This window comes from Trichosurus vulpecula, chromosome 6 (assembly GCF_011100635.1).
Source record: "Trichosurus vulpecula isolate mTriVul1 chromosome 6, mTriVul1.pri, whole genome shotgun sequence".
Lineage (NCBI taxonomy): Eukaryota > Metazoa > Chordata > Mammalia > Diprotodontia > Phalangeridae > Trichosurus > Trichosurus vulpecula.
In genome coordinates this window covers 68,874,930-69,019,108 of record NC_050578.1, presented here as the reverse complement: position 1 = coordinate 69,019,108, position 144,179 = coordinate 68,874,930, and the positions used below count along the sequence as shown (strand labels likewise).

Sequence of the window (144,179 nt, the reverse complement as noted above, 5' to 3'; positions counted from 1 at the left end):
TTTTATTTCTTTGGCTTCCTGTGGCTACTGGGTCTAAGTCAACATATTCACAAAAATCCTCAATCTCAGGATACAGGATTCTCTTCAGGTTATCTGATATCTAGAACATTTGTATTTTCCTTAATAATAGCTGAACTTTCATGTAATTTTAAATTATGCAAAACACTTAATGTTTAGTATTATTGTAAGAGCAAAAGGGAAAAAGTAGTACATGTGCAAAATCCATCAGCTGGCTCAGCTGATGCAACTTTTCTATATAGAGGCCACTGGGAAGCTTCTATCCAGGAGAATTATGACGACTTGTAGGAGAGGTGCCTTGAAGAGCTGTGGAACACATATGAATATGGTGTCCCTGGTGCCAACTGGCTAACCATGTGATTGAAAGGAGCCTTTTTTTGATTGGCAGAACTCTTGGCATCTTCAAAAAGTTTGAGGCAGCTCTGGCCACTTCTTTTCTTGATTTACAAACAGGGAGTTTAGTGATTTTTTTGTTCATGATGTCAAGTGAGAGACCATGCCATAAAGACTATGTCCTTAGGGCCCTCAACTCCTCTGAGGCCATATGGCTCCCAAGAAATGGAAACTCAGTACATAGCCTCTTCTGTTTGTTTGTTTTTTCCCATTATAGGTTAAGAGAACAGAGCTTTTGTGACCTTGTGAGTTCAAGGGGTTCAGAGCCTTTGGGAACTGGGCAAGAGGAAGTTAAGAGGAGAAGTATGATGGAAGCAAATCTCATTTGTTATAGATAGATCTATGATAGATCTCTGAAGATTATTGAACGGGAATAGAAATATTACATGTTTCTCAGCTGCTCATGGCACTTTTACAAAAAAATGAGTACATATTATAGCATTCAGTCAGTCTGTAAGTGCTTTTTAAATACTTACAATGTGCTAGGCACTGGGTTAAACTCTAGGAATGCAAATACAAGCAAAAAGTCTCACCTAAAAGAGTTTACATCATAATGAGGAATATAGCATAAAATTTGCAAGCTGAAAGAGGGGAAGGGCAGAAGGTATCCAGGTTTGGAGGCATGATGCAGAAGTCCAGAATAGTGTAGTCTGTTAAGAAATGAAGAGACAGCTGTCCTTGGTGCCCTCCTTAAATGGAGATTCTGGAAGGATCAATCCAATCAGGGGCAGCGGCCCCAGGGGCAGAGGATACCTTAAGGTATGATTTCCAGAGCTAAAGCGATCTTCCTCAGTGAAAAGTTTTCTGGGGAAAGATAGAGAAGTCCAGAGGAATGTAGCCTGATGGAAAATGAAGAGATATCTAGCCTGCGTGCCTTCCCTTACATGGAGGCTCTGGGAGGAGCCCTCATAAAACAATCTCATAGACACATGTAGAAAAGCATAATTATTAAACACATCATTTATTGATCACAACATCAATTAGATTCAATAATAATATTCAATAAAAAGGTCTTTATTAAAAGTTTCAAATGGATGAAAGATTAAATAGTCTAAGCCTAAAGAAGTAGTGGATCAAATAACAAATGAAAATAACTATTTCATTTCATCAAGGAAAATGACAACAATGAGACAATTTACCAAAACTTTGAGGATTCACCCAAAATAATCTTTAGGGGAAATTTTATATCACTAAAAACCTTCAACAAAAATCAGTACTTGATATTAAACCAATTAAGGGAGACAAGTCATTCAAAGCCATGATTCATGTCTTAAAAGTTGAATGACTGACTAAAAGGTTCAGCCTTGGCAAGCCATTCTTAATTAAGAAAATTGATACCTTTATCCTTTTCATAAGATATCAAAAAGTATTAAGCAGAACTAAGGAATGTACAGAGAAGAGCAAATAAAATTATACAGACAAAGGATAAGAAGTTTTTTATCTTGAAAGATGGAAGATATTATTTAAATTTATAACATTATGAAAGATATGGATAGAGTGAACACTCTCTGCAAGAAGGCTAAATCCTCATCTGGAAAACCTCTTCATTGTTTGATATCAAGGGTATCACCATCCTTGCAGTCACTCACAGTTGAAACCAAGGTCCCATCCTCAACTCCTCACTCTCATCACACTAACTATCCAATCAGTTGCTAAGAAATGTTGTTTCTACCTTCCTAATACAGGTCAGATATGCTCTCTTCTCTCCTTTGATATAGGTCCTCATCACTTCATACCTGATGTGGCAATAGCCTTTTGGTTTATTTTCCTGCCTCAAGTCTCTTCCCTACTCTAATCCTTCCTCCAATCTATAAAATTGTTATTCTTGAAGCTCAGATCTGACCATGTAATGCCTCTCCCCTCCCCATTCAATAAACTTCAGTGGCTCTCTATTCCATCCATGAACAAATAGAAAATTGCCTGGCTTTTAAAAGCCATCATGACTTGGACCCTTACTGCCTTTCTAGTCTTATTACACCCTAATTGCCTCCATCCACTCTGTGATCCAGTGCCACTGGCCTTCCTTCTTTTATCGGAACTCAATACTTTTCTAACTCCAAACATTTTTATTAGCTGTCCTCTATGCCTAGAACTCTCTTCTTTCTCATCTCTACCTCCTAGACTCTTATAAGTTTCAGTTAAATTGCCACCTCTTTTTCTTTTTTAAAAATTATTTTTGATTTATAATACTCATTTTTTTTAAAAAATTGGGTTCTGAATTCTCTCCCTCCCTTCCAAACGTCCCTCAACCATTGAGAAAGCAAGAAACGTGATATCAATACATGTAAAATCGTGCAAAACATATTTCCATATTAGCCATGTGGTAAAAAAAAAGGCAAGAAAAATAAAGAGTAGGAAAAAATATGCTTCAATCTGCATTCAGACTCATTTATTTCCTTCTCAGGAGGTGGATAGAATTTTTGATATGTCCTTTGAAATTGCCTTAGATCATTGTATTGCTGAGAAAAGCTAAGTCATTCACAGTTCTTCATCATACAATATTGCTGTGACTGTGTACCTTGTACACAAATTTCTGGTCATATCACTTTGCATTAGTTCATATAAGTTGTCCCAGGTTTTTCTGAAACCATCCTCATTATCATTTCTTATATCACAATAATATGCCATCATAATCATATTCTGCAACTTGTCCAGCCATTCCTCAGATTGATGGGCATCCCCTCAATTTCAAATTCTTTGCTACCGTTAAAAGAGCTGCTATAAATATTTTTGTGCATATAGGCCCTTTTCCTTTTTCTTTGATCTCTTTGGGATACCAAACTGGTAGTGGTATTGCTGAGTCAACGTGTATACACAGTTTTATAGCCCTTTGGGCATAGTTCCAAATTGCTCCCCAGAATGGTTGGATCAATTCACAATTTTACCAACAGTGCATCAGTGTTCCAATTTTTTCACATACCTTCCAACTTCTGTTATTTTCCTTTTCTGTTATGTTAGCCAATTTGATGGGTGTGAAGTGGTACCTCATAATTGTTTCAATTTGCAGTTTTCTAATCAATAGTGACTTAGAGCATTTTTATGTAGATAGCTTTGATTTCTTCTTCTGAAAACTGCCTGTTCCTATCATTTGGCCACTTATCATTTGGGGAATGACTTGTAGTCATACAAATTGACTCAGTTCTCTATATAGTTGAGAAACGAGACCTTTGTCAAAGAAACTTGCGGTAAAAAAATTCCCTAATTTCCTGCTTTCCTTCTAATCTTGACTGCATTGATTTTGTTTGTGCAAAGCCTTTTTAATTTAATGTAATCAAACCATCCATTTTACTTTCAGTGATCCTCTCTATCTCTTGTCCAGTCACAAATTCTTCCCTTATCCATAGATCTGACAGGTAAATAAATTGCCACTTATTGCAAGAAGCCTTTCCTAGTCCTCCTTTATCTTAATGTCTTCCCTCTTGAGACCACTCCCAATTTATCCTGCATACATCTGGTTTGCAAAGAAACCCCCAGTGAAACTATAAGTTTCTTGAAGGGCAGGATTTTTAAATTTTAAAAATATATATTATTATTGTTGTTAGCCTTTCTTTGCATTTATTACTAGTAGTTAGCACAGTGCCTGGCACACTGTAGGCACTTAATATATCCTACTTGACTTCAAAGTTATGTATCACAGGCACAATTAAGATTCAAGAGCAAACAACAATGTCCTGCCCCTTCTCTTCTGGTCAGCCCAGTTAGAACTCCTCCCTAAAGTAATTAGGATAGTGACAAGAAAAACTTAAGGGGGCCCTTGACTGATCCACCTAAGCACATAGTACTTCCTCATGTCTTAGAGTAATGACCAAATTAGAAGAAAAAAATCTTTGATTATTTTAGTTAATGAAATAAAACGGCTGGGCTGCCTTAGTGGATAGAGTTAGTGAATAGACCTGGAGTAAGGAAGACCTCAATTCAAATCTAGCCTCAGACATTTACTACGCTGTATGATCCTAAGGAAATTACTTAACCTCTGTCTTCCTCAGTTTCTCCATCTGTAAAATAGTAAAACTAATAGTACCTACCTCCCAAGGCTTTAGTGAAGATAAAATGAAATAATTGTAAAGTCCTTTGCACACCTAAAACACCATGTAAATGCTGGTCATTGTTATCTCTTGAGTTCATCTTTCACCACCTGGAAAGAATTGTTAAACAGAGTTATCAAGAAGAGATTAAATGTATTTGGGGAAATGATTTTCCAGTGGCATGTTGAATGTTAAATGACTATTGTTCTGTTTGATGAAACAAAATATTAATTAAATTTAACCCTGAATTCTCTAACAGTGTTTTAACTCATTGTGGAATTTTGTCTATTGTTTGAGAATAACACGAAGACAGCTTGTTAGAAAGAGATTTTAAAGTCATAATATGGGTAACTTTCCATTTTTGGTCCTCTCTCTCTCTTTCACTGCCCTCAGCAAAAATACATAGATTAGAATAATCTAAATTAATAAAAATTGTTTCTGGCAGGCTTTTGCCTAAAATGTGGAGTACAAAATTTTCTTCCACAGGTTTCACCAATGAAAACATAAGCTAAACAATTATGAATAGGGGAAAAGCAGAGCTTGTTTAGTTCTTTAGGCCATAATGTTTGGACAGGTGTTCATTTGAATTCTTATTAAAGTTTCCCAAACATAGAGTTCTATCTTTCTGATATCAAGAAGAAAACCATTAACTCATTAAGTGACTTGCTTTTCCTTAATGCTAATGCGTTCCCTCTAAGATTATCTCCAATTTATCCAGTACGTATCTTGTTTATAAATAATAGTTTGAATGTTGTCTTCCTTATTAGATTGTGACTCCTTGAGGGCAGGACCTTGAAGATTCTGAATTATGAAACTCAAAGATTCAGGGGGGCTTAACTCTGGAAGCACAGGAACCCAGGTGATCCAGGGTGAGACTAAGTAGTGCCTACCACCCCACTCTTAAAGGCAGAAGGGGTCAGATCCTGGCCTTGGCACAAAATCCCATTTTAAGAACTACAGCTGTAGAGATAAGTTGCTGTGTGTTTGTCCGTTTTCGAAGAGCACCATGGCATCAGGGAATGATGACATGACTTGCAGTTGATTTTGATTTGAGTTAGGGAGGGCTGTGCAAGGTCAGCAGCCTCACTTTCTCCTCCAGAGCCATCTGGATCCAGTGACCATCAGGAGGACTGGAGATGACTCAGGATGCAATGGGAGACCCTGACCCTTTTAGGCTAAGGCCTTTTAATGTACTCACTAAACCAAAGGAGACACGAGCTAGTGTTGGGGTGGTGTAGTTATTAACAAATTGTTTGGGGGCTGAGGGGGGACTTAGGGAGGAGACAGTAAAGTGACAGGTCTGCCTACCTATTCACTAGCTCAGTTGTTGCATAACTATATAGCAAAACATGAGCGATTTTTGGAATGCTCCCCAATATTGAACTTAGCCCTTGTAAACCCAGAGCTTAATGTTCTTATCCATGGAGTTACACTAAGATATAATAAAAGCCAACACTAATACTTTAATGCTTTACAAAACCTTTAAATGAATTCTCACTTGAATGTCACAACAGCCCTGGGAGTTGAGCCCTATGTCAAAGGGCCACATTTGAGGACCTAGAGGACCATATGTGGCCTCGAGGCTGCAGGTTCCCCACCCGTGGACTATGTATGTATGTATGTATGCATGTATTATTATTATTATTATTATTATTTTACAGAAAAGGAAACTGAGACTCAGGAGGTAGGATTCGAACTCTCTCATACTCATTTTACTATACCAGATCCCTTCTAAGATTCTAAAATAACATGAACTTCCAAGCAATAAGTAATCCCTGGTGCTACCATATAGTCTAAAGAGGCCTGTGGGCAGTTTTGATACAAAGTAACCAAAGCTCTCTATAGTTATATGAAGAAATGCTCTAAATCCCTATTTGACCCAGCAATACCACTACTAGGCCTGTATCTTAGCGTATCAAAGGAAAAGGAAAAGGACCAATATGAACAAAAATATTTTTAGCATATGTATGTGTGTGTATTTTTGTGACGGCAAAGAATTGGAAATTGAGGGGATGCCCATCAACTGGGAAAAGGCTGAGCAAGTTGTAGTGTATGACTGTGATGGAATACTATTATACTATAAGAAATGATGAGCAGGATGCTCTCAGAAAAGCCTGGAAAGACCTACATGAACTGATGTAAAGTGATGTAAGCAGAACTAGAATACTGTACATAGTAACAGCAATATTGTGTGATAATCAACTGTGAAGGACAGCTATTATCAGCAATACAAAGATCCAAGACAATTCCAAAGTACTTATGATGAAAAATGCTATTCATCTCCAAAGGAAGAACCAATGGAGTCTGAATGGAGATCAAAATATACTTTTTTAAAAACTTTATTCTTCTTATTTTGTTTTGGTTTTTTGTTTGTTTTCTTCTTATTACATGACTCATGTGGAATGTTTTATACGAGTGCATATGTATAACCTGTAGCTAACAGCTTTCCTTCTCAATGGGGGGAACTAGGGAGAGAATTTGGAACTCAAAAATTTTTAAAAGAATGTTAAAAAATTACTTATTTATATTTATGGGGAAAAATAAAATATTTAAAGTGATCTGTGTTTGTACAGAAAAGTAGAGATCTTTCAGCGAGGTAAAAGATGAGATTTTTTATTATCCTCCACCAACTTGGCACTATATCTATATACATATATGCATATATACAGTATATATGTATATATGCATATGTATATGTATATGTATACATATATATAAAAGGTCAGTTGACAGAAATGATTATATTTAGCTGCTAGTCTAATATCAAAAGGTATTTTTCAGGCTATTTTGCCACACAAAAATATACTTTTCCTTGAGAAAGCAGGATTTTATTCAAGCTATAGAGATGCAGTATCTCTTTCCAGTTGTGTAGAAATTGGAAAGTATGAGCAGTGTTGTCAGGTTTGGATAATCTTGAGACCAAGCTTTTCTATTTTCCCCCTACTCTGTACACTCTTTAAAATTACTTCTCTGTCTTTTGCTAAATATAGGTCATTTCCTGTGTGTTTCCCAACAGACGGTGGAACTTCATTAGGAAAGTAGAAAATAAGAATCTAATTCTGAAAAGTCAAAGGATCACCCGACATCTTACTATGGTGGAAAAACTGATCTCTAGAGGTTATGAAAGATTGTCTGCTATAGAGGAAAGTTCAGCTAAAGTAGCTAACCAACTTACAGGGTGGGCAGGCAGAAGGGGAAAAGTCTCTCTTGTTCACCACTTTACCAGGCAAAGCATTTAGCCTAAGAGGCAAGAGTAAAGGAGTCAGATAAAAGAGAGAAAGCAGACCTTCTCCCCTTTCTAGCTGGTAGTATATTACTGCATGACTTTGTTGTCATTTAGTTGTTTCCACTTGCATCCAACCCTTTGTGACCCCATTTGGGGTTTTCTTGGTAAGGATACTGGAGTGGTTTGCCATTTCCTTCTCCAGCTTATTTTACAGATGAGGAAACTGAGGCAAACAGGGTGAAGTGACTTGCCCAGAGTCACATGGCTAATAAGTGTCGGAGGTTGAATTTGAACTCAGGAATGAGTCTTCCTAACTCTAGACCCAGTGCTGTATGCATTGCACCATCTAGCTGCCCTATAGCTATAGGACTACAACTTTTTAAAAAGGAGGGGAGAGGATTATTGAATTGCTCTCTCTAGTCCAAATTGAGACCCCTTTTCTCTGCTCCTATCTTTCATGAAGCTTTTCCTAAGCTAGTGCTATTTAACCAAAAATACCTCATGTTCATTTTGAAAATATTTTGTATACGTGTTCTTGTTTGCTCCCCCAACAGAATCTAAACTTCGGGGGTTCTGTTTTTGTCTCCTATGGGCTAGCACAGGTAAACAATAAATAAATGCTTGTTGATTGATTCATATCAGTGGGCTTTCTTGGTTTACCTTCAGGATAAAGTATAAATGCTTTAGCCTGGCATTCAAGGTCTTCCAAAAATTGGTTCCCATTTTTTCATTCTAACATTGTATCTTAAATACTCCCTATAACACACAGCGAATGTGATAAACTGATTTACCATTACATATGTTGACTCGTGTAACAGGAACACTAAATCAGACTTAGGTAATCACTCTTTATTAATCAACTACATGTAATTGTCTATTCTAGAGGTGGAGAACCTGCAGCCTTGAGTCCACATGTGGCCCTCTAGGTCCTCAAGTGTGGCCTTTTGATTGAATCCAAACTTCTTCAATCAAAGGGCTGCACTTGACAACCTAGAAGGCCACATGTATTGAGGCTCTATTCCATGATCCAAATGTCAACACCTCTAAGAAACAAATCATCAGCATGATTCCTAAAGTGTATATTGTACTGGGGCTTATGACAAGGTTTCCTCTCTGCCCTGCCAGAAGTCATGTGTCTCTCTCCAAGATGTCACTCTAACAAGTCTTCATCAATCAGCATGGCTCTCAAATTTCCAAGTGAATGCTCAAATATCTGAGTTCAGGGAATGTAAGTTCACACTAATCATAACCCAGGAACAGGTTGATGACTTGAGCCTCTGGTTAAGCATGTTTATAAGTTATATCTAAATTCTGCTTGGTGATTGATTACCTAAGCTTGCTAGTCTTATTCCTCAGATGTGTATGATCTTCTGGTTGCCTTCCCTTTTGAAAATGGCATTGGGTTTGATCTGGCATCTGTGTTCTTGAGATACTCTGGAAGGATCTGTTCAAGTGCTAGACGCCCTAGAGTAACCGCAGTGGGTATTTTAAAGGAGGTAGGGTGCTAAACTGAAAAAAAAAAAACCATGTTCAACCTTCTACACAGCACTGTGACAAAGATGATAACAGAGGGAAATATTCAATGCTGGATGGACTAGGAAAAGAGAAGCACATATATACACTTTTGGTGAAGGTGTGAATTGGTCCAACATTTTAGCATAATTTACAGTTATACTAAGGAGAAAGTGACTTAAAGGTCCATATCCTTTGACCCAGAGATCCCATTGCAAGACATCTACCTGAAGGAGGTTGAAGGAAGGTCTTATATACACCAAAATATTCAGAGCAACCCTTTTTTGGTAGCAGAAAAAACAAAGTAGATGCCCAGGATTTGGGGAATAGCTAAAAATAAGTGCTACCTAAATGTAATAGAATATTATTACATCATAAGAAATGGTGACTATGAACAATTCAAAGAATCATTGGAAGATTTAAATGAATTGCAGTGCAGTTTAGTAGGCAGAACCAGGAAAACAATGAGCACAAGAGATACAACAGTACAAATAGAAAGAATACAAAAATGCTCCACTGAATACTGTGGCCCTGGAGAAGAGCTGAAAAAATTCAGCTACCTCTTTTCTTGACAGAGGTAGGGGAGTATGGTTGTGGAATATTATACATTTTTTATATTGATTGGTCTTGCTGAATTGATTTTTTTCTTTCTTTTAAAAAATTCTTTGTTAAATGGGATTGCACAACAGGTAGTAGGGGGAGACCTATTTAGAAATTAAGGTAAATATGAAAACAAAATATATCAATATTTTTTTCTAAAGAAAAGTTGTGGTTTAGGTCCTTCAATGCTTTGTGCTTGGAAGCACTCTCTGATTTACTCCTTAATTTGTCTGTGAAACTAAGAGTAAGAAATAGAAATCCTATCACTAATCCTTTGAAGTGCTTACTGCGATATGGTGGGAGCCCCATGCAAATTAGGCTAGTTTTTTCCTTAAAAGGTATTGGAAATCATCATTGAGAATTCTTCAGCTCAGGAGACTAAAAGTTCAATCTGTTGAGATCACTTCCTGGACACTTGAGTACAAAATAGCAACAAGGAAGCCCAGGTATTTTGTAATTCTTAGCTAGTAGAAAATATTGGGCAACTCAAGCAAATGAGTTTTACTCTACTGAATCAGCCAAAAGTGTCCTCAATTTTTATCCTTCTTAAATAAACTTTCCCTGCAATGGTTCACAAAGTCCCCTTTAATTATTTGTTGAATGACCTTATGGGTATCTCATTTTACTCCACTATTGAACCTAAGCTACTAGGGGATCTTGTTTGAGTCATGCCTAGCCCAAAACAATTTATGTTGGGAAGCGAGATTGGAACAGAGTGATGTTATTGAAATGAGGTGGTGTTCAGTGCTGACAAAGGTGAGCTCAGATTGCCCTTCGTGCTTCTGATGGTGTTTTTAATGGTTGCTTACCACCATCTTGCTTATTGGACACTTCTCACTCCTAGGAAATTAGAATAAATTGTCTGTTGCCATTCAAGAAGAGACTAGTGTGAATATGCTCTGAGTCCTTAAGCACTATACCTTCAAGATCATTGTGGTAAGCTGTCAGCACTAGCCCTTCTTTATATTGCTAAAGGAAAAGACTCTGGGAAGACATGAGAGGAACAAGCAGTCTCCTATTCCCAGCTTGTTAATCTAGAGATCTGGAGGAGTTTCCTCTTGGGTGGGATACAGGACACTCTCTTTTGGTTGAGCTGAGTTATCTCACTCCCAATGGTAGAGTTCCTTTATTCTGTACTGTCTGGTATATCTTCTCCTATGTAAACCTTCTCTGATTTCTGTTTAGCTCTGATTTGGATAAATGGGCTGCTTTGCTGTTCACTATGTGTCTTGAGTGTGGAACTGGTATTAGGCAGGAAGAGGGGTCAAGCGTTGGCTATAAAATTTGGGGTCCCTCTCCTTCCCCAAAATGACAAAGATGGAACCCAATCATATCTCCTTAGATAAACAACAGATAAGGGAACAGATAGAAATAGTTCTAGCCCAGAACCCCCTCTTTTTCAGAGTGGTAGCCTCTGGCTTCAACCTCCTGCTTCCCCTCCTGGCGAGAATGAAAGTCTCCCTTGGAGAAGTGGGGGGCGGGGGAGGAAGAAGAGGCTAGAGATGTCTTACTCTGCTTCTCTTCGAGCCATGCACACGGACAACATCCTCTCCACCACAAGTGGAGCCTCGTGACACATGTAGGGCACCATTTGACAACCAATTTGAATAAATGAGATTTCCTGTCGAGTGAGGCTTTGTGATTCTTTGGTACAATATAGTACGAGATCTGGATTGTACAAAAAACATACTTACAAGAGGAGTCACAAACAAATAAAAGCTGTAATTTGGTGAGGAAAAAATTGAAGTGTCCTCTTTAGATTTAGAAGATTTTTAACCTTGGAAAGGCCACATATAGAGTTTCAATATAAACATGTAATCTTTGGCTGAGACAAATGAATCCTCTTGTAGATGACAACATGTGGCACTAGTTACATGCATCACATTTTACTTTGGTCAGACTCGACAATCTTGCCACATCCTTCCTGATGGTATTCTTGTCCTTTTTCACTTTATATACTCTCCATGATCCTCCGGCTTGTACCAAAAGAAAACATGAAAACAGATACTCACATAGAACTTAACAAATAAAGCCTTATTGAGGAGACAAAATACACACACAAGAAAACAAAATTTACACACAAGAAGGACTGAATTAGCTAATGTATTTGAAATGTTTTTGTATAAACAAAGCCAATGCAACAAAGATTAGGAGGGAAGCAGAAAATTGGGAGAAAATCTTTACAGCCAGTGTCTCTGATAAAGGCCTCATTTCTAAAATATACAGGGAACTGAGCCAAATATATAGGAATACAAGTCATTCTCCAATTGAGAAATGGTCAAAGGATATGAACGGGCAGTTTTCAGAGGAAGAAATTAAAGCTATCTATAAGCACATGAAAAAAATGCTCTAAATCACTACTGATTAGAGAAATGCAAATCAAAACAACTCTTAGGTACCACATCTCTCCTGTCAGATTGGCTAAAATGACAAAACAGGAAAATGATAAATGCTGGAGAGGATGTGGGAAAATTGACACATTGTTACATTGCTGGTGGAGTTGTGAATTGATCCAGCCATTCTGGAGAGCAATTTGGAACTATGCCCAAAGGGCTATAAAAATGTTTATACCCTTTGACCCAGCAATACCACTTCTAGGGTTGTATCCCGAAGAGATCACACAAGTGGGAAAAGGACCCATATGTACAAAAATATTTCTAGTGGCTCTTTTTGTAGTAGCTAAGAATTGGAAATCAAGGGGATGCCCATCAGTTGGGGAATGGCTGAACAAGCTGTGGTATATGAAGGTAGTGGAATACTATTGTGCTATAAGAGATGGGGATGATACGGACTTCATAACAACCTGGAAAAACCTACACGATATAATGCTCAGTGAGTGGAGCAGAGCCAGGAGAACATTATACACAACCACAGATATATGGATTCTGTGAGGACTAACCCTGATAGAGTTTGCTCTTCTCAGCAGCACAAGGTGCAAAGACAACTCCAAAGGACTCACGATGGAGAGAGCTATCTACATTCAAAGAAAGAACTATGAAGTATGAATGCAGATTGAGGCACACTCTATGCTCGCCTTTTTTTTTTCCTCTCTTTTGTTTTTGGGGTTTTTTTGGTTCTGTTTCTTCTTTCTCATGATTCATTCCATTGGTCATAATTCTTCTCCACAACTTGAGCAGTGTGTAAATAAGTTCAATGCGAAATTATACGTAGAAGATATATCAGATTCCATGCCATCTTGGGGAGGGGGGGGAAGAGGGAGGGAAGAAAATCTAGAACTCAAAATTATGTGGAACCGATTGTTGTAAACTAAAAATAAAAAAAAATAAAAAATAAAAAAATAAATGAATTAGCTAATGTATGATAGAGGTATGACTTAAGATTAGGGAACATAGCAAAGCAAATTAGTTCATATACCTTGGTTTCATTATCACCCAGTTGTCTCTAACCAGCCAAAGGTATGTGAGCAGGTAAGCATATAAAATGCTATTTCAGTGGGGCTGCCCATTGACACATGATGTAGCACATCCAGAGGTATTAGCTCAACTTTTCCCTTCATATCTCAGTTAGTAGCAAATCATACCCTATTTCCTTTTTTCTTTCATCAAAAAAGCTAGAGAGTTACTTGAAGTGTCTCATAGAGGAAAGAATAGAAACTCAGAGGTAATCACGCTACACTATTTAGCTCAAACCACTCTGTAAGGCAGCAGGACAAGTTTAAATCCTTGAGTTGCTAATTACTATCTCTGTGGCCCTAGGCAAATTATGTAACTTCTCCGGACCTCCATCTCATCATCTGTAATTCAGAGGCTTGGCCTCCATCCCTTTTAAGACTCTTCCAAGGCTAAATCTTTGGTATTATGAGTTTTAGTCCAGAGGAGAGAAGGCTGAGGGGAAGAACATAACAGCTATCATGAAATATTTGAAGGATTGTGATGTGAAGGAGATATTAGATTTGCTCTATCTGGCCCCAGAGAACCAGAAGCAAATAGTGGAAGCTGCAGAGAAAAATTTAGATTTGAGATAAGGAAAAACATTCAAACAATTAGATGTATCAATAAGTGGGGACATAGCATCTTTAGTATCATAGAATTATTAAATGTTTATTAGAATATAATCAGATAAATCAGACCTTTTGTCTTTTCTATATTTATTTTTTTTCCTTTTTTAAAATTTATTTTATTTTTAATTTGTGGAATAAAAGCATTTCCATAACACAGTATAATTTTAAAAAGATAACTGCACATGAAACTACAAATCTATTATGTACAGCTTGCTATTTGTTTTAAATATATAATAAAGTAATCATGTAAATTTCTTTTTTTCTTCCCTTCCAACCCTCCACCATGCCCTAGAGATGGCTACCATTAGACACAAATAGTGTCTAGACATACGCACATGTGTGTGTAAAATAATTTTATACATACTTCTATTTATTATCAGTTCTTTCTCTCAATGCAGATAACATCTTCCTTCATATGTCCCTTGTAGTTAATTTGGGTATTTATAATAGTCAAAATTACTCATTCACTCAAAGTTGTTCTTAAAACAATATTGCTATTACTGTATACAATCTTCTCTTGGTTCTACGTATTTTGCTCTTCATTATTTCATGCAAGTCTATCCATGTTTTTCTAAGTATTTATTCTCAGTGGAGGTTTTTTAAAAAAATTATTTAGTTATTTTTTTAGTTTTCAACATTCACTTTTATAAGATTTTGAATTCTAAATTTCACCCCCTCCATTCTCTCTTCCCTCACTCCTCTTTCCCCTCCCCAAGATGGCATGCAATCTGATATAGGCTATATGTGTACAATCATATTAAACATATTTCCACATTAGTCATGTTGTGAAAGAAGAATCAGAACAAAAGGGAAAAGCCATGAGAAAGAAAAAATAAACAAAAAAGAGAAAATAATATGCTTCGATCTGCATTCAGACTCCGTAGTTCTTTCTCTGGATGTGGATTGCATTTTCCCACATGAGTCTTTTGTAATTGTCTTAGATCATTGTATGGCTGAGAAGAGCTAAGTCTATCCAAGCTGATCATCGTACAATGCTGCTGTTACTGTGTACAATGTTCTCCGGGTTCTGCTCACTTCACTCAGCATCAGTTCATGTAAATCTTTCCAGGTTTTTCTGAAATCTGCCTGCTCATCACTTCTTATGTAACAATAGTATTCCATTACTTTCATAAACCACAATTAGTTCAACCATTCCCCAATTGATGGACATCACCTCAATTTCAGAAAGAGCTGCTATAAATATTTTTGTACAAGTGGGTCCTTTTCTCAGTAGAGTTTTTAAAAGAGATGCACATGGCATTTAGGATCCAGTTTTTTACTTTGGATTTGACTAAAAACAAGACTAAGATCCCTGATTCATAGAGATAGTGTTATAAATGGAATTAAAATCTTGTGACCCCAATTAGTAAGAAAGGAATATGCTTCTCTAAGGATACATGCAAAAATTTGTAGCTTTATTGGTTAGAAAACAATTTGGGTTTTCTTGTTATAGAGGGGATCAATTAGTTCTTTTTTCACTAGGTTTTTGTGGCTGATTTTTTCTAGCTTGGTATGAAGAGGTTTTAGTATCTGAACATCATTCATTTCATTTTGGTCAGTAGGCATCATTCCTTCAGCTGCTTCTTACAAATTTTAAAGATGTACTGTAACTCTCCTTTCCATTCTTCTCCCTGCCTGCCATTCTTTTCTCTCCAACTCATAGTGTATTGTGTGTTTTTATTAACACTACTAGTTTTAGAATTTTTTGCCATGATGTAATTATTATATATTATAGTTATTATTATATATGTAGTTTTTATTATCTAGAGTATGGCCTTTTCTCAGTCTTTATCCTTCTTGACCTCTTTTTCTTGATACTCTCTTCTCTCTGGAAATCCACTCTCTCCAGTTTCTCCTCCTACATATCTAACAATGCCTTCAGTCTCCTTTTCTGGATCTTCCTGCAGGTCACATGGGTATCCAGCAGGGCTTTGTCCTTGGTCCTCTTTTCTTCTCCTTACTTCATTTGGTGATCTCATCAGCTGCCAGGGATCTCTGTACTGATGATACGCAACTCTACCTGTCCTGCTCTAATCTCTCTGCAGACCTCCAATCTTGCATCTCCAACTGCCTTTCAGATATCTCAAATTAGATGGCCAATAGACATCTTAATCTAACATATACAAAGCTAAATTCATTATTTTTCTCTCTAAACCCTCTCCTCTTTCTATTACTGTTGGGGGCACCATCAGACTCCCAAACCCCTAAGCTCATAACCTAGGTGTCATCCAATGCTCCTCACTATCTGCCACCCTCCAAATCCAATCAGTGGCCAAGGCCTGTTGTTTCACCTTTGCCACATCTCTGGAATATGCCCCCTTCTCTCCTCAGATTCGGTCACAACAGTGCTTCAGGCCCTCATCTCCTTATACCTGGACTATTGTAATAATCTGCTGTTGTTCTGAATGCCACAAATTTCCCCATACCCCAATTTGTCTTCCATTTTGTTGCCAAAGTGATTTTCCTAAAGCACACATCCAAACATATTACCCTTCCTACTCAACAAACTCTAGTCACTTCTTATCACCTCCAGGATCAAATACAGAGTCATCTTTTTGGCATTCAAAATCCTTCATAACCAACCCCGCCGCTTCTGAGTTTTCTTACACTGCCCCTCCCACATGCACACACACACACACACACACACACACACACACATATTCTTCAATCTAGTGACACTGGCCTCCTGGCTTTTCCATGAACAAGACATTCCACCTGTCAGCTCCTGGCATTTTCTCTGGCTATCCCTCATCCCTGAAATGTACTCTCTCTTCATCTCCATCTATTGGCTTCTCTGGCTTCCTTCAATTCTCAACCAAAATCTTACCTTCCACAGGAAGTCTTTAATAATCCCTATCTTATTGGGATTTCCCCATTCCAATCTCTTAAATTCTAGTGCCTTCTCTTGATTATTTCTTGTGTATCTTATATATAGCATGTTTGTTCCTACTTGCTTGCATGTTGTCTTCCCTATTAGATTGTGAGCTTTTTGGGGTCAAAGAATGTCTTTTACCTTTCTTTGTAGTCCTGGAACTTACCAGAGTGCCAGGCACATAGTAGGTGCTTAATATATGCTTATTGACTGACTGACTATTAACCATATGTTTTCTGTACCCTCCTTGTTAAGTTTCTCATGTACATATCACAAGTTGGAAAACTCTGCCTTAAAATAACAATGGAATTCTGACCTTTTCTTTCCTCAATGATTTAATTCCCACATCATTCCCAAAGGGAGGAACACAGTGTTACTGATCTCTGTTTCCAATTTTGGTTTTGTAATCCTTAACTTAATGTAAATGTAAAAAGTCCTTATACCTATTATGGGTTTTCTGAAAAGGAGAAGCAATTTCCCCCTTTCCTCTTGCTAGCAGAAAACAAAACACCGAACTGACACGTCTTATTTGATTTCAACTGTGTCTCCAAAGGAGAAGGGAAATTGCCCACACAGAAAAAGCTACCAATTTTCTATAATTATCTTCTCCCCAACTCAAACCCAAATAGAGCGAGTATTCATCTCTGTGTTTGCAAACCACACTGGTAGGGGGAGGGTAAAAGGAAAGACATGATTCATTCTCAGTAGTCAAAGCAGCCAGTCCCTCAAATGACCTGGTGAAAGTCAACGAAGTCCTGATGAACCAGTGGAGAAAAGCTCCTATCACCCATCTAACTGGGCACATTTTAGAAGGAGAAACTGAACAGATAAATAAAGCTTATTTGAAAGAAAGGCAAGATTACTGTCAGAACTCTACCAACATTTCTTTTTCATCCTCTTGAAAGCAATCCAAAAGCACACATTAATAGCATGTTATACTTGGAGAGCATGACTTTCTGCAGTGATTTTTCCACACAGAGCCAGATAAACAAAGATTCAGGAGACATGACCAACTTAAAACACTGGCTAGTCATAAAATTAGCTTCTTGAATTTGGGCAGCTAAGTGGTGTAGTGTAGAGAGTGCTGGACTTGGAGTGAGGAATTTATCCTCAGACACAACCTTTCTCAGCCTCAATTTCCGAATCTGTAAAATGGAGATGGTAACACTTACCTCAGGGTGTGAGGATCAATGAGATAACATATGTAATGTGCTTTTCAAACCCGAAATACTAACTATTGTTGTTATTTTGGAATAAGGACTAAAGATATGCTTGTTTTGTGTATATCTTTGATGTACCCCAAATGAATGGAATTGGAGATATCTGAATAAATTCTGTTGTAATTGTATCCTTAAAACTTTTTAACCTTACCATTTGAAGACATATGTACTTTCTTCTTTAAATTAACACTTTGAGAAGTTGATTTTTTTTAAAAGGAAATGCCAGTCTAAGCTTAATGGCTTACAATAAACAGAGTTGACTAGTAGCTGTTCCTTTCCCCAAACCCAGAACAGGAGTTCTAGGGAAATCTTGAGGATGCCATGGAATTTCTTTTGTTTTCCTATTTTTCTCTTACCATTTTCTCTTCTTTACTCAATGAAAAACATAGCCCATTGCCAATGTTCTCCTTTCTTACCTTTGCCTCTCAAAAACCAGTACATTTACTCTATCTCCTGGCTTCCCTGGATTCCTTTAAGATTGAACTCATGTCCTGCCTTCCCCAGGAAAGCCTTTCCAGGGGAAAAGCTACCTCTTCCCCTACTCCATGTAGGGTCTTCCCTCCCTCTGAGATTACCTTCTATGTGTTTACACTGTATATGTCTATATATGTACATTTACTGTATATGTCAATGTCCATATATTTGCTGCATGTATCTATGTATGTACATATGTACATTTACTGTGTCTATGTGTATACATTTGAAGTATATATATATATATATATATCCATTTACATTGTATATGTGTGTATATATATATATATATGTACTTACATATGTAGCATTTTCATCTTGTCTCTCCCACTAGAATGTGAGTCATTTGATGACCAGACCACATTTTTCAAGCCAAGTCAATAAGCATTTATTAAGGACCACGCACTATGCTAAGTGCTGCAAATACAAAGAAAGGAAGATGATGGGGAATAGCCCTTGCTCTCACAGTGTAACAGTGGAGAGGAGATAGCAGGCAAATAACTATATATATATACACATACAAACACACACGCACGTGTATGTGCGCGCGCACACACACACACACAATAAATTCTAGATAATCTCATGGGGAAGGCACTAATACTAAAGAGGATGAAGAAAGGCTCCATGTAGAATGTGGGATTTTAGCTATGATGTGAAGGTGGATGAGGAGGGAGAGTATTCCAGGCATGGGGAACAACCAGTTACAATTCCAGGAGTCTGGGATGGAGTGTCTTGTTTGAGGAACATCAAGAAAGCCAATATCACTGGATATTAGAGCACATGGAGAGGAATAAGATATAAGAAGTCTAGAAAGGTAGAAAAGGAATAGGTTATGAAGGGTTTTGAAAGCCAAATAGATGATTTTATATGATCTTAGTGGTAATAGGGAGCCACCTAAGTTTATTGAATGGGCAGTGAATGTGTCACATAGTCAGATCTACACTCTGGGAGGTCAGTTTGATAAATGAGTAGAGTAAGGACTGGAATGGGAAGAGACTTGAGGCAAAGAGACCAACTAAAGGGTTATTGCAATAGCCCACGTGTGAATTAATGAATGCCCAGGATGGTGGCAGTGTCAGAGAAGAGGAGATATTAGGAAGATAGAAGAAACAGGTCTTGGCAATTAATTGGATATAAGGAGTGAATCGAGAGTCTGAGTGACTATAAGGATGGTGGTCCCCTTGTCAGTAAAAAAGAAGTTTGGAAGAAGAAAGGGTTTCGGGCTAAAAAGAATGAATTCAGTTTGGATATGTTGAGTTGTCTACAGGATATTCAGATTGTGATGTCCAATAGACAATTGGAGATGGGAGTCTAGAGATTGGGAAAAGGTTAGGGTTACATAAGAAGATCTAAGAAACATCAGCCTAGAGATGATAATTGAATCCATGAGAGGTGATAAGATCACTAAACAAAATAGTGTAAAGGTAGAAGAGAAGAGGGTCCAGGACAAAGCCCTGATGACATACCATATTAGCAGGCATAAACTGTGTCATCATGCCCTCAAAGGGAATGCATTGTGTTCTTCTCAGGCCTCTGATCATTTCAGGGCTGCCTGGGAGCTGCACAGTCCCTTTTTCCAGGCAAAATGTAATGTGCAAAAACATTCACCTCTCTAGTGATTGCCCCTGAGCCCAATCCTGAGAGGTCCCTTAGAGTGAGCCAAAGATCATTATCAGATTAATTTACCACCAAGCCTAGGCCTCCTAGGGTCTGACCTGGATTTCTGCTGGGACAGAACATAATGAAAAGACCCTGCAAGTATGTTATTACTCAGGAAAAAATGAGGATGAATCGGATCCCCAAAGGGTTCCCTCTGCATAAATCAAAAGTTGTCCTGAGGTCCAGACATCATGGGGATCCACCTGACTTAGAGTAGCATCCTCTCTAGTGAACCTTGTTCCTACCTTCTCCTTAACCCAGGACCAACGTTCAAGTGACCTAAAGTTTACATCCCTTCGGAGAGAAAGCTTCCCTCACCTCTCACCCAAGGTCAGTACCTTTGGGAAGCACTAGTTTTCCCACTCTAGTTAGAGCTCTGTCTGGTCCCATAGATTCAATCATCATCTCTAAGCAAATGACTCCCCAATCCACATACCCAACACTAATTTCTTTTGACCTCTAGTTTTCAGTACACCTCAACCTGGATACTGATTGCCCTCCATGTCAAACTCAGTATGTTCAAAATGAAACTCATTATCTCTTCTGCAAAATACATTTCTAAATCCTACCTTTCAAAATCATACCCATTCTGAAAAGATCAATACCACCTCCTCCAGGAAGCTTTCTCTAACTGCCCCAACAAGAACTTCTCTCTCTGTCTTTGAGCTTCCATAGCCTTTGATTTGTCTCTCTCTTACGTGATTTCTAATATGCCACCCTGTTTTATACTCATTTACATCTATTTCTTTTTAAAACTTATTTTGTTTTTAATTTATGGAAGAAAACAAGCATTTCCATAAAAAAGATGATTGTACATGAAACTGAAAGTCTACCATACACAGCTTGCTATTACCTCCAAACATACAACAAAGAGATGTCTACCCTCTTCTACCAAACTTGAATTCAAGAATCCTACACAGTTCCTCGTACTCTAGAAATACTCAACAAATATTTGCTGACTATTCAATGAATGAATTTCCTCTACTTTCTCCAATAATAAGAAGCAAAGATTTACCCTTTAGTTCTGCCAATGTTTGTAGTAATGTGCTTACTTTAAACCACTATGTTTCTTAACACCTTAACTCACCAAAAAAAATCCAGCTTTTCTCCCAAAGTGTTTATTAGCCATGATACATACTGACCTTAAACATTTAAGGGCTCTGCATATAAACTGCCAAATTATATCCCTTTGGCGGGGTGGAGGGAGAGGACCATATAGTTTATTTGAAAGTTAGTCATAGTAACCTGCCTGCTTCCTGAGCAACAATGAATCAAATTTTTTTTTTAACAGCAGTGGTGGAAAAACTAAAACCAAGGGAAATATTTTGCAATATTTCTAATATTCTAAGCAGAAAAGAAACTTTTTCTCCATGTGAGCTGTGCCAACATGGCTAGTTCACTTGCAGCTGATGTTGATTCACTTCCTTCTTTCTTTTCCATCTCTCTCTTTTTCCCTCACTACTACCCCCACTTCACTTTTTTCTCTTCCTCCCCTCCATACTCCATTGATTTACAGGTTAGTAAACCAGATCAGGAGGGAAACATAACAAAAAAGCTCACCAATTTTCAGGATAAGTAAGAGAATATAATAAAGCCACAGGAATATTTCTATTGTGGTAAATAGCATCAGGATTTTTTTCTTCTTTTTTTAAGTACAAATTTGTGATTTCATCATTGTGGTTCAGACTGCCTGTTTGGAAACTCCTTCCACTAATGCAGAAAAGCAACCTATTTGTAATTCTAGTCATGGGAGCTGACTGGGGCACTGATAGATTAAGTTCTATGGCCAAGGTCTCAGAGCCAGAAACAGGGCTTCCTGACTCTGAGGTCAGCTTTCTAGCTACTTCTTCATTCTGACCACTTCAGAACACTCAGACAATAAGTAATTCAGATTTTTCCATGGCAGTGTATAAAATGATGATGAATATTTGACTCCAAAGAAGTTAGTGCTAACTTTGACAAATTTCTTACAAAAGCAGTCTAAAATTCCATTTTCCTCTGTTCACTACTTCTCAATCTGTCACAACCATCCCCACTATTCTATTGAAACAAGTTTCTCAAATGTCACCAATTCTCACTGAAAAATCCAATAACTTCTCAGTCACTATTCTCCTTTACCTTGAAGCATCATTTGACATTGTTAACCACCCTTTACACTTAACACTTTTCTCTCCCTTGATTTCTATGACAAGACATTCTCTTCTTCTTAATCCTACTTCCTTGACTCTTCCTTCTATGCCTCACTTACTGACTCCTCTTTCCTTTTGCTAGACCTTTATGGGGGGGGGGTGATGGCATTCCCCAAAGTTCTGTCCTTAGTCTTCTTCTCCTCTGCCTCATTCACTCATATGGTTTCAGTGATTACCTCTACACCAATCTGTGTCTCCAGCTCCAACTTCATTCTTTAGGTCCACATTTACCAATAAATATATTCAATCTCAATAAAAGATGAAATATATTAGTAGTATTAGGCTTACCTTAGACCACAACAGTCCTGGTTAGAGGGGTGGAAATAAGTCAATTAACTCAAGATTCCCCAGGTCTACTAACATCCTGGCCACAACATTGGGATTTCCAAGAAGGGTTAACTGCTACAGCTATTATCTTCACGACTCTAGGAATAACCATTGTGGGTAGATACTCCTACTAACATTGTAGGTCATGAACCCCCCACCACCATGTTTCCCATTAATAAATGAGCTGAGATGACCTAATTAACTCAATCAAAATCATCTGCCAAAAAGACAAAGTCAGAGTGGAAAAATGTGTTCTGAAGAGCAATGGAGCTCAGGATGCAGCCCAGGGTGACCTATCTTACACACCTGAGGTTAACCATATATGAAAAAAATGGATATTTAATAGTAAAAAGGTATTTGAAACATTCTTTGAAGGAAAACTAGAGCTGAAGAGATTGTTTGCTTCTCAAGCACCCCAAACAACAGAAGTAGAGGAGGAGTGAACAAATACAACAAGTAAGGATAGCAGTAGTAACAGAGTGACAACAGAGACACCTCTAAATATACACAAGGAGATAGGGATGATGGTTGAAATATGTTGGAGGCAACAGGTGACATTGTGGACAGAACCTGTTGATATCTTGCCTACAGTTGGATCAATGTGTTTTGTGTGTGTGTGTGTGTGTGTGTGTGTGTGTATACATGTGTACATTACAATATGGGGGCACATTAAAGAGGGAAGGGAAGTAAGGGGATAGAGAGGAATCTGTAGGTCAAATTGAGTTCTAGGAATTAAGGGACTGTGCCTTCTGTGATCTTAGAAAGAGAAGAGCCTAGAGGAGAATGAGTAAGGAGGAAGAGAGAAGGATTGAAAATGGGGGGAAAGAAGCCAACTTTGATGATAGAAGCTGGTTCCATTGATGAATGCTCCTATGGGTGAATAGATGTGGTCCATGAAGGAAGATGAAAACCTTGGAATTTGGTGCTTGAAAAAGTCTACTTAATCCTGCATAGGAGAGGTGGAGCTGGAACCCTTTGGGGCAATTGGCACCTGTGGGAGTGGGAAAGCATGGACCCAGCAAAGAAACATTGAGGCAAATGTGGGACAAAAAGATAACCAGAGGAGGGAATAGATTAGTAGTAGGTTGCAATCAGTGTCTCTGCCATAGGGCAGTATACCTTCTGTTCACCTGTAATAACTGGCATTATTCTGGGAATGAGGCACAGTTGGAAGAGGGGAATCTGTGACACCAACTGCACAAGGCAGAGACCAAAAAAAAAAAAACATCTAGAGAGAAGAGCCTAGAAGGATGCATGGAATCTTTGATTATATGAAAAATGCAAAGAAAAAGAGGGAGAGATCAGATAATTATGGAGGTCATGAAGGAGAGATTGAGGATCTAGAGTAGACAGAAAGAGAGGATGGATAATGAAGACAGTGAGAGAAATCCTTTTTGAAAAGGGTAGCAAAAATATGAACAGGATTAGTTGAAGGGGAGGAGAGAAAGAGGGAATCTATTTGCCTGAGAGGATAAAAAGAAGGGAAGAAGTATATAATCAGATAAGAGCAGGAGAGAAAAAGGAATTTACAAACAAAATCCCAAAGGGAAAGGGGTAACAAACTAGTATGCAGGGATTAGTGGGGAGGGAAGGAAAGATTAAAGTAAAGTAACTGAAGGAACATCATACCATGTCTACAGCAGAAGAGGGGAAAAAGGTTGTTGTAGGAGTTTCTGCAGTGTTTCAGAATCCCACTCACTATGCTATCTGCCTACGGAGCAAGTGTTGCAGTTACTAGAGTGCCAGGCCTGGCATCAGAAAGACCTGAGTTCAAATGTGACCTCAGACATTTACTAGCTGTGTGACTTTGGACAAGTCACTTAACCTTGTTTATCTCAGTTTCTTCATCTGTAAAATGAGCTGGAGAAGGGGATGGTAAATGATTCCTGCATCTTTGGCAAGAAAATGCTGAATGGAATCACAGAGAGTTGAACATAACTGAAATGATTGAACAACAACAACAAAATATTAGAGGCATATGGACAAAAATATAAACCTCTCATAACTTTAAATGTGAATGGATTAAACAATCCAATAAAATGAAGAGTGACAGATTAAATAAGAAAGCAAAACTTTTCAACTTGTTACTTACAAAAAACATACATAAAAAACAAAAACATAAACAAAATAAAACTGAAAGAATGGGAAAAAATTACCATGCATGAAATGAATTTTTTAAAAAACCAATCATGCTATCTGACAAAGCAAAAACAAACATTTAAAGAACAAAAAGAGGAAAACAAAGAAACCATATTTGCTGAAAGGAACCATAGACAACAAATCAACATTTGTAATAAATGTGTTTGCTCCAAGTGACTTAGCACCCAAATTCATTAAGGAAATACTGTCTGAGCTTCAGGAAGACATAGACAGTAACATAATAATGACAGGAGACTTCAATATCCCTCTTAGGTTTTGGACAAATCTAACAGAAAGATAAACACGAGGGGAAAAAATATGGAACTAAGCAAATCACTCAAGAAACTAGAGTTAAAAGACTTTTCATGTCTTCTAAATGGGACAGGAAAAGAATATAAATATTTCTCAACACAACAAAGAACATTTTACAAAAATTGACTTCATTTTATTTCACACATTGCAAACAAATATAAAGAGGCAGAAGTAGTGAATACATCTTTTACAGACCATAATGAATAAAAATTATCATTGGTTCAGGGACCAAGAACGAAAGACAGATCCAAATAGAGAATTGACAACAAGATCTTAAATAATGAGTGGGTTTTTAAAAAATTCATAGAAACAACTAACAATTATGTAAAACAAAATTATAACAATGAAACAATATACCCAAATTTCTAGGATTCAGCTAAAGCAATTCTCAGAGGGAAAATCATATCCTTACTGCATTAGTTCATACAAAACTTTCCATGCTTCTTTGAAACCATCTATTCCCTCTTTTCTTGCAGTACAATAGTATTTCATTACATTTGTATAACCATAATTTGTTAGCCATTTCCAAATTGATAAGCATCCTTTTGGTTTTTAGTTTTTTGGCATCACAAAAAGAGATGCTATCAATATTTTTGCACACAGATTTCCTTTTCTCTTTCTTTGATCTCATTGGAATATAAGCCCAGCAGTGTAAAAAGTATGTACTATTTAGTAACTTTTTTTTTATCTAACTGTAAAAATCTTTCTAGACTGGTCAGACTGACCAACAGTACATTAATGTGCTTATTTTCCCACAGCTCCTCCAACATTTATCATTTTCTTTCTTTCTTTTTATTTTTTTGGTCTTCTTTGACAGTCTTGTGGCTATGAGGTAAAACCTCAGAATTGCCTTAATATGCATTTCTCTCTAATAGTGATTTGGAGCCGGGATTACTCCCTTGAGAATTGCCTGTTTATATCTTTAGACCATTTATGAATTGGGGAGTGACTCTTATGCTTATAAATTTGAACTATCTCTTTAAATATCTTGAAAATTAGACACATCAGAGGAATTTGCTGCCAAGTTTTTTCCCCCCCAAGGTAATTGTTTATTTTTTTAACCTTACTTTTATTAGATTTGTTTGCATGAAAACATTTTAATTTTATGTAAACAAAATTATATCCATGTTCTGTGATCCTCTCTATTCCTTTTTTTTGGTCATGAGCTTTTATTTTATTGATGAATCTGATAGGTAATTTTCTTTCATTTCCAGGCTACATCATAAGTAAGTTAAAGAAACAAAGAAAAAAAATTACTTATTGATTTATCAATAGAAGGTCTAGGGGGCTCCTCAGCAGCCCATCATTCTGGCATTTGGGTTTGCCATCAGCATAATGCAGTATATTCTCTTGAACTGTATCCAAATTACACTGTATCTAAACTCTAGACTTTTCAAATTCTCAGGATCATATTTCATTCCCTTCACTGGTCTACAGCTAAGGGTCTCTTTTCCCCTCAGAGTGCTGAGGCAAAGAGAAGTGTAACTGAAACTGATAGAATTTGTTGAATGCCTTTTCAGCCATTCAAAGAGTTCTCTTTTTTATCACATGGTTAGCCAAATGAGCCAGTTAAAGAACCAGTGGATTACAACATACAGACTCAAATGAACCTAGTAGTATGCTATTTGATAAATGTTTGCTGGGATAAGAAAAGGTAACAGAGATAGGTAAAAAGAGGCTGAGAAAAAAATGGTGAGTAAAAATGAAATGGGGGGAAATTCACAAATAGTAATTTTAACTTTGAATGTGAGTGGGATGGTAATAGCAGCTCATTTCGTGGTGGCAAAGAACTGGAAATTGCAGGAATCAACACCAATTGGTGAACGGCTGAACAAGTTGTGGTATTTGATTGTGATGGAATACTACTATGCTATTAGAAATGATAAGCTCGGTGATCTTAGAAAGTCATGGAAAGACTTTCATGAAATGTTGAAGAGTGAAATGAGCAGAACCAAAAGAACATCGTATACAGTAACAACAATATCGTTATAAGAACGTTATAAGAAGACTTTGAGCAACTGTCATTTTGACTGGTTTTTTTTTTTGCTTTAGCTGACTTTTTTCTTAGTCCCCCAAAGACTTTTACTTTCACCTTCATTTTCCTCCTTTAGTAGATTTAGATGGCATCTACCACTTTTCTAGAGAGACAAGTAGTGTGATTGTTAATGGTGGGTAACAGTTGAGTTGTACCATCCCTTCTCCTCTGCCTTCCATCAAGCAGCTTTTACAAAGGGCCATTGACCCCTCAGAATTATTAGGAACAAACATACAATTATTTTCCCCAGTACCTGGAGGGACAGGAAATAACTCCCACATTCCATTTTGATCCCTGTGGTTGGATTGAACACACAACTTAGCTCAGTTCCTATATAGCAATCATCCTGCAAAGTTCATGTCCACATGTGATATTAATGCCAAGTAAGCCTACAGTGGTCTGGGTTCCTGAAAGACAATCCCCCAAATCACTTCTTGCTTTTCAGAGCATCTATACTGTGCTGACTGGAAAACCTGGGCTCTGGAGCAACAGAAAGTTCCACTCTCTTCATACCTTAGACATCTATGCTAACTGCCTACCCAAATTCTAGAATGACTGGATGCTGAGGAGCCCTTTGGATCTTTCAAACTCACAAGTTCATAAGCTCCATTCCGTGCTTTCCAAAGAATGATGAGGTCAAGAGTAGTGTTAACAGAACTTGTTGAATGTCTGTAGTCAATCAAAGAGTTTTTTCTTCATTACATGATTTAGCCAACCAGAAACAGTTATAGTATATCTATGCCTGCTGCAATTTTTTTCCTCCAGGACACTTCCTTTACATGTCATTGCTATTCTTCAAGAAGCAGCTCCCTAGAATACTCCATGTGGAAAGACATGTTCTCCGGGAGTATACCAGCTCAAGGAGCCAAACATTCCTTTGACCATGGAGCCTGCTGGAAAGTATATCTCCAAGGGAAGGCAGGAAAGAGCCACCCTAGCATCATCCATCTACCCTGAAGTGACTTTCCCTGCAGAAGGCCTCCACCATTCCCTGTTATAGCCTGATCTCCAGCCTCAAGGGAGAAGAGAAGCCAAATTGAACCTGGTGTCTTCCATCTGCCCCAAGGAAATGCCAACATCTATGCCAACACAAGGCAATTTACACTTCCTACTATCAGCCTGATCTCCTAACCAAGATGTGAGAAAGCTCCATCTAGGAGAAACAACTTTCCCTTTGACCTTGGGTCTTCCATCTGTTGCTGTTCCTGTCCCCTGAGGGAAGAGGAAAAGGAAAATTGGGGGAGAATAGGACTTCTTTCAATTGCTCTTCAGGTTAAACATCCATCTCCTTTTGTGCCCTTTTCTGCCTAATCTCTATCCTTCAGAGAGAAGAGGAATATTGAAGCAGGACCACCTATCTGACTATGTGCCTCCCATTTCATACTATATTTGTCTCCAGTCCTATTTCCAGCTTCCTTTGATGCCTTCCACTCAATGATGAATATTCTCACACTTGGTCACAACCTACACATCCCAGTGATTCTGAACTCCTATAAGTCATTATCCAAACTCCGTACCCAACCCCGCAAACTGATTCCTTATTCCCATCCTTCTCAACTTGCCCAACCCCAAATCCATCCAAACACCACCCAGCCCTTCCACTGTGCCCTCTGAAATGCCTAAACCATGTGCAACAAACTTTACTTCATCCTAAATCTTGTCCTCTCCCACACTTTCCGTCTATTAAACCTGGCTCCTCTGTGATAACAACACCTCTCTGGTTACCATTTCTATTACTGGTTGTACTTTTACTCATTCCCCTCAGCTCACTGGCCCAGAAAAGAGAGTTGGAGTACTCTTTGCTTCCTATTTCCACTTCCAAATTCTCTCTCTGCCTTCATTAAACAGTAACCTCTTCTCCTTTGAAGTTCATGCTATTGATTTCTACCACCCAGTCAAAATTCTGATAGCTGTTGTTTAAATACCCCCCAGTTTACTCCCCCTTTTTCTTCATTGAGTTCTATATACGGCTTTAAATTTTTCTCTCCTCCCAAACTCCTGTCCTCATGCTAGGAGACTTCAGCATACAAATTGACTTTCTCTCAAATACCCTAACCACTCAGTTTTCCTCTACTTACTCACTTTCCAAGAACTACTCTTCCACCCCAATTCAGTCACACATAAAAATGGTCATACCTTTGATCTTGATATCACTCAAAAATGTACTACCTCCCTGTCTTAAGAATTCCTAAATCCCCTTATCCCACCATGATTGGTCTTTCACTTCTCCTTCTGCCTTTCCTTAGCAAACACACCTCTTTGTCTGCACTGTGACCTCCAATCCCTTGACCCCTCAATTCTCTCCCAGGCCAGCTCTCTTGCACTAGCCATTCTTTCCTTGTTTCCTCATCTTGATCCCTTGGTGAATCAATTCAACTCCATATTGTCCTCCTCTCTTAAATACTTAGCCCTCTCAACTTGCACTCATTGTATCTTGCTAAGTCTCAGAATTGGATCACTGTCACTATTCTCCCCCTTCACTCTTACATGCATGTTGAGAAACAAAGGTAGCAGAAAATCATGCTACCACCCTAACAGGGTACATTTCACCTTTGCAATATCTCTCAAATACACTCCCTTCTTAGATACTTCCACCACTCTGGTACCTGCCCTCATGACCTCGTGCTTGGACTATTGCAATAGCCTGCTGGTACATCTGCTTGTCACATCTCTCCCCACTCCAACCTGTCATCCATTCAGCCATCAAAACGATTTTACTAAAGCTCAGATCACTCCCGCCCTGTCAGCACAGACACTTCGTAAACACGAATGGTTTCCCCTCACCTCCTGGATCAAATACAAAATTCTCTCTTTCATACCCTACCCCACTCCTATCTTTCCAGTCTTCTTAATCTTACACCCCACCATGTCCTCTTCAATCCAGTACTACTGGCCTCCCGGCTATTCTGCAGAAAAAAGATTTTCTATCTCTCATCTCTGACTGTCCTCAATTTCTGAACAGCTTTCCATCCTCATCTCAACTTGAATTCGTTAAGTCATAACTAAAATTCCATCTTCTATAGAAAGCCTTTCCCAACCCCTCTTAAATCCAGTGCCTTCCCTCCTTTAATTATATCCTGTTTATCCTGTATATAGTTTATTTGTACATATTTGTTTGTTGTCTTCCCCATTAGATTGTAAGTTCCTTGAGGACAAGGATGGTCATTTGCCTCTTTATATCCCCAGCACTTAGCAATGTGCTTGGAACATGATGTTTAATGCTTATCAACTGAATGAATGGCTCCAAACCTGGAGAACCGCATCATTGTTGTTTGTCCCTCATTCGCAAAGAGGACCAAGGCATCAGGACTTGAAAATCAATTGGATTTAAGTGAGGGAGGGCTATGCAAAGTCATTAGCCTCCCTTTCTCCTCCAGAGCCATCTGGGTCCAGCAGCAAGATATAGATCAGGATGACTGGAGGTGGCCCCAACAGCAACATCAACAAAGGAGAGAAAGAAGACGTTAATGAATTGAATGTGCAACTAAAAAGAACCACTAGAAAACCACAAATTAATTAGATCCAAATAAATACGAAAAGGTAAGTACTGAAAATCAAAGGAGAGAGAAACAAAATTGAAAAAAAAAAATCCCAGCTATTGAGCTGTATAGAGAGGAAGCCATTCCTACTCTCCTAACTGATCTCATGGCTTCCCTAGCCATGTCTGTAACTTTTCAAGCCAAAATTCTCCCTTCCTAGCCACCACTCTGCTTTATATGTTGTCTCTTTTTATTGGAAACTGAGCTCCTTGAGGGGAGTCACTGTCATTTCTTTTGTATTTATATTTTGAGTGCTTATCACAGTACTTGCCACATAGTAATAGATAAAGGCAAATGTGTCTGCCTGCAGGGTTTAGTGAGCCAATGAGTGTGAGATTGGAGAGCTCCTTACAGAACACTCCACTAGCACTGAAGCCAGTACAGGACCATGTGGTTGGGGACAGGACAGGGAGGGGCAGGTACCCCAACCACTGTGGATACCAGCAGCAGCTCATCTATATTACATTATGATGATAAATAGGAAGTTTTTGGATTCTTTTCCTCCTTTGATTGAAAATGAGTGGTTCTGAAGTACCACCAGACATTTTTTTTGTTTTGCTAGGCAGAGCTTGCTAACCAAAATGACAACGAATACACTGACCTGGGGACTTACCATATGGCATCACTTTAGACCTCTTAAAACCATAGATATTTTCTTGTCTGATCCATAAACCCAAATTAAAAGCGGATGTTGTATGTTTCACTGGAGATATTTATAACCCAGAATCTACACTTCTAGGCATTCTTTAGACAGCAAAACATTTTGAGTTTATAGTATTCATGCAGCAATAGGTCACTCTAGCTTTTTTAGATTTTTCTGTTTCAAAAGAGACAGTATCTTTTGGTCCTTCCAAACTAGAGGATAAAAACCTTTTGTAAAATGAAGTTATTTTCTATTTTAACACAAACTCGAAGGACTACATCTAATAAACTAACTCACATATATAAATTAATTGTCCCCTTCTTCCCACCAGTAATAGCAACCCCTCCCCCCAGATAGTAACCTTCAGAAACTAAGCTCACACTTCCCTCCGCACCCCCAGTCCTGGCAGAGTTATTCCATTCATTCATTTTTGGGATACTGTCTCAACGTTAAGCAATCCTAATTGGTGAGTAAGTACACTCTCCTGGCACATTATATTTAGCCATCCCCAAAACATGCTTAACATCCTATCCAGCCATTCACTAGGACACCAGAGCCTACCAAAACACTGCCATCTGCCTTGTGTTTACCACCACGCCCTCCCCACTTTCCACCTCTTGCTTTTGATTTGGGAACAATAATAAAATCAGTACTACTATTGCTAATGGCATGAAAGAATGTGATGACCTAATACCCCATGGATCCACTCCTAATCTCTAGGACCGTCCACATCAAACCCTCCCATTTGTATACTGTCTCCTCTATTTGAATATAAGCCACTGGTGCTCAGGGACTGTCTCACTTGTGTATTTGTATCTCGAGTGTCTATCACAGTGCTTGACACATAGTAATGCTTAATAAATGCTTGCTGATGGATTGGTTTGCACATGCAATTTGATGTGTTTACCTAAAGGCCATTGGAAGTTTTTAAGCTCACTTACTTGTTTTGCCAGCAACACTCACCCACATACTTCTTTGTGATATGTTCTAATGACCTTAATATGCTCCTTTCCACAGAAACTTATTTTTTTCACATCAGTGTTCTCCCAGTAATGCCATATGACTATGAACCATGGAAAACCAGTGTCAAAAGAATTAAAATTGTAGGTGACTTGAAGGGAAAAGGGAAAACTAATAATGTGTATAAGTAAGGGGTAGCTCATTACCAATAATGACTTGTACACAAGAAATGTTATAAAAGATATTATCAAAAACATGTTGTGTCATGTATGACTATGACCCCATTTGGGGTTTTCTTGACATACATACTGGAGTAGTTTGCCATTTCCTTCTCCAGCTCATTTTACAGATGAGGAAGCTGAGGCAACCAGGATTAAATGACTTGCCCAGGGTCACACAGCTAGTAAGTGTCCAAGACCAGATTTGAACATAGGAAGATGAGTCTTCCTGACTCCAGGCCAGGCACTCTATCCACTGTACTACCCTGCTGCCCATCAAAAACATACATAACTAGAAAAGGAGATGAGTTTTCTAGTCAGGGTGCAACCATCAAGACCTTTCTCTGGAATGCTGATAGTTATGAGGGCATATTTCTTTGCCCCAGAATACACTTCTCTCCAGTTTCCATTACCAAGCCCCATAGTAACTCCTTCCTAGTGTTTTCTGTCTCTGGCCTACACAATACAATTCTTCTCCCTTGCCAGTCTCTACCTCCTTGGGTTCTAGCAACTCCATGGTACCTGTGGGAGTTTCATCCTTCACCTACAACCACCTTAAAGGTCTTATCACAATGGTACCTCAGGAGGGCCCCATCTTCCCCTCATAACTGTCCTCTACACCACTGCTCCACACCAATCCAAGGTGAAAGAATTTCTAGTTACAGCTATATGAGCTGGCTGTGTGGTGACAAGTGGAAGCCATAAATAGCCTGAGTGCTGAACTGGTAACCATGAATGTTAAAAAAACCTAAGAGCAGGTCTTTGGCATGTTGTATGGATATTCTATGGAGAACTTGTTTTTTTTAAAAAAGATGAGCAAGAATAACACAAGATAAAAGATGGGAATGAGTTATGATCTACGACAGTCAAAAAGGTGAGATCGTCCAATAAAAATGTTAACATCATAAATGCATTAAAATAGCTTTGTGCAATAGAAAGAGCCCTGGCCTGGGTTAGAGTATTAACTACATTTTGACTCAGTATGTCCAAAACTGAACTTACTACCTTTCCCTGAAAATCCTTCTCCTAATTTCCTTATTACTATCAAGGGTACTACCGTCTTCCCCAGTAACCAGGCTCTCAGGTGCCATCCTGTACTCCTCACTCTCCCACTCCCCATATCCAACCAATTGCTAATTGCTGTTTACTTTACCTTCCAAATATCTCTGGTATATGCCCCTCTTCTTCTACACTGCCACAACCTTGGTGCTGGCCATAATCATCTCATGCTTAGACTGTTGTATAGCCTTTTGGTTGGTCTTCCTGCCTCATTTCTCTCTACTCATACCCCCATTTAATAGATTCCAGGAGCTCCCTTTTGCCTCTGACATATAAAAATCCTTTGGCTTTTAAAGTCCTTTAAAATCTTACCCCTTCCTCAGTTTCCAGTCTCTTTATACCTTGGTCTTCCTCCACATACTTTGTGGTCCAGTGACACTGGTATTCTTGATGTTCCTTGTACAAGATGTCCTACCTAACTCTGGGTACTTTCACTAACTATACCACATTTGGAATTCCCTCTCTCTTCATCTCATCTTCTGGCTTCCCTGTCTTCCTTCAGGTTTTAGCTAACAAGACACCTTCTGAAAGAAGCCTTTCCTAGTCCCACTTAACGTTAGTGCTTTCTCTCTGAGATTATTGTCAGTCATACACACTCATACACATGTGATATATCCATAGACATGTATATACATATGTAAGTATATGTGTATAGGTGTGTTGTTCATAAATAGTTGTTTATATATTGTCTCCTCAATTTATACTATGATCTTCTTGAGAACTGGGACTATTTTCTCTTTTCTTTGTATCTATCCCCAGCTCTTAGCATGGTAGATGCTTAATAAATGCTGGTTAACTTGACCTCATATAATACCATCTAGGCTCTGTAGGGCATGAAAAGGAATGGAATATGAAATCTTTGGTCTCAAGGAATTTGGAGGAGTTGATGACACAAGTCAATCAGTCAACAAGCATTTTATTATTAGTGATATAACAACACAAAACAAAAACATAAGAGTTGAAATAAAGCAATAAATAAGGGTAACACAGGCTTGTCCAGTTATTTTAACATAGAAGTACCCTGAGGGCCCTTTGGAACATGTCCAGATGGCCTAACCTGGAGATCTCTGCATCCCCTACCACATGGGTGGATGTAGCCTCCTTTGCTTGCCTGCCTGTGTCCTTAAAACTGTCAAGATTGAGCCAGTCACATCCCCCCACACATACACACACATGCACACACTCTTTCTGCTGCTTTCTTTTCAGCTACTCTTGTCTGCCATGCCCAGAGGGTGAAGATCATAGTTCACTCACAGCATGGGCACCATGAACTGAACTTGTGGACTTCCTTCCCCTGCCCTTCCTTTTTCACCCCTAGTTCTGAGAAACATGTCTAGCAGCATTGATTTTCTCTTCTATGTTGTTTGTCTTCCTCACTTTCAGCTGCTGGAGGTAGTCCCCACCAGATGCAAGAGTTCAGGCCATGACAAACTAGGAAGCAGAATTGTAAGAGGGGTGGTGCAGTCAGCCAGCCCAGCAGGCTGAAACTTGAACCTGAGAAGGGTTTTTGGTTTGGAATTGGGACTGCATTTTATAGGAATCAACCTAAACTATGAATCTAATTCCCTTCCCCTTCCCGGAGGCTAAGGTGGTCCAAAGGAAAAGAATTATGCCTCTCATGAATTAGCGGAGCAAGTTTGTATGTTTGTGACTATGCCTTTTGAAGTAAATATTCCTTGGTAAAAGTGAATTCAATTGTTAGTGGCCAAATGGAATTCAGGTACAAAGGGACCACTCCCTACAATTGAGGAAACACTGAGGGAAGCCAGAGTTATTGGCAGAAAGTCTAGATCCCTCTAAATGTGCCAGAGAAACCTAGGGGAGGGGTGGAATGTAGCGTACCTGCCCTCCGTTCAGGCAGTGGAGGCCAGGGTGGTCTGTTACATGACTATATGTGGATTCTGTGGTGGATGTTCAATTAGTTTGCTTCTCATGGAGCTGAGTATTCTCTATGGCCCATTCCAGTGGGATTTGTGACGTGGCTCCTTGCTAAAGGAATAGTGTTCTTTGGTCCTAATGAATGAGGAGTTGTAATAAGTACTATTGTTATTTAGTTGTTCAGTCATGTCCAACTCATCGTGACTCCATGAGCTAGACCCTTCTATCCTACATCATCTCTTGAAGTCTGTCCAAGTTCCTGTCTATTGTTTCCATGACCTTATTTATCCATGTCATCCTCTGCCATCCCCTTTTCCTTTTCCCTTCAATCTTTCCCAACATCAAGGTCTTTCCCAATGAATCTCATCTTCTCATTATGTGGCCAAAGTATTCAAGCTTCAGCTTCAGTATTTGACCTTCCAGTGAACAGTCTGAATAAGCTCTTTAAGTATTGACTGATTTGATCTTGCTGTCCAAGAGACTTTCAAAACTTTTCTCCAGTACCATAATTGGAGAGCATCAGTTCTGCGGTGCTCAGCTTTCCTTCTAGTCCAACTCTCACAGCCACACAATGCTACTGGAAAAACCATAGCTTTTGTTGGCAAGGTGCTATCTCCAATTTTTAGTATGGATATCTCTGGGTTTTAGCTTTCCTTCCAAGAAGCAAGCATCTTTTAATTTCATGGCTACAGTCACTATCTGCAGTGATCTTTGAGCCCAAGAATATGAAATCTGACCCTGCTTCCATTTCTTCTCCCTCTATTTGCTAGGAAGTGATGGGACCAGTTGCCAAGATCTTAGTTTTTTTTTTTTTAATGTTAAGCTTCAAGCCAGTTTTTACATTTTCCTTTTTCACTCTCATCAAGAAGTCTCCTAAATCTTCTTCTCTTTCTGCTACCAGAGTGATGAGTAATAGTGCTCAATAAGCCAGGAATAATCTCCTGCCTCAGTAGGCTATAAGAGATGTAGGAAGGCTATCTCTTTTGAGCACGTTGCTTGGGACCCTGCCAGTTCTCCCTTGGACATCCAATGCAGTGAAGAGATTTATTTTGTTTGTAGCAATAGCAGCTACAAGCATGTGGAATTGAGTATGTATTCTTTCCTACATGAGCTTAAAATTAGACCTTAAGTCACTTTCTATCTTTTCTTCTTTGGGTTTCTTTCTCTGAGCATGGGTCACTGAACAGAGATTCTAAGAAGTGGACATTTCCAGCCTTGGTAGCTACCTTTTAATTTTAAAAGTTCCTGGGCTCCTGAGGTGATTCCGGCAACCACAGTGTTCCTCAGAGAAGATGACCCACTAACAGAATCATCCTGAACCCAAAGGGAATGAAGAGGCATACCTTCCTAGACAGAAGATACATGCTTTGTGATTTGCTCATACAGCACAAATGTGAGGTAAAGGCAAAATATTTGTTTAATAGTCCTGCAAAATTTTCTTTACTTCCAGGAATCTAATAGATAGGTAACTGTATTGTGTTTTAAGTATTTGTTATTATGAATCTATGATTCTAGAGCATCTTAAACATGTTTCTTGTGATAGAGAAAATAAATTGCTGAACTATACTTGACATCAATGTTGCATATTGAGTACTTTCTCTATAAAAGAAGAGATTTTGATAATATCTTTTAGGGCAGACACTAGACATGAGTCATACCTGTAGCTTCTTCTAGACATTTTTCCCCCAACTCCAGAGTGGGAATAATGAGTGAGAGTATGAGGAAATCATCCTGATCCATTCTCTTTGGAGTTCCTTCAGGATGAACTTGATCTGTGTGCATCTAGAGGCAGAGACAATTTTTCTTGGGGAAGCCTTCTAGGCTGTGAGAAATAAATCAAAAGAGGGATTTTGATTTAGTAGATTTAGTAGAGATCACTGAACTGGGATTCAGGAGATCTGGATTTTAGTCCACAAACTTACTGTATGACCTTGGGCAAATCCTTTAACCTCTTTGTGCCTCACTTTTCTTAACTGTAAAATGAAGGTATTAGACTAAGCAAGACTGTACAAGCTCCAAGGTTCCTCTCAACTCTATAATTTAATTTTTTCTGAATAAGTCAATAAGAAGGAAGTAGAGAACATTTAGGAGGAGAAAAAGATGCCTATTAAAAAGCATGTGCTAGAATATGAGAAAGAAGTAATAAGAGAATTAGGGCCATATCAGAGAAATTGTCCACTCAACAACTTGTCCACATCCTCTGGTTCTCTGAAACAAGACTGGTCACACAGTACTCCAGGCTGGCCATTCCAAGCTGATTCTGCTTTCTCTTATCCTGCTTCTTAGCTGTGCCTTATTTCTTAATCAGTCTCTGCTAGGGCTCATCAAAATCTTTCCTTTCGATAATTCCATGAGATTCTTAAGTTCAGTCACCCACTGTCACCCCTAAGCAATTTTTTTCAACCAAAGGAGGTAACTGTGATTAATATCATCCATTGTAACTAGGATAGAGTGGAGGCATTGCCTCAAGGAGTCAAAATTTAGAGCTTCCGACAGCATTTGAAGTACTTCACCAGTGCAGAAACAGTTCTTTTTTTAATGCCTTTTAATTCCTATTTAAGAAATAAAAATAGAAAAGTCCACGCTACTTCATCCTAGCCCTTCCCACCCATCAGCCACACAACAGGTGAGGTCCTGTCTGGTCTGTAGGCCTATTGCCCAACATTCCATGGACTCGGAAGAAGTATTTGGGGTTTTATTTCATGCTACTTGTCTCAGGAACATTCTGTACTATTTGTTCCAATTGCAAAAATTGGTCATTACAGTGCCGCCCTCTACTCCCACTTGTAAAAGACACACTACATTTTCTAAACTAGCAACTTCTTGAGTTCTTTTTACTCCCCAATTCACAAAATGGAATCAATTAACTGCTTGTATGTAAATCAATCCATTATGTCTTATTTGTATTAATACAATATCTGTTTAGTTGTCTTTATAGTCTTTTTAAGTGTACGCTAGTGTTTGCTTTGCAGCATTGATGTAAAATAACTGTGGGTAGCATGATACCATTAAGTACTCTATATGATGGTAAGAGCTGAAAACAAATACAATGAATTAGAAATGCTCAGAATTTTAAATTTTATTTTTGCATTTAAAAAGTATCCATAAAAGACAAATTTAAGAACTACCTAAATGTAGTATTAAATTTGACACACTCTGTCAGACTTCTGGTCAAGATTGCTGCCTGAAATGGATGTAGAACACCCATCTCCCACATTCATCTTCCAGCAAAACCTTGCTATTCACAACTTATAGAGTAGTGATAAAGAAATCCAATAAAAAAAATTATAGCAATTAACTTCTTCTACCATGGAAGGGAAGGGAAAGGAATACGCATTTACATTGTGCCAGAAAAGTGCTAAGCATTTTTACATCTCACTTGATTTTACATCTCACTCATTTTGTCATCTCATTTGATTCTCAAAACATCCATGGGATGTATGTGCTATTATTATTCTCATTTTAGATGAGAAAACTGAGGCAAACAGAAGTTGAGTTGCTTCCACACAGCTCGTAAGTGTTTAAGGCCAGATTTGAACTTGAATCTTCTTGACTCCAGGCCCATCACTCTATATACTACACTATCAACTTCCTTTAAATGACCAAATGGGACAAGAGGTCAGCTAGGGGCTTGAGGGCAATAAGGAAGAGGACCACAGAAAGCCAGCATTGAGTACCTCCTCCAGCATGAACAGACACAGGCCAGGGACACATGGAGTCTACAAGTCTCTGGCAACAAGAGTCTAAGCATCCGCTGAAAAAGCTCTGGGGAGGTCAGAAAGCCCCAGGATGATCAGAAAAACAGGGGAGGGAGGAGCCATGGAAGCACCAATTAATGGTAATGAGCAGTGAGAGACACTCAGACATAGACTGTCCAGGCCTGGGAGCTCCCTAACACTCTGTCCTGAGATGCCAGAAAGGACCCTAAAGTCCTCTTTGAACCTCAAAGATTCAGCCAGGTCTCACTGTAGGATCTTCAATTAACCAAAACAATGCAGATAACCTGGAGAAAGATCAATCAGGACCAACCACCATCTAAATTCTAGCAGTGGGTAGAAAGCTGGCACAAAGCCTCAAATCAGGAACCATAGCTGTGGAAATGAATAAATCAAAGAAAACACTGATGAGTTTCAAAGATTTCTGTAAATCAAGAGATCTCTCACAAGAAGGAGGGAGTCACTCCATAACAAACGCAGACAAAGACTAAAAGGGAAAAAAAATGGATTTTCCACAGAGACCACCAAGAAGTGAAATTAAATATAAAAAATGAAATAAAAGCTATAGAAAAAAAGAATCATAAAGAGAATAAATAGCTTAAAGAAAAGTAGTAAACTTTACCCAAGTAACAGAATCACTAAAAACTAGAATGGATAAAAAAGAAATCAATGATTCCAAAAAACAGAAAGAATTATTAGAACAAAACCAATAAGATTGAAAAATAAAAGATATAAAATGTCTGATATTGACCTGGGAAACAACTCAAGGTGAGACAGTTCAAGAATCACTGGACTCTCTGAAAATCATGATTTAAAAAAAGAGGTCTGGATGCTACATCTCAAGAAATTATAAATGAATCTGCTCAAATTTATCAGAACCAGAGGACAAAGAAAAGATAAAAAGATTCCACAAATCACATCTTGAAAGGAACTCATAAAGGAAAAGTCCCAGGAAAAACCAGAGCACCCACATCAAAGAAAAAAATATAAGTATTTAGAAAGAAATTTTTGCCAGGAAGGACAATCGCAATTACACAAGACCTGGAGGCTTCTATTTTAAATAAGAAAACATCATGGAATACAATATGCCAAGAGGGAGGAAAGTATATATGGTCTTATAGTTCAGAATAACCTACTCTATAAAACTGATTATAATCTTACAGGGGGGAGATGGACCTTCAAAGGTGCAGAAGACTTTCAAGCATTTCCAATGAAAAGACCAGAGCTAAGTACACATTTTGAAATACAAACACAAGTCCAGAGAAATTTTTACAGTAACTCCTTATGCAGTATCATGAATTTTACTAACATAATGTAAAACTATTCTATTACTTCTTAGCCCTAAAATAAATGGTAGAATGACCTATTAAATTTTTAAATGTGACAGTGAAAATACAGAAAATCATGAGAGGAACAAAATAGTAATAATAACAAAAAGTAGGATTTATATGGCACTTTAACATTTGCAAAGCACTTTACAAACATTGTCTCATTTAATCTTCACAACAACCCAAGAAGGCAGATGATGCTATTATGCTTATTTTACAGATGAAGAAACTGAGGTTGGCAGTGGTTAAGTGACTCGTCATGTGCGTCATAGCTAGTAAGTGTATGAGACTTGATTTGAACTCAATTCTTCTTAATGCTGGGTCTAGTGCTGTATTTTACCATAACACATAGCTGCCATCATTGTGGAGCGTCAAAGCCAATAGGAACGAATTTCTTCATCTGCTGAATCTGTCAAACAACCATCATGGTCATAAAAGGAAGAAATAAATAATCTTGCATTCCAGATTATTGGAATGAAAAACAAGCATTTATGTTTATAGAACACTACAAATAGCTGGCAATAAAAGAAGGTAAATAAGGATTGTTCAATCATTCAGCATTTAAGAATAACAGCAGAAAAGCATGTCCATCTGTCCAAGGAATGAACACTTAGTTATCCCAAATGGCAGTAATAAAACTGAGTCAAGTTTTAAAAAAACAAACAAACTAAGGAACACAATATTTCTAAGGCCCATACTAAAATTCAAGATTTGTTAAAAGAATTGGCTAATGACTCAATTTTCAATTTAGTGCATAAGTTAAATAAGAAAATTATTGATGCTACTGTAAATGTTTTCAATACTGTTTCAAGTTTAGTAAAACATAATAGGCCATTACGTAATATTGAGGGAGCAATAAAATTATAAGAGAAAAATGGATTTGATACAGGCCATTGTTTAAATATATGACAGAGTACAATTAAAATACTAGGAGATATTAAGAGAAATTTAAACAGATATTTTAAGCATGTTATAGAAGAGAATGCTGAAATTGGCATCATAATTGATGAGACATCTACAATTTTAAGTGATTTATCTCTGGTGTGAAGTTCAGTTAGCTCCTAAAGCAATAACGTTATTTGTTGCTTTAAAGCATCATTGTCAATCACAGCAGAGTGTACTTTCATTTCATTACTATTTGCTTTAAATGACTGTGACTTTACTACTGAATATTTAAAAGCAAACTTAATTGCATTTTGTTCCAATGGTGCTAATACAATTTTGAAAAGAAAGTCTGGAGTCACCACAAAGGTGTTGGAAAATTTTCTTTAAATCATCATTTGGCATTGTTTATATCATTTATTGAAATTATCACTTGATGGCTCAATATGTGAAATAAAATAAGTTACTTCAAAATATTTCTGAGGAAATTTTATTATATTTATCATCAATCTATTAAAAATCAAAATGAGCTAAAAACTATAGTTTAAAACTTGAAATTGAATTTATTCAAATTGAATACTGGAACCAAGATGGGCTGCATGTGATTTATGATCTGTATGGTGTACATAGCTGGCATTATAAATTTACTTTTCATTCTTTTTACTCTGAATTGGCAAAGATGTTAGATAAAATTAATTTCTCACAAGACCTTGCTTCAATGACTGCCATTTCTAAAGAAGTTTCACTACTTCCAACTGAATTACAGTTGAGATCAAGAAAAATTAATGAAACATCATAGAAGCTTTGGAAATTTAAAGATTGGCACTTGAAAGTATGGCTCTCAAGTTGAAGATATGATTAAGTCAGATAAGTTTAAAGATATTCCATTTAATAGTGGCCCACTGCTAGGTGGGGAAGTGGATGGAGCTCTGGGCTCACAGTTAGAAAGAATGAAATTTGAATTTAGCCTCAGACACTTATTAGTTATGTGACTCTGAACAAGCCACTTGCCCTCTCTCTGTGTGTCTCTCTGTCTCTTTGTGTCTCTCTCTTTCTCTGTCTCTGTCTCTCTCTTCCTCTCTCTCTCTCTCTCTCTCTCTCTCTCTCTCTCTCTCACACACACACACACACACACACACACACACATTTTCCTCAGCTGTAAATTAGAAATCAAAATAATTCCTACCTCCCAGGGTTGTTGTGGAAATCAAATGAGGTAATAATTGTAAAGCATCTAATGTAGTGTCTGGCATATAGTATATGCACTTAATAAATTCTTGTTTCTTTCCTTCCTTAATGTTCTTCTTAAGAATATGTTCTTATGTTATAGTATAAAAATATAATTCAACAATGAACTCATGTCTTTTATCAGGCAAAAACAATGATGAAAGCATTTTTAATTACTTTGATGTGAAAAATTCACTTAGTCTTTTGAAGAACTAACTTCACCATAGATAGCTGGTAAAAAAAAATTATATCATTTAAATTGTTATATCATTTGTATCTGATTTATTAGTGATATTAGTTATTTATTAGTAATATTAGTTATATCATTTAAACCACTGAAATTTTAACACATGAAATTGATTTGGATTATTTGGGGGATTTTGTAGATAAAACCATAGAATCAATCAATGTTCCAGTCCCCATGGCCATGCGCAAAGTTCAAGAGAGCTCATGTAATCACAGGCAGAGGTGATGAAGCCGAAAGAGGTCTCAGTTTAAGAAATCCAATTTGCCTGAGGGTGAGAAACAGTGTAACAGTAAGTCACATGGCAGATTTAATAACAAACTTATTGGGAAAAGAGTTAGGGAATTGGAACGCAACCCCATTTGTCAAATCATGGTTAAAAGTTGGCTACTGATAGAAGAGTTCAGCAAAAGTCAACAAAAACATTCTGTGAGAATCAATTAAAATTGCATATTTTATTTTTATTTGTAAATTGTGTGCTACACACCCCTTACTTATATCAGTACAATTTATAATAAACTTATATAGATCTATGCATACTTTTTTTTCAGATCCAGTTGTTAAACATTAACTAGCACACCACTGGCCAAATTAAAACTACTCACCTTAAGACACAGTGGAATCATTTACTTAAGGAAGAAGTTTTTGAACCAAGAAAGATTGTTGAAAAAAGAGGCAAGACTTCTCCCATCTCCAGTATAAGGGTGCCAGATAACCTCAAAAATAAGGATCTCATGGAGTCACAGTGGAAGAAGATTCTACCAATCCCCAGCTAATGGTTGTTGCTCTCACTGAAAGAGTTATGCAATATTCCAGCTGAAAAGAGAACTGGTAACACAGAAAATTAAGATGGCTGAAGGTAGAAAAGACTACAGCTGTCTATTAGAGAATGAGCTTAGGGAAGTGAAGGGAGAGATGTATCCAGCAGGGATACCATGTCCTGCAAAGAGGTTAGAATCCAAGCGAACTTTCCAGCATAGCCTGGCACCAGCTGTGCAGTAGCAAAATGGCCGGCTCAGCCCTGTCTGGCGGCCACTGTCTAGCAGCAACTGAACCAGGTGAGGAGAGAACAAAATGATCTGTTCAACTCAACAGCATATTGGCCATTTCAGTTGAGACATCCAACCTTAAGAGGAGAAAGCCTAAGTAAGCTATAATACCCATAGAGATTTCATGCCCTGCAAAGAGGCAGCTCAGCTGGGCAGTAGAGCGATTTGTTCTTCACCGACATGATGTCCCTCTGAAAATATCATGAGGACTCTCCATAAAGAGAAGGGACATTAAGGCTCTGTAATTCAAGAGTTGTGAATTTCCTTGGCCATGTGTATTTCCAACAGTGTGCCTCACTGCCAGAGTACTTTAAGTTCATGTCTACTCTTCCCCTTACAGTAGACTATAGGTACGTTTCGTGGAAGAATGTGCTTTGTAACTATTGTACTTATGTTGCTATTTGAGTAAAGTAGCTTTTGCTAAAGAAGTAAATCTACCGTTTTACTAGTAAGCAGAAGCTCACCAGTAGGGGCTCTTAGGATAATATTGGGAGGATATCCACCCACAGGATTAATCCTTGAACCCTGAAGATACTGTCACCCCACTGGGGATGACTCAACCAGTCCAGCCCTAATGCCGATTGTACAAGTGAGTGCCAAAGTGACACTACATCTTTGATCTGGGAGAATTGAAACGTTAAGTTCCATTATTAATCCCTCTCTCTCACCCCACATGACCAGTCTTATTGTTTCTACTTCTACAACATCTCTCACGTTTGTTCCCTGCTCTCTACTCACACAGTCACCAAATGTGTTCAAGCTTTCATCAGCTCTCCCCTAGACTATTATAAGAGCCTCCTAATTGATCTCCTTGCCTCAGCTTTTTCCCCACTCCAATTCATGCTCCATGCAGCTGCCAAAGTAATCTTCACAAAGCATGGGTTTGACCATGGCACTCCTCTACTCAATAAACTCTAGTGGCTCCCTATCACCTCCAACTGAAAGCCCTTCAAACATGGTTCCAGCCTACCTTTCCAACCCTATTATATATTACTTTCCTACATGAATCAGTCCAGGCAAATTGTCATTACTGATTCCTCTATCCCCTGTTTCCATTTGCACTGCTTGTCTGGGCCCACCTCTATCACTCAAAATTCCTACCTTCCTTTAAGGATCTCAACTTCAACTCTTTGTATAACTTTTCTTGTTCCCCCTACTACTGGTGCCTTCACTCAAAATTATCTATTTTGTGTCTATTTTTAGATATGGCTATATCTGTAGATGGTGTCTCCTCTGGCCAGGTTGTAAACACCTTGAAAGCAGGGAGAGTTTTAATTTTATCTTTGTTATCTCCAGTGCCTAGGACAAGACCAAGTACTTAATAAACGACTGACTGATTGAACAAAAATTTTATTTCACAAGATGACTATTATAGGGTCCAAATCATATTGGGTCTTATAATTTCTCAGAATCCATATTGTGACCCATAAGTACACATAGAAAATGGACCAGGTGTGATTTCCAGGCTATGTGATTAACAAGATGAAAGAATAGACACTTCTTTTGATCCTTATAATCTCTCCAACCTCTCTAAAACAAAAATTATGTGCAAAGATAAAGCAATTTCAGCTATCTCAATGGACACCAGTAACCCAAAAGAAGGTTAAAAAACTCCATAAATTAATACCTAAGTCAAGCTTACTCAGGATCCATCCCCTAGAACTGCAGAGATTAAAAGTCCAAATGACAGAAATCAACTCAGGCCACAAAAGTCCCATTGTGGCAATGCTCTGTACTGCTAGGTCAGAGACCTGAGGAATAGAGGGAACAGGACAGGACACCAAGTGGGAGATGGGAGGGTGCCATGTGACAATTCACTAATTCTGATGGAAAGAGCCCGGTATCCAAATAGGGCCAATTCTGTCTTTCCAAAAGTCACTTAGAGAGATGTAGGCTGGTGAACTGTGAATTTGTCCAGCATGGAAAGAGGTTGAGACACTTTGAGATCCATCCCCCAGGGAAACTGCCATCAGAAATGGGGAAACAGGGGGAAATAAGGAGGAAAAAGACTGGAATTATCAAAGATCTCAGGAAGAAGAAAACTCAAAGATCTTAAGCACAGGGAAAACATTAATAGCAGGAGGAAATGTGATGCCCACAAAGTAAGTAAGTTCAGGCATCTATGAATAAATATAGAGGACTCTGTGGAATTTGAAAAGTATGTAGAACCACACCACACTATTCCTGAGTAGTTTCAAAGAGAAATGAGAATTTTGAGAGCAGAATATTCTGCCTACACAGCAGAAATAATTAGAAGAATAGAAAAACTTGAATCTGTGGTGACGTTTCAACAAAGAAACAAAAGAGAGGATGACTGATTGGTAATGCAAATTGGGGTTTGTCGTTTGTTCTGGAAGAGGACCATGACGTCAGGAAGGTGATGCCATGACATGCAAGTGAATTGGATTTAAGTGAAAGACAATCTAGAAGAAGAGAAGTAAAAAGAAATAACGTTTATAAAAACATATTCTCTATTCAAGCAAAATATTTTGAACTTGAAGACAGGATGTGCAGAGACAACATAAGAATTATAGATCTCCCAGAAAAAAAAAAAACATGACAAGTCAAAAAAAAACCCAACTTGAATACCCTAATGCAAAGAAATAATACAAGAAAATTAAGTCAGTCGATAAGTATTTATTAAGCACCAAATGTGCTTAACATTCTACTAAGCTCTGAGGATACAAAAATTGCCCGGAAATTTTTAACACAGAAAATGAAATTCCGATTGAAAGAATGCATTCCAACTGAAAAAAAAATCCCAAGACTGCAAACTCCAAGACATATAGTTGTTAAATTTAACAATTCAACTCAGAAATAACAATTTTTTGCAGTGATCGGGAGACAGATGTTCAAATACAAAGGAAAGGAAATTCAGATAACAAAAGACTATTCTGAAATCACCAGAAAATGCAGGAGGGAATGAAAAGGTATATACTAAAGAGCAATGGAGTTCAGGTTGCAACTGAAGGTGACTTACCTTACAAATCTGAGCTTAACCATAAATGAAAAAATGTAGTGAAGAAGCATTTGAAACATTTTTTGAAAGAAAGTCAGACCTGCAAAAACAATTTAGAGCAAGAGCAAGCACCCTAACATACCCAGGATGGCCTGCAGACACAGGTTTTTGGATCTGCTTTACTCTGAAAGATAGCTCAAAAAGGTGTCAATAATCTTCATTTAATTATATTCACTAGTTCAGGGGAAGGATAAGCATCCTGAACTTCAGAAAAATACAGAGAAGAGAAATTAGCATAAAGACCAACAGACAGGGTTCTTAACTGCCTGAATTGAAGCAATATGTCTATATACTTTACATACACCACTGGATTGAGAGACCCTTTACCTCTGAGCAGTCAGGGAACTCTGAACATATGGCCACTCAGAGTCTCAACCAGGGAATGACAAGGTCCTTCTCATAAGCGAGCTCCCCAAGCAAAAGCTCACCTCTCAGAATATATACTCTTTCAGCCAATAGGCTCACAGCCAGAAGGCATCACAACTCTTGTGACTCAGTGCCTAATTAGAAATTAGCAAAAGGTATGAAAGCCTTCCTACAAGCATGCCTCCCCTAAGTAAGCTTCCCTTAATGGGTTCCACATGAGGCCTAAATAGGTGGGGAAGATCTTACATCCCATTAACATTACAATTACTTACTAAATGTGTGCAAAAAGGCAAGGGTGAAGATAGAAATTAGGTAAAGACGATGGTGGAGAGGCAGACTTGGAATGTCATGGCATGGACAGAACCTTGGAGCACCCCACCTACAAGAGAAGTTTGTGGGACTAAATGTGGGAGTTTCTGGGACCTATTGACATGTGAGGGAGTGAGAGGATATGAACCCAGGAAGGACATTATGAGGCAAATGAGGGAAATAAGATGACCAGTGGGAGGGTATAGTTCAGTAGTGAGTTGCATAACTGGTAGTAGGGAATCCTGCTATGCAGCACCTGCAGGAACTGACATTTTTTCTGGGAGTGAGGCAAATTAGAAAAGGGGAATCTTTGGCAGTGTCAATATTAAAAAAAAAAAAAGCCCAGAGAAAAGCTCAGAAATTTTGACTCCGTGAGAAATTGGTTAGTTGGTTGTTGTCCTTCATGCTCAAAGACAGCCAAAATGACACCACTATGTTGGGGTCATGGTACAGTAAGTCTGACTGTGGCTGATCAGACCAATATGAGGTTAGAAGGCTCTACCACAAGTTGGGCACAAATAGTCCATATGAACATTTGGAATGGAGATGTCTCTAAATTTGTGTCTCATGTTACTTTTGAGCTACTACAAGTCTTATCACTCATAGAGCATGGCAATTTCTTTGATAGGGGCATGCCATGCTGGGCAGTCCTGTGCCAGTGTCTTCCATGTCTCATAATTAACTCCAGAGTTCTTCAGAGGAACCTTGAGAGTGTCCTTGTATCACTTCTTCTGGCCACTGTGTGAGTGCTTGTCTTGTGTGAGTTCTCCCTAAAATGATCTTTTAGGTAAATGTATGTTTAAGCATTTAAACAATGTGGCTGGCCCATTAGAGTTATGCTCTGTGCAATAGTTTGAATGTTTGGCAGTTCAGCTCAAGAAAGAACCTCAGTGTCCAGTACCTTATCTTTCCAGTTGATTTTCAGAACCTTCCTAAGACAATTCAAAAGGAAGCGATTCAGTTTCCTGGCATGGCACTGGTATACTGTCCAGCTTTCAGAAGTATACAACAATGAGGTCAGCACAATGGCTCTGTAGACCTTTATTTTGGTAGGCAGCCTAATACCTCTTCTCTCCCACACTCTCCTTCAGAGCCTCCTAAACTGAGCTAGCTCTGGCAATGCATGTGTCAATCTCATCATCTATGTGTACATCCCTGGAAAGTATACTGCCAAGGTTAAGTGAACCTATCCACAGAATCAAAATCTCCCTATTTACTGTAACTGATGGTTCAATGTATGGATGGTGTGGTGTTGGCTGGTGTAGAACCTCTGTTTCCTTGGTGTTAACCGTCAGATCAAAATTAGCACAAGTGGCAGAGAATCAATCAATACTCTGCTGCATCTCATCCTCAGAGGCTGCATTGAGTGCAACCATCATCTATGAACAAAAAGTCACACACCAACTCACCCTTCACTTTAGTCTTGGCTTATAGCCAAGTGTGGTAGCTGACCTTGATGCTGTGTTTGCCCTCATGGGCTAAAAAGCATGGGAACAAGCACACAGTCCTGCTTCACTCCATTGGTTACTAGGAAAGTGTGAGAGCGTCATTCATCATTCAGAACCTGTGCAAGCATGCCATTGTGGAACTGGCATATAATACTGATGAACTTCTCCAGGCAACCAAATTTTGCCTTCATCTTTCATAAGCCCTCATGACTGACAGTATCAAAGGCCTTGTTCAGATTGATGAGGTTGTGTTCAGATCTCTGTTCTGCTCCTGGCATTTCTCCTGGAGTTGTCTGGTAGCAAACACCATATTGGCTATTCCTTGGCCCTTTCTGAAGCCACACTGGCTCTCAAGTAGTGACCATCTTCCAAGAGAAGGATCGGCCTATTAAGGAGGACTTTGGCAAAAATCTTGCTGGCCATGAATAGGAGAGAGACCCATTTGTCATTGTCATAGGACAACTCATTTCATTTATAGTGATGGACAATAGAGGCATCCTCGAAATCCTGGGGGATAGCCTCCTCTTGCCATATAACCCAGAAGATTTCAGTCAGCTTTTATATGAGCAATGGACCCCTTACCTTGTAAATCTCAGCTGGAATAGAATCAGCACCAAGCACTTTGCCACACGAGAGGCGCCTAACAACATTCAAAACCTCTTCTTCAGTTGGAAGTTTGGCTACAGAGGAACTGACTTCAATTTGAGGTATAAGGTCATTGGCTTCAGCATTGACTGACAATGGTCTGTTGAGAACACCAGGGAAGTGTTCAGCCCATCTCTCCAGGTTCATGTCTTTATTGCTAATTACTAATCAATGTGACTACCTTAGCACTGAGTAGTTTAGATGAACCATACATCTTTGACCCATAAATAGCCTTCAGGGCATTATAAAAGCACTATGGATTGTTACTAGCAGCATAAAGCTGAATTTCATCTGCCTTTTTACTGAGCCAAGAATCCTGCATCTGTCTAAGCTTCACTTTCACTTTACTTTTGATGGAGTTAAATGCTGTCTTCTTAGAGACCGATGAACTATCCTGTAGGTAAACCCTACAGCGGTTTTGGTTTTTTTTTTTTTATTTAGCAGCTTCTGAATTTCCCTGTCACTTTCATCAAACCAATCTTGATGTTTGCAAGTGTTTCGGCCCAGACAAGCAAATGCAGTGCTCCAACACCAAATCTCTGAAAGCTGCCCACTCCCTTCCTGCTCCATTGTTGCCAACTGTGTATTGGCTCCACTTTCCCTCCTAGTTATCAAAGAACTGTTTCCTTCAGAGAAGGGCTTTAATCTGTTGACATTGTCTTCTCTTAGTCATCTTGCCTTGGGGCCACTGCTTTTGTTGAATTTGAATATTTACTCTGGAGAGGATAAGTCTATGATCAGTTCAGCACTCTGTACCACACATTGCCTTCATCACTCTGACATCTGTCTCTTCTCCTTACAATGACATAGCCTATTAAATGCCAACGTTTACTACAACAGTGTATCCACGAAGATTTATTGTGTTTAGGTAAATGGAAGACAGTGCTGGATGATGAGGAAGTCATGAGATGTATAAGTCTTCAGTAGTCAGTGACTGTTGGTGTTGTTGTTCCCGACTCCATTCTTCCCAAGGATTCCCTGTTACGGCTGATAGTCTGTGTCTACTCTTACATTCAAGTCTCCCAGAATTATTAGCTTGTCCTTTTTCAGCACATTGAAGATGAAGGTCTCCAGGTCTTCATCAAATTTTTCTTTGACCTCATCAGGGTTCATCATGATGGGAGCATAAGCACTGATGATGGTGGCATGGAGCTTTCTGCAAGTGGCAATCACATTGTCATGAGCTTACTATTCACTCCTTTGGGGAGGCATGCAAGCTTGTTGACTAGATCAGTGTTGATTGTGAGACCTTTGCCACCTTCGTGGTACTCCCCAACACAGAGGCCACTCTAGAAAAAAAAAAAAGGTCTATTCAGCTACAGTTTTGGTAAGCTGGCTTTCATTTGCCAGCCTTGTTTCACTCAGGCCTGTTTTTTGGATACCTACTGAGTTCTCTTGTAACAAGAGCTGTTCATCTTTCAGATCTATTGGATTTTATGTTGTCCATAAGCATGCACAGAGTCCATGTACCAATGGTGAGTGCAATCATCTTTTCAAAAGTTTTTGTACATATTTTTGTGTTTTGACCACAAAGTGTGATCCTTGCCTGCCACAGTAAACAGGCCAGGGTTGGGTAAAGCAGACAGTTTTTAGGGTACCTTTTCTAGTCCCTTCCTCACATCAGGAGATGAGCAGTGTGGTCCTTAAAAGGCCACTCAGACACACAGGGGGCTGCTGAATACAACTGCTGCTTCCAGTAAGAAGATAACCCTATGCCTTGGGCTGCTTGTGTGCAGGGTAGTGGCTACAGCTTCCAGTGTATCTGCACCTGCTGCCTCGTCACTTGCTTGTTGCCACAGGACTTTGAGATAGGTAAAAATGGTAAAATGGTATAGGTGATCTCTTTTGATCTGTGCGTAAATTGGACTTGAGTAAGGCAAAGTTGCATGGAGTCATCGGCTTCACTCTCTCTTCTAGGGTCATCACAGCCCAGTGACAGGATAGAGTCAGGATGACTAGCAATGGCTTGGGATGCAGTGGATGACTTTGATGTCTTCAATGTCTATCCAAGTCCTAAGTGCTCCACAGCACCTGCTTCAGGAGCCTTCATGGCCATTGGAACAAATTGTTCTCATGTTCCCATTTCACCAGAGTAAATCTTCACATGCTTGGGGTAAACACTCCCTAACTCACCCAAGGGTTTTGAGACCCCTCAGTTACCCTTAACCTGATTAAGCCAAATTCTGCTGTAATAGTTTACCAGGGTGTGGCCACTGTGCATGCTAGTTTCTTCAAGCCACAGATGAGAGTTAAACACAGGTACACAACAAAGGTGGAAAGCAGCCCTAAAAAAGGTTCAGCAGCCCTCACACCAGAGGTACTAGTCTTCCCTGAACATATCGTACACTGTATCAGCATTAACTAATAACTTTTATAATAGATTTTGATGATAGGGAATATTAACTTTGAACTGCAATTAAGTGAAATGTTATTCCCCAAATACCATTCTTATTAGTAGATCTGTATTACAATAAATTGGATTTTACTATTATTATATTTTGAATTTTGTCAAAAAATTTGTTTTATCTTTTGCTAAATAAATACCTGTATGATACCTTCTATTTTTCCTTGGCCCACAAAACCTAAAATATTTACTACCTAGCCCTTTATATAATATGTTTACCAACCCCAGAACTTTTCCCCTTCGGTGAGATCTGAGATCCCCTCTCTAGGTTGAACTGAGATACCTCACTCTCAATGGGAGAGCTCATTTATTCTGTGTATTGTCTGGTATATATTCTGGTATATACTTTCCCTGATTCCTATTTGCTATCAGTTTGGTTAAATGGATTTTATTTTCTCTATTGTGGAGATGGTATGTGATGGGAAGGGTAAGCCATTGATACATACCTTGAGATATGCCATGATTAAGAGATAGTTGTCAGGCTTTCAGTCTGAGCATAAAAATTATTCCCCCTAGACTGATAATGTTAAAGGGGGCAGATACATATAATTCTACCACACTCCTTACATGTATACTAAAGACCTTGTCAGAGAGAGGCTTGCTTGACACCTTAATAGATAGGAGCAAATAGTTGAAGACTTAGCAGAGAGCAGCTCAACAATCATGAGACCAACAGGGGCAATGCAACAGAGAAGAGAGATGTGATGTTCAGCAGAGACAGGGAGACATGCCACCATGCAGAGATAGCAGAGATCAGAGATATGATGCCCTGCAACAAGTTATACCAGAAAACATAGACAGCTCTGTAGTGTCAGAGATAGTCACCTGGGCCACATGTGTACTCTGACCACATATGGCACCATAGGAATGCTTGATATTTATGAACTTGGGCTACATGGATTCCTGAGATGTGCCCTCTGTGAATGTACCCTGATGATGAGCGTCTAGTATATGTCCCTTGGCCTTGTGTGTTTCCTACATGTATGTTCTCTAGACATGAATGTCATATCATGCTTTTCCCTATATGTGGTAACCTATGTGTACATGTACCTATGTACATTTTCTTGTCACTTTGTGATGCTATCAGATTAATTATCTTTTATTTTGAATTATTTTGTCCACTGGATGATCAACAAATGGAAACACATCAGTGGGAACTTGGGAGTGGTCAATCAATCAAACATTTATTAAGCACCTACTATGTGCCAGGCACTGTGCGATGTGTTGGGAATACAAAAGGAGGTAAAAGATAGTCCCTGCCCTCGAGAAGCTGACAATCTAATGGGGGAGACAACATTCAAACATATGCAAATATATACATAAACATAAATATATACAAATATATTCAACCTACATAGAGAATAAATAAAAAAAAATTAATGGAAGGAATACTTGGAATTAAAAGGAGTTGGGGAAAACTTCCTGTAGAAGGTAGCATTTTAGTTGGGTTTAAAAGAAGTCAGGGAGGTCAATAGTCATGTGACATCTTTCCTGCATATCACAGATGTCCTATAAGATGTTCTTAACATCAAGTATTATGCAAAAGGTTTGTAAGATCAGTCAAGGAATGCTAGGGAATATCCCTATCCATGGAAAACAACCTAATAATTGACTAGAAAATTATTTTAAGAACATTCAGCGATGGAACATGTCCTGATCCTTATTTAGATAGCACAAAGGCATGTATTTAAGGAAGTCTTACCATGCAAATATAACAACACAAAAATGATATATAAAAAGCACAAAATATTGGGAAATGTGATGACCACTAAGCTACACGAAATGTTAGCTATCACTTTATGGAAATGTTTTTCGCTTGAACCAAACATGTAATGTATGGGAAGTGGGTAACGTGGGCCGAGACTATGGGAACAAAGCCAGGTAATTGGCTCTGGGAGAGGGCATGTGGGAAAAGGACAGGACTGGATGCTGGTAAACACCTCCTCATTGGAACCACAGACTATGCCCAAACCCACCCTTTAAACTTTACATTCATTTAAAAAAGTGAAGAAATACAACCTTTGTAGTGTTATATCTAAACAAACAGAAGGCCTTTTTTTTTTGTTCCCCTGCTCAAAAAAACAAAACACTGATATGATGCATTGTGTTACCTGTGGCAAACTTTTTTCCTCTTGTGCATGCCTACAAATAAATGTTTCATTTTATTGCTGGGCATTATATAGATCAACACAGAGCTATATAAAACCTTAGAAAAACATTATTCTTTCCGGATACACTCTGCTCAAACAAAAACAGACTCCCACTACTTATGGCTGATCTCTTTGCCAGTTGCATTTCCTGCTGGTTGCATGAACTCAGGGGTATTGTCAGATTCCCAAACAAAGCAGATTGAAAATAGATTTGGGTCAGGGTTAGGAGAGTTAACATTTGATTTTCTCTTAAGTTCTGATAAAAAATCACTGAGTCTGGGAATTTCTATTATAATTGCAACTGTTGCCACACCAGACCTATGAGTCATTTTGATGACTCTCATTAGCCACCCACCCTCTGGCTATGTTTACCTTTATGAACATGCCCTTGAGAAAAATGCCCTTACAAATTAGTCAGAGTCAATAGGAAAGCTACTTGGGTAGACATTAAAAAGCAAAATCAGACAAAGACATTATCTAACTGGGCCCATTCATCCTGAAGTTTCAGTAGAGAGAGAAAAACACTTTTATAAGTTGCATATCTTTATGAAGATGCAATCAAGAAGCAAAACATAACTGTAGAGCTTCAGTATATGACCAGGGACATAAACGAAAGGAATACAAATGAAATCTTTGGTCATTCATGCCAGGATAAATGGTGAACGAAAAAGAGCAAAACATACTTTTAGGCTGATATGTGAGAAGTTGGATAAGGTGAGAATTTTCTGGACAAGATGTGAATTTTCTAGGTAACATGTGAATTCTTCTTATCCAGGTCAGTGGTGAGGAACCTGTGGCCTCTAGGCCACATGGGCCTTCTAGGTCCTCACATGTGACCCTTTGACTGAATGCTTTAGGGCCTTTGCCTCTCAAGGAGGTATAAGTTCATGGCTTCTTTTTTATGGTAGCAATGAAAACTATTGAGTTCATATGATAAAACTAAAGAGTTCATGTACCTATGACCCCTGGGCTTGACTTTTAAAAGGACAAAGATTCAGAAGCACAAAGAGAGAAGTCATAATTGGGGTTAGTCCCAGATGGATAGCCATAAAGACTGATTTCCAATGAGAGTGAGGATAGAGATGGAGGAAAGTATTTAGAGCCTGGAGAGCAGATGGGAGAAGAGACAAATATTAGATTCAAATGGGGCTAGAAAGAAGGCCTCAGGCCAGACTATAAGCATATCACCAACAGAGAAGCATAATCAATCAACAAGGTAATTAAGCACCCATTATGTGCCAAGCACAAATATAATAAATGAAACAATCATTACTCTCCAGGAGTTTACATTCTAAGAATAAGTAGTGTGTATTCAGATGCAACCCAGATTTATTCCTTCACTAGTATTCTGATTCAAGTGAACTATGAGGAGGTGGAATCCAACTGAGGTTAGCTTGTTTGATATCAAGAAAGGAGAAGATAATTTTCCTGACTGTTTAGGGGTTCAGATATGAGTTCATTCTGTACTTTATGTCAGGTTTTAAAAATCCTGTCCTTTATTCAATAACCAATATTAATAATATATTATTCATAATATTATTATAACAATCAACAATAATCAAGCCTTTGTGGGTACATGAAAATTGAGTGCTCTTTTTGGAGGAGATGTGAGCCAAATGCTGATCTTTCCAGAGGAACATCTGAATACTTGACTGACCCAAAGAGCAGTCATTAATGGTTTAATGCCAGTTTGAAAAGAGGTTTCTGGTGGAATTCTCCAGGAATCCACGCTTGTTTAATTTCATTTTCATTGACTTGAATAAAAGAACAGATGGCATCATTTTCAAATTTGAAACAGCTCAAAGCTAAAAGGGCAGTTAGCATACTAAATGACAGATCCAGGATTCAAAAGTATAGGCACAAATAGAACATGGCACAGATATTTAGCATGCTTAGCCCATACTCTGTGCACTTTGCTAATTGTAATCTTAATGATCAATCTCTACTCCCCAGAAATCTTGATAGCATTGCCAGCAGCCCTCATACAGCACCAGAAACTAAGCCATGGAAGTTTTAACCCTTTCCTCTCTATAATTCCGCCCTGGAGTACCACTGTCCTGTGTGGTGACTACTATTTCAGGTAGGCCTACTCATGCTTCATTTCACTTTCTGGCTATCTTGGCAGTTTCACCAGGAGCTTTGGTGCTGGGTATCCCTCCTCCCCCTGACCTTCTCTGCCTCCAATTTCCCCACTCTTTAGTTCTGGAATCACAGTCAAATAAACTCTGCCACCATTCCTGGAAGGTCATCCATCAACATGGCACCATTCATCATGAAAGTAGACAAGCCTGGCCTCAAGGACCTTACAATCTAATGGGAGAAGTCAATACACAAATGGAAGCTGAAAGGGTTGGGGGTGGGGGGGGGGGTTACCCAGCACAAAGGTTTGATGTTCTGTAGAGTGGAAAACAAGCATTGCTGATGATGAAAACTGGAGTCATCTGGAAAGTTCTGAGCCCTCTAGAAAGCAAGGCTTTGTTGTTGTTCAGTTATGTCTGACTCTTTGTGACTCAGTGGACCCTGCTGTCCATGGGGTTTTTCTTTCAAAGATGATGGAGTGGTTTGCCATTTCTTTCTCCATTAAGGCAAACAGGTGAAGTGACTTGCCCAAGGTCACAGAGATGGCAAGTATATCTAAGGCCATATTTAAACTCAGGTCTTTGTGACTACCTGCCCAGTGCTTTATACCCTGAGCCATCTAACTGCCCAAAAGGAAGGCTTTAAGAGGAGTTTATTACTCCACCCTCCAGCCCTCCAGTTAGAAGGAAGAGGCAGCCAAGGAAGTTGAAAGGTGTCAAGTATCAAACACTGATGGGGCAGCTAGGTGGCACAGTGGGGAGAGTATTGGGCCTGGAGTCAGGAAGACTCATCTCCCTGAGTTCAAATCCAGCTTCAGACACTTACTAGTTGTATGAAGCTGGACAAGTCATTTAACCCTGTTTGCCTCAGTTTCCTCATCTGTATAATGAGCTGGAGGAGGAAATGGCAAACTACTCTGGTATCTTTGCCAAATGAGGTCATGAAGAGTCAGACACGAGTGAACTGACTGAGCAACAAATCAAAAATTAAGTCAAGCTGCATGGTCATTAGATTTCAGATGATCAGCTTATGCTGTTGATTTCTGGACATCAAAGCCAACAGAGCAACTGATAGAAAAATATTTCCTGCCGAAACAGGGAATTATGATAAGACTAATCATAGAAAAATACATTTCCCAAAGGAACAAACCCAGCCTTTAGCAATCCCTGTGACCTCAAGACTCTCGCACTTCCCCTATTTCTACTCTGCCACAGAAAGCTGCTGATTGGTGATATGCTCTAAATTAGCCTAAAAACCATAAAAGCCCAATCTGTACCTTATACAGTTGAAGCTGTTCTAATAAATTTATTTTCCTTTCAGTCTGACTACTCACCTCTTGAACCCAAGTCTTGCAGACCTCATGGTGGGTGAGATTCTCTCTCTCACAAAACCCAGGCTGGTAAACTTCCAACTATAGCAAGATCTAGTAAAGGTTTTTTCAGATGTAATGCCCCTGTCTTAGGTGGATAGCCCTGTAATGCTACATACAGTTTACATAAAAAGGAAAGACTTAGGAGAAATAGTAGAGAAGAGTTTGAGATTGAGCAGGCAAGAGAGGAGAGGTAGAAACTTTTTGAAATGGTTAATGGGAGTCCCCCTTGAATGACAGACATGTAGGCAAAGTCAACCCTCCTCATCCCCTAACAGGCCCCTTGATTCAAGCACGGGTAACACCATTCTGCTACGAATGGACTTCTCCAATGAGATAGTTTAGTTAAATAGAAATTTTATTTCACTCTACCCTGAAACTTTTCCAATTCCTATTTTATAGCACAGTGTCCATCACATAGTAAATATAATTAAAATGCTTGTTGACTGACTATTTGAATAAAAGTTTTTGCTCACTATCTATGATGGTCTTCTGTGTAGCAAGAATTTTGAGGACAGATAAGAAATAGTCTGCAAGGGGTATGACAGATTCATTGGGTGCCCAGACAGGGGACTGTTCCTGGGGCAAAAGTGGCCAGGACTGATGATTAGCTTTCCCTCAATAGCAACTGCAAGCATGTGTACACACACCTGTGTGAGCACTCGTGCATACACACACACACACACACACACACATGCACACAGAGTCTTAAGCCAGCCAAGGAAATAAAACAGAGAGCTAAATAAAGACCAGAATGTTAAATCTGAGCCCCTATACACCCATGAGTACATTATCAGCTCAGTAGCGAGAAGAAAAGAAGTGAAGCTAGAAGACATAACAACCTCAGGAGCAAAAGTCTAAACCAGTCTAAGCCAAAGTCTGTTTTTGGATCCTATTTCCAAAGCTGAAACTCAGTCCTTTAACTTAAAGGACTATGTGACTTGGAACTACAAATTCCCAAGATTCTATATAATCCTATGCAAATGAAAGGGAAGGAGGGAAGCTGAAACAAAATGACTTAGGTGGAGCTTCATGGAGGGATTGCCTTCTAATACTTTACTACAAATTCCTGTCTCTATTATGTAAATGTGGAAAGCACCAAATTCCCCCAGGCTTTGGAGCAATCAAAAATATCTGTGATGCTATTAACTCCCCCTAGCAATTCAGATATCAACCCAACTAAGTCTGCCATTTCTGTGTAATTCAATCTACCACAATTTACCAACATTTTGGGAAGGCTTCTTCTACTTCTTTTGATATTATGTGGATATCAAGAAAACATTCAGGCTATCCCCTAGTAAACATTCTCACCATGTGATCAGCTCATCTTTTTGTTCGTATCATACATCTAAGTATCTTTGATGATAAATGCTTCTTTGGGTGATTAATCTTTTTTTAATGTGTTGCATCTTGTTCATGCTCAGGATGCACCCCCTCCCCCATTGCCCTTTGAGTAAGGTTTATTTTCAGTTCTTTAGAGCTCTTTTTTTTTAGTAGAAATCCGCATAGCATCACTCAAAGAATATTGTTAAGAAGATAGGCCTCTGTTTTAGAAAGAAGCTTGAGTCATTAAAATGAAAGTATGAGTTCCCAAAAGGCAATCCAGCTACTCCATTCTAGTGGATTCCACTTTGTCCATGTGACTCACAGTACCAGTTAAGGGATAGGTCAGGGTTGCTCCTCAGTACATGTGGTTCCCTCTCAGTATAGATGCTAGTCTATCAGTCGACTTTATTTCCCATAATAAAATATGGGGCATCCAATAGAGAAAAAACAATATACATAATGACTAAAACTGTGTAAATGGAAAGAATATAAAAAGAAAACTGAACACTGTTGATCAAGCTTGGCCCTGAAGAAAATAGCAAATGTACCTTCCTCTCTTCATTGCAGAGGTGAAGGGACAATGGGCGTGGAACATTGTTGTACTCTGGACTCAGTTTTGCTGATATAAGGGTTGATAAGTCACTCTACCTCACTTTAAGTAACAAGATGTTCAGTCTAAACAGCCCTTTGAAAGTCATTGAACTGAAATTACACCAGATAAGAAGTCTGATTGACTAAGGAATTTCATCCTTTCTTCTAGATTCCATATAAAAGCACTGAGTTCCATAGCAGCAAGCCAGGAAATAAGAAGTTTTCCAATAGAAACCTGAGGAGGAAACACCTCTAGGTTTCCTTCCCCTTTGGCTGAAGTAGGATGCTGCAGTCTTTGAAGGGACCAGAAGATATGGCAAGATATGGAAGATATTGGTTTTTCCACCATCTTATCAGGGTCCTAGCAGCATCTCTCTATCAATGAATGGCAATGTCTCCATTGGGAGTCAAGGAAATAAAAGACATAGCTTAATAAGGGACTCAGGAAAGAAACTACAACATACTTAAGGGAGACGTCTTGAATACTCCACAAATGAAAGAAAACGACTTCTAGCAACCAAGAGCTACGGCTTACCTTTTTATTTTATATGCTAAGTTTGAGCCCATTTTTCCCTGAATGCTATGTAATTGTGGAAGATCATATCACAGTCTTTTAGAAGGATGTTTTGTACCAATTATACCATCTTAGTAATCACACCTTTTAAAAATCTACTTAAGGCTGACTGACTAAAATAAAATGATCTCAACCAATAATGTTTAGGGGGAAGCACACTGGTGGGGGCTTATCCAATGGCATTAGAAAATCACCCCAAATGGGAGGTGGAGCCAAGATGGCAGCTGGAAAGCAGGGACTTGCTTAAACTCTCCCCCAAATCCCTCCAAACACCTGTAAAAAATGGCTCTGAACAAATTCTAGAGCTGCAGAACCCATGATATAGCAGAGGGAAGCAGGTTTCTAGCCCAGGACAGCCTGGATGGTTGCTGGGAAGGGTCTATCACATGGTGCTGGGAGCAGAGCACAGCCCAGTGTGGACTGCACCAGGACCAACCAGACCTGGAGTCAGGCCTGAGGGCCATGAATCATTGAGTTGTGGCGGTTACCAGACTTCTCAACCCACAAATGCCAAAGACCTTGGAGCAAGTTAGTGGGAAAAGTGCTGGATCATGTTAGAGAGCAGTCTAGCCCCAGCCCTGGGGGTGGCAGAGGCAGTATGGTGCTGGTGGCAGTGGCAGCAGCAGCAGGATGTTGCTGCAACTCCTTCCAGAGCTCCAAGGTCAGCTGCTTCCAGAGTCCCTGGCTCACACAGTGGGAGGAATCAAGTGGCGGATCAGAGTGGGAGTACAGGGAACACTTTGCTGGTACAGAGGCAGGTTCTCTTGATGTGCCCTGCTTGGATCTGGGTCATGGTCCTGGTTGGCGGTTCTTGAGGGAGGAGGAGCACTGCTGTGGCCAAACTTTTGATGACAGTGGAGTAGAAGTAGCTCTGAAAATGGCAGCATAGCCCCTAAAGGTTGGGACAAAGTACTCTCTACTCTACAAGCAGTCATACCCTGACAAAAAGCTCAAGGGTCAAGTAGTTGACTGGAAACATGAACAGGCATCAAAAACAGACTCAGACTATAGAATCTTTTTTTGGTGACAAAGAAGAACGAAATATACAGCCAGAAATCAACAAAGTCAAAGAGCCTATATCAAAAGCCTCCAAGAATATGAATTGGTCTCAGGCCATAGAAGAGCTAGAAAAGGATTTGGAAAAGCAAGGAAGAGAAGTAGAGTTAAAATTGGGAAGAGAAATGAGAGTGATGCAAGAAAACCATGAAAAACAAGTCAATGACTTGCTAAAGGAGACCCAAAATAACACCTTAAAAAATAGACTAACCCAAATGGCAAAAGAGCTCCAAAAAGCCAATGAAGAGAAGAATGCCTTGAAAGGCAGAATTAGCAAAATAGAAAAGGAGGTCCAAAAGACCACTGAAGAAAATACTACCTTAAAAATTAAATTGGAGCAAGTGGAAGCTAGTGACTTTATGAGAAATCAAGAAATTATAAAACAGAACCAAAGGAATGAAAAAATGGAAAACAATGTGAAATATCTCATTGGAAAAACCACTGACCTGGAGAATAGATCCAGGAGAGATAACTTAAAAATTATTGGACTACCTGAAAGCCATGATCAAAAAAAGAGCCTAGACATCATCTTTCAAGAAATTATCAAGGAAAACTGCCTTGATATTCTAGAGCCAGAGGGTGAAATAGAAATTGAAAGAATCTACCGATCACCTCTTGAAAAATATCCCAAAAAGAAAACTCATAGGAATATTGGAGCCAAATTCCAGAGTTCCCAGGTCAAGGAGAAAATACTGCAAGTAGCCAGAAAGAAACAATTTGAGTACTGTGGAAACACAATCAGGATAACACAAGATCTAGCAGCTTCTACATTAAGGGATTAAATGGCTTGGAATATGATACTCCAGAGGTCAAAGGAGCTAGGATTAAAACCAAGAATCACCTACCCAGCATAACTGAGTATAATGCTATGGACTTTCAATAAAATAGAGGACTTTCAAGCTTTCTCAATGAAAAAACTAGAGCTGAATAGAAAATTTGACTTTCAAATCCAAGAATCAAGAGAGGAATGAAAAGGTAAACAAGACAGAGAAATCATACGGGACTTACTAAAGTTGAACTGTTTTGTTTACATTCCTACATGGAAAGATGATGTGTGTGATTCATGAGACCTTTCTCAGTATTAGGGTAGTTGAAGGGAATATACATACATATATATATATATATATATATATATAGATAGATAGATAGATAGATAGATAGACAGAGGGCACAGGATGAGTTATCTCACATAAAAGTGGCAAGAAAAAGCAGTTCTGTTGGAAAGGAAGAAGGGGCAGGGGAGCAGGAATGAGTGAATCTTGCTCTCATCGGATTTGACTTGAGGAAGGAATAACATACACACTCAATTGGGTATGTTATCCTACAGTAAAGTAGGGGAAAGGTGATAAAAAAGAGGGGATGATAGAAGGGAGGGCAGATGGGGGAGGAGGTAATCAAAAGTAAACACTTTTGAAAAGGGACAAGGTCACGGGAGAAAATTGTCTTTCACAACATGAGGAAGAAGTACAGCCTTGTTCTAGCTCCTGAGACTCATCTGGGAGAGTGGGAATTGAGATAGTGATCCTTAGGAGCTGTACTAAATTGGTTTCCCCCTTCCCCTCACTTTTTCAACCTTTGTTACAAGGCATGGAGGGAGATGATAAAGATATTTTTGGAAGTAAAGATGATATTAAAACAAAATACATTAATAAAAAGTTTTAAAAAGAAATCATGCTGCTTCGATATCCTATTAAATTGGATAGATTTAGTATCTGGGCAGCAAAATAAATTAGAGCTGTCCTTTTAAGGTTGTTATATCCTGTACCATTTATTCAGCAAAAAGGTTTTTCCTTTGTTTTATTTTGTTTTTGGTGCCTGCTACAGTCAAGGCACTGTGCTAAACATTAAAGAAGATATTAAAATGTTTAAGATGTGATCCTTACTTACAAAGAGTTTCCTCTCTGCTAACTCCTTCCCTATCTTTACTCCTAAGATTGTTATACAGGTGAAATCAGTTTGAAGAACCTTAAGCCTATCTTTGAAGGGCAAGAAAGAGCAACATGCAGACTGAAGAGCATGAAAGAGGGAAGGAGAGACCCAACTTTTCCCTTTGTCTTAGTATTAGTAGTGAAGGGAAGATTATATTAGTAGTATAGAACTTGGTTAGTTTTTTCTTTCCCAAGAGCAGAACTGCTCTTCTTCCCACACTCTGGACTGAGTTCCTGATTCCCTCTTTAGGAAATCTGATGTCCAGAGCTGGACAGAGCTCGCTAACATCCAAGGCTAGCACATTATGGCAACTCTTCCCAGAGTCAAAGTAACATGAACCTCTAATTCATGGACTCACTTATAAAATGAGGACTTTGGCACAGATAGTCTGTAATTGACCCTTTTGTTCTCTCTGGTTAACTTTTAGGAAATTCCATGAGCACTTATTAATTAATTTTCCTCCTTAACTAGATAAAATATGCAGTTACAAGTGTGCCACAAACTACATAGCATCTCATCTTGGTGATATCTTTGTTGAAAAAATACTAAGTAGAGCACTGGCCCTGCAGTCAGGAGGACCTGAGTTAAAATCCAGCCTCAGACACTTGACACACTTACTAACTGTGTGACCTTGGAAAAGTCACTTAACCCCAATTGCCCTGCCTTGCCCCCTCCAAAAAAAAAGAAAAAAAAAGAAAAAATACTAAGGACACAGGCCACACACATCTAGTGTTTTGAGCTCTGTAAACACACATACACACACGTCCAGAATTCTTTAAAATTATGGAAAAGTATCAGAAATAATCTGAAGATATAGAAAACATGATTGCTGATGATTTAAAATTTTATTCTGAAAATAATTTTTTAATCATGTGCAAATGAGGGCTTTGATTTCTTGTTTCTTTCCATCAGACTATTTTTTAAAATAAAATACTCCAATTTCAGACTTGTAGCGTATAACTTTGTCACCCAAGTGAAATGGGAGATGGGCTCACATCAGTAGTACATACTCGGAGCTAAAGAACTCACACTTTAATACTGTATATGATAATGATGAGCTTACAGGATCCATCCTTCATCAATATGGATATCCCTTGCATATGCAAATCACAGTCCATCCAAGTGATTTTCACTAACTGCTTTAACTGAAAGTTTATATTCAAAACCTTCCAGTTTGTAAGACCTGCTGAAGGTTACAATGCTTTGTAGAGATTTCTAGTACTCAGGGTCACCCAGAAACCATGATGAGACATTAGAGTAGGATATTAGTCCTAGTGGGAAAATACTATTATTAATGGAAGAAATGGGAAAATGCTATTATTAATATAATATATGATGATATATAACAAAAGGAAGGATGGTTCAAAGCTAAGAGGCAGTAGAGGGCATAGATGCCATATGCAGGAAATTCCCTTGGGAACTACCACAGAGTAGCAGCTACAAAGAATAGTAGAATAAGATGGAGACTAATATAGCACTTCTTTTGTATCATTTGGGGACCTAAATAATGGGAAGGAGGCTAATGTGTCTTGGATCAAGTTAGCCTAAATGTTACGATAGATAGAACATATGATGAGATTGATATTATGAGCGCTAAAAAGAGCCTCATAGATGCTGGGAGAAATGCAGCTATTAAATGAGCAATTCTGAGGTCTGGGTCTTTGTCCTCTTGTGGTGGTGTTATAGGGACAGTACTGGTGGGGAGGGGGGGGGAGGTTTTAAAGTATATGTGTTAGTCCAGAAGTCTTCCTAATAAAACCAGGAATAAAGCAAGGATGCCTACTCTCCCCATTATTATTTGATATAGTTCTAGAAATGCTAGCAATAGCAGTAAGACAAGAGAAAGAAATTAAATGTAAAAAAAATGTAAAGAAGACTTAACACTAATCTTATTTGCCAATGTCATGATTTTTCATTTTTTAAATCCTAGGAAATCAGCAAAGATACTAATTGAGATAATTAATTGCTAAGCAACTTTCCTTGTTCCAAAATAATCCCACAGGGGCAGCTAGGTGGCTCAGTGAGTAGAGCACTGGCTCTGGAGTCAGGAGGACCTGAGTTCAAATCTGACCTCAGAAACTTGACACATGTACTAGCTGTGTGACCTTGGGCAAGTCACTTAACAAATAACATCTTCCACTTCAAATAACATCATATGATTTCGTATTCATATGCCAAGAGTTAATGTGCTAAAATTGATGGCAATGTGGAGCTATTGAGTTATTGCATTGAGTTCATGTGAATCTTGCAAAGTGCATCAACCTTTGCATCACAAATGATGGAAATCATATTGAAGATGTTATTTGTTAATATTCCAATTAAGTAAAATGTTGTTGAAAATTTCAATCATTTCATTTCTTGAAAATGTGCATTTTTGCCTATGTGTCCAGACTTTAGGAACACCGTGTATGATGATAACAAAACACAAAAGGCCATAAGAGAAAGGGAAATACCATTCAAAATAACTACAAAATGTATAAAATAAGCACATAAAATATTAGTCTATTATCTAATTTTAAAGTTTTTCTTAAAGGATCAAAAAATAAAATAGCTAGAAGAATATTCAGTGCTCATGACTGGGCCAAGCCAATATAATAAAAATAATGGTGCTGCCAAAGTTAACTTACAGTAGTAATACCATACCAATCAAACTATCAAAGGAATACTTTACAAAGTCATAAAATAACGACAAAATTCATTTGAAGACACAAAAGATTTAGCATGGTAAGAGAAATAATGTGGCTCTTTTTGTGGTAGCCAAGAATTCGAAATCAAAGGGATGCCCATCAATTGGAGAATGGCTGAACAAGCTGTGGTATATGAAGGTAATGGAATACTATTGTACCATAAGAAATGGGGATGATACGGGGGACTTCATAACAACCTGGAAAAACCTACACGACATAATGCTGAGTGAGCAGAGCAGAGCCAGGAGAACATTATACACAACCACAGATACATGGATTCCGTGAGGACCAACCCTGACAGACTTCGCTCTTCTCAGCAACACAAGGTACAAAGACAACTCCAAAGGACTCACGATGGAGAATGCTATCTACATCCAGAGAAAGAACTATGAAGTTTGAATGCAGATTGAGGCACACTTCATGCTCGCCTTTTTCCCCCCTTTTTTTCTTCTCTTTTATTTTTGTTTTTGGGGTTTTTTTTGGTTCTGTTTCTTCTTTCTCATGATTCATTCCATTGGTCATAATTCTTCTCCACAACTTGACTAGTGTATAAATTAATTCAATGCGAAGTTATACGTGGTAGTTATATGAGATTCCATGCCGTCCTGGGGAGGGAGGAGGAAGGGGGGGGAGAAAATCTGGAACTCAAAATTATGTAGAACTGTGTGTTGTAAACTAAAAGTAAAAATAAAAAAATAAAAAAAATACCCAGGAAGAGATAAAGAAGAAAGTGGATTCCAAAGACAAAAAAAAAAAAAAAAAAAAGAATGTACAGATCTGCAATAAAGCAATTTAAATTTCTTGGTGAAAAAAAAAAGAGAAATAATGAAAAAAAGGTAGTGATGACAGGTGAATAGTACAACGAGGCTTCAAACTATATTATAAAGTAATAGTCATCAAAACTATTTGACAGTGCTTAAAGAATAGCAGAGCAGATCCATGGAACAGAGTAGATAAGGGAAAATCACAAACAAATAAACACAATAACTTAGTTTTCAATAAATCAAAAAAATTACTTGCAAAAAAATTCCCTATCTTATTAAAAAAAACAGAAAGGAAAACCAGAAAGCAGTCTGACAGAAAATAGGCTTGTTCCAACGATTTATTCCATACTCTATACATGAATAATAATAATAGTAATAAAAATTAAAACTACTCTAAAGTTTTATCTCATACCCAGAAAATGGGAAAAAAGATAGGAATAAGTCAACGTTTGAGGGGTTTGGGAAAGATAGGCTTATACATTATTGGTGGTGTTCTGACTTAGTACAGCCATTTTGGAAAAGAATTTCAAATTACGTAAATAAAATGTAAATAAAATATCCACACCCCTTGACCCAAAGATTTGGTTATTGTGTGTTTCTACCAAGGAGGTCATTGATAAGAAGAAAATACCCAAATATGCACTTAGGACACATGGAAAGACACAATGTGATGCAAAGTGAAGTAAATAAAACCAAGAAAAACAACCTGAACAGTCATTACAACATCGTAAATGGAAAGAACAAACACAAAAACATCAAAGAGTAATGTTTCAAAAACACAAGGAACAGACATGACTCTAAAGAAAAGGTACTGGAAGACACTTTAACCCCACTTGCAGATGTGGGAGGTCTAGAGGCATGTATCTATTGAGTGAGTGTGTATGTGTGTGTATACACACATATACATACATTTACATATATGTGTGTATATGTACATGCGTGTATGTATAAACATGTATCAACACATGTATACATAAATAACATTGCATATATTTTTAGACATTTTAAACTTATTGATCTGTTTCATAAATTTTTTTTTCTCTTATGCTTTTCTGGGGGTTTTTCTTTAAAAATATTTGTTACATGAGATGGCTTTCTGGGAAGAGACCAAAAAATACTGGGAAAATTTTTTGTGATGTAAAAAACAAAAAGATACCAATAAAAATTATGCTTAAAAAAGAATGTGAATGTTTAAAATTTATAAAAAACAAAAACCAAGCATGACTCCAAAGAAGAAATAAGAAAAGACAACCCTACCCCACTCCTTTACAGAAGTGAGAGACTCCTAAGTGTGAAAAATTGCATATATTTTAAGATTTTTTCCACGTGTTGATCAGTTTTGCTGAAATTTTTTCCTCTTCCTTTTTTTTTCTTTAAAAAATATTCTTTGTTATATGGGTTGTTTCTCTGGGAAGGCAGAGGAGAAGGGATATAGGGGCTAAATTTAGTCAATATAAATGTAAAAGTTACAAATAAAAATGTCTTTCTTAAAAAGCAGACCATTCTTATCTGGTAAGGCTTCCTAGAGACCCAAACCAAGAAACTGCTGTATCATAGAGCTCCTCCCATTCTTTATGTGATGTTCTTTTGTCAATCAATGTGGGGAGAAAAAGAGATAGAGACAGATATGTCATAAATATAGATGATAGAAAGTCTATATTTCTTTGTTTACTCATTTGTAAATGTGTCATATGCCTCCAGAAGAATATAAACTTCTTGAGGGCAGAGACTCTATCACATTTGTAACTATATTCCCAGTGCTTAGCACGAGGCCTGGCACATAGTAGGTACTTAATACATGCTTATTGATTGATTAACTATAAAAGTTTGTTTCTATATATGTGTATATTCTTTTCCATTATTTGTATATCAATTAATACACATAAGTATATCTTGCACGTTGTTAGCTTCTACGGTCGATTGCATCATTCACATATGTGTACAAGATGCATGCAGATATGTGTGTAATCACATATATAGTATAAAGAAGGGTGTGTTCTGGGGCCTATTAAAAATACATTCTACCATCTTCTGTCTAGACAATATTTGAGGGAAAAGTCCACCCTTCCCATTGTCCAAAGTGTTAAGTGGATACCCACATATTGATGTTTAGTTTAACTGGTGCTGTCCTTGTGGCTATCTCTTCCTTGAGTGAGACTGTAAAGGTGTACATTAAAAGGAAGTAAGTAATTTAGCATTTGGGATCATGATTCCAAATGCCATATATAGTTTCAATTCTTTATTACCCAGGGGACCACCATGTTTCCAGTAATTAGAAATGCATATAGGGTATAGGACAGCCCATGGCTGTTCAGATATCCCATTCACTGCCTGCTATGATTGTATCTCTTATCAAAAGTTGCAGAGAAAGCGATGACTTGTAGAGGACGTTTCCTCACTAGAAAAACAATTAAAATCACAGAGCCAATTCCTATTCTTATGCTTAACATGCTGATGCTGTAGAGAGGAATATCCAGTTCATGGATATGTGTCAAAAACATGCTCTCTACCTTCCCAACTGTAAAGCAGCCCAAACAAATTCCTTAACCATCAATTCATAAGGTTTTAGTCTCTGTAGAACCTCAGAACCAATACCAAGAAAGATGGTGGGACCCACCAGACTCAACTTATGGAGACTTAAGATATTGCATGGAGAAGAGAAAATACTTTTGATTAGACCTTTGCATTCCTTCCTACTGCTTTTCTTGGCGAGGAAAGTTTCTTTCAGTAAGCACTGGGGAAGGTGGCATACATTAACTAATTTTGGTTTTGTCTTTAAACACATAAATGTGTATCTTTTCCAACAAGAAATTCAGTAGAAACCTATCAGTTACTTGCCTGAAAGATCATTTTTTGAAACACTGCCATCTTGTGGAACTTTATAGATATGTCCAAGAAGCTCATAAGCGGGGTCACATGGTTCAATCTAGGAAATCTGTGTTGCAGAAATTTATTCCTATTACAATTTTATATTAAATTATAGCAGAGGATACAGGGTAAACCACAATGAGTACTATAACTAGGTAATGCTTTTTAGAATATATGAATTTACTCCATAGAATTCATGTCAGGCCCATGTAAGCAATATTTTTAAGAAATAAGCTAATTAAAAATGTAGCAGTAAAAGAATATTTTACAAGTTTATCTTAACACTTGAAAACTTATAAGCATTATAAAGTACGTATTATTAGAATATATATATATATATATATATATATATATATATATATATATATATATATATATATACATCCCACCATGGACAACAAATCTAACAAGATTAACTCATTTATAATTGCACCCAATTTTTTTTCTTTCTTCATACTTCTAAAAAAACAAAAAACAAAAAACACAGCTTGTGGGTTTTTCCATTAACATTGGGAATAAAGTCTGAACATCTAGAGGGTTGGGGATTTTTGTGGCTATTTTAAAACAGTGCTTGGCATGATTTCAAGTCAAAAAGGAACGGACCTGTGAAAATGCTAATAAAGAGGCCCATTTATCTTACATCTCACTTCGCGCACAATCCTTTAAACAATTCTGTGAGGTAAATGAGCACTGTAATCCTCATTTCACAACTGGGAAAATGAGACTGAAGCTAAGTGACCTCAAATGATGAAATATTGTAGCCAGAAATGAAACTCCAAAATTTCTGTTCCTACATTTAAACAGTATCTCTATCCTCTTCTTTCACACATGCATTTTTGTAAAGCCTTCAAATCTTTAGATACATGATTTTTTTAAAGGCTCAAAAATTGATAAATTATCATCAATATAAATTGTGCGGCACAAAGCTGAGGAGCATGAAAAGCTGGGTGGGAACCCACGAGTTACAGCACCCAAAGGACTGGATCAAATGAAATAATATTGTAAAAGAGCTTAGCACATAGTTGGTATTCTATAAATGCTTAATTCCTTCCCTCCCCTCTCCTCTGGAGTCAGAGGAATCAAAATGGAATCAAATCCCACCTCTTAAGCTTACAATATATATGATCTGAGAAAGTCACTTAACTCCCCTGGGCCTTAACAGTTTCATCTGTTATATCGGTGGGTTGGATTAAGTGCCTCAGAAGTTCCCTCAAGCTGTGACACTTTGATTTAATTCCTAAACATGATTCAGAATGTTTCCATTTTTGTATATGTGACATTCCTGTTGCTTGAGATGTACAAACTTTATATATAGGACTCATTCTACAGATGAACAGCACCAAAAGAAAATGTCACAATTTTCCCCAAAGCAAAGTCTTATAGAAATGTAGGTCTTTCTTCTAGCCATATCTGGAGTAGGCTTCTATTTTTTATGACAAGAAAGAGGATTCCCCACTGATACTACCAAGTAAGAACTGACAATTCATATTGTTTCAACAATGCAACAAAAGTGCTATCTCTTTTCAAATTGTTAGGTTCAGGAATATAGTATACATTTAAATATCTATATATAGATATCTATATATAGATATGTGTGTACACATACAATATACACACACGTATAAATATGTGTGTGCGTATACATATATATGTGCTTATATACATAGATACACAACTACACAATATACATAATACAGCATACATAATGCACATGTGTATATCCACACATGTATACATGTATGTGTTGTGTATGTACATATACATGTGTGTACAAAACATGTGCCTGTTTTACTGTTAAGTTAGTGCTTATCTTAGAGTATAGAATGGCTCTTAATTACAGAAGAGACAGTTGTAGGTTCTTGGCGTGTCTGTCCAATTTCAGTATTCTGAGATATTGTCCATAATGAGCTTGCATTCATGTGTTCATATTGTGTTCAAAGCCTCCTCTGTGTACGATAGAATGTGCTAATGGATAGTATTACTATCTATTTTGTTAGGTAGCTAAGGCTGAGATAAGTTTAGTGATTTGCTGCTGCTACTAAGTGGCAGAACCAAGATTCAACCCCAAATCTTCTAACTCCAAGCCCATTGTCTTTCCTCCTACCACTTGGGCCAGATGAGATTAAGAGGCTTGTTTGAGGTGATTCAGGTAGTAAGTAGAAAAGCCAGTATTGGAAACCAGATCCCTTGACTCCAATATAACCCACTTTCTACTTTCTGATCTCAAGCTTTAACTTACTCTGCAAGAAACAAAAATTCATTCATCTTATCTATCATTTGTTGCTGGCTTATTATGATGAAATGCTATGTTGTCCCAATAGCTAAGTTATAAACTAAACATTTCCAGAAACTAGTCTTCTTTGCTTTTATATTGTTTATTTTACATACACCTACCATTGAGTCTCTTATATAATGATGTGTTAAACCTTAAGAGGAAACTGCTAGGAAATAACAGAGTATGTAAGTAATGTTTTAACTATAGGGTAGTTTGTGTTTGCTTTATAAAACCACAAAACCAGGAGGAAAGTGTGGGAGAAGGTGGGAGGCACAGTGGCACAAACCTCATGACATTTTTCTCCAGCGCTTGGTGATTGGCTGAGAAGATCTGGGACAGCATTTAAATTCGAGGAGGTCACAACAAGTGAACAGTGTGAAGAGGAGAGGAAGGAGCCTCTGAACCTGAAGAAGACCTGAACAATCTTCTTGCTAACTGCAACCTTCCAGCCCAGACTCCCGCTCAGGTAATTAGATTTTTGTTTGCTTGTTTCTCCACTTTGCTTCTTAAAATTTCCACTTGGGTGATTAGATGAAGCTATTCTAAATTTATGGGTTATTTTTCTCCCACAAAAGCTCATCACATTTTAGAACTAGGCTAAAACACTCCAAATGTTTTTTTTTAAATAAAAATTTAGTTATGTTATTTTAAAATGCAAGCTGAAAAGATTATAAAAGCTAATTCAATTTTTTGGCTGGTCTTATTCCTAGAAAAAGATATGTACTACATATATGGTTGGCACTGAATCCTATTCATGTTAAGTTTAAATTATTATCTAATGATACCAGCTAAGAATGAGTCTAGAGTAGAAATTAGAACTATTATAGAATTGTAAAATGTACCCATGCTTTTTCAGTGTTGGATGACTCAGTTTTTTAAATTCCCTTTTGGCTGTCAGGAATGGAAAAAAGTAGTGGCATAGGGCTTTAGAACTCCTTTTCAGATTTCAACTCAATAGGGAAAATTAAAAAAAATATTAATGGAAAGGAAAAAACCTCCAGAATATAGAATCACTGTGATTAAATTGGTATTACAAGGTATCATTGGAAAGACTGAGGAAGAATCCACCATGAAGACTGCAGTGATTTGCTTCTGCTTACTTGGCATTGTCTCTGCATTGCCTGTAAGTAAATATTACACTTCAATTACATTACTAAACCTGAATAAACTGTGTAGATTCTGCCTGTGCTAGAATACAGTCATACTGTAATTTCTTTTCATCTTTCTTGCTTCAAAGGTAAAGCAGCAGATCCATTCTGGTAGCTCAGAAGAAAAGCCGGTGAGTTTTCTTTTAAAATCTTTTTTGTTTACTTATGTCAACTTTTACAAAATTCACTGTGGAAAAGATCTGTTACAATTATACCTGCTCACCAAATGGTAACAAATTTTTTCCCATTAATTTGGGCTTATTCATTCATTAGCTTTTACCTTTTACAAAGCCTGCTTTGGGCCTAGCACCGCAACAGCACTGTTTGGATACAGAATAAAGATGAAATATAGTCAGGTCCCTTACCATATTACACTCAAAACCTGGATGAGGAGTTTACCATCTGTTTAAGAATATATCATTTTTCCTTTGTGAAGTTAAAACTAGGCCTTTTTAAAAGCCACAATAACTCATGAATCCTTTCTGTTAGAAATGCCTTTTGTGAGCCAAGATACTGTTTTATTAGTAGTTCAATCCATTGTTCGATCTCCCTAGTAGAAAGTAGAATTTAAAATACATTTTTGACATTAGTCTATAAGATCAGATGTATGGACAAAAGCACAGATCTTATCTCCTTAGATATTTGCTACTGAGTCCATTGTCCAAGCAAGGCATATTTATATCATGTCTATTGTGCTTGTCAGCTGATTTCAAATCACATTTTCTGAAAAAGAAAATAGGCATCAGACCAAATCATACATATTCTACTATTGGTTTGATAGCACCTTAATTGTACCTGGTCTCCTAGATAAAACCGTGTCCAACAGCAAACAAGCCTTGTGCCTGGGAACTAATCCTATAGGACACAAAGTAAAATTTCAGATAGAGTAGGGGCCAAAGTTGAGTTATCAGGTATCACTGCAACTGTTGCTTAATGAAGGAACCAGCAGGATTTTTGACAAGTTGCTTTTTCCTAATTCATTTATGAGTGCAAAATGCCTTGTCATCATAATGAAATAGGAAAGTTGGTATTTTTAGAGAAGATAACCCCTCTATTCTATCCAGAGAAGGTTATCATTTCCAGAAACCATAAAATAAAGCAAGGAGGCATCCTAACGAGGTCTCTTGATTTGAATAAGAAGTCAGAGGTCAACACAAATTCAAAGTAGTAACAAGTACTTGGGTGTTAGGAATGATATTCAGGATATGAATGAACAAACTTAAAGTTCTTCCTCCTGTCATCATCACCACCACCATCCCTATCACAATCCTCATAATTTTCCATATAAATGTTAGGCACAGAGCAAATGTAATTTCACTGACATATTTGGTAATGTGGAAAGTAGACAGTTATTTAAGGTTATCTCTGCCTTTAGTTGAACTTTGACAGAAGAGTCAGTGAATTGGAATATTTAGCAAAGAAGGAGCTATTACAAAAAAATTCTTGAAGGGAAGATGCAAGGGTAACAGGATTCTTAGATAATTATGTCTTTATTCATATGCATTTCATCTTGTTAAAGCTCTCTAATTCATATAACATCACTTGCAGGTGCATCTGTTTCCCTTTTAATAATGACAGACATACATGTTTTTCTTACAGCTTTATAGCAAACATCCGGACTTTGTGGCAACATGGCTGAATGTTGACCCTTCCCAGAAGGAAACATTATTGGCCACACAGGTATTTTTAAATTTTTTTTATGATTAAACACATAATTCAAGTGTTCATTTCTGTGTATACATGTGTAAATAAACCCACATATCTACTCATCGTCCTAACTAATCAATCTATAGGCATCTATTAAGTCCTTTCTATGTGTCAGACACTGTACTAAGTACATGGGATACAAAGAAAAATAAAAAACAATCCCTGCCCTCGAAGTTACATTTTAACAGGGGACAAAACATGCATATAAATAACTAAATATATGTATACACATATAAAAACATATAAGCATTATGTATGTGTGTATATAGATATATAGATAGAGTAGATACAAAATATGCTCAGAGGGGAAGGCACCACTGTGCAAAGTATTTGAGTATATTAAACCAGTATTCCTTCAGCCACCTCCCCAAGGCAGTAAGATACAGAATATTTAGCAATTTTCATTGGTAGATGAAGTTTCCTTACTTGGAATCCTCTATATGAATGAAGTCACAGGTCTAATTTAAAAAAAAACCACTATATTGTATATGGGTAAATTATATGGATGTCCTGATGTGTTATATTATACAAAATGTGTCATTTTCATGTTGATGAACAAAGATTTTCATTTGAATGCCAAAGTCAGAAAGAGATAATCAACTCATTTTGACCTTTTTCCTTTTCAGAATTCAGTGTCCTCTGAAGAAAGCACAGAAGACTTACAAGAGGTTAGTTCTCACCTCCAAGACTTTTTCCAACACAGGGAAATCAACAGGTGTAAAAAAAATTATGAAACTTCTTTCTCCCGATAAGACTGAGCTAGTAATTCCCCCTAGATTTATTTGTTAAGTACTTGGTAAAACCTTAAAGTGCTATATAAATAGGAGCACTTTGTGCTATTACAAGGGATGATAATGAGGGATTTATGCTGGAGTTGGCAATAAAAGTCTAGCATAAAAGCTCAGTGTTTAGACAGTCTTGACTGAAAACTGCATTTCAAACTTGACCAGTAAAATCAGATCCCATAATTCCAAAAAGGACCATCAATAAGGAATTACTATATTTCCTAGCTATTTAGTACTTAAAGATTCATTAACACCAGGCTTAAAAACTTTGTTTGAAGTACTAGGAACACACATGATCTCATGTTCATCAAGTGACAAATTAATGCCTTTGAACAATGACCAAGTTAATATTTTTGTCTATATTGATATTTTCATTTCCAATTTTATTGTTCCTAAAATAGCCGCAGCCTTCATAGGGCTATTGGCACATCAAAGCAACGTTTGGGTCAAATGATGCAATTATGTCATTGATCACAATGACATATTAACTTTTTTTTAATGCCATCATTCTGATGTACTGAGAGCTCCTGAGAAGGAAGCTAAATAAGCCATTGGAATGAAAACAGAAATGTCAGTACAAATGCATAGTTGCACATTTTCTCATTTATGGATATAAACTGGCTGATTCAGATGATAGTTAGAAACGGGAATATATCTACACATGCATTCAGTCAAATTTCAATTATCCAAACTAATAAAGTAGTGAGTGTACCAAAATAATTTATTTACAAAATTGACAAACTGTGGGGCATTTTGGAAAAAGAATATTTTATGATGTGAATTTTCAGATTGAGTTTAATAGCTAGCATTTGTGTAGATCTTTAAATTTTTTTAAAAAAAGAAAACCTCTATTGACTTTTAGACTCTCCCAAGAAGCTCTGATGAAAGCCCAGATGATATTGATGATGATGACATCGAAGATGGAGATGATGAACATAAAAGCAGTGATTCTGATGATTCAGATGAATCTGATGAAGTGGTCACTGATTTTCCTACTGATACCCCAACAACAGTAGCTTTTCTACCTGATGGACCAACAAGAGGTGACAATGGAGGCAGAGGAGATAGTGTGGCCTATGGATTGAAGTCAAAATTGGGGGCACCCTACAGATCATCAGAACAGGTAACTTCTCTTGACAAAAATTTTTAGATGGTTATGAAAAAGCCTCCCTTTTAAGAAATAAGAAATGAATGAAAGCAATATCCAATATGAAAATTATTATTTAAAATGTTTTATTTAATGCTTTTGAAAAATCCATATAACTTACTATACTTTTCCTTTTCTAACACTGTACTTTTTACTTAAAAATCATGGTTCCAAATGGTCCCAATCAAATCTCTTATTCCATCTACACTTTCTTGGGAGAAAAGTCTCTAGAGTATGGCAATCATGTAAAAAAAAAGCTTAAGTTCAAAAAAGTCTAAAAATAGAATAGCTATGTAAACATATATTTCATCTAAAATTAATCAATTCTTCCAAGTTGAGCTATGCATGGTTTTAAAATGGTTTACACCACTTCTCTTCACACACTAAATGATCAAGTCAAACTGGCCTCATTGCTGTCCTTCACATACAACATTCCCTGGCCCGTGTCATTGTATGGTTTCCTTCATACAGTCTCCTGTGGCAGAAATTCATTCCTTCTTAAATTCTCTCTTGGAATCCCTAGTTTCTCTTGAAGCTCAGTGCCACTTTCTACATGAAGCTTTTCTGATTCCCCAAGGACTGCCAGTATATCCCTCCCCCTGAACATAATTTTGTATTTCTTTGGTATATACTTATATATGGGTCTGTTGTCTCCTCTGATGAAATGTGAAGTCCTTGAGGGCAAGTCAAGACAACAAGCGTTTATTATGCACTTGCTATGTGCCAAGGTACTGTGCTAAGAGCTGGGAATACAAATACAAATAGAAAGAAGGTCAGTCCTTTCGCTCAAGGAGCTTATGTTATAACAGGGGAAAGTATCATGTAAAGGTTTTGCTGAAGAAGGTTGGGAGAGAGGAAGCTACCCACTTAGGGGCATTCTAGGCAAAGTTCCTTAGAGACAGGAGTGGAGCCTGGAGAGGTATGGCTGGCGTGGGTGCTTTCCTTAAAATGGAGGTTCTAGAAGGAAATGGCCAACCAGAGGAAGGGGCTGCAGGGGCCCTGAGTACTATCAATATGAGAAGTACCAAGATAGAGTGAAGTTCCAGCATTAGGAGGCTACTGTGGTGCAGTAGAGAAAGTCCAGAGAATCAGAAGAGGAGAAACTATTTTATTTTTGTCTTTCTATCCTGGGCAGTTTTTAGCTCATATCAGACTACTGATTGATAGACTCATATGCAGGTGTACTTTGAAATCTTTCTAAGGCACAAAAATTGACTGCAGAAAATAGCTCTTAAAAAGCAGAATTGGCCAAATGGACAAGGTGGTACAAAAGCTCACTGAAGAAAATAATTCCTTGAAATCTTCTTTCTTTATTGTTTTGACACAGGTGCATGATATTACAGAAGAGGATCTTACATCCCAAATGGAAAGCTATGAGTCTGAAAAGACACACAAGGTGTTCCCTCTCTCACAAAACCTTCCTAAAGCTTCCTCTCGGAACAGCAATGGCAAGGAGAGTAATGAAGCCAGCCACCCAGATGAATACAGTGTAGAAGCCCAGAGTTATGAGCAATTGAAAAGCTATCAACTTGAACGGAATAACTATGACAGCCAGCAGCAAAGTGACTCACATGGCAGTCAAGAAAATGACAAGGTCAGCGAAGAATTTCACAGTCGAGAAGCTGACAAAGACAGCCAAGAATTTCTTAAACGACAAGTTAACAAAATCAGCCAAGAATCTCACAGCCAAGAAGTCCACCTAGTCAATGACCCCAAGAGTGTTGAAAATACCAAACATCTGAAGCTTCATTCTTTCCACGAAGTTGATAATGCATTTTCTGAAATCCACTAATAGGGGTAGGAAATCTCAACTGGGCTTTTAGAAAGGACAGAAAAATAAAAGTATTGCAGTATGGCTGGGGGGAGGGGAGAGGAGAATAGTTGATAACTATTTCTAAGATTTCCAGGTAAATATGTCTGTATGTGCATTTGGAAACATAATGGGTTTGATTTCTAGTTGTAGTTAAGTGGTAACCACCAGGTTAATGAAAGTTTGTAGTTTTCATTTCCATTTCTTAGCTGAAAAGGACATTAGTGTTTATTTTTTCTGTTTTGAAGAGAATATATAAAGGCAGAAGAAATTGTTTTATGCATATATCAGTGAACTATTACCTTTATGAAACTGTACATTTTGGGTTTTTTAATCAATGTATATTTTGTTGTGATTTAATTTTAAATAAAATGTTAGAAAAAATCCTTAGATAAAATGAGAGTAAATACTTTTTTGTATATTGAATGTGATTAAGGAATAATGATTCCACAAGCACTTACTGAGCCCTGCTATGTGCCCAGCACAGACAAAAATGAAATATCCTCTGTCCTCAAGGAATGAACATTCTATTGGGGAAAACCAACATGTGCATAGAAAATTAGATAAAAAATATATACAAAATAAGTTCCAGGGGCAGGAAACAGGTTATTGTCAAGGGTAGTTTGTTAATAATACAAGAATGGGGAATAGAAGAAAAGAATTGGATAAAGAAACCAAAAGGGTAGTAGGCACATGATTAGATGGGTAGGAGAGAAAGTGGAATGTAGCTTCAATCAGGGCAGCCTACAACTCAGAATCTTGTAGATTTTTAGTAGAGCCACAATACAGTAGATTGTCAAGATTACTGTATCCTTTAGAGTAGCAATGGTAATATTGATTTGATGTTCAGTCCCTGAACAAGATGGGAAAAATGGTCAGGGGTAGGGGATAGGGTAGGGAATGCTTATCCATAGGGTAGAGCAGAAGACAAGTCCCTGGTTCTGCCCATTGGTCAATGAAGTCCTGGTTGTATTAAATCCTACTGTTCTTCAATAGTAACATAAATATTATAATTAGAATTCCCATGTGTAATACATAGTAATTTTCATTTGTGCAATTTCTCATTTTTATTTATTAATTTTTATCTTTAAAACTACTTTCACAAATATTATGTCATTTGAGTCTCAAAACTACTTTGCAAAGTAGGAAGAGCAGATGTCAGTGCATAGATGAGGAAATTTTAGAGTAGTCTGGTATAGTGGGAAAACCACTGGATTTTGGATCCAGTATTTGAATCTTGGCTCTGCTGCTTATTAATAGTCCCTTTGGTCAAGTTACTTAATCTCTCCAAGTCTCAGTTTCCTCATCTGGAAGATGACTGGGGTTTGACTAAGTGATCTCTAATATCCCTTGTAAATCTAAATAGTGGAGGCAGAGAATGATTGAAAGACTTGGAGTAGCTAAGGCTTAGGGAATAGAAAACTGGACCTGGAATCAAGAAGACCTGAATTCAAATCCAACCTCAGACACTAATAGCTGTCTGACCTTGGGGAAGTCACTTGATTTCTGTTTGCTGAAGTTTCCTCAACTATGAAATGGGGAGAATAACAGCACTTACTTCCCCGGGTTATTGTGAGGATCAAATGAGATAATATTTGTAAAGTGCTTAGCATAGCGCCTGGTACAACTGCTTGGTACTACACAACTACTTATTCCTTACTTGCCCAAGGACTCAAGTTGTTTAAGATAAGAATAAAAATCAAGGGGTAGCTAGGTGGTGCAGTGAATAGAGCACTGGCCCTGGAGTCAGGAGGACCTGAGTTCAAATCCAACCTCAGACACTTTGACACACTTACTAGCTCTGTGACCTTGGGCAAGTCACTTAACCTCAATTGCCCTGCCTTCTCCCCTGCAAAAAAAAAAAAAAAAAAAGAATAAAAATCAAGTGGCTGAAAATAAGAATACTTGTCAAGATGCTCAAAATTCTCTCCAATGTTCAAAATTTCTCCAATTTAACTTCCATATTTTCATTTCAACAGTTATGTAATGAATAACTTCTTGTAGCTTTATAAACAGGACAGTTTGTAGAGGTAAAGTAGTAAGTTATTGACCTAATACAGATATATTTGCTCCTCTTCTCCCTCCCCACATTTCACCCGGCAACATGATTTGGAGTCATGGGGAGACTGAACAATGAGTAATTGACACACTTTGACCTATCCTATCTCTTGCTACAAAACCGATCATGGTTTCCCACTGCTCCCTCCACTTTTTATCCTTAATTTTCTCTATATCTTCAAGGAATTCCCTAGTGTTTCCTAAGAAGTAACAATGGTCCTCTTAGGGACTCATGCAACAGGAAGGCTGCTATTGGAATAGGTCCCAGTCTTTGATCCTTATAAGCACTGCTAAAAAAAAAAAGAATATTGTCCATGAAATAATGAAGAGTGAAATGAGCATTCTACATCAACCAAGAAAACATTGTACACAGTAACAGCAATATTTTTCTAAGAACAACTTTGAATAACTAAGTCATTTTGAGTATTATAAATACTTAAATCAACTACAAAGGACCTGTGAAGGAAGATGCTATCCAAATCCAGAGAAAGAACTGATAAATAGAAATATGCATCTTCTGGTTCTACATATATGTGTGCATACACAAATGTTTATGTGTATACAGATATTTACATATGTACACATATGTATACATACATGTATATATGTACACACATTTGTGTCTGATGGTAGCCTTCTCTAAGCATGGTCGGAGGCCTTTCTCTGAGTATAATATTGACCATACTCATAAGGCAACAAGTGTAGGGGACTGAAATAAAGGAGTTTACACCTAGATCCCTGGTTACTTTTTTCTTCTTTTGTATTTGTTCTTTCCTGATTTTATATGATTAATCATTCATACTGTTGGCTCAGTGGAGAGAGTGCCAGGCCTGGAGTCAGGAAGACCTGAATTCAAATCTACCTTCAGTTGCTTACTAGCTGTGTCATCCTGGGAAAGTCATTTAACCTGTTTGCTTCAGTTTCCTCATTTGTAAAGTGGGGATAATAATAGTTCCTGCCTCACAGGTTCGTTGTGAGGATCAAATGAGATGATTGTAAAACACTTAGCACAATGCCTGGCACATAGTAGGCTCTTTATAAATGTTAACTATTATTGCTATTACTATTATTGTTATCCTGAAATGGATATGTCTAGGCTTAGAGGTAACCTTGTAAGTTCAAGAGGTCTCTGGGGTTCTAGATCCCACCAGAATAGAAGGGAAAAGTCCTTAGCTACTACTCTAGTGCTTTTGAAGAGTATGGCTACCAACAGGACCATTCATCCAAGCTTTACCAGCAAATGTGTACTGGGAATCGTTTGGACAATGCAGAGTCAAGGTGCAGTGAAGTCCTGAAAACTACTTTATGTTCTGATAAGGTTTAACTATCTGTCTCCCTGTCAACTGTAGCAGTAGTTAGAAATTGTTAAGGAATCCTGGTTTCAGTCTTTCTGTTGATGCATGTTATGATTCTCATGTTTTGCATTTCTTTTGTATATAGGAATAAATTGCCTGTACCATATCTGATTTATATAGTACACTGAGTACCTTTTGACCCTTCCTTTTTAGGGAAAACTTAGACATGAAATGAATTAATTTGCTCTAAGTTAATTTGCCCCTGAGGCATTGGGCTAGGGATTAATGAGTAAAAGAGAGTTAATAAATAAAAGAACTTGGAACCTAACCTGTCTCTCAGCAGAGAGGTTCCTCAGGACTTAACCTGTTCCAAACCATCTAGATGGATACAGAACAGGAAATAGCACAATCCTGTGGGTCCATCAATGGTTTCTCATGGTCACATTTATTTCAGGAAAAGTATAAGTTTAACCAACTTATAACATTATTTCTATGGGAAAATGCCTTCTTGCAAGATGGTCAATAAAACCTTCCATCAAGGTAGCTTAGGCATTAAGTCACTGGCCAAAGAAGCTTTGGCACATGGGGCCCCTTTCTGAACCTGAGGCTTTCTTTATCAATTGTGTCTCTTTTTCTTTAAATAATTTTGGGTGGCTGTTCTTATGGATGATAATAGATAGGTAGTTATTAACTGTGTTCATGAGGGCAAGTTGTAAAGGGGACAGTTTCATCTCAATTTCAGTTTATTTTATATACCAAGACAGAAATCATTTTCTTTTTAATTCTTCATCATGGTCAGGGTTCCATTAATTATCCTACCCACTTAAAAGTACTTACTTTGTTAGGAAAGAACTCTTCTTGATGGAATCAATCCATTAGAACTATGTGAACAGTGTTAAAACACCTCCTTGAGTCAATTAAAGCTGTTTCTGTGAAAGAATCTAAGGAATTTGTTTTAAAAAAATAAAAAGGAGGGGCAGAGCCAAGATGGCAGCTGGTAAGCAGGAACTAGCGTGAGCTCCGTACCGAGTTCCTCCAAAAACCTATAAAAAATGGCTCTGAACCAATTCTAGAACTGCAGAACCCACAAAACAGCAGAGGGAAGCAGGGCTGCAGCCCAGGACAGCCTGGATGGTCTCTGGGTGAGGTCTATCCCACAAGGACCTGGGAGCTGGGAGCTGGGAACGGAGTGGAGCAGAACCCAGCCTGAACAGCGTGGACCATCCAGACCAGAAGCCAGGCGGAGGGGGCCCTAGTGCCCTGAATCAGTGAGCTGTAGCAGTTACCAGACTCCTTAACCCACAAACACCAAAGACTACAGAGAAGGTTAGTGGGAAAAGCTGCGGGAGTAGAAGGAGTTCCTGGTTCGGCTTCCAGCCCGGGGGGGCAGCGGAGGTGGGGCAGCTACAGTTGTTGTTACTTCCGGCCCCAGGCCCACCTGGTGGGAGGAATTAAGTGGCGGATCAGAGCAGGAGTGCACAGCCTGCTGAAGATCTAAGCCCAGTCCAGGTTGGGGGTTGGGGAAGGAGCAGTGCTGGTGTGGCAGAGCTGGCACCTCCCCCCCAAACATGGAACATAGAACTCTGTAGTCTACAAGCAGTCATACCCCACTGAAAAACTCAAAGGTCAAGTTAGTTGGCTGGGAATATGGCCAGGCAGCGAAAACGCACCAAGATTCAGTCTCAGACTTTGCATTCTTTCTTTGCTGACAAAGAAAAGCAAAACATACAGCCTAAAGAAGTCAATAAAGTGCAAGAGCCTACACCAACAGCCTCCAAGAAAAACATGAACTGGTCCCAGGCCATGGAAGAGCTCAAAAAGGATTTGGAAAAGCAAGTTAGAGAAGTAGAGGAAAAATTGGGAAGAGAAATGAGAAGGATGTGAGAAAACCATGAAAAACAAGTCAATGACTTGCTAAAGGAGACCCAAAAAAATACCAAAAAATACACTGAAGAAAACAACACCTTAAAAAATAGACTAACTCAAATGGCAAAAGAGCTCCAAAAAGCTAATGAGGAGGAGAATGCCTTGAAAGGCAGAATTAGCCAAATGGAAAAGGAGGTCCAAAAGACCACTGAAGAAAATACTACTTTAAAAATTAGATTGGAGCAAGTGGAAGCTAGTGATTTTATGAGAAATCAAGATATTACAAAACAGAACCAAAGGAATGAAAAAATGAAAGATAATGTGAAATATCTCATTGGAAAAACCACTGACTTGGAAAATAGATCCAGGAGAGATAGTTTAAAAATTATTGGACTACCTGAAAGCCATGATCAAAAAAAGAGCCTAGATATCATCTTTCAAGAAATTATCAAGGAGAACTGCCCTGATATTCTAGAGCCACAGGGCAAAATAGAAATTGAAAAAAATCCATCGATCACCTCCTCAAATAGATCCCAAAAAGAAATCTCCCAGGAATATTGTCTCCAAATTCCAGAGCTCCCAGATCAAGGAGAAAATACTGCAAGCAGCCAGAAAGAAACAATTTGAGTATTGTGGAAACCCAATCAGAATAACCCAAGATCCGGCAGCCTCTACATTAAGAGATCAAAGGGCTTGGAATACAATATTCCGGAGGTCAATGGAGCTAGGATTAAAACCTAGAATCACCTACCCAGCAAAACTGAGTATCATGCTCCAAGGCAAAATATGGATTTTCAATAAAATAGAGGACTTTCAAGCTTTCTCAGTGAAAAGACCAGAACTGAATAGAAAATTTGACTTTCAAACACAAGAATCAAGAGAAGCATGAAAAGGTAATCAAGAAAAAGAACAAGAAAAAGAAATTGCAAGGGACTTACTAAAGGTGAACTGTTTTGTTGACATCCCTACATGGAAAGATGATGTGTATGATTCATGAGACCTCAGTATTAGGGTAGCTGAAGGGAATATGTATACATATATGTTTATGTATATATATATGGGTGAATGTGTATGTATGTATATATCTATGTGTGTATGTATGTATATATCTATGTGTGTATGTATGTATATATCTATGTGTGTATGTATACATATATATATATACAGAGAGAGAGAGAGAGGGAGAGAGGGAGAGAGCGGACACAGGGTGAGTTGAAGATGAAGGGAAGATATCTAAAAGAAATAAAATCAAATTAAGGGATGAGAGAGCAACATACTGAGAGAGGGAGATAAGGAGAGATAGAATGGGATGGATTATCTCCCATAAAGGTGGCAAGAGGAAGCAGTTCTGTGGGAGGAGGGGAGAGGGCGGATGAGGGGGGAATGAGTGAACATTGCTCTCATCAGATTTGGCCTAAGGAGGGAATACCATACATACCCAATTGGGAATCTTAACCCACAGGACAGAAGAGGGAAGAAGATAACAAAAAATGGGGGGATGATGGAGGGGAGGGCAGATGGGGGTGGAGGTAGTCAAAAACAAACACTTTCGAAAGGGGACAGGGTCAAGGGAGAAAATTCAATAAAGGGGGATGGGTTGGGAAGGAGCAAAATATAGTTAGTCTTTCACAACATGAGTATTGTGGAAGGGTTATACATAATGATACACATGTGGCCTATGTTGAATTGCTTGACTTCTTAGGGAGGGTGGGTGGGAAGGGAAGAGGGGAGAGAATTTGGAACTCAAAGTTTTAAAAACAGATGTTCAAAAACAAACAAAAATGTTTTTGCATGCAACAAGAAAATAAGATACACAGGCAATGGGGCATAAATATTTATCTTGCCCTACAAGAAAGGAAGGGAAAAGGGGATGGGAGGGCAGTGGGGTGACAGAGGGGAGCGCTGACTGGGGAACAGGGCAACCAGAATATACGCCATCTTGGAGTGGGGGGAGGGTAGAAATGGGGAGAAAATTTGTAATCCAAACTCTTGTGAAAATCAATGCTGAAAACTAAACATGTTAAATAAATTAAAAAAAAATAAAAAGGAGGAGCTACCTCAGAACCAGATTAGAGATTCAGATACAGAGGAAGGAGTAGGGTCATACAGTACTAAGCCACGAACTGGAAGCAAAAAGAGGAAAAAAGGACTGAGGTATGACAGAAAAGTTATATAGAGGATGATCATTGGATCTATAGGTATTGTGAAGCAGAAGACCAGAGCTGATAAAGGCCCTCACTACCACAACCCTTCCTCAAGGACTGATGGAGGTCCCAAGGAAATCTGTGCTTTTTCACTCCCAGGGCCTGTCTTATAATCTGCTGTTTCATCAACCAAACTTTTCCAGTAACCTGAATTTAGCTCAACCACAAAGAAGCCTGGGGATATCTAGAGAAAGATATATATGTAAATTTAGGCAGAGAACACAACTTCTGGCCAAATGTTAGGAACTTGGGAGCTTGGAGAGATTGCAGGTGAACATGAATTCAACTTATCATGTAAAACAAACTCTCAAAAATGGCAGCAAAAGGAACTACTGGTTCTTAATGCCCTTAGGATTGGTATAAACTTACTATTGTAATAGAGTTATTTATCTTCTTTATAAAAGCAATCACAAAGTAATGAACTGCCCACAAGGTATAATAGGCAATAAGCAGTTAGTAAAAAGTGCCTACTGTGTGCCAGGTACTGGGAATACAAAGATGTTTATCCCTGCCCTCAAGGAGTTTATATTTTATTGGGGGAGACAATATGTTACTAGGATGAGGGACTGGACTTATGGTTTTATTGGCATAGAAACTCCCAGATGAAGAAATTCTATCTATTAATGTGGGTTGTGACCTTCTGAAACTTTTATTCTTGATGAGTTGAAAAGTTGAGATTTGTGCCAGGTGACAGAAGCAGGATGGGATGAAGATGACAGGTCTTTCTGGGTCCAAGGCCAGTTCTCCATCCACTAAAGTAAATACAGGCATCCCTTATTGTATTGTGCTTTGCTTTATTGAGCTTCCTCGCATTTATTTTGTTTATTTATTTTTATAAATTCAAAGTCTGTGGCAACCTTGACTCAAGCAGTCTTTGGGTGCCATTTTTCCAATAACATGTGCTCACATTGCATCTCTATGTCACATTTTGGTAATTCTAATGATATTTCAATCTTTCCATTATTATTATATCTTTATGTTGATCTGTGATCAGTGATCTTTGATGTTACTATTGTAATTGTTTTGGGGGTGCCATGAACCTTGACCATATAAGATGGTGAACTTAGTCCATAAACGTGTTCTGACTGCTCCACCCAATGAACATTTCCCTGTCTCTCTCCTTATTTCCTGAGACTCAAAAATATTGAAATTAGGTCAATTAATAACTCTCCAATGGCCTCTAAGTGTTCAAGTGAAAGGAAAAATCGATCTATTTGGCAAACTTCACAGTTGTCTTAAGAAATTGCCACAGTCACCCAATCCTTCAGCAACTACAAACTTGATCAGTCAGCAGCCATACACTGGGGTAAAACCCTTCTCTGGCAAAAAGAATCTTGCTGAAGGCTCAGATGGCATTTTTTTTTAGCAACAAAATATTTTTTAAAGTAAGGCATGTACATTGTGTTTTTTAGACATAATACTACAGTACATGTAATAGACTACAGTATAGTTCAAACATTAACTTTTGTATATACTGGGAAACCAAAAAATTCGCTGCTTTATTGCAGTGGTCTAAAATCAAGCTCAAAATAGTTCCAGAGTATAAGTATAAAATAATTTAGGGGTTGAGAGGAACTAGAAGCTGGGGGAGGGGAAGTGTGAAATCAGCTAAAACCTCTTGTAGGAGGCTGATATTCCATCCTTTCTCCTCCAAAGGAGATTGCTTCTTCCGTCATTCCCACTCTTTCACTCATTTTCAATCTCTCCCTCTTTGCTGGCTCCTTCCCTACTGCCTATAAACATAGCCGTGTCTCCCCTACTCTGAAAAAACCTTTCACTTGATTCTTCCATCCCTGCTAATTATTGTCCTGTATCTATTCTACCCATTATGGCTAAACTTGAAAAGGCTGTCTACAACGGGTCCTTCCACTTTCTCTCCTCTCACTCTCTTCTCAACCCCCCATACTCTGCCTTCTGACCTTCATTCCATTGAAACTGCTCTCTCCAAAGTCATCAATAATCTATGCATTGCCAAATTCAATGGCTTTTTTTTTCTCAATCCTCATTCTTCTCCACCTCCCTGCAGCCTTTGATACCATTGATCACTCTCCTTGATGCTCTCTTCTCTCTAGGTTTTTGGGATACTAATTCTCGTGGTTTTCTTCCTATCTATCAGACCTATCTGAGGCTCTTTTGTTGTGACATCTTGTAAATGTCTTCTTCTCTTCTCCCTCTACATTACTTACTTAGTGAACTCATTAACTCTCTTGCCTAACTCCCTTGTTTTACCCCTTAAACAATCCACTCCCCACACCTTCCCACCATCCTTCCAGGCCCTTAGGTTCATTACTCAAGCGCCGTCTTGGATTCCTCACTTATCTCAACCCCCTCCCCCCAATATCTAAGCCGTTGTCAAGACCTATCGATTTCACTTTTGCACTCTCTTGGATCCTAACACTGCCCCATCCTGGTGCACCCCGTCCGTCTCCCCCGCCCCCCGCCCCACCTCCGCCTGAGCTATTGCACTAGCCTGCTAGGGGGCCTGCCTGCCTCAACTCTCCCTCAAGTTCAATCCGTCTTCCATTCTGCCACTAAAGCGTTTTTCCTAAATCGAAGCGTGTTACCTCCCCTACTCATTAAATTCCACTGGTTCCAATCACCTCAGGACCAAGTACAAAATGTTCTACTTGACATTCAAAGCCCTTCATAATCTATCCCCACCTGCCTCTCCAGCCTTCTTACACCTTACTCCCCTACGAATCCTCCTGGATTCAGTGACACGTGGCTGTTCCAGGAACAAGACCCTCCATCTCTGGGCTCTGGGGACGTTCTCTCAGGCTTTCCCCCGTGCCTGGAATGCTCTCTTCCCCCTGACTACTAACCTCCCCAGATTCCTTTAAGTCCCAACTAAAATCTCCCCTTCTGGGGTCCATCTCCAGTCATCCTGATCTTTACTTTGCCACTGGACCCAGATGGCTCCGGAAAAGAAAGTGAGGCTGGTGACTTTGCACAGCCCTCCCTCACTTAAATCCAGTTCCCTTGAAAGTCATGGTATCACCTCCCTGATGTCATGGTCTTCTTGGAGAACTAAGGGCAAACAACAACATCAAAATCCCCCTTTCTGCAGGAAACTTTCCCTAGCCCCTCCTAACTCCAGTTCCTTCCCTCAATTTATGTCCTGTTTGTCCTGCATAGAGCTTGCCTGGTCTGTATTTGATTGCAATAGCTCCTACATTAGACTGTAAACTCCCTGAGGGCAGGGAAAGTCTTTTGCCCCTTTTTGTATCCTCAGAGCTCCGCACCGTGCCTGGCACATAGTAGGCGCTGGATAAATGTTTACTGACTGAGCTTGGGAGGAACCAGACTGACTGCGGGCGGACCAGCCCTTTCCCGGAGCATCCTCTGGGCTGAGCATCTTCAGTGCCTCGGGTACCGGGGCAGGGCAGGCGGGCGCTCGGGCAGCGCGTCCCCTCCCTCCTGGACCCGGGCAGTGAGTCACCTCCCCCTTGGACCCAAGCAGCGCGTCCCCTCCCCCTCGGCCCGAGCCGTCTGGACTCCGCGCAGCGCTCCGAGCCGCAGGGTGGGGGCGTGGGCGGCCGGGGGCGGGGGGAGTAAGCCGAGCCCGCCGCGGGAATGTAGAGCAGTCGGGGGCGGGGGAGCGGGCTGCGGAGGCCTGGAGAAGAAAGGAACATGGCTCCCGCCGCTGGCGGAGCGGAGCTGGGGCTGCAGTGAGCGCCCTCCCGACGGCCCGCCATGGTGAACCCGAGCCGTGTGAAGCCCCAGCTGGAGGCGGGCGCTCCCCGCAGAGTCGAGCCCCCAGCGGCGCGGGCCAGGCTGAGCGGGCCCTCCCCCGGCGCTGACGGCGGCCTCGCGGCCCCGGGCCTCCCCTCCCCGGGCGGCCTCCGGGAGCCGCGGGGGCTGGACATCGAGATGGAGCGACTCCGCCAGGCGGCCGCCCGAGACCCTCCGGCCGGAGCCTCGGCGTCGCCGTCTCCGCCCCTGTCGGCGTGCTCGAGGCAGGCGTGGAGCCGGGACAACCCGGGCTTCGAGCCCGAGGACGACGAGGACGACGAAGACGACGAGGTGGAGGGGGAGGAGGGCGGCATGGTGGTGGAGATGGACGTGGAGTGGCGGCCGGGCAGCCGCAGGTCCGCCGCCTCGTCCGGGGTCGCCTCCTCCGGAGGCAGCGGCCTGGGGCTAGGCGGCTTCCACGGAGGCGGCCTCCCAAGCGGCCGCCGCCGGAGAAGGGAGGTCGCGGGGCCCGTGTGCACCGGCCCCGCGAGCCCCGGAGAGTCTCTGCACCGCCACCTCCCCCTGGACGGGCCGCAGCAGCCGGCGCCCCCGGCCCGGGCGCCTGGGGCCAAGAGGCTGCTGCGGGCGCTGCGAGGTGAGGCCGGCCCCGGGCCGCGGGCCTGGGCTTGCACTTGAATGTCTGCAGCCCTTAAAACGAAATGTCAGTGTGTCAGGAATTACTATGTATCCACCGTTGCTGCAGTTACATACACAGGGTCGTAGAAACAATGTTGCAAAACGCCTTCGCTTTGTCAGGAGGAGGACGGGGCACCGTCTCCAGAGCAATTCCTGCGAGAAAAAGATACTCTTACAGTGGAGTCTTGGGTCTTGACTTTGGGTAGATTCCCTGAAGCTGACAAGTCGGAATTGAGTAATCGATTTGTAGCGGATGGGGGCGGGGCGGAGAGTTTTCAAGAGGTTCAAAAGGAGAGGGGCGAGAGTTTTACAATTAGCGGATCGGGTAGAAAACTTTTGTCACGATCAGCCTGGGAAAAACAAACAAACCGATCCCAGAACATTGGATTTGGGCTTTCCCTTGAAGGATCAACCGTGAATTGCATTTTTGTGCACGTTGTGAATTTAACCGCTGGAAAAGCATATACTCCTTCAAAGTTTCTTTTAGGGAAAGAAGTTTTATGAAATATTTCTTGCTAAACCTTATCTAGCAAGTTTATTTCTTCGGGAATGTTTTCTCTCCTCCACCGTCATGTTGAACTTTTAAACCCTGGTGTAGAATTTAAGTGTATGGTGCAAAAGAGCAGGAGCCTCAAATTTAAATTATATTTAAATATCTCAGGTGTTTAAACAGTGTGTTTTAATGTATATGCTAACTGTAGAGTTAGCTATACAGTTCGTGATAATGGTACAATTGAAAGAGCTGGATTCAAATTCCCCATCTGATTGTTAATATTAGCGTGAATTTATGCCATTTTCCCTCACTTTCCTCAGCTGTAAAATAAGGTTGTACTAGATGGTAGGGGGTTAGAGTCCCAACTCAGATTCTGTGATTGTGCAGATATAAGAAGGTTTGTGGAAAATGAGATAAATTGGGGTAGCTTTGTGATGGTCTTTGAAAGCCACTCTGAGGAATTCGAACTTCACTCTGTAAACCTTGAGGTATCAACAGCTTTTGAGCTGGAGAATGACCTTGAGGACAGTATTCTAGAAAGATTAATTAAGCAGTAGTGTGCGGGATGGATTAGAGACATGAAATGATGGAAGGCATGGAGATCATAGAATTCCAGACTTGGAAGGCATTTCAGAAGCCGTCTATGCCCATTCTCTGTCAGAATAAGAATTTTCCATAGAACCTGAAAGTATTTCACATGTGCTGTTCCCTCATACAGCTACATTTGATAATAATATGTTTGCTTGGTCCTAGATCACTCACACGCATGGGGAACTCTTGGGACTTCTTGATGACTATCCATGACTCTTTCTAATTCCAACTTAGAAATCAAATTAAATTTGGAAATCAGAAGCTGTGCTTTGGGGGAAAGTAAACATTACTTGTATATTTGTCATGGGTTCAATGAGTCACTCCAGAACTCAGGCCTAATTTCTTGGTTTGCAATGAAAGAGAAGATGTGACAGGAAGGAAGCCTCAGGTGATGAACAGAATCTGTTGCTTAAGGCCATCAAGAGGATCTGGACTCAGAAATTACAGTTCTTTTTTTCTGCCACTCTCAGCTGAGAGGATGAGACTGAGGACTAAGAAAAGACCACCAGATTTGGTCATTAAGAGATTGGTAATTTTAGAGAGAGCACTTTTGGTTGAGTGATGAAGTCGGGAACTAGATTGCAAAGGGCTGAAGAGTCTGAGAGGGGAAGAACTGAAGACAGTGAGGGTAGACAACTTTTTCTTTTAAAAAAAATTTATTGACATCTTTTGTTTTCTTATCCTCTATGTTCCCCAGTATTTCCCTCTATTCATTCCAGAGAGTCATCACTCCTGATAACAAGTTTTAAGACTAAAAAAAAAAAGTTCAGAAAAATAAAGAGATATATAAAATTATATGTCAAAAATGTCAAAATGTTAACCAAAAAATGTAAAAAATTAACAAATGTAACAAAAGTCTGACATTTTATACAGTATTCCACACCAATTGTCTACTGCCTTTATAAAGAAGGGGAAAGAGGTGCCTTTTCATTATCTTTTCCTTAGGCCAAGTTTCGCATATATGTGTGTATACGTATATATACATATACACACATATGTATTTCAATTAACAAAAAATTATTTTCTTTCCTCCCACTTCTCTCTTAAAAAAAGAAAAGAAAAAAGAAAGCTCTTGTATGATGTACGTTATCAAACCAGATCAATGCCTGTTTTGGCCATTTCCAAAATATGCCCCAGTCTGTACCCTGAACCCCTCACCTGTTTGTAAGGAAGTGGGTAGCATATGTCCTCTGGAATCATGCAATCTGAAGTCATGTTTGGTCATTGTGGTGATCAGATTTCTTAAATCTTTATAAGTTGTTTATACAGTTGTTTTTTTTTTTTAAGAAGTTCAGCTGAGAAAGGGAGATTTTCTGTTCTGAAGAATGTTTCTTCTCTGTGCTCTTCATTGGGGGTAGTAGCACTTGTGAAATACTTTCAGGATTTTAGGGTTGCTCAGGTCGACTACACATGGGTCACATGATGTAATGTGACAGTCGTTTCCCCTACATCTATGGAGAAGACAGACTCCTGTAGCTTCAACATTTAAAAAAAATCCTCAGTTGGTCCAATGATCCTTGCCAGCCATCAGCCTTCACCTTCAGCTAAGCTCTTTGAAAAAGCTGCCTACAATTGGTGCTTCCTCTTGTTCTCTCATTTCTTTTAAATCCTCTGTAATCTTGCTCCCAATCTAATCATTTAACCAAAACTGCTTTCTCCAAAGTTACCAACAATCCACTTGCTTTCCTTTTTCTCCTCTTCCTTCTCCTCCTCCTTCTTCTTTCTTCTCTGTGACATTTAATACCATTTCTTCTTTCAGGCATTCTCTCCTCTCTAGGTTTTTCTCTCCTTTCTCCACTGCTCATTGCTAGTTCCTCTATCTAACTACTCTTTCTCAATCTCCTTTATCAGTTCATCTCTGTTATACCTAATAACTATAGATGTCCCACCGTGGCTGTGTCTTAGACTCTCTTTTTCTATACATACTATCTCATTTGGTGATCTTATTAGTTTCTCTGGATTCAATCGTCATCTCTCTGCTGGTGATTTCTAGTTCTGTATAAACAACTCTAGTTTCTCTGCTGAGCTGTTCCCCTCCATTAAACTCTACAATCTAGCTACTCACCAGCCCCTTCATATCTAAATTCATTTCTCCTCTACCACATCTCTAATATATACTTCTTCCTCTTCACTCACACAGTCACCACCCCTACTTTAAATATTCATCACCTCTTACCTGGATTATTATCATAACCGCCTCATTGGTCTCCCTACCTGAAGTATATCTCTACTTCACCCCACATTCCACTCAGCTACCAAAGTTATTTTTCTAAAGCACAGATTTGACCATATCACACAGCTAGCTTGTGTGAGACAGGTCTTGAAGCTCATATTACATATCTCCAGTGGCTCCCTCTTCTCAGATCAAATATTTTTTTTTTTTTTTGCTTTTTGGCAGGGCAATTGGGGTTAAGTGACTTGCCCAAGGTCACACAGCTAGTACATGTGTCAAGTGTCTGAGGCCGGATTTGAACCCAGGTCCTCCTGACTCCAGGGCCGGTGCTCTACTGACTGCGCCACCTAGCTGCCCCTCAGATCAAATATTTAATGATCTTGACAGCCTGGCTCCTTCCTGCCTTTCCAGTTTTCTTATACGTTACTTCTCTCAATGCATTCTGCAGTCCAGCCATACTGGCCTCCCTCCTTGCAGACCTCCCTCACCCAGCTCCATGCATCACACTAGCTGCCCTTTATGCCTGGAGTGTTCTCGTTCCTCACTTCTGCCTCTTAGAATCTCTGTCTTCATTCAAGATTCAGCTTAAGAGCTGCCTCTGCAGGAAATCTTTCCCAGGACCCCTAGCTGTTAGTGTACTCACCTCCAGAGTTATCTTCCACCTACTGTGGCTATATCTTGTGAATATATCTGTGTATGTACCCAATATATTCCATTGGAATGTGATCTCCTTGAGACCAGGAATTGTTTTTCCCTTTGTCTTTGTATTCCCAGGGCCCAGCACAGTGTCTGGCATGTAATAAGCACCTAATAAAAGCTTGTCGATTGATTAAAAGGTGCCTTTAAAACACTTTTATCTTATGAGAAAAAGTACCTATAGCTCAGGTGATGGTGGTAGTACTTAGTATATTTATATCAAGTACTATAATAGTTATTTTCAGCACTTTTAAAACTGTGGGTCACAACTCACAGTTTAAGAAGCCCTGATGTAGATGACTTTTTATCTTGGCCAATACCCTTAAGTCTATGAATTTCAATTTTATGAATCTTTAAGATGGAAATTTTAGTTAGTGTGTTAATTATATAACCTTGTAGCAGATTTTCTAATACAAAATAGTTAATGGCCTTAAATGGTAGTTCTCTTTTATGATTTTCTAGGGTTTTTTCTTGCCGTATATGTTATTTCTGAAATCTGAATGAAATAAGTTAACTTATTACTTTTTTTAATATTTAAGGTCTCTGGGGAACAAGACTGATGGAAGAAAGCAATATAAGCCGAGAGAAATATCTGAAAAGTGTTTTGAGAGAACTGGTTACATACTTCCTCTTTCTTGTGGTTTTATGTATCTGTAAGTAAACTATTTCTTTCCATTATAAAATTTATTTGCTCCCTCAGAAGCCTGTTTAAAAGAAAATATGCTTGCACTCCAAGGGTCAGAGAAAAATGTTCTTTCTGATAAGTCATTATTTTCACAATTCAAAATTTAACGAAGGACTTGTGTTCATTATTATTTCAGCCTTTTCTGATTGACTAGTTCATTGCTAATTAAATCATTTAAGCCTGACATAATGCTAAGTTAAGGAAGTTGGTATTGTACTCTTTACAAAACTTACTGAGATAAAAGATTTTATTAATTACTATGAGAAGCAGAATGGCATAGTCCAGCCATGGGGCCATAATGACCTAGGTTCAGGTTCTGACTCCAGTACACACTAGCTATGTGATTATTGGCAAGTGACTTAATGGTACCCTAAGTGAGCCTCTAAGACTGTAAGTTGCCCATCTGCATCCATAGAGAGAATTTCCTCACCAGGAGTTCTCCATATTAATGAAATCATAGATCTGAACAAAAAGAAAAATACAAAAGAATTACTATAAACATACCATGAGGGGCAAATAATTTGTTGAGTTTAGCAGTTAGGAAGTCCAGAATGTTATCCTTTGTTTTTAAAATGATAAATTTAAATAACAGCCATAAAGCAAATAGCTAAATACACAAACTACAAAAATGAAATCTTATATTAAACCTTAAATATTCCATAGTCTAACAAAATAGGCACTGCAGCTATATGATGCAGTAAATAGAGTGCTTGGCCTAGAGTCAGGAATACCTGAGGTCAAATCCAGCCTCAAACATTTACTAGCAGTGTGACCCTGGGCAAGTCACCTAACCCTGTTTACCTCAGTTTCCTCATCTGTCAAATGAGCTGGAGAAGGAAATGACAAACCACCCCTAGCATCTGCCAAGAAAACCCCAAATGGGGTCATGAAGAGTCAGGCATGACTGAAAAATGACTAAACAACAAAGAAATAAATGGGCAGCTTGATACAGTGGAAAGGTCTCTAGTGCTGGATTCTTAAGATGTCGATTCAAATCTCACTTTTGAATTTACTGCCTGTGTGGCCTTGGGCAAGTGATTCAGCCTACACAGTTCTTTGTTCCTTCATCTGTAAAATGACAAAGGTTGGACTAGATGGTTTTTTAAAGTCCCTTATGCTTCTAGAACTAGGATCTCAAAGATGAGACTAATATACAGACTCCATTGGAGAACTGGTCAAAGGATATAAAGAGATAATTTTCAAACAAGGAAATATACAGTTAGTAACCATATTAAAAATACGCCCACACTACCTAATAAGCATAGATCAAGATCAAGATTCAGATCAAGAGAATCTTAAGATACCACTTTATGCCCACTTTAATAGCAATAATGCTCTTTCTTCAAAAAAATTCAATATTGGTGAACTGCAGGGAAAGTGGCAACATGATATGGCGTTGGTAGGGACTGTGGCATGGTGCAAACATTTTGAAGCATGATCAATGTACAATGAAAGTCCCAGAGCTGATCATAAGTGTAGACCCAGATAAGCTATTAGTAGGATTTATCCTAAAAATCTGTTACCTATACTAGGTTCCATTTTGGGGGCCTCTCAAAAATCATCCCCCTTGGACTCATTTGCCCCACCTAGAGTTTCTTCCAGGAATCCTTGTGTATAACTCATGTCCAGAATCCCTCAGGCATACACAAAGATCTTAGCTTGCTTTCAGGCACTCAAGGTAATGATGTATATTGGGTATAGGGTAGTCATTATTTTATATTACAGAAAAATGTAGGACACAGTAGGCCCTCCAAATTTGGTCCTCTTCATCTTTTCTAATGAGTCCTCTTTTCTTCTCAGGCACCTATATAGCCCACTATACTCTTGTGAAAGGGAAATAACTTGAGGCAACTAGGGAAACCCTTCCCATCAGACGTGTACATACAGATGCTCCCAGTATGGTGGAACACAAAGCCCAGGCAGTGGCTCCTCTGTATTAAAACGAAGTCTCATGCCACTTCTCCCTCTGGGGAACTAGGGCTTAGTCTGCTTTAATTCACAAAAGCTAGCACTTCCAGAAACTCCTCCTTATCTCTCTAGAAAACTTTTTTTTTCTCCAACTCTAGGAACCCAACACTGTCCAGAAAATACTACCTCCAAGAAATATGGGTTTTAGGAACAATTTGGCCACATGGTTCCTCCCTTCTGAGGCAATGTGATTGAGAGCATTTGCCTCTGAAATGTGCTTCTGCCTCTTCATAGTTGGATATACTTCTGCTGATGTCATCTTTGGGGCTAAGAGCCTCACCATTTGGTCTGGTAGAGTTACTTGTACTCATGTGCAGGTGTGAACCTCCTCTTACCAGAGAACAAAGTCTGTTTGCATGTTTCCAGTCTCATCTTTCTCTCTCCCTCTACCCCTCCCTTGCTTCCCTTTCTCTCTCTCCCCTCTCCCTGTATATAATACATATTATATATAATATATTCTCTCCATATATAATATATGCTATTAAATGTAATATATGATTATACTATATTACACATAATCTATATGGAAGGGGGAGAGAGAGGGAGGGGGAAAGAGGAAGGGAGCAGGAAAGGGAAAAAGGAGGGGAGGAGAGGAAAGGGGAAAGAGAAGGAAAGAGAAGAGGAGAGTGAGTGTTGGCTAGCATTTCATTCAAAGTTTGTTAATGCAAAGTTAAAGCACTTCAGTATTAAACAGTAATGTACTTAAAGATTAACAGGTCACTCAGCTGAATAACTGAGTTAAAATTCCCATTAGGTGGTTTTCAAGTAAAAGGACACTTGCCTTAGGTCATGCACATAAAAGCCTTACCCACTCACAGTCCTGTTTTCTTACTTCCAGTATGTTTTTGGTGAAGAATTATAAAACTGGAAAATTTCTTAGAAGTCACCTAGTATAGCCCCATTATTTTATAAATGAAAAACTGAGGTCCAAAAAGATTAATGACTTGCCCAAGTTTACATATCTAATTATGAATGTCTTTTTGGGGTGTATTAATTTCAAAATGAATTTTTAAATGTCACATTTTTTAAATTTCAGAAGTTCAAAGTTTTGACCAAGTAGTATTTTACTTTTTTTAGTGTTCTTTTACGATATACTTTCAGCATCCTTTCATTTAGTAGTATAGTTTATATTCATATTTATATCATCTATTTTCTTTAGGATTCCCATTTAGTTCCATAGAAAAGTAATTTTTTATAAAGATGGTCTTGAGTTGCACCTGACATTTTAGATAGCTTTTATTGCACTATGTAAATAACCATAAATGTGGCCCACTCAGTCAGCCAGAGCACTGTTTTCATGAGGTCATTGGCACCGGGTTTGAGTACTATGACAATAGTTAGACTCACCCTGTTTCATACAGTATACCTCAGATTTACCTGCTTGCCCTCAGTTGCTACTATGGCAAGAGAGAAGCTCAAAACACAAATTCAGAAGAGGATAACAATGTCAAAATGCCTACAGAGAAGTCTCAAATTGAAATATGAATTGGTTTCAGGCCCAAAAAGAACTCCTGAAAGAGCGCAAAAAGGATTTTAAAGTTCAAATAAGAGAGATAGAAGAAACATTGGAAAAATAAATGAGAGTTGTGCAAGAAAATCATGAAAAAGAGTCAGTGGCTTGGTAAAGCAAGCACAAAAAATGGAAAAAAAGATGTACAAAAATTCAATGAAGAAAACACTTCCTTAAAAAGTTGAATTGGCCAAATGGAAAAGGATTTACAAAAATCCACCAAAGAAAACAGCTCCTTAAAAAATTGAATTGGCCAAATGGAAAAGGAGGTACAAAAGGTGATAGAAGAAAATAATTCCTTAAAAATTAGAATTGGGCAAATGGAAGTTAATGACTCCATGGGACATCAAGAATCAATCCAAAAGAATGAAAAAATTGAAGAAAATGTGAAATACCTCATCAGAAAAATGACTGACCTGGAAAATAGATTGAGGAGAGAACATTTAAGAATTATTTAATTCCATCTGACTATCTCCCCTTCCCCACCAAAAAAATTTTTTTTGAATGGATGAATACAAGTGAATTTCCATTCTTCAATACATCAATAGATCCTTGGGCTCATCAATATGAATACTCTCTCCACCAATGCAGATTTCAATATCTTCTCATTTTATGTACTTCTCACCATACCTTCTCTTACAAATTCTTTTTTTTTTTTGAGGGGGGAAGGCAGGGCAATTGAGGTTAAGTGACTTGCCCAAGGTCTCACAGCTAGTAAGTGTGTCAAGTGTCAGAGGCCAGATTTGAACTCAGGTCCTCCTGACTCTGGGGCTGGTGCTCTACTCACTGCGCCACCTAGCTGCCCCTCTCTTACCAATTCTTGACTGTGCTCTTCTATATTTGTGAATCCTCTATAGACACTGCCCAGTATAGTAGAAGCCTTCCCTCTAGATCTTATCATGCTTTGTGAGTACCAGGCCAGCACAGATGTTGTCCGTTTGTTATGCTTCCTCTTAAAGCATCCATCTCCTTTTTCAGTCCTACTGTATGTTTCCTGGGTGATATCTTGTGTGTCTAAGACAGCAGATCAACGAGAGGGTGTACCTTGAACTCAGCAAGATAGGAGTTCAAGGTGTTTCCAACACATAGTACCTATGTGTCAAGGGGCAAGTCCCTTAGCCTCCCAGCAACCCCAGGGTCAGTTAACTAAAGGAGACTCTTTTAGAGATAGATTGCTAATCTGTTTTGATGGAAAGAATTTCAATGTCAACAAAATGACTTTAATTTTTAATACCACTCTTCTGAAATCATGGTATATTGATCTTTGTATCCATAGCATCCAAAGCATCACTGGGAGATAATTCATGTTATCAGATGGGTTTTGTACGAGGAATAGTTGGGGATTAATGAAAATTCTTCACATTTTCTTAAATACAGTTCCTTACTTATATGCAATGCCAGACCTAGTTCATTGTCCAGCTCCAGTGTCTATCCAAAATATATGTGCTAATGTTTTAACTCACTGGATAGTCCATCCAACTGCATGCCTATAGACATCATTTATTTGATATTTCCCATATAGATTGTTTGGCTGATGTCTTTTAAATAATTTTGCATCTTATTGATGAGGCACTCTATTCTGAGTCTTATCAGAATATAATCAAATTGAAGGTAGGAACTGTTTCATTCTTCGTATTTGTGACCCCATCCCTAGCAGAGTGTCTGGTATACTCTAGATGCTTGACAAATGCTTGTTGATTGATTGATTATTACAGTCAGCACAAGGCTATCCACAAAGAGGAGCATCTAGAGAGACTCATCAGTTTTAAGGAATTTCTGTACTTCTACTCTCCTGACAACACACGTTAACTTCATGACAAGAGCAAACACTTTACTGTTCCTCATATAAGCATTCCATTTTCTAGCTAATATCTTTCTCTAGCCAATATAGATTCCCCACTCTACCCCATGTGTAATGTGCTCATTTTTCCCCTTTGTTGCTTAGAATTCTTCAGCGCACAGTTTAAGTATCACTTTCTACTGAGGTATGCACTTATGTGCACAGTAAAATCTAAGCTCCTTGAAAGCAATATCTGTTATGTTTTTGTCTTATTTGTGTGCCTAGTGTAGTTCCTGGCACATAGTAGGTGTTTATTGATTGATTGATGCAACTGCTTGTTTTATCCCTTGCTTAATATTGATGATGGCAGCTAGGTGGCTCAGTGGATAGAGTACCAAACCTGGACTCAGAAAAATCTGAGTTCATATCTAGCTTCAGACACTTGCTAGCTGTGTGACTCTGGGCAAGTCACTTAACCCCTGTTTGTTTTAATTTCCTACCTGTAAAACTTCAATTTCTTTGCCAAGAAAGCCACAGGCAAAAGTCCATTGAGTCACATGGAGTCAGACACCACTGAACAACAAATATAGCATAGTGTGTGTATGCATATGTGTACATGTGGATATGTGTGTGTATATATATATATATATATATATATATATATTAAAATCTGATGGAATGGGAGAGTTATCAAAGAAAATTTACTGAGACACTATACTATAGCTGTAGTGCAGTATTCCAAATAAAACTTTATTTCATTTATTTCTGAATTCTGAAATTATGCCCCCAAAGTTACTAAATTGTGCATACTCTTCAACCCAGTTATACCACAACTAGGTGTATAGCCAAAGAGATCAAAGAGGAAAAAGGACCTCGATAAGATCCAAAACTATTCAAAAGATGTCAGTCTAACAAAGAAAGAAAAAATTCAAAAATTTGTTAAATAAGCACAGCAACCAAGAGTGTTTCTTTGTGGGTCTGCTTTACAGGTTCATGATGATATTTATTTGACATTAAAAAGGAGGGCAAAACTAAAATATTACTGAATTACAGATAGGAAAATGTTATATCATTTGTACCTAATTTTTTAGGTCCAGAAAAAAAAGACTAAATGGATTTTTTAAAAAGATGGACGTATGTGTTAAAATGAACTTAAATGATACTATAAGCAACTCTAGAGTAGAGTTTTTTTCCTAGCAAAAGCAAAACAGAAAAAAGGCTGGTTTCATATTAAGTCCTCTGGACTGATGGTTATCATAGTATTAATCAGAATTCTAAAGGCTTTTAAACTTGTTTTTCACAATGCTGTCATTTTATATATTTTTCTGCTACTCTGTATCAGATCATACTGCTCTTTCCAGTTCCCTCTGAAACTACTTGTTTTGCTTTTTCTTGTGGTGCGATGATATTCCATCCTATTCATAAATCCCAATTTGTTTAGACATTCTCCATTAAGTGGGCATCTCCTTAATTTCCATTTGGGGACTTCTATAAAATGAGCAATTGTAAATTTGTTGGTAGATGTGGGTCTTTTTCCTCTTTCTTTGATCTCTTTGGCTATGCACCTAGTTGTGGTATAATTGGGTTGAAGAGTATGCACGGTTTAGTAACTTTGGGGGCATAATTTTAGATTGCTTTCCAGAATGCTTGAACTAAGTCCAAGCTCTACTAACAATGAATTTATTATACCTCTTTTCTTGAGGTCCCCTAATATTTGTCATTTTCCTCTTTTGTCATGGAACCTCAGAATTGTTTTAATTTGCATTTCTCTATTAATGGTTTGGAACATTTTTTTTCATACTTCATTTTTTTTTCATATTAGCAGTAGCTTGGATTTCTTCCTTTGAAAATTGCCTCTTCATATCCTTTGACTTATAAATCTTGGATATGAGGACACTTTTTAGAAAAACATATTGCAAGGATTTTTTTCTCCAGTCACCTAATTTTTCTATATTATATTTGTGCAAAAATTTTTCTACATTATATTTGTGCAAAAATTTTTCAATTTTATATAATCGAAGTTGTCTATTTTATTTTCTGATAACTGTTATCACTTGTTTAGTTATTAACTCTTCTCCTATACTGATTCTGAAAAGAATTCCTTGCTTGTTTAATTTATTGATGATATCATACTTAATATCTAAGTCCATGTGTCCATTTGAAGTTTATCTTGGTATATGATGTGAGATGTTGATCTATATCAAATTTTTTGCCAGACTGCTTTTCATTTTTCCCAGCAGTTTTTGTCAAATAATTGTGTCCTGGTATCTGGATTTATCTAAAATGAGGCTTATGTTCTCTTCCTTCAGCATATTGTGTATCAACTGTTCAGCTGATTTTCTTTTCTTTTCTTTTCTTTTTTATTGATTGATTTTTTTTTAGTTTACAACACTCAGTTCCACAAGTTTTTGAGTTCCAAATTTTCTCTCCCTCTCTCTCCTCCCCCCTCCCACCTCAATGGCATGTAATCTGATATAGGTTCTACATATACCTTCACATTAAACTTGTTTTCCCAATAATCAAGTTGTAAAGAAGAAATAAAACCGATGAAATGAACCATGAGAAAGATGTAACAAAACCAAAAATTAAATAAAATAAAAAAAGAACAAGTAGTTTGCTTCAATTTGCATTCAGATTCTGTAATTCTTTGTCTGGATGTGGATAGCCTTTTCCATCATGAGTCTTTTGTAGCTCTCTTAGAACCTTACATTGTTGAGAAGAGCCAAGTCTATCAAAATTAGTTATCACAGAAGCAATGTGTCTGCAGTTGTGTACAATGTTCTCCTGGTTCTGCTTCCCTCACTCAGCATCAGTTCATATAAATCTTTCCAGATTATAATGAAGTCCATCTGCTCCTCATTTTCTTATAGCACAATAGCATTCCATTACATTCATGTACCACAACTTGTTCAGCCATTCCCCAATTGATGGGCATCCCCTTGATTTCCAATTCTTTGTCACCACAAAAAGAGCTGCTATAAATATGTTTGTACATACGGGTCCCTTTCCCAGTTGTGTGATCTCTTTGGGATACAGCCCTAGAAGTGGTCTTGCTGGGTCAAAAGGTATGCACATTTTTATAGTGTTCAGCTGATTTTCACCAATTTTTTTTTAACCAGTACCAGATTGTTTCAATAATTCTTCATTGTAGCATAGTCCTTCCCACTCTTTTTCATTATTTCCTTTGAGATTCTTGACCTTTTGTTCTCCAGATGAATTTCATTATTATTTTTTTCTAACTAGATCTTTCAGTAGTTCAATTGGTATGACACTGAGTAAGTAAATTAATTTTAATTATATGGCCTTTTGTGTTACATTGGCTCTATTTACCCCTGAACAATTAATATTTCTTCCGTTATTTAGGTCTCTCCTGTGTGTTTATTCTGTTTTAACTTTTCCACATGTTATTCTTCCTTTCACCTCCTCCCAGCAAAATGTAACTGAAGATGGGCGATTTCATTTTTGTTTTGTTTTTATATCCCCAGTGCCTTAGACATATTGAGTGCTTAAAAATATTTGTTTAACTGAATTGAATTTTCCATTTTTTTCCCCTTCTCATTTCATCTTGGATGATTTGGCAAGCTTTCTGCAGACTCATTTTCGCCCTACTGCTTTTCATCATTTTGTGAGGCAATACTGCTTATAATATTCTTCCATTCTTCACCTTAATATTTTGTAAATAAATTTAAAATATAAATTTGCATTGCCTTTGGTTGCTGTGCCAATATTTGCTAGCTGAGCTGCTTTCTGGGTTTTTTAAGCCTGTTCATTGTGGCAGCTGCTTTATATTGGGTAAACCTGAGTAGGAAATGGCCATAATCAACTCAAGGTCTTCACTTTTATCCAGTTTCTTTTATCAACCTATGAAATAGAGGGGAAAAGATCCATTTCCACTATTGGAAAAGTACCTCAAATTATTTCCCATACTAATAGTGGATCATAGCACAATCTTTACATATGAAATATAAAACATTATTTAGCCTCAGAAGTATATTATTCTTCACCAATGGTTATTTTTTACATTAGTTCAGACACTTAGTAGATGTGTGACCCTGGGCAACTCATTTTACCTTTGCCTGCTTCAGTTTACTCAACTGTGAAATGGGGATAAAAATAATAGCACCTGCCTCTCAGGGTCATTGTGAAGATCGAATGACATAATTTGTAAAAGGTTTCGCACAGCGCCTGGTGGCTCTTAGTAGGTGCTTTATAACCACATCTTTCCTTCCTTTCACGCCGCTAAACATCAGCTGAAGGATCATCTGCACATTGGCAGCCTTCTACTCCTGCTGTACTTTCTGCCTCTCTTATAACCGAGGGCTAATACGTCTGCTTTACCTGTGAGGATCCTTTATTAGTGTGGACAGTAGAGGTCAGTAAGGGTATGGTCATGGTGAGTTATGGTGGAAGGCATTTTCAGAGACTCCTCCTCTTTTGTAGCCCAGATTGCCTGCTTAGTGAAGTTTTTCTTTTCATAAAACCCACTGTTCACCCTCTGTTTTAAATCCGTTAATTCCTTTCTTCTAGTTAAAATCCTTTTTTTCTTTAGATTGTATCTTTTCTTCTCTACTTTCCTTATTTTGGGATCTTTCCTATCTTCCTACACTCTGACCTTTTTGATTACCTTCAATTATTATTCATTAAATGAAAGGATACCTGCTGTAGTGTTAGTTGCTTTGCAATACAAGCCAAACAGAAAAGGAATCTGCGTTCTGAAGCTTATGACCTCATATGTCAGCAAGGCACCATGGAAAGAACATTGGACTGAGAGTCAGAATAGAACCCGGGTTCTAATCCTTGATTAGCTGCTGGCTAGGCCACTTTCTTTGGGCAGCTAGGTGGTGCAGTGGATAGAGTACTGGGCCTGTTGTCAGGAAGACCTGAGTTCAAATCCAGCTTCAGACACTTGCTAACTGTGTGACCCTGGGCAAGTCACTTAACCTCTGTTTTCCTTAGTTTCTCATCTGTAAAATGGGGACACAATGGAAAAGGAAATGGCAAACCACTCCAGTATCTTTGCCAAGAAAACCCCTCGGACCAGGTCCATGGGGGTCACAGAGTTGGACACGGCTACCTGAATGAACAGCAAGCTGTGAGAAAGGTCCTTAAACTCTGTGGGCCTTAGTTTCCCCATCTGTACAAATGAAAGAGTTAGAGTGAGATAACTTCTCCTTCTAGATATCAGTCCCAGAGCAGTAGTTTCACATCTCAAAGCCCCTCACAGCCTGACCAGCCACTTAAACTTGAGTTCTCTTCAGGGTCAAGGTGGGAATTGTCAAGGATCTGATGGATTTGAATGAATAAAGGAGAAGATTCCTCATCATGAGATCATTGCTTTGATGTTGGGTGCATTTGGCATGGCAGGTACCATGTGCTGGCCCTCTCTTAATGAAGGATTTGGCTGATGAACTTGCTCCTGTTGATATCATAGAAGACAACCAAAAGGAAGAGATGATGGAGCTCCAACATGGTAGCCTTTTCCTTGATATCAAAGATCGTCTATGGCAAAGACAACAGCATGACTGCAGACTCAGAGCTGCTTGTTGTCACAGCACGTTCACCGGACACAGGGAGGATCTCACCTTAATATGATGCAGTGGTAATGAGAGCGTCTTTAAATTCCTTCCCCTCATTGTCATTCATTCTCATTATTGGCCAATATAGCTCTAACTGAAAACTGCTTATTATTTCCAGTCCGGTGGATATTTTGATATGTGATCTTTCCCAAACAATGCTATTGGAAGCGATTGCAAGCTGAATTCCTCCTATTTCATTCCTTAATGGAGGAGAGACTTGGTGTCCTCTCTTCAAGTTGTCATGAGTCGGTCCTTGGGGAACATGGAGAAGCTAGTGTGACTGTACAGCGTGATGTGAATGTCACAGATGTCTATGAAGAATCTTCATTTTGACTTGGGAACTGATGTGAAGAGTTTTTATTACTGTCTAGAGAACATGGCAACTAGTTAAGTGATTGTGTATGATGAACTTTTCAGATAGCTCAAACCCTGAACAATGAATAATCTGAATAATGATTGAGCACCAACTGTAAAGCCAAAGTGTAAACCTGAAAATGTTAGGCTCCTTTGAAGGTTTGAAAGGGGAAATGGTCAAATGGCTCCTTCTGTTTGGTAAACTCTTGTTTTTATACTGATGCCAGATACTACTTGTCTCGTACAGTCACTAAGCAGTTGGTGTAGAGTAGGTCTGTCACCCCCTGGATCGCTGCCTGCCTTATTTGTGCTGTAGTGACCTTTCTTTAGGAGATTCTAATTCTAGATCTCAAATTCAAAGTAATTTAGAAGATGTGAACTGTATCTTATCTGGCAGAGACAATGGGGAAATGGAAAGATAAGTTGGAGGGTGTGACTTGATATGTTTTGATTAACGCTATATCTGCATAGCTGGGGTATTTTGCTGTGTATTATCCTGTACCCTTAGTAGGGGATAGTGGAAGTGGAAGAAGCACAGGATTTGGAGTCAGCCAAAATTCTGACCCAGATCCTCTCTGACATTTGTTACGTTTGTGACCTTGGGCAAATCATTTAGCTGTACTTCAGCATCATAAAATAAGGGCATCAGACTTAGCTGGTGTCTGAACCACCAGCATGATATACCAGCACTGGATTTAGAGTCAAGGATCTAGGTTTGAAGCCTGACTCTATCACTTTCTAGCTCTGTGACCTTATACAAATCACTTGCCTTTTTGGTTTTCAGTTTCCTCATCTGTAAAATAAAATGGATGGACTAAATGCCTTTTAAGGTCCCTTATGGTCCTATGTCCCTTTTCAATTTTAAATCCTTTGGCTTTGGGATAATCATTTCTTAATGTATTAAGGTTCCCTTCAAGTCAATCAAGCAATAAATAAGGACTTATTATTATTAACTATGTGGCAAGCACTAAATGCTGGTGATACAAAGATTAAAAAGGAAAGCAATGTCTGTCCTCAAGGGACTTAAATGTTATTTATGTCAAAAATATATACATATACATATGTGTATGTATATAATATATACACACACACACACACACACACATATATATATATATATATATAAACACATATATATTCCTATATTCCTCTGGCTTCCTCTGGCTATCAGGCACTGAGTTTGTATTGGAGGTTGAGTGAAGTGATGTATAAAGCATGAATCTTGTCCTTGGGGAGTTTAATACTCTCAGTAGGCAAGCAAGCCATGTGCTTGTGAAACAGCTGCTAGAGATGATTTAAGTGACTTTGAGGGTGGTCACATCAACCACAAGCAGGCCGTGTCTTCATTATCTTTGTTTCTGCCAGCCAGATTATTTGCACATAATGATTTGCTTTAATAAATGGTTGTTGGGTAATGAATCAGGCAGTGAGAGAACACTGTCTGATTGTGTTGATTTATTTTTTGTAAGCAACCTAAAAGTATGGGATGACAGTCTTTCAGGATATCCACGAGGTACATAACGAACTGAGGGGGTTGACTGTATTTACTTGTTTATTCATGATACCATTTCCTTTTGTGTCTCACAGTGACCTATGGGATGGTGAGCTCCAGCATGTACTACTACACCAGGGTCATGTCGCAGCTTTTTTTAGAAACACCTGTGTCTAAAATGGAGAAAACGAATTTCAAGACACTCTCCACAATGGAGGACTTCTGGAAGGTATTAGAAAATAATTCTCTTGATCACTGAAAAGCGTCGTTTGTCTTCATCAGTCCGGTTACCCGACTCTCCAGGGTAGCTGTCCTCATTGAGGCAGGTGGCGAGGTGGAAAGAGCCTCGATGTGGAGTCAGAGGACCAGTGTTCAGTCTCAGCTCTGCCCGGGAGCTGGCCTCGGGTCCACACGACACTGAGCAAGTCTTTTAACCTTTCTGGGCCTCAGTTTCTTTATCTTTAAAATGAGGAAGCTAAACTCAATGACCCTTCTACGATCCCATGAAACTCCCTTGTTTTGTTTTTTAGCCTCCCAGTGCATCCTGACATCAAACAAGAGTCTTTCTGCTGTGTCGCTCTGTTTGCCCATATTCATGAAAACCCCAGGATCGTCTTGACTTCTCCCATGTTGATCCCGTGGATTTGTTCTAACCCAAGTGTAGTAGACCACCAGTCTAGCTGTCTAGTGCTGTTATTCAGTTGTCTTTTCAGTCCTGTCCCACTCTCCATGATCTCATTTGGGATTTTCTTGGCAGAGATGCTGGAGTGGTTTGCTATTTCCTTCTCCGGCTCATTTTACCCATGAGGAAACTGAGGCAAAGAGGGTTAAATGACTTGTCCAGGGTCACACACAGTTGTAAGTTGTAAGTGTCTGAGGCCATATATGAACTCAGGTCCTCCTGACTCCAGGGCCAGCTCTCTGTTCACTTGCACCACTTACCTTCCCCTAACAGTCTGGTAACCCTGTGCAAAAGAAAATGAAATTAGTCTGGCGTGTCCTTTTGAAGTTTTTCTTGTAGCCATGCTGGCTGTTTGTGGTCATTGTTTTCTTTACTAGCTGCTCACATACTATCCCTTAAAAAACATTGTCTAGAATTTTTCCAGGAACAAAAGCCAGGCTTATTGTATATAGTTGGTAGATGCTGTTGTCTTTTCTGTTTGAAAATTGGAATAATATATGGCTGGATTGTAATTAGTGTGAGTTTCAAATAATGCAAAATTAGATTTAGTGTAGATAATAAAATGATACCAGATCACATTTAATGTAAGGCAATATTCAGTGAATGAAACGTGTGAATTAGATGAGGGTTTTAACATGCCACTGTATCATCAGTCTGCATTTGTCTGTTGTCACATGTAGATGGGATATACTGCTACAAACCATATTACCAACAGTTATATTAATTTTTTAAAACAAGACTCCTTTTTTAAAAAATGGACAGAAGGAGGAATGCTTCAGATGGAAACACAGCCAATGCAAAAAAAGAGGCTTGTTATTATATTAAACAAAAATTTGATGTAATTGAATGACACAATAACCCTAAAATAGGATGAAATGTTGGAAGGCCTGAATATATGACATGGAATATTGTAAAACATGTAAACAAACTTTTTTTTAAAGAAAAAGGGAAAAGAGAGAGAGAATTTGGAACTCAATATTAAAAAAAAACAAATGTTAAAAACTTTTACATGTAATTGGGGGGAAAAGAATATAATTTTTTTAAAAGCCAAAATCTCACCAGCTTTTTGTGATTTGAAAACAACTACAAGGAATATAGTGTCACAGTGTGAGAAATGGAGTGTATTTTAGCTGTTTGGATTAAAGATGGCAATCAGAAATGCAGTTCTTTTAGCAGAGCAGTCATTCAGAAAAAAGCTTCAAGTTTATTTCAGGCAGTGGAAACACAGTGGAAGATGAAGCTGTTCCTGCAAGCATTGGCTGGCTTCATCACTTGAAACATTTAATTCAGTGACATAATATTAAAATTCCTGGACAAATGACCAGTGCAGTTGAAGACACAGATGCTAAATATCCTGGTGTTTTGAAGAAAATAACTGAGGAAGGTGGATAGATTGATCAATAAATTTTTAATGTGGCTGAAACAGGCTTATTCTGGAAAAAGATGTCTTCTAGAACTTACATTTCTCAGAAAGAAAATACTCAACATGGATTTAAAGTTTTGAATACGCCTAATACTCCTATTGGGATGTAATGACGAATAGGATTTCAGATTTAAACCAGCACTTGTTTTGTCACCCTTGAAAATCCTTGAACTCGGAGAGACTATGTTGATCATTCTTTCCTTTGATGGTCAGATAAGAAAGCAAGTGTGACTAAAGCTGGTTTTGAATGGTTTTTAAACAGTTTTTTAAGTTTTATTTTAGCCCAGCTGTTAAAAAATACTACAAGGACATGCACTTAAATTATTACTGATTTTAGTCACCCAACTACATGTATATTCACTTAGTGAGAATGAAATTTGGTTTTTTGCCACAAAACACAGCATCTTTATTGCAGTCCATAGACTAAGGATCCATTGCAACAAAGTTCTACTACTTTAGGAAAACTTTTAAACAAGCAATTGCTAAAATTAGAGGTATCTATTTAATTTCTTTAACTGACTTCTGGAAAAAAAATTATAACATCAAAGACACAATCAAAAACATTCACTATGCTTGACAACAAATTACTGCAATCAACATTTGCTTGTGGATGTGGAAGCATATTTTGCCACATTGTACAAATAGTACTAATGGTAATTTTGAAAGTTTTCCCTCTCAAATGCAGATTATTACAAATATTGGAAGGAAAGCCTGGTTTTGATAAACTAGAAAATGACAGAGTTTGGAAACTGCTGGAAACACAGGCAGAAAAGTTGACAGATTATAATCTTCATTTATATAAACCAGTGTTTGAAGAAATTAACATGCATTGAATTGAATAGTATTGTTGATAAGAACAGGGAAATCCAAAGGGAGAGAGCTGATTGTGGGGAAAGTGATTTCAGAGCTAGAAATTAAAATGTACAAGTCATCTATGTAGAAATTGGAGATATGAAAGCGGATGACATACATATGATAAAACAGTAAGCAAGGGAAAATCTACAAGACTCAGTCTGAATCCTCATTCTTCAAGAAGCCTTTCCCCATTCCCCCAGCTGCCTTTTCCTCACCTTTGATATATACTGGATGTATCTTGTATATGTCTAGTGTTTTCTCCCCCATTCAAATATGATCATCTTGAGGTCAGGGTCTATAACTGTCTTTTTTTAATCCACAGCTTTTAGCACCATGCCTGGCACTTAGTAATTTATGAATGAATGAGTGAATGAATGAGTAAATAAGTAAATAAAAAAGGTAGCATTTATATAATTTTTTAAGATTTGCAAAGCACTTTACAAGTATTATTTCATTTTATCCTCACAACAGCTCCAAGAAGTGGGTGCTATTATTATCTCCATTTTAAAGATGAGGAAACTGAGGCAGGCACAGTGACTTACCCAGCGTCACACAGCTAGTAAGTGGTTGAGGCCAGATTTGAACTCAGGTCTTCTTGACTCCAGATCCAGCACTCTATCCACTTAGCTACCACTAGTTCACCACTAGTTTAGCTTCTACTGCTTTTTCCTCCAATTTTTAAACATTTTTATTTAAAGTTTTTAGTTCCAAACTCTTTCTCCCTTGCCTCCCCCATCCCTGAGATGGTAAGCAATGAGATATAGGTTATACACGTGCAACTATGTAAAACATTTCCATATCAGTCATTTTGTATGAGAAGACTCAAATAAAAGGGAAAAAATGGAAGAAAGAAAGTGGAAAATGGCATGCTTTCGTCTGTGTTCAATCAGTATCAGTTCTTTCTCTGGAGACAAATGGCATGTTTCATCATTAGTCCTTTGGGGATTGTCTTGGATCATTGTTTTGCTGAGAAGGCATTTTCTTATAAATAGGAAGTAGCAATGTAGACTCCAAGGTCTGTTCCTAGAACCATCCCAGAGTCCTTCCCTGGTCCCACTTCTGAGGATTCTTCTCAGAGAAGACCCAGTTCTGAGGTCTCTTATGACTGTAGGAGGTCTGGTCCTGGTCAACCCTCCTGCACTAGAGTCTCTAGTATGAAATTATTCCCCTCTTTTTCATGGTGACAAACAAAAAGCGAACATTTCTTCTAGCCAAGTCACCACTGTGCAATATTTATTTGTTCCCTAGTCCCTAAACAGCATTAGGGTTTCCAGCTGTCAGTCTTAAAGACCTCATATTTGTCATATGCAAATCAAATGCTGGAAAACAAGATTATTCTTCCATCTTTACTCTAAGTGAGCCATTCTTACCCTATTAATAAAATTATTCAAATCAAAAAGAGATAATCACTTTACATAATGAAATCAGTAATATCTCTTAACTGAGGTCAGAAGGAGACAATAGGCAAAAATATGAATTAAATTTGAGGTGGCAAAAAGAATGTGGTTAGAGAGAGGTTAGAGAGGAAGATGGAGGACTAAATAGTTTTTTAATACTTTGTCAAACCTCAGAGGAAAGGTTAAGACACTAAGAAACCTAATGAGGTGTAAACTTGGAAATTGATTTTAATTCTAAGACATAATCAAGCTGGCATAGTTAACTAACTCTCCCATGCCTGTGAGTCTAAACTCTTTTGCCTAACATACCCGTGTAACTTCACCCTTCATGTATTCTGCGACAGTTGCCTAAAGGTCAAACTTTTGTCTCGTTACTCTGTTAGCCTTGAGACTTGTACTCTGGGATCCACTCAGAAATTCCTTTCCTGATGCTGTATTGTCTGTCATTAGTCCACTATTCATACTCACACCCCATGATTCTGTGGCAACAAAGCAATAGATCTCAATTCTGCCCCTCATTATTAACTTGGCTGGAGGAGACATAGTAAAGCAGACACCTGCTTTGCCTGGGAAAGCAGGGCTCAGAGGGAACCTGGGGCATTGGACCAATGAGTGAGGGGGTGAGGGAGGGGTGGTGCATCAGGCCTGAAGGAAAGGAGATTGGCCTCCATCAGGAGCCAGGTCTGTACCCCCAGAACTCATGTGGGGCAGGAATTAAGGCCAGTAAAAAGTGATTTCCCCAACTTGAGAAGAGGCTGAGAGAGCTTTAAGATCCAACCTTCGGTAGAACCTCCATTAAAGGAGTCAAAAACTGAGTGATAGGGAAATATAAGGGGAAAAGGTAATGTTCTTGGTATGTAAGATATGTGCTCAGTAAGCAAGATATGTGCTTGAAATGAAATATTTGGTCTGGGTTGAGTCTTAGGAGAGTCGGGTGGAAATCCCCCTGCCTATTCTCCCAAACCCAGGAATGAGGTTTGGAAATCTAGCTTTTGGGATTCAAATCCTAACAAGGGCATGAGGAACAAGGACCTGGGCACTGGCACTAGGAAGAGTGGTCCCAGTGTACATAAGGATTTGCAGCTGAATCAAAATTGTGTAGCTGTCAAAAAAGATCATATCCTTTGTATATGCCAGTGGGGTCTTACTTTGCGAAATTCTATTCTTTATATCCTAATTAATTGGAAATAGGCAGGTTGTGGGCAAGGAGGGGAGATCTCTCAGGACATTCCCTTAACACTAGGAAATTATTATTGATCACCTATGTACAAATTATATGAGAGGTAGTCTGCAGCATACATACTTTGAAAAGTATTACAGTTCAGTTGTGTCTGACTCTTTGTGACCCCATGCCATAGCATGCCAGGCCCTTCTGCCCTCCACCATCTCTCAAAATCTGTCCAAGTTCATGTTTGTTGTTTCCATGACACTCTCTATCCATCTCCTCCTCTGCCATCCCCTTTTCTTTTTGTCTTCAATCTTTCCCAACATCAGAGTCTTTTCCATTGAGTCCTGTCTTCTCACTATGTGGCAAAATATTTAATCTTCAGCTTCAGTATTTGACCTGTGAATAGTCTGAATTAATTTCTTTAAACATTGACTGATTTGATTTCCTCTCAAAAGTCTTCTCCAGCACCACAGTTTGACAGTGTCAGTTCTACCGATGTGGCTTTCCTTAGAGTCCCAACTCTCACAGCCATACATTGCTACAGGAAAAGTCATAGATTAGATTATATGGACTTTTGTTAATGTCCAGTGCTCTATCCCCTACACATATTAACTGCCCCACATTGAAAAGTACTGTTGTATGTAACAAAATGACATGTATAACCAGGAGACTCAAATAAACAAGTCTTACTTATTATTCCCCTGGGGCAAACTATCAGAACCATAACTGTCTGGGATAAGAATAAGGAACACAAGGCAGATCTACCCTGACAAGAACCAGAAATAATGGGGAGATAATTATGACAATAGATTTATTTCAGTGCCCCTCTGGTCCCTGGGAGCTCTAATTATATTAGGGAGGTGGACACTGGTGGCCACATGGAAATTTTTGTCAACAGGAAAGGTGTTCACGGATATTTTGACTTTTCAGAACTTTTCTTCTCCTTTCAGTTCACGGAGGGCTCTTTGCTGGATGGTCTCTATTGGGAGATGTGGTACAACAACAGAATGGTAGCTGAAAACCGGAGTTTCATTTACTATGAGAACCTGCTCTTGGGTGTGCCCCGAATACGGCAACTGAAAGTCAGAAATGGGTCTTGCTCTATCCCCCCGGACTTGAGAGAGGAGATTAAAGAGTGTTATGATGTCTATTCTGTCAGCAATGAAGAAAAGGCTCCATTTGGCCTCCAGCATGGAACAGCGTGTGTATTTCTTCCTCCTGGGCATTCATGCTTTCTCTCCTGTGCTTCCATTCATTCTTTAGCAAATAGAAAATGTTGTCAGGAATTTTCCAGTGCTTGTAAACCTAGACTTTGCCAAACAGACTCTTACCTTTTTCAGAACACATGAGTTTAATTTGTATGTTGCCCTTTCAGTCTCTGGATCATAGAATTTTGAAATTGTTAGGAATGGCCAAAGAATCTTCCCTAAAGTATAACAGACAAATGGTCAGGTGTTCCATTGCACTTGTGTCAGGCCCAACTTTGCCTCTTTGATACATCTACATATCACTCTTAGCTCTGCCCTTTTGGGCCAAGTAGAAGAACTCTTTTGTGTGACAGCTTTTTAAATACTATCATGTAGGGGCAGAGTCAAGATGGCAGAGCAATGGGAACAAGTAGAGCCTAGCTCTCCCAACAAAACTCCTCCACAAAGATGTAGAAAACACCAGACAGAATTCTAATTGGGAAATCCAAGAAAAATTCACTGTGAGTCCAGGGGGACTTAGAGAGATAGAGGGAGGAGAGGTAGAAAAAAATGTAAGATGGAAAGAAATTCACAATTGGCTATCATAATTGTGAATATGAATGGAATGAACTCACCCATGAAATAGAAGAGAGCAGAATGGATTAGAAACCAGAATATAACAATATGTTGTTTATAAATAAAATTTGAAGCAGAAAGATGAATACAGTTAAAATAAGGGGCAGAATCTATTATGCTTTAAAGTAAAAAACAAAAAAAGCAGAGGCAATAATCATATTCTCAGACAAAGCAACAGCAAATATAACCCTAATAAAAAGGATAAACAGAAAAACTAGATTTTGCTAAAATTACCATAAACAATTAATATCATTATTAAATATATATACACCAAAAGGCAAAGCATATTTGAGAAGTCAACCAGAGAAGTGACTAAAATGTCCATTTCCTTTGAATCAGAGACTCCATTATTGGGCTTATACCTCAAGAATGCACTCAATAAGAAGGAAGTCCCCACATATACCAAAATATTTGTACTAGAACTTTTTATGATAGCTAAGGATTGGAAACAAAATAGTGATCCATCGATTGGGGAATGGCTAAGGAAATTGTGGTACATCTATGTAATGGAATATCACTGTGCTGTAAGAAATGCTAGAGAGAAGCATGTGCTAGTTACAATGTGGTACAGTGAGTGACAGTTGCGAATCACAGGTTCTGAATGAACATTATTATGAACAGTATTCTGCATAGATCAAATTAGAAGAAAATGAGTTGACCTATCTTAGCTTATCTTATATTGATTACATTTTAGGATGACTGTTTCCTGACCTGTAAATTTCATCAGTAAGTTATCTTCAAATAATATTGTAGGATGGGTTACTTCTGGAAAACTTCTAGAGAACACTAATTTTGTATGTTCAACTGTTGTTAAGTATCCATTTATAGCAAATATTACTTCCTGATCTTGTCTCTGTTTGGAGCTTAAGCTCTCTTGGGTACTCTTGTCACTGACCCTGATTTATTACATAGTTTCCTGTCCATCTTTATAGTTGCTAAAAGTGGTGACTGTGATGTTTGTTTGTTTTTTTACTTAGTTGGACATACACAAATGAAAAAGACTTAAATGGGAGTAGTCACTGGGGATTGATTGCTACCTACAGTGGGGCTGGCTATTATCTGGACCTGTCAAAAACCAGAGAGGAAACCGCAGCACAGATTGCTATTCTAAAGAAAAACATTTGGTTAGACAGAGGGACCAGGGCAACTTTTATTGACTTCTCAGTATACAATGCCAACATCAATCTCTTTTGTGTGGTCAGGTATGTATTTTTTGTGATCATATTGTAAATCTTGGTTTGCTTATGTTTTGTGTGTGAATGTAGGTGATGATGCAGTCTTGGAGTATTCACAACTTAAAAATGTACATTGTATTTCATTAAATAAGGGTCATAAGATTCAAAATGGACAGCAAAGAATGGGTTGTACTGATAAAGAAAAGAAAGGGTAGAATTGTTTCAGGGTATACTGAGTGTTTTTTGGGGTATGTGGATTAAAAGTATTAAATCATAGAACTTTAGAGTAGGAGTCCTTATCTAATGTAATTCCCCTGGGAGAAAAAGCTATGTTTTTCTACCATCTGTGATTTAAGAGAATTGGTCATCTCTGTGCCATAGTCATGTCTCATGACCCTGACCTTTAGTCAATGCTTTTCCTAAGTTTGCCATCTTCTGCTGGTATCTGTTCCATTTAACATGTGAACTCTAGTGGGGTCGGGGATTGTATTAAATATTCTGTAAATAACCAAGGTCACAACTCATGCTAAGTATAGACTAAAGGTGGGCTAAATGCATTTCTCAGCTTCTGTATTTCAGAGGACAGGTCAACTTTGGATAAAGATAATCCTCATTAAAAGCAAGACAAGGTGCTCCGACTTGCCCACTGTCAACTTAATGCAAATGCTTGTCACTTAACTTTGCTAGTTTTTGGTTTCCTCATCTGTGAAATGAAGGATTGACTAGATTATCTTTAGGATATTATGATTATTCTATACAGAGATATAACAGAGGGGTAACAACCAGATATTCCATCACCTAAAGGATCAAAAAACTAACTTTTTGCACAGACAGTTAAATTACAGACAAAAATGAGAGGTCATACATGCCTACAGTTATTTCTAATCATAGATGGTGCAAGGGGGGATGTATTAAGTCTAGAAGCAGATATTTCTGTCAACTGCCTTAAGAGTTGTAAGGAATTCCTCGAGGCTGAGGCTGCCTGAGAAGGCAATGATCAAAGGGTGGGGAAGCAGAGTCTTAGCGATGAGAAAAGTTTTAGGGGATGAAAGAATCACTGCGCATGAAACCAGCAACATTGGAGAACTGAGGGAACCAATAGTCTCCAGGCACTCTGGCAGCCATCCAGAATAGAATGATATAGAACTATCTAGTTGCTAATCCCAAAGGACTAATTGTGCTACTGATTTGATAGCAATCCTGTCTCATCCTTATTTGTAAGATTCAACTTTGATGTGCCCACACGACTAGATTTTTTTCATCCCTAAATTTGAACATTTGTAGATGACTGTTTGCAGAAAATAATAACGTGTTAAATCTTATTGTACTTATCTACAAAAAGAAAAAAAGAAATGATTGCAATGACTGCTGAACTCCATTTAGAGCATGCCTAAACAGGAAGTGGTATGTGGCTTTTTTGAAGATAGGAAAGGCAAAAGCAGCCAAGTAGCTCCATCTACATTCTGTGTTATTGGCTGTATGTGTCTAAATGAAAGCTACCCTTGAACTTTCCTTCCCATATTTTGATTATGAATGACAACGATGCCTTTTCAGAATCTCGGAGCACTTTAGAGATGCTAGGTCAGGATGTGCCAGGTGAGTGAGCATGTAAAGGAGCTAAATGAGGAGTGTGCCTCCCCTAGACACATTTACACAGAACGTGTACCTACATGTCCACATTATTCCACTGAGGCTTCATTCTCACTCATCCTGAAAAAAAATCTGTCATGTAAAAAAAAAAAGATAAAAACAAAAGGGCTGGAAGAATTTCCCCATGTGTTTTAGTCTCCATTCAATCCAAGCCCCATCTTCATTTCTCTGTTAAATTATGGTTTTGGCTATAGAGGATCAATGAACAGTAGCTGCAGACATGAAGTATAATTATTTTGTTCCATTACAGAGCAATAGCATTAAAACTGAGGGCCTTCCCAAGCCAGTTTTGGTCCTAGCTTTTAATGACTCTACTTTACATCTTTAGGCAAATCATTTAACATCAGTTTTCCGTCAATAGGAGGAAGACAGGATCCATATCAGAGGTTTAATGATCATAATCCCCGCTCAGCTGATATGTAGAGATATTATGAGTCAGTGCTACTGTTATGACTGTGTATTATTATATTCTTAAACTTTAATTGAATGCCTAGGTTCTCTAGGAGATATTGGGAGGAGGTTTGAGGGGAGAGGGAATACAGAGATATTGAACCCTGCGCCTTACACAGACTAGGCCTTCAATAAACATTTGTTGAATGAATGAGATATAATTCTTGCTCTCAAGTCTTAATTAGGAAAAAAAAAGTGTCCTCATCTTCTTGAGCATCAGAATTACATGCCATTGCATCTTCTATAGCACTTCATATACATTGCTTTCCTTTAGTAGGGGGGAACATATGTGATGAGTAATAATATAACGTTATATTTAAGTTGTTAAGTTAGTGGTACAGACAATGAGTACTAAAGGAGTTAAGAAAGGGAGGGACCCATGACTAAGATGATGATACAGGTGTATCATTGCATACAAGAGAGGCCCAGCTTGGCTGCAGTAAGGTTGGTCAAGACCGGGCCTGAGTGGGTCCCAGAAGAGCTCTCAGAGTCTACACTTCTACCCCTTGTTCTAAGAGCTAATTTGGGGGAAAACTTTGCTGTTTGGAAGAGCTAATTAGAAGGGAAGGTGCCCTTCCCTTTCCTTATACTGCCGTCTACAGCCTGAGAGGTGAAAACCCCTCAGAGCCTCTAGAATCTGGCCAGAGAAACTGACCTGGATCCCAGGATTATGGTAAAAAGAGCTCAGCAAAAGTGGCTCTACTCATTAGAGACGTGTCGTGAAGGCTTCTTTTTAAAGGGGGATGGGGAATATCAAGACCCCAAGTCCCTCGTTGTGAATTGCCCAGGGTGCCTATGTTCTCGCTCTTAGCTAGGGAGAGTGTGTGCTCTTGGTATTTCCACCACAGGCTCTGTGTGCATTGGTGAGGGGTTTAAGTTTAGGATGCTGCATTTTAAAAATTATCATAGCTGTATTTCTGATTAAGAATGAAGCAGTGCAAGCTTAAGACCTACAGCTGTGAGTATTAGGAGTTTATTTCCCCCCTTCCCAAGAGTTATAGCAGCCCGCACACCTCAGGCTGTCGGCATGAATACAAGTTCAATGAGAAGCTCAGAGAGAGACAAATGGAGGAAGGAAGGGGTGCACTTGAAGGACCTTAACATTGAGTCCTGTCTTGTCATTTTATTAGATGATGCAGCTGATGCCCAGAGATGCCAAATGACTTCCCAAAGTCACATACCCAGTTAGAGCCAGAGCCACAACTAAGTTCATAGACTTAGAATCTCTGAGGTCATTAGTTGTAACTCCTGCATTTTGCAGATGATGGAGCTGAAGCCTTGAGAGGTTAAGTGGCTCCCTCATAGTCACACAGCTAGTTAGTTTCTAAGACAGGGTTAACATCCTGGTCTCCAGCCACACTAACATCTGGTCTCTGTGGGATTGTTTAAAATTTAGTTGCCAGGCTGACACAAATAAAGATCAGTATTTTTCATCCAAATTATAGAGAAGGATAAAGGAATAAATTAATTTTTCTGAGTCTGACAATAAGTGAGTGTTGTAGGGAGACTGAGTCACTGGGTAGATTTCTTTACCTCAGCATCTCCTGGTCTCACTAGTGGTATGAACTTTGTGTAGTGTGAAGCTGACCAGAAAGATCTTCAGCAAGTTTAAATATTTACCACCATCATCAGAGACATTTTGTGCACAAGTGTACTTCACCTCTTTGTTTAAAATAGCCATTTAATGAGAATAGCCTTCCAGACTGGATTATTAAAAGATTCAGTACTGCTAGGTGACTCTTATCATGTAGAGCTAGGTTGTTGACCCTTTCAGTCATTATCTGTTAGTGGTACCTACAGTTGTTCTGCTAGGTTTGGAATTATATCCAGTGTTTGGCCTATCCGTATCCAATCTTCCAAATTCATTTTAATTCCAGTGAAGGGGGAAAAACATCCTTCCACACCAAGTAGATGTTCTAGTAGCTCATGCCTAGGAAAGAGATTGATACAAAGGTCCACTGCCCTGTATGAAGCTGCCATTTCTTGGTGCTTCTCCAAAGACCTTCCCAGGTCTAAGTGTATGATTCTATTAATGCAATTAACGATCAGTTTCTGAAAAGATTTTTTTTATCAGTATTTCAAACAGTTAAATTCTCTCCATGAAAGCAATGAGATATTTTGTGAGCCCCTAAAGATACCAGTCAATCAAGTGAGCTTTCATTAAGTACTCAATAGGCATCAGGCACTGGTAGGATAAGGGAAGGAGTGGGAGGGGGGGCGCGAGGCAGGTGGAGAGGAGGTATAGGGGAGACAGAAACAAAAATTAAAACATTCCTTTCCTTCAACGACTTTATGTTTCATCTGGGAGGCAAGAACATATACAAGTATGTACAAAATAAACACAAATAAATCTAAAGTAATTTTGAGGGGCAGCTGCTGGGGGGAAATCAAGAAAGGCCTCCTGTTGGAGGTGGTGTTTGAGCTAAGCTTAGCGAAAACTGGGAATTCTGAAAAGTTCCCCCGTGAGGCTGGGAGTGCATTCCAGGTTCTGATTAGCAAGTTAGTAATGTTCCAAGGGTGACCTGGCAGTGAACAAAGGAGCTTTGGGTGTAGTTTGGGGAATCTAGCTCATTAGTTTATATGATGCTTTGTATATATGCGCTGGATACCAATAGATCGCCATCTTTATTCAGAGATGTTCATTTATGGCTTTTTCTTTTACTGCAATATAGATTATTGGTTGAGTTCCCAGCCACTGGTGGCGTGATTACATCTTGGCAATTTCAGCCAGTGAAGCTGATCCACTACATCTCAACATTTGATTTCTTCCTGGCGACCTGTGAGATCACCTTTTGTTTGTTTATCCTTTACTATATAGTGGAAGAGGTTTTGGAAATTCGTATTCACAAATTGCGTTATTTCAGAAGTTTCTGGAACTGTCTGGATATCATGATTATTGCGGTAGGTTGATGCAATAACCGTATGCTTTATTAACTTATTTTTTAATTCTGAATTTAACAAACACCAAAAAAGAGAGGAACACATTCACATGCAAAATAGAGCAGAAAAAGAGAGTTATTTTTGTAATCACAAATTCTATTATGCACAATTTGCTTTCCTTTTTAAAAAGTGTATAATAAATTTAAAATGTTACTTTCAAAACTTTCCTGCTTGTCTGTTTCCTTCTGGAGGTCCTTCAGTTCTCTTCTATTAATTTTAGAATTTCTTCAGTAACCCTCTTTTCTTGTTTTCTTTGGCAACACTATCACTAGCTCTTTTTCCCTTCATAAAAACAGAAAATGAACAGTCCTTTTCAGAAATAAACATAGTAAAGCAAAATAAATCCACACATTTTCCATGGCCCAAAATGAATGCCTTGTTCTGTACCTTGGTCCTTCTACCCTTTGGTCAGTATATGTTAATATGCTTCATCATCAGTCCTTTGGAGTTGTAGTTGGTCATTGTATTGATCAGAATTCTTATTACTGTATAAATAATACTCCTGGTTTTTAAATATCAAAAGATTTCCTTGTGTAGGAGAATGGACTTAGAGCTGAAGTGGACCATTGAAGTCATCTAGTCCATCTACTTGTTATACAGAAAAGAAAACTGAGACCTCTTTGGGTGAAGTGATTTGCCCAATACCACACAGAAGTAGCAGAGTGGCAACTGGCAGGAGTCAGGTCTTCCGACTCTAGATTCAAAGTGATTCCTGCACCATCTGCCTCCCAACTTATATGGAATTCGATGATTCTCTAGTCTCGTAACATAGTATCTGTAACATGTCTGCATTTTTTTAACTTTACTTAACCCAAATATCTCTTCTGAGCTAAGTTCGCTTTCCTATAAGTTATAAAACTAGTGAATCATCTACTTATCCAGATTTGGCGCCATGATGGGAAGAGATTATGAAACAATAGCAGCCATAATACATTTCTCAAACTAGAAGTCTCTTACAGGTATCTTGTTCACACATGCAATGTGTTGCCATTTGAAATTTCTTTAAGTTGTCCACACACCAGTTTCATTTGATATAATTAATTTTATCAAGTCTCAGTACAAAATCAAAACTATAAGTCTTCTTTCACCTGAGCCTCTTCTTCATGTGGAGGATCAGCCTCTTAAAGCCTGTGGCAGTGTGGTATAAGCCCTAATGGGTCTTTCTAAGGTGAAGAGGATTTGATTATGAAACCGGTGATGGTGTTCCAGGGCCAGCTTGAATAAGTTAGGAGAGGCTCATCACCAGATTGACTCCTAGGTAATAAGTTATTTGGTTATAGAGACTCAGAGATACCATCTTCTCATGAATTAAGGAGTTGGGATCTACATTGTGGACATAATACTGACACTAATGAAACCACAGATCCTAAACACTTTGAAGCATGCTGTTTTAGATTCACACGCATACATATATATATTCATACATATATGTATATGTGTGTGTCTATATATGTGTGTGTGTGTGTATATTTTTATAAATATATTTATCCTCTTCAAAATTATAATGAACATAGAATATAAAACTTTAAAAAATAGCATAATGCAAATGACCTGGAATTTTTCAGTGTGGCTGTTAGGAAGAATTCTGAGAAATTGTTTTTTATACTTAGGGCTATCTATTTGAAGATTATCATCTTTAGGTTTTATTTCCTAAACACACACACACACACACACACTCACTCACACACACACACACACACACACACACACTCACTCACACACACACTGACTGACTGACTGACTTTGGGCAGCACTCATGCTTTCTGACTAAACCTTATATTGAGTGATAGCCATGTAACAGTGTGAATTATAATGACTAATTTTGGCCCTAAAGAAAATGGGGAGGGAGGGAAGGAAACAAGCTTTAAGTGCTTAGTATGTGTCAAGCTTTGTGCTAAATACTTTGCAAATATTATCTCATTTGAAGAGAGGAAAAACATACCTCCTGCCCTTCTTTGCAAAGGTGGAGCACTATGAATACAGAACATTCCATATTTTGTCCAACTCAATTGATCTGTTTAGCTGAATCACTTTCTTCCTCCTCTCTTCTTTTTTCATTCCTTGTTGGAAAGCATAACTCTTTGGGGAGGGGCATGGAGAGGCATATATTGGCAAATGAGGTGATATGAAAATAAAAGATAGAAATAATTTTTTGAAGTTTATGATCTTAAGACAATGGAATTCGTAAACATCGATCACCTCCCTTTCCCCTAGCTGTCAGTAGTGGCTATAGGAATTGACATCTACAGGAAATCCAATGTGGAATTGCTGCTGAAATACCTCGAAGATCAAAACACTTTCCCCAACTTGGAGCCTCTAGCGTATTGGCAGATACAGTTCAACAATGTGACGGCTGTGATGGTCTTCTTTGTTTGGATTAAGGTAATCCACATGTTTCACATAGTCTGAGGCACAAAGCTAAACCATTGGATAGGCAGATAGAGAAGTGATCTCGTTGTCAATAGCTTACCACACTCTGGCAGGGCTTAGTGTTTGTTAATAAGTGAAACTTGCAGAGTCTTGTTGTGTACGAGGAAGGCTTCACAGCCCCAGCCCAGAGTAAACATTCAGAGCTCTGGATTTCTGCGTGATCACTGGAATGGGGCCCAGGTATGACTAGGGAATGCAAGTAGAAAATGATTGATTCTTGCTGAGCCAAAAAGTGAGGATGATGGGGCAGACGGGAGGTGAAAAACTAGACATGGTAGTGCTCAGTGATAAGTGTCTCCTTTCCATCTGGATTCTACAGAATCTTATTCTGAATTCAATTTGGAACACAGTGGCATGTAGAGCTTAAAGGGACCTGTGGGTCTATCTAGAGCAGCCCCTACACTCTGCACCACCCACCCTCATTTTATAGTAGGGAAATGCTAGGCCTAGGGAGGTTAAGTCATTTACTAGAGTCATATAGTAAGCATCAGAGTCAGGATTTGAATCTGGGTCCTCTGACTTCAGAGCCAATGTCCTTTCCACTGTGTTCACTATGTAGTAAAATATTCTGTGGGTTTTTGCAGCCTGGGTTCCTATTTGGGGTTCTAGATTGCAGGATCCAGCATTTTATTCCATACCTCATGTACATCTCAATTAATCAATAAGTATCTATTGACTACTATGTGTCATACACCAGAGAAACAAAGAGAAACGAGAAAAATCACCTACAGTTAAGGATCTTATGCTCTATCTGGGTGTACAACATGTATGTAAGTATACATGCAGTAAGTGCAAGGTAATTTGGTGGTGGTGTATAGAGTACAGACTGCTTCACATAGCATACCAAGAGGATTGTGGGAACCTGCTGGGATGCAGAGGATCCCAGAGCCCCCTGAAATACTGCATCATGGCTTAGAATGCACACTAAGAAATAGAAAAGATCGGCACTAGAATCCCCTACCTAATCCTGGGATCCATAAAGGGACTCCTACAAACCTGCAGAGGTACTGTAAGAGAAAAGTGGGGCTGGTTTAGGAGTACAAAGGGTGGGAAGAGGAAGGTCCTGGAGACTTCTGGTAGTTCCAGCTCTCCCTGCAATATCCAGACCTAGCCCAAGCCTTCCCTGAGGCTATGGCTTTAGGAGAGACACGTTTGAGGGTTCTGGGTTCGTGGCACACCCTGAGTGAACCAAAAGCACCTAATTCCAGACCAAGTCTGTGGCTGGTTGGCTGAGCCCAGCTCCAGATACCAGCCTCTGGTCGTACAGGGCAGGTACAACCTACCACTCCCAGCCTAAACCAAGCAGAACATTCAGACCTAGCCTAGCAAAGAGAGCAGCCTTAGTATATATCAAGCAGCAAGTCCAGATGTGGAAGAAAGGTCCTGGGCAAAATCCAGCCTGAATGGTCCTTGACACTGTGTCAGGAGCCTAACATAGGAGTAGCCTTTGAGTCCAGCAGCAGAGGGGAAGGACCCCAAGTATAGCTGAAAAGAGAGAGGTACTGGAACTCTGTAACAGCCCCAGTTGGGACCAGAATAGCCCCAGAGTCCCTTGAAGGAGGAACTTTGTCTAGCCCACTATCCTTAGAACGATGTAGGTGCTGCCCAATCTATTTGATTGCAAAGTTTGACCCAAGTGAAGATCCTTCCCTGAGGAAACCATTGAAAACTCTGAACACCATAAGGAAAAACATTGATCTGAAAGATGAACCCTGGGAATAAACCCTGAAGGAGATAGTGACACTCTAACAAGTCCTCTAGCAAGAGGAACTGCAGGAGTATTCAGAGGAAGTGAAACAAGAGATACAGAATGGAAAAGCTAGGGAGGAAAACCAAGGTAAAAATGACACCTTAAACAGATGGTGGAAAACCTGACTCAGGCTCCAGATATTAAAATGGGCCAGACAGAAAAGAATATAATACAACAGGACAACAAGAAATATTTAAGCAAAACCAAAAGATTAGAAAGAACAAAAAAAAGGAAGAAAATCCAAGAAATACAGTACCAAAAAAAATTGACCTAGAAAACAGATCAAGGAGAGATAAGCATCTATATAGTACTTTAAGATTTTCAAAGCACTTTGCAAACGAATTATCAGAGTATCTGAAGACTATGATCAGGAAAAAACCATCTGGATATCATATTCAGTTAAATATGAATGAAAATTACCTAGAACCCTAAGAACCAGAGGGCAAAATGGTCACCTCCAGAGAGATACCTTAAAATGAAAACTTATAGAAACATCGTAACTAAAATCCAGAGCATCTGGATCAAAGAAAAAAATACTACAGATAGCCAACAAAGAGTTCAAATGCCAAGCAGTCACAGGAAGGATTACACGAGATTTAGCAGCTGCCACAATAAAGAAGAGGAGACCTTGGAATATAAATATTTCCAAAGACAAGGGATAAATATGTCAACTCTGAAAATAAATGACCAAAGAGTCACAGAAGTCACGCAGCCTCTTTTAACTCTGAAAAATAAAATCCCAAAATGTTCACAGAAGTAATGCCCCAACTGCTAGCTCTAAACAACCAAAGAACCACAGCAGCTATGCAATGACTATTAACTCTGAAAATACTGAAGAGTTCTCAGAGGTTACATACCATCTGTTAACTCTGAAAAATAAAATACCAAAGAGCTAACAGTGGTCATGAGCAACAAGCTTTTTTTATTCCATTGGAGGAGGGTCTGCTCTGATACCAAGGAGACCCACTGCAGTGAGGGAGAGCCTTGATAGTTATATATAGTAGTGGCTATGCAGTGAGCTGTAGCAGTGAATGCTGGGGTAACAGTACCAATGAGGCAAGTGTGATTCATAGCAGGGCTTCATGATTAGGAAGTGGTATCTGCACAAGTTCAGAGACTACCTGGGGCTGGTGGGAAACAGTTCTGGGATTTTGCTGCAGCAGAGATCATGCAGAGGGTAAGCACAAAGGATTACTGTTATGCTAAGCTCGGGGCACAGCCTGCTTGCTGGGCCTTAGCTCTGGCTAAGCGTGTCTCCTAATAGTAAAAAGAGAGGGATGGTCTTGGCATGGGGATCCTGACAAATATTTGTGACCAAGTATTGTTTATCTGGCAAAATTGAGTACAGTCCTTGGGAACAAGGGTAAGAAGGAAAGGGGAAATGTGCCTTTAATGGATGGGATAGAGGATTTCAAGGATTCTTGATGAAAAGACCAGAACTGATCAGACATTTGGAAATGGAAATGCAAGCTTCAAAAGAAACATATGTACCTATATTTGTTTAATCAAAAGGGAATATATGGGAATTAATTTTTGTTTCATGTTAATAGGGGTATAAGAAACAAATGTCTTTTCAGAACCCTAATATCTTTAAAGGTTATAGAGAAAAACTAAAATGAATGAAGGTCTTTAGATGGTTTTGTTCTGTTCTAATGGTTTTAGGAAAAAGCAAAAATGGGAGGGGCAGGAAAATATACTGGGGAAGAAAAGGAAGATGGGGTAGAAATCACTGTTGCATAATAGAGGTGCATAATATTGAAGAGTATATAGTCACGGGTGCAGTGGGCTGGTTGAGTTCACCCTCAGTCACTCAGTCAAGACCATTCCACAGGGAATTTCAAAGATGAGGGCATTAGCTCCCTCAGCCTCTGGGTGGGGAAGACATGGGTTATTCTTTCTGGTGATTCAGCCTGGAGGTGCTATTTCAGGTGGTGAGAGGCAGGGCAGCAGCAAGGTGGATACCATCATCTGGTCTGCATCCTTGGAGCCAAGAGGGCATAGGGGGTATACCCTTGGGTATAGGGGGCTCATTGTGTCCATCAGGCTCAGCCCTGGTTAGGAGTTTGCTCCCTCTGTCCCCCAGATCTCTTAGCACCACTCTGAGAACACAATAGGTGCTTAAGAAGTACTTGACAGGTTCTGTGGGAGTGGAGAGGGAAGAGAGGAGCAGGTTCCTTATGTTTCCTGACTTTTGTGAGGGGAGCACTTTTTCACTTGAAGTTTAATGAAGCTTGGTTATAGTCATAGGAAGCTGATGCTTTGTAGAGTTCTTAGATCCAATTAGTGTTTCTTTCACAGCTTTTTAAATTCATCAACTTCAACAGAACCATGAGCCAGCTGTCCACCACCATGTCTCGTTGTGCCAAGGACCTCGTTGGCTTTGCAATTATGTTTTTGATTATTTTTCTTGCGTATGCTCAGTTGGCCTACCTTGTCTTCGGCACCCAGATTGATGACTTCAGTACTTTCCAGGAGTGTATGTAAGTACACCTGTGGTTTTCAGAAGGTCTTTGTGGCCATGATCTTTGTGTCCTGGGGACTTTGTGAAAGAATTTAACTGTTCCACGATGACTAAATTTTTTTTTTAATTTTAAGTAATAGTGTAATTGACCTTCACAAAAGTATTACAATAGCATTAGAAAGACAGTAAATGTCTCCAGAATGTTGGCACTTATGTTAGTAATCTTTTTTACAAGGTTACTAGCCTTTTTGTTTATGTTTAGTCCATTCCATTAGTTGCTCAATGAAATTTAGGTTTTAATTCCATAAACTATCTCTGCTAAAGTAGTCTTGACCCTTGGGACTTTTAGCACCAAAATGTAAATGTTAGCCATTGTGGGATGGCTGGTCCAGTTCTTTGCATTGAAAGTTGTGGCTTTTCTTTTTATTTTCAAATAATTCTGCTAGTAAAACTCTGTGACCCTTATTTTTCAAAAGAGCATTCAGATGGTATTTTGAGTCTTGGAATTTCACATATAAATTTCTTCCCCCCCCCCACCTCCCCATGGTCCTTCCCCTCCCAAAAAAGAGCAAGCATCTGTTGGAAACATCATACATCATACGCTGGAGAGAAGATAACCCTTGTGGAGTAATTAGGAAATAGAAAGAGTGGGGAAATTCTTGCCTATAATGGGTACCAATGAATGTTATTGTCTGATAAGAGGAAGGATTTGTTAGGTTTCATTAAGATCTACGCTGCCAACACTGAACAAATCTTTAGTCCCCCCACAACTCCATAGACGAGCACTTGTGGTGCCAGTTGAGATTAGGTCTTTGAACACTTAGCATTATGGTGATATCCTTTAATAAAATTTTCCTGGTTTGTTTTCAAGCAGATTCTCTGTTGGAATCTACCCTGATTTTTGTGTTTATTAGAATTGTTTTGTCAGATGTGCCCATTGAATTCTTAGGACGTGTCACTTTTTAATCTACTTCATGGTTAATCTATGCAGTTTCTATCTTCATTATCCAACTATAAAGTGACATATTTAAGTTACAGATATTTATATTTCCAGAAATCGTGTTTAATAATTTTCGAAGCAGACAAAATATATGTTACTTCCATTGTTTGGCAGTTGTTGGTATTGCTGATAACGTCCAAAACTGTGAAATCATAATTAAGAAATGCTAAATCAACTGCCAGACATTTGTTTTGTTTTTGTAGCTTCACTCAATTCCGTATCATTTTGGGAGATTTCAACTTCACAGAACTTGAGGAAGCTAATCGAGTTTTGGGACCCATTTATTTCACTACCTTTGTGTTCTTTACGTTCTTCATTCTTTTGGTATGTACATTTCTGTTTATGATGAAGTGGTTGTGCTTTTATTTGCTTTCCAATCCCTGCCTTTTCTTCTACCTTGTTCTTCACTGTTGAGATCCTGCTAGTAGAAGTCCAGCCTTTAATAGCAACAGTCCTGAGGAAGATTCCAGAGATACTGTACTGTTGTTGAAATGGATACAGGGATGAAAGAGTTGAGGACTGGTCTTCAGTGTGTACAGATGCATCCTATCCCTACCTTCTGTGGCTGTTTACTCTTTGTGGGCTTTCACCTCATCAGAGACAAGGATGAGTTGTAACCAGTAAACCATCCATCATTCCACATGTAGCATTTGAGCTTTCTCCAGGGTTTGCTATAGAAAACAAGACTGATACATCGATTAGTTTTGCTGAATTGCTTTTTTACATGTCTTTTCTGACATATAAGCAGTATTCCATTCCCAGAGTCCACTACTTCTGCAAAAGATAAGTGGGAAGTTAATTTTCTCAACTCTTTTCTGGAAACAAGATTGCTGGGATTTAGTGTACTCAAAATTTTAGTACTTTCTTACTCATTTTCTAGAATGATTTTACATATATATGTATATATAAGCATGTGTGTGTACGTGGGGTGTGTGTGTGTGTGTGTGTGTGTGTGATCTAATCCAACTCTCCTCAATTTATAGTTAAGGAAACTAAAATCCCGAGAAAGTTTAAGTGACTTGCTGAGGTCACACAGAGAGTAAGTGGCCACATCAGTCTGGCATTCTCTCCTCTGCAGCATGGCTTTTAAGTTAATCAGGTTTGTCACCGTCAGGATTTAGTAACAGGCCCATAGGGCCACAGGCATGTAGATTTAAAGCTAGAAAGGACCTCAGAGGTTATTTAGGCCATCCTCTTAATTTTATAAGTGGGGAAACTGAGCCACAGGGAGGTTAAGTTATTTAATTACAAAGGGTAATAAGTTATAAAGATAGGATTAAAGCCCACCTTCTCTAACTCCAAATCTAACATTTTTTTCTGTATTGTATTGCTTTTATTTTCTTTAGGATGGCATAATTCTTGGTGTCAGTTATGATTATGAGTTTAATTTAGAGACTGTGTTAATTTATGAGTTAATTTAAAATTAAATTAAATAATTTAAAAAATTTAAAAATTTATTTATAAAATGTATTTATAAAAGTAAAACATTATTTATAAATATATATAAATAATATATTATGTTATATACTATAATATATGATATAAACAATAAGATAATATAACTAAATATATAAAAATTTATTTATTAAAAATTAAAATAAATGAGCTAATTTAGTAACTGTGATATTTGAGGAGATCAAATGTCTCCTAAATTACCAATCATTCTTTTATAGTCCACTTTGGGATCTTGTTCTATGCATGTGGCATATTTTAAGCATCTTCTTCCTATTGCAGGCAAAAATAAAAAAGCTGGGTAGAATGGTAAAAGGCTGTATGATGGAATAAATAGATTGGAGTTGGAGTCTGGAAGAGCTGAGTTTAGTTCCTGTCTCTGACCCTTACTTCATTAACAAGTGTTTACCAGTGCTTACAGTGTGCACTTACACTGTGCCATACACTGTGGAATGCAAAAAAAAAAAAGCAAAAACACAAAAACCGTTCTTGGTCTTAAGGAGTTTACACACTAATTGGAGAGAGAAAATGTAACTAAATCAGTGCACATGGGATACATGTGGAGCAGAATAAAGGCTCACAGGGCTGGGGAGACTGGGAAGGTATGCTGTGGGAGATGAGTTTGGAGCTGAGTCTTGTAAGAAGTGAGTAGTGTGGAGGTGGAGGTGAGCACCACTGACATGGAGGGCAGAGATGTGAGAGGAACAAGGAAGTCAGGTTGTCAGATGTGTGAAGGGCAGTAAATGGTGAAAAGACTGGAAAGGTAAGAAGGGGCTGTGTCATCCTGAGCAAGTCACTTAACCAGAATGAAGGGATTGGACTAGAGGGCTTCTGGGGGCTCTTACAGATGATGCTAGGAGGCAAGGAAAGATTAGGACTAATTAATTACTGTCTAAAAATGTTTAGTTTTAATTAGCAGTAGGAATATAGTGAACCCTTAAGTGGTATAACAGGAATACCTCGAACAAACTGCTAAGATGAGAATCGTTGCTCTGAGAAAGGAAAGAGGGGCCCAGATGATTGGTTCTTGTCCCTGGCTCGGGAGAGCAGGTGCTGCTGTGATTCATCAATTACCCTTAGATCAGGCGTCAGATTAGGTTTTCCCATCTACAAAGTGAGAATTTTAGTGGCCAGCAGATAATATGCATATGTTCTAGCATATCACTCCAGAATCTTCATTTAAAGTCTGTCATTATTTAGTAGATAATGCCTAACAGATTCTAAACTTGTTTTTTTTTCTTTCTTTTCTTTTTTTTTTGAAGGGGGGAAGGCAGGGCAATCGGGGTTAAGTGACTTACCCAAGGTCACAGAGTTAGTAAGTGTGTCAGGTGTCTGAGGCCGCATTTGAACTCAGGTCCTCCTGACTCCAGGGCCAGTGCGCTACTCACTGCACCACCTAGCTGCCCCCCTAAACTTGTTTTTTAATCCAATTATGTATTTGTTAGATTGGTGATAAGAGACTTAAATGAATCCTCTGTTCAGGGTCCTAAATTCATTTTTTGTTTTTTACTGCATATGATAAGAAAAAGAAGGAAAATATTTCCTTGTCCTTAAGAAAAAGTTGCCTTAAGGAGATAGCCTAATAATGCAGGTCCCTCTTTCAGAAATCACATAGGAGGCATTGAAAAGAGAGGAGGAAGAGAGGTGGCCATTCCCAGACTCTTTCCCATCTTCCTTACCTGGCCCAGACAACAGACAGAAGCCCAAGTGGAGATGCCTTGGAGTCTCTCCTCTAGGCTTCTAACAGTCATGGGAATGGAATGAAGGTTGGGAGAAAGAGGGAAATGGGGTGAGTGAGCTCTTCCCTAGGTACAGTTCCCTCAGATACCCTTTGCTCTATAACTCTTTTCCATCTTCCAGATTCTCCTTTTAAAATAGCATAAAGGGCTGTGCTTGAAGCCTTTGATTAAGAGCTGACACCCTAGCAGGGATTAAAGAAAAGGACAAGGCCACTGGTAATCCATGGGTGACAATCGGCCCTGTCCTCCACCCTCACCCCACCGCCACACAGAAACACTATTTTAGAATTAAGAGATATACACCACCAAACAATTCTGAATTCCCTACAAAGAATTTTTTCTTAAATAAATAAAAATAAGAATTTTTAAAATCTCAAAATAATGATACTTATTCAGCTAAGCAAATAAAATCACATGGAACCACTGTGAAGACAACTGCTCATGGCCTTTTTTCCTTCTTTTAAACTTGTTGATATATTCACTAGAATAAGAGATTAGATTTGTTAAACATCTAAAAATAAAATAGTTGAAGGGATCTCCATACAATTTGGGGGCATTGTACATGGAATATATATAGAATATATTCTGTAATTTTATTAGGAGGAAGATAAATCTGATGACTTAATGATTTGATCCAGTGGTGATATTCACACTCCCTACCACCATTTTAGACATTCCAGTCAAAAATTAAGAGACATGCACCACCAAACAACTCTGAATATTCCCCAGAGGCTGATTTTTTTTTAATAAACATAACCACAAGTCTGTAAATCCTTAACACAGATTGGTAAAGCTCTGGCTATTCTGGCAATACAGGCTTAAGATTAGAAAATCCTAACAATATAGAGAAAACATTTTGATAACATTTTGATAAGGAGAGCAGTCTGTCAAGAAGCCCAATTACTTGGAAATCAACTCATTCTTTCCAGTGTCCAAGTGAAGAAGGCAACTGTCTTCCTCAATTCTGCAGCTTGCAAAGGAAAAGCCAGATTTTTTTAATAATGCTGCCCCAATTTTTCATTTATATGGCATCAATCAAGAAAGATTATGAAGTCAAGTCAAGAAGCTGCTAGAATTAATGAAAAACTCAGAAAACTGACTCTATAACTTAGTCTTAATTGTGTAGGGCCCTAAGAAGTTAAACAGCCACACAGCCAGTATACATCAAAGGTGGGATTTGAACCCAGGTCTTCTTGCTCTGAACCTCTGTCACTTTCTAGCTGGATGACTACAAACAGATCACTATTTCTTTCAGCCTCTGTTTCCTTACATAGAAATATAATACTAATATCTCATAAGGTTGTTGTAAGTAAACTACTTGGTTAGACATTTAAACATGATATAATGTGAGCTTTCATTACTATTATTAGTCTGAAAAATAATACTCCTTCCAAACATGTTTATGATTAAATCAGTAAAAAAAAAAAAACTGCACTTAAGAAAAAAAAAGAACATATATACTTCCAACATATAAGAAACACTGGAAATCTCAGCCATTAGCAAAGGCTTTGTTATGTTCCTACTGTCTCAGTCAAATTCAGCTTTAATTTTTTGAACCAGTAAATACCCTGCATAGTCTTAATACTAAATTGTTCCCACATCCTTATTAGTTATTAAAAATGCAGATGTAAGTAATAAGTAAAAAGTATTTTTTAAGAAAAAAAGTTAAAAAGTTAATTGAAGGCACTATAACAGTAGTCTGGAAAAACCCAGAATTCCATATATCTGCTTGTTCAAAAGTCTTGTTATTCAGTTTTATTTAAAAGAGAGACATATCGTTGTAGATAATTGGTCTTGATGTCAGGAAGACCTGGATTTAATTCATCTCTCACACAGGTGACTGAGTGGTGTCCTTGACCATAATAGCAAAATTAGGAGGAGAGGTGGGTATGGAGGCAAAGACAAAGATGTTCTGTTTTGGCCATGTTGAGTTTAAGAAGTCTAGGGGACGTGCAGTTCAAGATGTCCAGTAGACACTTGGAGAGGCAAGCCTGGAGATCAGGAGAGATTAGGGCTGGATAAATAGATCTGAGAATCATCTGTTGTATCTCGTATTTGTTTTGTATTTCTTCTGCAGATACTCTATTTGTGCTTTTTTATGGACATAGGAGTCTCTGAATCAGTTCATCAGAATTGATACTCCTGTGTCCATATAGAATTCTCTCTCTCCCAGTAAAAGGTAAACTTCTTAAAAATAGGAATTGTGTTGCTTTCGGAATCTCTAGCCCTAGCACCTTAGCACTATTAGGTGCTCCTAAATGCTTGTTTAGCTGATTAGTTGAAAATGCTTTACAACATCTGATAGTAAAAACTATCAGAAACTGTTCTCAGATACTTGCAAGATTACAGCAAAGAGGGACAAAAAGACCCATGGGGGTTTTCTGGTTATTACTTGAAAATGGTCTCTGAGTTATATCTTCCTTTGTTTTTTATTTTTTTTAAACAGAACATGTTTTTGGCCATCATCAATGACACATACTCTGAAGTTAAATCTGATATGGCTCAGCAGAAGACTGAGATGGAACTGTCAGATCTCATCAGAAAGGTAGGAATTTACCCCAATAACTGCTTCATGATTGGCTGGATTCCTAAATCAAAAGACATTTATAAAAATGAAAAAAGTTTTTCATTTAAACTGTTTGATCATTGGAGATTCTTTGAAATAAAAAGTATGTAACCATTTTTCTGTAGTTTAAAAATAACCTTATTGGGAGGACTGAGTAGGTTGCCTCTGAAACCACTGATTGGAAATATTTAAAAAGTTTTATAGGTGCCATTTGTTTTTACACCACAATCACTTCCCCAAACACACACCCACACACACACACACACACACACACACACACACACACCCACACACGTGTTCTTGTAACAAAGAAAGACATTTAAGGAAAATCAAATACAAACACAGAGACAGCATCTGAGAGGAGATACCACTTTCCCCAGCCACCGACTCTACCCACCTACAATGCTTGGTCTCATGTTCTCAAATTAATCATTACTCTTCAGAGTTCAGCTTCTTTTGAGTGCTCATTTTACATGAATTAGTATAGTAGTTGTATATTTTGTTCTCCCTTTTCTGTTTATTTTGCCCTGAATCAGTTGGTATAACTCTTCCTGTTTTTCGGTTCATTACTTTTTCTTTTTTGTTGGTTTCTTATTCTGAACATAACAAAAACAAATAAAATGGTGATTTTTATGTGCAGTGTAGAAGAAAAGATTTTACATTAAACTATAAATATTATATAAGTTTACTTTTGCCTTCTAAATATATAATAAATTCAACATATAAGTTTCAAAGATGTCCAGTTTGTTTTTCCTTCTAACCTTCCATTTGTTCTCTTCCACGCATTTTTTTTTAGAAATGTTTCAATGATCCCCCGTGTCCTCTCCCTATCTCCTCTTACATTCATGTTCTCCTTCCCCCAACCCCATTGAAGAAAAAGAAAAACCAAAACCCTTGTAACAAAGACATAGTCAAGTAAAACATCTTGTCACATTGGCTATGTCTGAAAATGTCTTATTTACCCCTTGTGTCCATCACTTCTCAGTGAGGAGGTACGTAGCGTGCTTCATCCTCAGGCCTCTGGGATACTTGGTCCTCACACTGATCAGAATTCTTAAAACTTTCAGAGTTACATTTCTTTACAACTCTGTTGTTCACATTGTTCTCTTGGTTCTGCTCCCTTTACTTCACATCAGTTCATGCAATACCTCCCAGGGTGCTCTGAATTTGACCTTTTCACCACTTGTTACAAGGCAATAACATTGCATTTCTGCTTTGCCCACCTACTCTGTGGAATCATGGAAAGTGAATAAAATGACAATTCAGGATAAAATGAATTATGCCTTACTTTTTTTTAGGGCTGTCATAAAGCTATGGTCAAACTGAAACTTAAAAAAAACACCGTGGATGACATTTCAGAGAGTCTGCAGCAAGGCGGTGGCAAGTTAAACTTTGATGAACTTCGCCAAGATCTAAAAGGGTAAGAATCCTGCTTCCTAAGCCCCAATAATTGCCAATATTGAATCCTTGTTTTGCGGTGTTCCTGGTGACATCTAAATGCACATGCTCCAAGACAGGGACAAGTGTCTTGCGCAATGATTGCTATGGAGATGTCTGGCTTCCTTTAAGGAATTCACTTCTTCTTGTGCTTTCCTTTTTGTGTGTGCCAGACTGCTGAGCTCACTGATCTCTTACCTGTATCTCTCTCTTTTCAGGAAGGGGCACACAGATGCAGAGATTGAAGCAATATTCACAAAATATGATCAGGATGGTGACCAAGAGTTGACTGAACATGAACACCAGCAAATGAGAGATGACTTGGAAAAAGAGAGGGTATGTCTAGGTGGGGGCAGTGTGTTTAACTTCTTAGAGGGACTCATTCTGGTGGCATTTTCGCAGCAAGTCTACACATTCTTTGCATTTGCCCATAGAATATGTGTTTGTGTCTACATCTGCACTGTAGATTAACCTTCCTAATTCTATTTTTTATTATGATTAACATTAGTATATGTTTAAGCTTCCAATAAAGTTCATTGTGATGTTTAAGCGACCCTAGGTTCTCTTGGGTTATGCCAGCATAGCTCAAGCTCTGGCAGATCCTATCAAATTCAAAAGCCTCCAAGTATAGGCCCAATGATAGCTTTGGTGTCCTTTTGTCTGAGGAACAGGCTGGCTAAGTTTGGACATACTCACACAAGAAGATTTGCCATCGAGTAATAAGTTCATTCAGCCACTGCAACTCACTCCTTAGCCATTATCAGGGGTTGTTATTTGTATTGGTGAATGAGCAAATCTTTGCGGATGAAATTGCAGAATTTTGTTTTCTCCCTTAATAACATGTAAATTCTTTGAGAGGTTTGTTTTTTTGTTTTTGTTTTTGTTTTTTGTCTTTATATATTAACAACTAACACATTGGAAACATTGGAAGGGAGGGAAAGGGAGAATTCAGGCACAGAAACAGACCATTGATTTCATCAGTGGAGGGAACTCTGCATCAAGAAACTCCCTTTACAAGTATTATAGTCTTAAATGACTTGCACAGGGTCACACAGAGCTAGTATGTGATAGAGACCAGCCAAGTCCTCCTGTCTCTGAGGCTAGGTTTCCACTGTCTACATCACATGTGCCTGGAATATAGCAGGTGTTTAATAACTGCTTGCAGAATGGGATAGTATCTGTGAGCCGAGGGTAGAGAGAAGCTTACTTGAGGTGGTTGATTTGGGAAGCCTACTTTTCCATTTAAAAGAAAAGCTTCCATAGACAGGCAACTTCAGCAGATAGAAATTGTCATAAATAGCCATTACCCCTCGCTTGATCATGCATCTCCACTAGCCCTCACTGTGTATCTCTCCTCCCATTTTGTGACTAAATTCCTTGAGAAGGCTGTCTATAATTAGTGGCTATGCTTATTTTCCTCTCACCCTCTTCTTAATTCTCTGCTGTATAACATCCAGCCTAACCATTCAACTGAAACAGCTCTCTCCAAAGTTAACAATAAATAATCTAGTGGCCTTTCCCTGCTCCTCATCCTTTTGACCTATCTGCAGCCTTTGACGCTGCCAGTCAGCCCTTCTCCTTGAAATTCTCTTCTCTCTAGGTTTTCATGACTCTTCTTTCTCTTTGTTGTCCTTCCCCTCAGGCCACTCCTCCTCAGTCTCCTTCACCCTCTGAGGGCTCCTTCTCTAACTCCTTGGCTGGATCCTTCTCTAGGTCATGCCCACTTAACGGTGGGGGTCCCCCAGGGCCCTCTTCTCTTTTCCTTCTGTGCTATTGAGGGGAAGGTGATCTCATCGGCTCCCACGGGTTCAGTTACCATCTCTTTGCAGATAATTCTCAGATCTGTTTATCCAGCCCCAACCTTTCTTCTGAACTTCAGTATCGCATCTCCAGCTGCCTGTTAGACGTCTTAAGCCCAACAAGACCAAAAACTGAACTCATTATCTTTCCCTCAAAATCCCCCTCCTTTCCTAACTTTGATTTCCAACCTTTACTGTTGATGGCACCACTTCCAGGCACCCAGGCTTGCAATCTAGACATCATCAAGTCCTCACCCTTTCTAACCCCCATATCCAATCTCCTGCCCAGTCCTGTTGATTCTCCCTGCCACATGTCTCTCATATACACCCCTTCTCTCCTGACCCTGCAGCATCCCTGATGTTGGACCCTGACACTTCATACCTGGGCTATTACAACAGCTTACTGGTTGCTCTTCCTATCACAGGTCTCAGCACCCCAGTCCATCCACCACTCAATTGTCAAAATAGTCTTCCTAAAGTGCAGGTCTGACCGTGTCACCAACACCCCCATCCCACCCCCGGTTCTATAAACTCCAGTGGCTTTGGATCACATAGAAAATCCTGTTTGAAATCTAAAGCTCTCAATAACCTGGCCCCCTCCTACCTTTCCATTCTTCTTATACCTGACTTCCCTCCCGCATACTCCATAGCTGTGAGACTGTCCTTCTCACTGTTCATCATATGTGACACTCCATCCCCCAGCTCCAGGCATTTTCACCAGCTCTCCCTGATGCCATCTCCATCTCCTGGATGACCTCAGGTCTCAGCTAAATTCCATTTTCTGCAAGAAGTCTTTCCCTCCTCTGTTGTTAATCTCCAGTGCATCTTGTCTGCAGCTTGTTTATGCATGGTTGTTTGCATGTTGTCTCCCTTATTAGATTGTGAGCTCTTGGGGAGCAGGGGCTGTGGCCTTTCTTCGTATCTCCAGTGCCTGGCTTATAGTAGGCACTAAATAAATGCTTGTTGATTTGTTAGCCTTTGTCCAGCCTCCATCTTCAGCCTGCTCATTCTTACTGGTGGTTTGTCCATTCTGCAGGAGGATCTGGACCTGGATCATAGCTCTTTGCCCCGACCTATGAGCATCCGCAGCTTCCCACGCAACCTGGATGATTCTGAAGAGGATGATGATGAGGACAGTGGACATAGCTCTCGAAGGAGGGGGAGCAGCTCTAGTGGGGTTTCTTATGAAGAATTTCAAGTGTAAGCATATTCGGTTTGGCTCGGTTTTTATTAATGGGACAAACCAAAACCATCCATTCTTGCACTCTTTCTAGATATAAACACTGCCTTGCATCACCACCTTGACTTCATAATTGAAATAACCATTTGAGAGGTCTGCAAAAGTACTTTTTTCAGGTTGTTACATTGTTTCATTTAAATTTTGCTTGCCCTTTCCATCCCTAATCCACCTCTACCCCACCCAATTAGCCAGACTAAAAAGAAAATGAGGAAACATAGTAGCTGCTGTGTTTTCTCATAATCGTTGGTTTCCTGCAGACTGGTTAGACGAGTAGACCGAATGGAACACTCCATTGGCAGCATTGTCTCCAAAATTGATGCTGTCATCGTGAAACTGGAAATCATGGAGAGGGCCAAACTGAAAAGACGGGAAGTATTGGGAAGACTGCTAGATGGAGTGACAGAGGTAAGAGGCTCTGTGATGCAGCTAAAGTAGAATACGAATTTAGTGACACTAATCACATTTCTTCAATAGTAATGCCTACAATATTGATCGTGATAGAACCTAGTGAAGTACCATTATGGGGGCCAATTGCTAATTCCAGCAGCATCAAGATGATGTAAGTCCAAAGCCAAGAGTGGATTTTTCATAGGCTCACAATGAGAAGCAGGGAATCATAGTTGACACAGTAGGACATCCCTCCAGAGCACAGGGGTCCTAGTGGATCACTTCGTTTAGTTCTATTCTGGGGTTATAGCTTACACCTCTAGTTCTAGTCATCATTTTGCTGATATGTGCTGTTGGTCAAAAGAGAGAATGAATGGATTAGCACAAACCCATCACGTTATTAGAGAAGCAAACTGGTTGACTCAGTGCACCTCATTGATTAGTAGAATCGCATTTGTATATGAAGGAAAGAGTTTGGTTTGAAAATTAACCATGAAAACCTCCCTCTTTTGCATAGAAAGAATACGTATTTTTCCACCTGTATAGAGGTGTAGTAACAAATTTCACACAAAAGTGCTATAAAATATTGCTCTATGACTTGGCTAATATTTCTGATAAATGGGCCCAATTTTGCAAATAAGAAATTAGAATTTATTTGATTTTTGTCTTATTTTTCAGTCATTTGCTCTTTTGTCTTTCATAGTATCTTTTGAACATAATTGAATGATTATAAATTAATGCATATAAATAAATTCATATTTCTGAATGTGAATTGTAGACATAAGATCATGAAATCGTAGATTTAATTCTTAAAGGCCTTAAATGACCTTAAAGTCATTTTACAGACATACTATGAGACTCTATTCTTAATTCTAATCCCAGTCAGATCCCCTAAGCCCCATTCACATTTTACCACATTTCAAAAGGCATTCATCCTTCCTATAACTTATAAGCTCTGCATCTCCTATTATCATCTTAGTTTCTCCCTTCACCCTCAGGATGAAAGACTTGGTCGTGATAATGAAATCCACAGGGAGCAGATGGAGCGCCTAGTGCGAGAAGAATTGGAACGCTGGGAATCAGATGATGCAGCTTCCCAACTAAGTCAGCGCTTAGGCACTCCTGTGGGGCCAAATGGCCAGCCACGTCCGAGGAGTGCCCGTCCCTCATCGTCTCAGTCTACAGAAGGTGTAGAAGGTGGAGGAGGAAATGGAGGTGCCAGTGTCCATGGATAGTCTGTGCCTTGCTAAAGAGAAGCCAACATCCTGAACTGCAGCAGTGAATATACTATTTATACCTCCTGACCAAAGTCTGATGTTCATGGTACCTTTGACCAATTGTTTTTTTTTCCACTGCACTTTAATTTATTGTATACAGATTTTTCCCGTAGATGAAGGAAGATTTTTTTCTTTTTCTGTTTATTGAGTGCAGAAATGGCCAGATCTTTTTTGAAGAATATTGAAAGCAGTATTGTGTTGCTGTTGTGAGTCTTAGTATATCTCATCAGTTGATGGTAAAGTAACCTTTTAAACCAGCAGCAATAATGCTTTAGGTAAGGGGAAAAAAAGAACAGAATTTTGTCTTCAAACCAAAATAAGTCCATATTATGTCATATTCGCAGAATGGTTGAGGGAACATGGCAGTGCTAACTTCAGCTCAGCCTGAACACTTCATGTCATATCAAACTTAGTTCTTAGCTTTACTTTTAATTTTTTTCAAAAGTGTTTGTTTCAACAGGGTGTCCAATATGAAACGTACGTGAAGGATGAGAGAGACAGGAGCTCTTAAGCCAAAGGTTGAATAGTCCTGCTTGGAATTTCTTTGCTTAATTAGCACATTTATTTAACATTTATAATCACTGTCCACTTTCTGTGTTGTTTATTAAGCCTGTATATGGAAGTAAAAACATGGCAGAGCTGTCATATGAACTCTGGTTTGAATGGATCTATAGGGACAGATAAAGATCAAGATTGATCCCAGGATGGCCTCTGTAACACAAAGTCATCAGCCAAGACTGAAAGGGATGTGGAATGCTGGTGGTTCCCTAAATTAAATCAGACTAAATTTTGTAGTACACTTAGGTAAGAGAAAGAAAAAGTAAAAGACCTTTCAACTTCTCGAACCAAGATATAACCAAATAGGGAAATCAGGACTCCCTTACTAAATTTATGTACTAAAAGATTCAAATTTTATAAGAATTACTTTATTAGAATGTTAGTATTAGGATAGCATATAACCAGAATGACCTAGCTTTACAGAAAGGAAGTTTTGGTATTAAAAGTTAGATCATCACTGAAAGATTGGTTTATTTTGGATTTGTAACTGCCCAATTTTGAAGCCTTACGTTTTGAAGTAGAGAGGGTACATTGTCTGAAGAAAAAAATTCTGAGAGGTGAAAAGTTCTATAGTTAACTGAAAGCTAATAGTGCAATGGATAGAGTGCTTGGTCTGGAGTCAGGAAGACTCATCTTCCTGAATTCAAATGTGATCTCAGACACTCAACTAGCTGTGTGACCCTGAGCAAATCACTTTACCCTGTTTGCCTCAGTTTCTTCATTTGTAAAATGAATTGGAGAAGGAAATGGCAGACCATTCCAATATCTTTGCCAAGAAAATTCCAAACAGTCACAAAAAGTCAGATGTGACTGAAAATAACTAAGCAACAAGAGGAGAGAAAACTATTTCAGGGCTTGACCCTAATATCAAGAATTGAAGGAAATAGGTAGGGCAATATTATTTAGGATTTTTGGAGTATGGAAGTTGTTTACATGAATTACTATGTTGGTCATCCATTTACAAACATAAGCAAATATGGTCCCTTAAGATTGGTTTCTAAGGAAAATATGCCACATTCCTTCGAAATATTTCCTCAGCCTGACTTTTGCACATATTTTCCTTCTAATGTTACATTTTTTTCTCAATATGCTATATCACTACAAAAAAAACTATTTACTAAATAAGAAATCAATGTATTTGTATCACTAGGGGTGTGTGTGTGTGAGTGTGTGTATACATGTTACTTAGAAACAAACTTCATCTTGAAGTGCAATAAATTTCATGGAATATCCATGTATGTGTGTTGACCATGTGCCAAAAAGTAATCATGGCCAGTCTTTTATCATACTCTGTATTATTATGTTATTTTTATTTTAAATATAAAGACTTCATGTAGCTGCCATTTTTTTTCTTCACCACAGTTGCCATCTACCTTAGTCATTGAAGAATGTAATCTCGCCTCCATCTCCTTTTCTTTCCAACCCCTACCCTCTACTGGCCCTAGTAAAAGGCTCTTCCATATTTGGTGTTTTCTACAGCAATCAAGCATTTTAATCATTTTCTAACTCTGAGCACTTTACTTCTTAATAAAGATTTGTATGTTACGTATAACAGCACATATATGAGTGGTCTTTATCAAAAGGAAAAAAAATTGGCTTATTTACTCATTATCACAATAATTCTAATAATTATAAATTATAGGATCATAGATTTAAGTTTGTAAGGGGGCTTAGAAACCATTTATAATCTAACTTCATCATTTTACAGATGAGGACCTGAGACGCAGAGAGCTTAAGTAACTAAGCTAGGAACCTAGGTCTTCCCAATTACAAACCCAGCACTTTGGTCTCGGTGCTCGGCCGTATCTCTTCCATTTTCCACACTATAATACTGTAATAGAGAATACTTTCGGAGCAAATAATGTACTTAATGATACACTGATTCCAATGATTGAAGTGACAAGATTTCTAAAGCATATCAAAATCCCTCCCCACCCCAAAATATTGGCAAAGGTTCATGAGACCTTATAGAGACCAAGAGCAGCCAGATTTGAGGCTGTGGGCTCCAACCAGTCCCAAGGCTCGTTCGTAGGGATTCTTTTCTTTTTTAATGATTTGTTGAGGTGGTGGGTTTTTTTAATCAGTTATTTCTCAGTCCCACTTTACTTCCCATACCAAGAAAAACCTCCCATAAAAAAATACAAGTAAAACAATTGTACATTGATCAACATAAGCCTCATTCTACATCTGTTTCCTGCACCCTCATCTGCTCTATTTCCCCAGCAGCGTAATCACCCCCATAGATCCTCATTCTGACCACCCTTATCTATCTGGCAGATGGAGGGGTTTCCTCTGACCTTGTGATTCTGCACATAGGAAGCCAACGGGCTGCTTAAATTCTGGCAGTCACACTGCAGGATCTAGCGATCCTTAGAAGCAGTACTTATAAGTGGCTTGTCATACTTGTTACTCACAATGTCCTTTTCCTTAGAGGGGCAGCACAGTGAAATGTCAGAATTACTTTCTAAGTCTTGCATGTTTATACATCTGCTTCATTCTCTTAGCTTCACTACTTATCTATAAAACGAAGATGATAATGCCTTCTTTACATATATTACAGGGGTACCCCCAGCAATGAAATAATAGAACCACCAAAAAAGAAAATGCATGTTTTTTTAATGCCAGGAAATTCTGCTCTGTGCAATGTGACAAAATGTGAGTTAGGTCAGTATCTCAGAGGCCATCTAATCCAACATATCTAAACAAGAATCCTCTTTGTAACATGCCTATCAAGTGATCATCCAACTTTTGCTTGGTGTCCTCCAGTGAGGAGAACCCACTGCCTTCTGAGGCAGCAAATTCCACTTTCAGTAGATTGTAGTGAATCAGCTACTTTGCTTTGTACAAAACCCTGACCCTGACGTATACAAATGACTCATTACAAAGTTTCCTACAAACTTGCAATGCAGTACAAATAAGAGGGAACTCTCAAATTAATCCCTGGGCGGAGGTAGGAGGCTACCTTGGGCTCCTTATGATTGTAGGAATTTGTATTGTGGTAAGTAGTGTTTCATAGGGCACAAAAAGCTGGCCTCGGTCCTCCCACTTATGCAGTGCTGACTGTGTGACCCTGGGTATGTTACTCAGTGCTTCCAAACAACTCTAAGGCTAAGTTGCAGAGAAGATGCCAGTCTGCATTGCTAGGAATAATAATATTTCCACGAGGCTTTATGGTTTGCAAAATTGT

At 38.6% G+C, this 144,179-nt stretch overlaps 2 protein-coding genes across 2 annotated transcripts; both read left to right on the top strand.

Annotated features, from left to right (window-relative positions):
- The first annotated feature begins 72,696 nt into the window (after positions 1-72,696).
- On the top strand, positions 72,697-78,315 carry SPP1 (secreted phosphoprotein 1). The gene is made up of 6 exons (XM_036764349.1): positions 72,697-72,750; positions 72,865-72,906; positions 74,375-74,455; positions 75,109-75,150; positions 76,130-76,390; positions 77,742-78,315. The coding sequence occupies exons 1-6, from the start codon at positions 72,697-72,699 to the stop codon at positions 78,204-78,206; spliced, it is 945 nt and encodes a 314-aa protein (XP_036620244.1). The 3' UTR covers positions 78,207-78,315.
- Positions 78,316-89,271: 10,956 nt separating this feature from the next.
- On the top strand, positions 89,272-142,549 carry PKD2 (polycystin 2, transient receptor potential cation channel). Its single transcript, XM_036763450.1, has 15 exons — positions 89,272-89,974; positions 94,508-94,621; positions 107,429-107,562; positions 113,809-114,059; positions 115,659-115,883; positions 120,629-120,857; positions 123,111-123,278; positions 127,375-127,556; positions 128,741-128,861; positions 134,175-134,273; positions 135,593-135,714; positions 135,950-136,067; positions 138,567-138,730; positions 139,028-139,175; positions 140,156-142,549. Exons 1-15 carry the CDS (start codon positions 89,341-89,343, stop codon positions 140,390-140,392), a joined length of 2,946 nt encoding a protein of 981 aa, XP_036619345.1. The 5' UTR covers positions 89,272-89,340; the 3' UTR covers positions 140,393-142,549.
- The last annotated feature ends 1,630 nt before the right edge of the window (positions 142,550-144,179 follow it).

Coding starts and splice junctions, on each gene's coding strand:
- PKD2 (XM_036763450.1), top strand. CDS start 89,341: ATGGTGAACCCGAGCCGTGTGAAGCCCCAGCTGGAGGCGGGCGCTCCC. Junction 107,563..113,808: donor CAATGGAGGACTTCTGGAAG/GTATTAGAAAAT, acceptor TTCTCCTTTCAG/TTCACGGAGGGCTCTTTGCT. Junction 128,862..134,174: donor TTACGTTCTTCATTCTTTTG/GTATGTACATTT, acceptor TTTTTTAAACAG/AACATGTTTTTGGCCATCAT.
- SPP1 (XM_036764349.1), top strand. CDS start 72,697: ATGAAGACTGCAGTGATTTGCTTCTGCTTACTTGGCATTGTCTCTGCA. Junction 72,751..72,864: donor GCATTGTCTCTGCATTGCCT/GTAAGTAAATAT, acceptor CTTGCTTCAAAG/GTAAAGCAGCAGATCCATTC. Junction 72,907..74,374: donor GTAGCTCAGAAGAAAAGCCG/GTGAGTTTTCTT, acceptor TTTTTCTTACAG/CTTTATAGCAAACATCCGGA.